We start from the raw sequence: 144,179 nt of genomic DNA, 5'->3' as shown, positions 1-144,179 counted from the left end.
GACTACCCCCTCCCCGGGCCAAATACTTTTTTTCAAAAGGGAGGGGCCCCACTCCCTAGGACGATTTTGGGCTCAGGGACCCCATCCCCTAGGGCCTGGATGTATATTCCAGGATGCCCCCTGCACCCATTAAAACCTATGGGGATCTTGGGGGCATCAAGGTCCCCGCAGTAGCAGCTGGCTCTCCTCTCCTGCGGGAGATGGCTTTGCTCCTGCAAATAGCAGCTCCCTGAATGCAGGAGCGATGTTTTCATCTCTTTCCCTGCCTGCATGTCTGCAGCTGAAAACTCTGCTTTCAGCAAGCGGGAGCACTTTTAAAGCTCCTGCTTGCTGAAGCGGAGTGTTTGCTTTGTGGGAGCTGTTAGCTCCTGCTAAGCAAAGCACACAGCTACCTCCCGAGGGTCCGCACCTCGGGAGGTAGCAGGAGCCGGCACTGGGGGATGGCGGTCCCCAGGGCCATGTATGGCTCCAGGAGGGGGGGCCGCAACTTGCTCCATGTTTTCTATTTTGCCCCAGGGAGGTGATTGGCAGCCAATCAGATCTCAGCAGCAGATCTGCCTGGATCCGTGGCCCTCGATTTGCATATTTATTTTCCCTTTCATTTCTCACAAAAACTACTGAACAGATTTACACCAAATGAAAAAGGCGATCTGAGGACCAAAGGCTACTTTTTTGCCACATTTGGTGTAATTATTTCCAGTGGTTTGGGCTGCAGGCTTGTCTAAAGAGTCTATGGGAATTAACATGGTAAACACACTTTTGTTGACTCCCACTTTTTCTCAGCTCCCGCTTGATGGATCATCCCGAAACTTTCCATGTGCAACAAGACCCAACTTGACACTTTTTTCAGAAAGTTTTGTGAAGATTTGTCAAATGGCGCCAAAGATAATAACAAGTAAAAAAACACTTTTTCTATGAAACTAGGTCCTAACTATAATTAACTACTGGAGACTGTCAGTAAGTGGTAATAAGAATATATCTACATATGTGTATGTGTGCGAATATATATGCAAAAAAGAAGCTGAGAACTCTGGGTAAGCCACAAGTTTAGGTGGAGAGCAGTTTATGTATAGAGCACCCTCAACACCTGCGACGCTCTGAATCTGCTCCCCCAAATGTCCAACGTTTCTGAATGAAAGGTTGCAAAATACCAAGGTTACTGAGTTTTGATTCCACCTCATGCCTCTTTCTTCCAGAACGTTAAACTTCCTTCCTCTTTAACTCACGTTTGCATGTTCATTTTTATCCCTGTGTGACCCATTTGTCACTTCTTTCCTATCTTTCTGTTCCTGTCTTTTCTGCCTTTCTCTTTCTTGCTCAAAGACCGATCATGAGAAATAAGTTCTGGTGCACATGAATGAGTGCCGGGGTAAACTACCTACTACCACCAACCCATAGCAGAACTAATACTCAGGACAAGCACCACAACCAAACCCATGGACTAGAATATGCCATGTTCCTGGATCAAAGAGGTTCAAAGTGAGAGCCACAGACATAAACGTCAACTTGGTTTGAACCATCAGAACATGAAGGCAGTAGAAGCATCAATAGTCCACAATTCCTTACCGAACATATTCTGTTGCAGCGTTAGCTCAGATAGTGATATTAACACGTACTGCTGCAAAAGAGATCCCATTAAAATGCAAAATACAGTGTATTGTTAAGAAAGAACGGTATACATATTAACCAGCTCTTGTTGAACATGTTAATCACCAAACAATAATGATTTTCCATTATTTGGAAGCACAAGAACACCTTTTTAATAGTATTGTTCTTTGACAGAATAAAATCATCTGAGTAAAATATTTAACGATGCCCTCGCATGAAAACACACCTGATTGTGTTAAACTCATGTAATAACACGATTATCTCTTTTACTTTGCGAATTCCAGAACTAGTCATCAGTTTTTGTTTTGCTCTGTATTCACCTTGATGGCTCCTAGAAGCATCCCCTTCCACTAGAAGCCAGCCGCCCCCTGGACCAGGATTTCACGTCATATATATATAATGGGAATGTCGCACTGAGAAGTACTGAACGATTCAATACACCAGTCCTGAAAAAGAGAAGTCTCTCTGTTATGAGTGTACGCTTAAAATAACTGCTGCTTTGACAAGAGTCTGTGATGCAGCAAAACATTTCCTAAACAGAGAAACAATCACCATTTCCACCCGGTCTGAATTATATGTCAAGTTTTTTTCATGCTGCAGAAAAAAGGTCCTTTGCACTCGATCAACAAGGCTCATTAATACTACCTAGGCAAAAGTTTCAACTCATTAGTACCCGTTTAATACCTGTATTCTACAATCAACAGTGGAAAGGTGGCCAGTAACCTTTGCACAATGTGTGCCGCTGTGAGATGCCCCGTGTGTGGCACCTTCCCTTTAATAACATTTGATCCATTTGAGAGAGAAACTATTTTTATGTCAAAATTAGCAAATCATACAGCAAAGGGTGGAATGTGTGACAGCCGAAATAAATTCATAATCATGCTGAAAATGTTGCAGCTTCACAATCATGTGTTTCCAGTAGATGCCAATAACTTTCATTCTAGCAAAGAGCCACCCTGATCAATGAAACCAAGCACAACAATACAAACAATAAGAATACTGAAAGACAGACTATAGCTGAATAAACCTCGGTATTTAGAAAGGTCTAAAATAAAACTGCTTGTTTAGTTAAAATAACATAACAAAGGACAGTAGGTATCCTATCCACCTTAAATGAGATGAGTTAACTGCATTGGATGACAGACAAAATCTCCTGACATCCGTGAAGGTGTCTGAACCTAGGTCAAGATGGAGCGACTGAACACTTTTTTATGTTTATTTACAAGCATGGCCGTCTTGTAGTAATGAACAGAACCTGCAGGAGGGACAAGGTGATAGCGGTTTTGCGTGCTAGGAAATCATGGTGCAGTAACATTAGCATGTCGTAGGTGGCTCGTAGGAGGTCGTCTCTTATCTCGAGGAGCGCTTCTCATATGAACTTGACTGATTGTTAGAAAGTCCAAATTGGTGTTGTTTCTGCCTTAGCCCCTACTTGTGATCCCTCTCTGATAATACTATACTCAGTGTTGCCAGATGGGTGACCCATGTGAGTGTCCCATAGCTGACCAGAAAGGTAAATTCTAAAGGTTGATTAGTATAAAAAGTATGATTATAATCTGTGATGTTGTTTAGTACTCCAAACACACTGTGGGTTTCCCTGGGTTCTGATGAGGAGTACATGTGCATTATCTAATGTGATGAACATTTTTGTGTCTCATACTGAAGTGTGTACTACTGGGACAGATAAACAATGTTCCTTTTAAGGCTCATTATGATGGTTCTTTGCTTTTGACCTTGTGTATTTCTGGAAAGGGGCTCCAATCAGCTTCTCTAAGTGTCTCAGTCACATCAGGAAACCCTCCAATGGAGTTCATATTGGAATTAACAGAAGGGTATTCAAATCACACGTGCAGAGGTGTACGAGTGATAAAGGGCTCACAGTATCCCCTGAGGTTGTGATCAAGAGGATTGGAAAATATATTGTTGAATAGGAAGGAACCGGAGGCAGTGATACTGGGTCTGTTCCTGCTATGACCAAAGTCTGGTGACCCTGGGATAACAACAAGACTGACACACCTGGTACCTTCAAACCACAGCATCATCCCCTGCTGCGAACAGAGTTTGCTTGGAGGGAGAGGTGATTGGACAAAATAACAAACTGACATCCCCTCTTGGTGATCAATCTCTAGCTGCATATCTATGATGATGAAGGGGGATGCAATAAACTGTTCCTTAGCTCTAACTTTTAAATGCCCAATGTGCGTGACTAAATATGTACACTGAGGTTATTACCCAAGGAATGGAACATTAGAACTCTTCACCACTGCTGTGACTGGGCCTTATTAAATGTTGCATGGGAATCTTCTAGTGCCAGAATTTCCAAAATATTGTCTTGCTTTAATATTGTTGGGAAAACATTAAAAAACAAAGGCTCATATTTTTACTTTTTTAGCGCCGCATTTGCGTCGTTTTTGGATGCAAAAGCAGCGCAAACTTACAAAATACAATTGAATTTTGTAAGTTTGCGCCGATTTTGCGTAAAAAAATGACATAAATGTGGCGCTAAATAAGTATAAATATGGGACCAAGTATCAACAAGGAAAGTTGATGCAGATATGTTTATTTGACTTAGCTCCACATATATGAACCTGAGGAACATATACATGGAGTTAAGTAAAGGAAACCTATGTACCTTGGGTGCATCGGAGTGGAGTTAAATAAGTAAATTTAGACTTACATGGTCATTTTCTGGTTCTTAATGCACAAAATATTAAAGTAGGACGGTATTTTAGAAATTATTTTCTAGCAGAATAACTAGTGTAGCGTACTGTAAATATGCCTCCTACATAGTGCTAATTTCTTGAATGCAGCTGTTCTCATGAGTTCCTGGCAAAAGTCGACCCAAGCAGTTGGTGTCAACTGAGGTCCATAAGTACTGTCTCGTGCAAGCCCACCCTCTGTATTTTATTTGTCCAATATGCGTGCTCAGAGTGTATGTCCCTTTGGGACACAGCACTGAACTCACCTGTGAGTACAATTTGTCAGCCACCAAATTTGTGTTCTGTTTACATTGCAGGTCAGATTAAAGGCTGAAAAGAGAGCAAGTCGATAAGAACATCAAGTACAACAAGAATTTGCAATGCAACGGGTCTCGCATTTCTCCGAGATAGAGCTATTAGCAGTTGTAAACTCCCAACCGGATTTTTTCTTGCCACATTAAATGGAAACAAAAAGCGTGATCACGCTGCTACAGTTCACTCGTAGTGAAACCTATTGGCAAAAGTGAAATTATCTACATAACTGGAAAAAGTGCAATTAACTATGTAACAGGGTCGATGTCATGCAAAGCGCTCGACTTCTGCCAATCGAGATCAGGCTGCAAAAAACATAAACCGCAAACTGGACAAAAAACAGCGAGCCTCGCATGTTTTCAGCACTTGGTCGCTGCGCTCGAGGAGGGCTAACCACCGGAAAAGGATTGACGTATACATGACTTCCACTAATGAAAGCAAGCAGATTTTAAAAGGCAAGCCCATGAACCAATGAAAGACACTGACGTGACATGGACAGGGCTCCGAGCCCTTTTCTAACTACTAAGGCGTCTCGCAAGAGAAACGCATGCGCAAGCGCATGCGAAGCAGGCTCGACCCTAATAAAAACTGCCAGAGCGTGTTGAGCTGCAGTTAAGTTTGAGCATATAAAAGACAAACCTTTGCTGTTAAAAGAGCTGTCTAACGGTGAGGCTTATAAGTGGTTACATTTCAAGATGGCCGCCAAAAGTCTTGCAAAGGCACCAGATAGTTTGAGATCCGTAGATTTCTTGAAATAGGTGTTTTTTATGCTTGTTACTGGTTGGTCCTGATGCTGTCCAATTTGCTTAGAGGGGATTAGCTAGGATGCATATTTGTGATGTCTGTCCTTCTTGTGTGCACTGTCATTATAAACGTTTTGTCGAGACTAAGACTAACCCATCACCAGACACAAATCGTCCAGTCCAGGCTTGTCTAAATATCAGAGATGGAGCTGTTGAATGGGTCAAAGGACATGAAGGTTCTAAGCTCTTCTTAGGACAGATCCTCGGGGCCATTCATGTGCTCTTTTTGAGTTCAACATGTTCTGGAATGTACTTCTAGTGGAGATCTAGAAGCACTGGAGACAAAGGAAGTGTTTTTCCTCTTGCTCCGCTTCAGCAAGGAAACATGAAAGACAGGGTGTTCCTTCATTCTCTGCAGAAGTGTGAGTCATACCACCACAGGGTTAATAGTTTGGTGATCAGGCATTGACGACCTGTGCCTGAAACATAGCAATGTCTATAGGCTCTGTGGACAGCCATCCACTATCCCTTACCTGGGGTCTAGCTTTGTTGTTATCAGAAATTTCGAGTACAACTGTTTTGCTTTCCCCAGGTGCACCTTAACTCTTGCTTGTAAATGTGGTTGTAATTGTAGTAGTTGTTGAATGTGCTCCCGTGCAGCCTGCACCCCAGTACTCCACCATGAAGTAGCAAGCAGAGTAACAATATGCACCAAGTGTTTGACTGTACCATCCACAGTAGATCATGCCAGCCCTTGCCAATATTCTGCAAATATACACAGAGAGTACTCGAGTTCATGATAGTGCTCAAGTTGTCGGTAGACTACCCATTGCGTAAATCATAAGTTCCTTGATAGTGTTTGGAAGAGAGCAGATGTTGCATTTGTTGCATAAAACACAAATTCTTCCACAATTTTGACAGAAACTACGATGTACAAAGATGTCACACAAAGGTGCGCAGCAACCAGCCTTGTTGCGTGAGAGAACAGCAGAGCGCCATATCTACTAAGATATGGCACTGCCTTGCTCTCTCCATAGACCTGGCACACAATCATGCTGCCTAGCACCATGCACACACCTTTGTACCAGAGAGCAACGGTATCTGTGTTATGTCTAGCAAAATACTGTGCCTGGACAAACTCTAAAATTTTTCCCACTTTGCACGTGTTCGTACAGGGCAGCACACGTACACGGTTGGAAAAGTTTGGAGGAATAAAAGCAATTCTCCTTTTTACACCTACCTCCAATTGCATTATATTCTGGTGAAAAATCATGTCTATTTTTGTTAGTAGAAAGAGTTCTGCATCAAAAACGATGGGTGGTTGCCTGTGAACACCTATGTACCACCCATGGAACGCATCTTGATGCAAAGTGATGCGAAGCAGTGCGAAATGCTGCTTTGCATTAATTTCAGGCAACTTTCCAGCGCAAAATACATTTTGTGAGGTGAAGTAAATTCAAAATGAATATTTGGCTCTGGTCTGCATCACTTGTGCGACACACACACAATGCAAAATGGTAGTAAATCTGCAACTAAGTGTCCCTGTCTGACATCATCAATATTGGTGCCCCGTGGCCTCAACTATCAGTTTCTTTAACAATATTCAGTAGTCAGTATGCCCCAGGCTGGAATTTAATGAAACAGCTTTGTGAAGAGGTCCACTACCACTAAGATTCTGTTGTAACCCTGTACAGTTGGGAAATTTCCTACAACATCCATTGTAGTGGGGTTCCACAGGTGTGGAAGTGTTGGTAAAAGGTGTAAGTTTGAGGGACAGTATTTACTTTTGTGCCTAGCACAGGTGATACATGTCCGGACATAGTGTTTCACATGAGATGTCACATAGTATAGCTTAATTTTTACCAGTGTAGAAAACTCCTACGTCTTGTCAGATGGTGGTCGCGGAGCACCGGGGGACGGGGATGACCTAAGTCATCTTATCTACTAATTTGTCTACTCAAATTGGTGACATGGCCAGGGATGAAACGTATTTATTTATTTATTTTGGCTTTTCATCACTGCTATACAAAGTGCAAGTGAATCCGCCTAACAACTCAAAATACAAGAGTTGCTGAACCTTGAAACACAGATCAAGGACATGGGGCACAACTCACAGACACTCACGCTGATCGCTTACCTAAATCGCTGAACTTAACACGCCTTTCACTAAAGCAACAATTGTTGTCTCTGCTACGTTCTCCACCCTATTTTGCCTACACAGGGTGGGTGATGAGGCCAGCAAAGTCCTACACTGGCTGACCAATAAAGATCTGGGTCTGCAATTCATTCCGTGCTTGAAAACTGTTGAGGGAACAAGTATTACTGGCTCCCTGGGCATCGCCAAGCAGTTAGCAAGATATTTCTAATCCCTCTATACTGCACAAGTCCCACCCACTGCACAACACAAGAACCCCAATGTTCAAGACCTACCTATCCAAACCCTCCCTCTAGTGGACCACGACTGACTGGACAAGCCACTCAGTGAGTAACCAATACGAGCGGCTATAGTGGGTCTACCGCACCGAAAAAGCCGAGCCAAATTGGATCCCCTTGGAGGCATTTTGGAGGTACTCCTCCCACCTTACTGCATCTATGGGAGCGGTCACAGGACCTTCCTGGGGTGACCATCTCTGTTATATTGTAGAGAGGCAAGCTTCCTGAAGAATGCAGCACATACTCCCCATATCCCTAATTAACCTAGAGGCCAGCATACTTGCCAAAGTGTTGGGCAACAGACTACTGTTGGTAATCCAAGATCTGATCTACCGCATTCATAGCACTATACATTGCCTCAGGTGGCTCAACACAATTCTGTCCAGATCCCTCGGCTATCAGGAAACGCAAGCCTTAGTTTCTATCAACATTTGATTCGGTGCATTGGATCTTCATGTTTCGTCTACTAGAGAGGATGAATTTCGGCTTTTTTTCTGCCGCTACATTGCACTACTATATGTGAAGTCATGGGGACATATCAGGGCAAACGGTAAAATGTCTGTTGCCTCGTTTAACTGGGAAGGATTCGGATAAAGATGCCCCCTGTCTTCCAGTCTATTTTAGTTAACGATTGAACCCCTAGCAGAATGAGTCCGCCGGATTCACAGCTCCATGGATTCTCGTGGTCATCCATGTGGGTCAACAGTTTCCCTATATGGAGAGGACTTTCTTGTATACATCAGAGCCCCTCACCCCACAATTATTGCCCCAACTAATGCACACATTACAAATTTATGGCGAGACCTCTGGCTTATCTGTGAATTGGATGAATACTACCTATTTCCTGGTACCTGTAGACCATTCCGACCTTCAGAAATCTACTCCACTAAGCTGGATCCTGGAACATTTTAATTGTCTGGGCATGCAGGTGAGCTCAGTTTAAAATGAACTTTCTTTTCCAACTGCTCTATACCCTTCAAAACGTCCCTCACAAATTGTCACAATCCTATTTCCAGCCACTACGCACGCTGAAGCTATGGTTCTTATACGCCGGCAAACAACCTTGCAGCTCATACACTAAGGGGCACCCCTTAGCACCCACCTAATGGCACCATGTGTGCGCTGTATTAAATATACGGCGCACCATGTCAGAAGTTAGGGAACTAGCATCAGAAGTTTTGACACCAGTTCAGTGCTTTGCAGGATTAGCATCAAAAATGTTTTTGCTAATCCTGCAAAGCACCCAGAGGCCCATTGTAGCCAATGGGGGCCTCCTTTTAATGCCTGATCTGAGCAGGCTTTAAAAGTGCAGAAGAAAATTACACAAAGAAATCTCTTACATTCCTTTGTGCCATTTTTCCACCCCCCCGCCCCTAAAGAGGGAACGCCCCCTTTGCATACATTACGCCTGGCGCAGGCATAATGTGTAGCAAAGGGCTACAAAGTGGCTCAATGCATGCATTGCGCCACTTTGTAAAGATGGCGCGTCATTTTTGGCCATCTAACGCCACATTAGCGTAAAAAAATTATGCTAATGTGTTGTTAGAATGGCGCAAGGCCCTCTTAAATCTGGGCCTAGATGTTCTTAGCGACAGAGGCATGGGTGTAGTGGAGATCCCCATAAATGACTGGCTCTTTTTTTTACCATGATGATCCAAAGGTAGCAGTGGAGCTAGAGTGCACTGAACAGCATGGAGTACTACACCTGCTGTACGGAACATAAACACGCTCCAATCTCCCTTCGACTACTGCAAAGATTCTGGCCTGCTGGCACCTAGCTCTTAGACTGATCAAATGGGATAAGGTCCAAACAATAGAAACACCACTATGGGAGGGCTTCTGGATGGAACACGCAGTCAAGCTGGATGTCTTTAAAACTCTGCCATTCCTGGTGAAGTCCTATAACATGCACTGCACGCAATTACTGATACTTACAACTGCGACATGATCTGGAAGGAGAGATCAGCGATTGGGAGAAAGGATAGCATAAGACTCTCTTGCTCGTTGGTAACTAACACCCCTGACCCTGTGGTGCCACTGCATGATAGAGGCAGGATATTGGTCCTTTAGACGAGGCTGAATGAGTGGAGGTAGAATGGCTCTGAGGATATTGGCACCCTGTAACAGAATTCACCATATCCAGCTGAGGTATCTACATAAGATCTACTACAGTCCCTCAAGGCTCAGTAAAATGCAGCGAGGTCTGGATCCCAATTGCCTTAGGTGAAAAACTGAACTGGGAAAAGTTTTACCACACTGTGTGGTTATGTCCTAATATAAAAATACTGGTCCTGAATACATTTGATTCTTTGGGAATCGGTAGGCAGAACCAATGCAGTTGACCCCAGAATGACACTTTTAGGGAAAATAGATTAAGGGAGGCCCATGGGCTATCACAACCCTGGTGGCACTCAGACTCTCACTGGCCAAACGTGACATTGTATGACATTGGTGCTGCACCTCTGCAGGACTCGTTCCATGGGATGAATAGGTGCGCCAGAGTAGAAGAACATGTTTATAAATCAAAACACACAAATGTATGGGATGTTTAGTTAAACTATCTCTCTGCTGTAGAATTGTAGGCAATCGTCGCTTTTTTCATATGTGATGTACTACTACTTTACCTCTTCTTATAGTACTTTGTATGGTGTTGTGATGCCAGTTTTTATGTCGAGTGCAAGCGCTTTGACCTGTTGTGAGTATTGTGGGCTTTTAACCATGCCCACTTCACACCCATCACTTTAATCGCTTGTGGGCCTGCCTTTCAAAAATCACTTGATGTCATTGGTAAATGCTTTACGTTTGTCCCGCCCTGGGGTGGTTTGGGTACAACCTAGAACACCGACCCTGTAACAGGGATAATTGCACGAATACTAATATACTTCAGCGTAGGGGAACTCCTTTTTTTTTGTCTGCCCTTCCTAGCTGCCATGGCGATCACAGTGCTCGGAGCGCGAATTCGATCGCTGGTATCATTTTTACATTATGTGCACTCTGATCTGTTTAATACACATTCTTTGCAGCAGGCACATTAACCCGGTGCGTTATTTTCTGATGACTCCAAGCTTCCTCTAGACAAAGTACGTTCTCTCTCAAGAAAGAACATAAATCGCCAGGGTTATTTTGAATTTTTTACCTTACATGCACTTTGTGGTTTGCCTAGTACACTTTCTTTGGAGCAGGCCCATTAACCCTGTGCGCTACTTTATGATGACTCCAAGCTTCCACTATTAATGTGTGGAAGTATATTTCATTTTCAGCACTGAGAAATTGAATCGCCTGGAGACTACCATTTTGTCCTGATGATGGTACTAAAAATTAATAACAAGGGGACCAAAACCTCAACACTTTCATGGACTAACCATTTCACATTTTGTACAATTAGATTATGTGATTGGATGTCCAATAGGACGTTTCATTAGATAAGTGAAGTCCTATATCAGGGGTCTCCAACGAGTAGCTTGTGAGCTACTGGTAGCTCACCAGTACCCTTGAAGTAGCTTTAGGAAGAGAAGCTGAGCCCCATATCTCATTTGAAGGGTCTGTGTGTGTTAAAGAAGGCAGAAATACTCAAGCTAAGAGTGGAGGAGAGCAAGGTATATAGAACCAGAGCTGGTGTATTCAGCTGTGTGCGCTTGTGTACATTTGTGCATATTTATGTGTGTGCCTGTGCAATACTGTGTCCCTCCCTATTAAACAGTGCTGCTCCCTTGAAGTTATGCCTGATGTCAAAGTCAAGTGTCAGCTGCCTCCAGTCATAATGGATTCATTTCTAGCACAACGGTGTCCATTCACAGCAGTAATGGCATAATAATGGCCATCCCAGGCATATTTTGGACACTCTTGGTATAGCTGTGGCATACTGGCAGCCATGATTGACATGTTAGCCATCCCCTACATTATGTCGACCGCTCTTATGTGCCCATAACTGATATGTTGTGCAACCTGCCATTATGGTTTCAACTTGGGCACATTGGTTGCTCTGTTATAATGGTGGGCATTATTGGCACATTGCATGCATTCTTGGTGTTACTGCTGAGCATCCATTGCCTATGATTGTAATACCAGAGCATTTGAAGTAGAATCATTCAATTCAATAGGATTTATTGAGCGTATGGCTACCTAAAGGACTTCCCAGCACTGAGGTCTACCAGGCTGAAATACAATGATCTTATGCAAACAGATAGCTTTAGCAAACAACTCAAAATCTAAGCAAGTTATTGTTCTGCCCAAGGGTTAAAGCTAAAGCATTACACAGTTCCGGGGCAAGGTAAGCAAGAGAGATCCTTCCACATCTGGAAAATGAGGTCTTTGTACATCTGTATTTCCTAAAATTGAAAACCGTTATGTTGATATTTTGGAGTCAAAAATTATGTTTTTCAAAAAAGATTTTCTTCTGGAAAATTTAGTTTGTTTGTCCAAAATGGGAAGTGGTGTTTCAATAGGTGTCATTTCAGAAAACTTTATGCAGATAAAGACAAAATGTTGCAATTCCAAAACCCATTTAAAGTTGATAGTTGAATGATAATTCAAGATGAGTAGCAGGGATTTATTGCTGTGGTTACTTCCTTAGTGTCAGGGGGCATGTGACGCTTTGGCTGCTATTCCATTATTCTTGTCATTTCTGCTGGTAACTTCACCTGAAGTGATTGGATGGTCACTAATGATAATCCTGCTTAGGGTGGTCATAGTGTAATGTTAACATGACAATGTGGTCACTATTTTACAATTATAAAATTTTCTAGTAGCTCGAGAGGGCATTTCTAGAGCAGAAGTAGCTCTCACTACAGAAAAGGTTGGAGACCCATGTCCTATACTGTTATCATGTGATGTATAAGTCTAGCACGATTGCAGCTTCTTTTTTCACTGCTACTAGTAGATAATGTAAAAGTACAAAAATAAATATAAAAAAAGTTTTTATAAAATAACAAGCCATTGTGGTGATTGTGAGAAGGTAGCCTCTTTCTAGCCTTGTTACCCCCACTTTTGGCCTGTTTGTGAGTGTATGTCAGGGTGTTTGTCACTGTTTTCACTGTCTCACTGGGATCCTGATAGCCAGGCCTCAGTGCTCATAGTGAAAACACTATGTTTTCAGTATGTTTGTTATGTGTCACTGGGATCCTGCTGGTCAGGACCCCAGTGCTCATAGGTTTGTGGCCTATATGTATGTGTCACTGGGACCCTGTCACACAGGGCCCCAGTGCTCATAGGTGTGCATGTATATGTTCCCTGTGTGGTGCCTAACTGTCTCACTGAGGCTCTGCTAACCAGAACCTCAGTGGTTATGCTCTCTCATTACTTCAAATTGTCACTAACAGGCTAGTGACCAATTTTACCAATTTACATTGGCTTACTGGAACACCCTTATAATTCCCTAGTATATGGTACTGAGGTACCCAGGGTATTGGGGTTCCAGGAGATCCCTATGGGCTGCAGCATTTCTTTTGCCACCCATAGGGAGCTCTGACAATTCTTACACAGGCCTGCCACTGCAGCCTGAGTGAAATAACGTCCACGTTATTTCACAGCCATTTTACACTGCACTTAAGTAACTTATAAGTCACCTATATGTCTAACCTTTACCTGGTAAAGGTTAGGTGCAAAGTTACTTAGTGTGAGGGCACCCTGGCACTAGCCAAGGTGCCCCCACATTGTTCAGAGCCAATTCCCTGAACTTTGTGAGTGCGGGGACACCATTACACGCGTGCACTACATATAGGTCACTACCTATATGTAGCTTCACAATGGTAACTCCGAATATGGCCATGTAACATGTCTATGATCATGGAATTGCCCCCTCTATGCCATCCTGGCATAGTTGGCACAATCCCATGATCCCAGTGGTCTGTAGCACAGACCCTGGTACTGCCAAACTGCCCTTCCTGGGGTTTCACTGCAGCTGCTGCTGCTGCCAACCCCTCAGACAGGCATCTGCCCTCCTGGGGTCCAGCCAGGCCTGGCCCAGGATGGCAGAACAAAGAACTTCCTCTGAGAGAGGGTGTGACACCCTCTCCCTTTGGAAAATGGTGTGAAGGCAGGGGAGGAGTAGCCTCCCCCAGCCTCTGGAAATGCTTTCTTGGGCACAGATGTGCCCAATTCTGCATAAGCCAGTCTACACCGGTTCAGGGACCCCTTAGCCCCTGCTCTGGCACGAAACTGGACAAAGGAAAGGGGAGTGACCACTCCCCTGACCCGCACCTCCCCTGGGAGGTGTCCAGAGCTCCTCCAGTGTGCTCCAGACCTCTGCCATCTTGGAAACAGAGGTGCTGCTGGCACACTGGACTGCTCTGAGTGGCCAGTGCCACCAGGTGACGTCAGAGACTCCTGCTGATAGGCTCCTTCAGGTGTTAGTAGCCTTTCCTCTCTCCTAGGTAGCCAAACCCTCTTTTCTGGCTATTTAGGGTCTCTGTCTCTGGGGAAACTTTAGATAACGAATGCATGAGCTCAGCCGAGTTCCTCTGCATCTCTCTCTTCACCTTCTGATAAGGAATCGACCGCTGACCGCGCTGGAAGCCTGCAAACCTGCAACATAGTAGCAAAGACGACTACTGCAACTCTGTAACGCTGATCCTGCCGCCTTCTCGACTGTTTTCCTGCTTGTGCATGCTGTGGGGGTAGCCTGCCTCCTCTCTGCACCAGAAGCTCCGAAGAAATCTCCCGTGGGTCGACGGAATCTTCCCCCTGCAACCGCAGGCACCAAAAAGCTGCATTACCGGTCCCTTGGGTCTCCTCTCAGCACGACGAGCGAGGTCCCTCGAATCCAGCGACTCTGTCCAAGTGACCCCCACAGTCCAGTGACTCTTCAGTCCAAGTTTGGTGGAGGTAAGTCCTTGCCTCACCTCGCTGGGCTGCATTGCTGGGAACCGCGACTTTGCAGCTACTCCGGCCCCTGTGCACTTCCGGCGGAAATCCTTTGTGCACAGCCAAGCCTGGGTCCACGGCACTCTAACCTGCATTGCACGACTTTCTAAGTTGGTCTCCGGCGACGTGGGACTCCTTTGTGCAACTTCGGCAAGCACCGTTTCACGCATCCTCGTAGTGCCTGTTTCTGGCACTTCTCCGGGTGCTACCTGCTTCAGTGAGGGCTCTTTGTCTTGCTCGACGTCCCCTCTCTCTTCAGGTCCAATTTGCGACCTCCTGGTCCCTCCTGGGCCCCAGCAGCGTCCAAAAACGCCAAACGCACGATTTGCGACTAGCAAGGCTTGTTGGCGTCCTTCCGGCGGGAAAACACTTCTGCACGACTCTCCAAGGCGAGAGGGATCCGTCCACCAAAGGGGAAGTCTCTAGCCCTTTTCGTTCCTGCAGAAACCTCAGCTTCTTCTGTCCAGTAGAAGCTTCTTTGCACCCGCAGCTGGCATTTCCTGGGCATCTGCCCATCTCCGACTTGCTTATGACTTTTGGACTTGGTCCCCTTGTTCCACAGGTACCCTAGATTGGAAATCCACAGTTGTTGCATTGCTGGTTTGTGTCTTTCCTGCATTATTCCTCTAACACGACTACTTTGTCCTTAGGGGAACTTTAGTGCACTTTGCACTCACTTTTCAGGGTCTTGGGGAGGGTTATTTTTCTAACTCTCACTATTTTCTAATAGTCCCAGCGACCCTCTACAAGGTCACATAGGTTTGGGGTCCATTCGTGGTTCGCATTCCACTTTTGGAGTATATGGTTTGTGTTGCCCCTATCCCTATGTTTCCCCATTGCATCCTATTGTAACTATACATTGTTTGCACTGTTTTCTAAGACTATATTGCATATTTTTGCTATTGTGTATATATATCTTGTGTATATTTCCTATCCTCTCACTGAGGGTACACTCTAAGATACTTTGGCATATTGTCATAAAAATAAAGTACCTTTATTTTTAGTATAACTGTGTATTGTGTTTTCTTATGATATTGTGCATATGACACTAAGTGGTACTGTAGTAGCTTCACACGTCTCCTAGTTCAGCCTAAGCTGCTCTGCTAAGCTACCATTATCTATCAGCCTAAGCTGCTAGACACCCTATACACTAATAAGGGATAACTGGGCCTGGTGCAAGGTGCAAGTACCCCTTGGTACTCACTACAAGCCAGTCCAGCCTCCTACAGTGATTTATTCACTAAATATTATACTTATACGTATTACTTTATCTTATAAATGTGCTTCCCACTTTTGGAGCAATAGTGTTTGTGAACGGCACAAAAGGAACCAAACGCAATTAATCAATACTGGCTCATGTGGAGAATCTTATCACAAAACTAATGTCTCAGTAAGCATTACATGGGGTATCTTGGCACTGTCCATTCCCCACTGCCTTCTGGGAATCCGTGTGAACACTGATCCGTGGGATAACTGGAAGGGATTACCCTCATGAACTGGAAGCTAATATGTTAGGGCTATACAAGCTAGTGAAAACCCCAAAAATGGAAGATAAACTAGCTGACCTACCATTGATTCTTGCCAAGAGGCAGATAGCCATGGAGTGGAAAGTGACACTGGGACCACAGCTGTCTGGAACTGAGAGATGCTGAAATGGGTTAAGGGGGAAGAAAATGTTCTACAAACCCAGCAGCGTGGTGCTGGTGGAGCTGTGGATATAACCTCGTAGGATGCTATCATTATGGCTCTTAAAGCAAAAAAAAGATGTGCACCCCTCTAGATATTTACAACTGAATTAATATGCAAGTGGCCTTCAATGGGTTGCTGGGCATCCCCGCTATGTTATTACTGCTTACTGGGCTGCCTCAACTTTACCCAATTCTGTATCTATAATGTGACCCATCATAAATTTTACATTATGCATGTGACCCGGATTGTCAGATCCGTGGATAACATGGTGGAGCCATTTCACAGAAAAATGACTCGACTATGAAAAAGTATGTTTTGTACTACTAAAGAACTGTCTGAGCAAACCATACGTGCTAACATGTATTTTTTGTTCTTTTTCTCTTATTAAGGTTTAAGTCGTTTATATGAGTGCCATGTATACACATATGTCGAAGCTGCTCTTGTAGTTGAATGATATTTCAATTCCACGCACTCTTGTTTTTTGGTATTACAGCTTTAACGTAACTCCTCCAGTCATCATCGTTTAGTTTGGAAGCTAAACCTCATTTGTTCCAGCATATCATGCACAAGCACTGCCTTTGTTATCTAGATTCGCCAGGACAGGTTAAAATGCAATTGGCCATCAGAATGGGAGCCATCCATATGACTGGTTATCCCCTCTCTACTTATTGATCAGTCTCCCTGGTTTAAATCAGATACGGTTTGGAATCAATCTGTAGGTGGTAATAAGAGCAAAGCTTCAGTCCCCTGGGTATGGGGCAGAGGGGAGGGCACAATTGGCTAAAAAAGAATCCCAGGATCATCATGCAGCCACCCTGGGGAGTGCGAAGGAGGCCTGTGACAGGAGGTTTCTGGGCAAGTGAGGCTTTTTAAAATTAATCACTAAACAATTCCCCCTTACACCATTAGGACAAAGGGCCCACCAAAGGCACCGTCATCACAAATAAAATATCATCATAATGTGTAATAAAATCAGAATGTTGGGTAGGCCAGAGGCAAACTTTATTCATTAGTTGGGCTAAAGTATCTATTGCTTTGCTCAACCCATCAGTACTGGCACAGCTGGCAGAATAATAAAGTAGGAGCAGATGTTTGGAGGTAAATAAGGTGGGGGCTGGAAGGAGGAATGGGATGAACAGCAGGGGCTGCCTGATTGTTCATCACAAAAGGCAGATGTTGTGTGGATTTCCTCCTGGGTCTTAGGCCTGGACCCTGCTGCACCAGAAAGCACATTATCAGGTTCATTGTTAGCATAGTCAGGCAAGGGTTGGTTTGTAACCCTCACTGTGATAGTAGAAGAAATGCTAGCCATTATCATGGAAGTGGGGACTGGGGCGGGAACTTGAACAGGTACGTCCAGTTTAGTAATAATGCCCTCTATGGTGTTTAATGGGTTAATAAGCAGCCCACAAATGATTATTTTAATTTAATCTGTAACATATCCCAAAAAACATTGGCTTGCTGCCCCAAAGACACAACAAAGTAGCCAAAATGAGTTGAGTTTTTCTTGCTTGAATGTTGCTTTTGAGCATGGGTTGCCAAGATTGTGTCTATCTCTTGCATTTCCATGTTTGGAACAATATTTGTCCCTCCCCACAGTGTTGTCTGAAAAATCAATGAGTGCGCCCTAGACAAGTGCCAGTGCAATCTCTTTGGAAATTACAGGCACAGCCTGCTCCAAAAAGGGGTTTAGGGTAGAACCCATGGAATCCGACTTTCACTGGCCACAGCTGGTATGCTTGTCCATTTTTGCAAAAGGGGAGAAAAATACAGGTGAGCATACCTATAAAATTGAGTAATTTGATATCCTCTGTGTTGCCACCGGTTTTAGGCTAGGAAAGCGACTGTGTTCTTTGGATTATCTTTAAGGTATCCCAAAGGCATCAACATCACCAAGAGAAAACGGGTCTTGTTTATCCCAATTTAGATCACATCCCCAATAACTCTCAGCTGAGTCACTGGTGCGCGGGGCCCTGTATTCGTAATACTGGGTTTCGAGATGCTACAAAGTCAAAAAATTAGTGAGAGTTTGATCATGGTTACAGTACCTATTTTCTGATTTAAAAAAAAAACAAAAAACAAGAGGGGTAGCTCAGTCCTGCCTTTTCTGGGCCCCAACAGGCCTGGAAGTCCCAAGCGCATCCCATGCAGCAGGGCGCATTGAGCACTTTAGAATCTTAATGGCCCCTCATCCTCCCCTGAGGTCAGCGCAGTGGTAGTGGGTGAGGTGCACTCTCAACACCTCTGCCAATGTTGTGTTCCATGGCTGTTTACTGTACGCCAAGTAGCACTGGCACTACTGCATTGTCAGCAGTACCAAGGGTGGGCATCATGATGCCATAGATGTCTCCAAAATGGCACTAGTCTATCTGGTCATGATTATTCCAAGGGTGCCCCCAATATGCTAATAATTACCACCAATAGGTAACAGCTAGCAATTTACTAAGAAGTGGCTGATAACACAATGGATGCCCTCTATCTGCCAAGAATTACTAAGGGCCTGAATTCTGCCGAAGGAACGCACCATCATATCATGGCTAACCCCCACATAGCAGGAAAAATCACCAATAGGTGCAAGTCAGCGTTTTCTCAGAGGAAGCTGTCAGACCCTGTTTACGTGGGCCACATGGCCTACTGGGCTCATCTGTGGTGGCTGCAGCGGTGTACAACTGGTGTCCTGGGTCCATCTTCTTATGACTCTGCAAAATGTGCCAAATACAATCATTTTGCACTTGACTCTCAAAGTAGTGAGTGAGCACTCACAGGCTTCTCAGTGAGGCAGTGAGAGATGCATAACCTTAACAGTCAACCAAAAGACACAGTAACTCTGTGCCCACCCAGGTGCTTGTCTTTTTGGGAATTAAAGTACTTTTAATAACAATAACACAGTACTACTCAATCCACTTGAAGCATGAAGTGTAATGCGCTGGTCACAATTTCCATTTGGGCACTATACCCTCCTCTTCTGTTTCCCACCACATCAACCCTGGAGTTAGACCACCAATAAGACCCAGCAAACGCAATAATAAGGCACAGGTGCAGTCTTTGTTCCCCACAAGATCAAATGCACAACCAGATCACTCTTGCTCTTACACATGGTGTTGTATCAAATAGAACAAGTCTCAAGTCCTAACACTAACATCTGTGCAGTGTAGGAACTTGGCCTTGAATACATGGGAAGAACTGTGGCCTTTGTGAGCTGTCCTGATGGCAGCTGCAGGTAAAGCCAGACACAGCCCACTTCTTCTGCATGCATAGCCTCTCGCGTGAGCACACAGATGATGCTTGGTAAGCCTTTCGAGTTCTCATCAGTCACAACCTATGTTAGCAAACACACATCAGTTGTAGCCCAAAAACGGATGATGCAGGGATCACCCAGCATGGTGGTTGTAGCCTAATACAGGCCGGTGCAGGATTAGCAGAGAATGGTAGGTGCACAGATCATGAGGTACAGCAGTTGAAGCTGCCACGAGCAGGTGCAATTCTTGACAGCAACTGTGGAAAAAGACCTGGAGACCCAAGCCAGCACGGATTGGCCCTGGCTTTGCTCTTTTAGGCAGTATACTTTCTCTGGGTGTTCTTCACCCAGGAACACACTGGACATCTCTTCCTGGATAGTATCTCCTTCCGCAGGGCCAGGCAGACTTTTCCCTCCATCACAAGGCAGGCTTCTAGGCAGTAGGCAGGCCTCAGCTCTAGCAGCAGAAGGTGTAGCGATTGATGTCCCCTCATCTCTGGGAGAATGCCTGTCAAGCAGACACCAGCCCTGGTCACACAGCAGCCCTTTGAAAACAAAGCTGGAGCAGCCACAACTGTAGCACAATGAAGTGTGAGGTTTCTGTACCTAGTTGATATCAGTCTTCCTGAACAGTAATCATGTAAAGACAAAAGGGAAGGCCTGACATAGAAACCTCTTCACCTTGTACAACACATATTGCAGTCTGACCTGCTCCCCACTCCTATCATCGACTAAATAGCAGTGATCAGAAAGACCAGTAGCCCTGCGCTAGCAAATTATTCTTGGAATTTCTAAAGGTATCCCTGTCACTGTCTCCATCCTATTCCCTTCAGTGCCCAGATCTCACCCTCCTGAAACAGGAATGCAGGGAATACTCTCCCACTGTCTGGGAAGCTGTCCTCATCCTTCATCTTGTGCCATGCCAAACCAGGGGCATCCAAAAAAAGATCTCATTTGGCTTCAGGACTTAGACTCACTAAGTGATAGAACCACACATGCATTACATGCAAACTGTACATGTGCTCAACATACACAATTTCAGCGCAAAGTTCTAGGGTTAAGTGTTGCAGCAGAACTGTACATGATAGGAGCCTGTCGGCCACACATTTACTTATAAAGAAAAAAAAGGTCTGGTCACACAAAGTATTCGCAAAACAAATGCTACCACCACTACTTCACATGTTAAACCTAGGACTGAAATAGCAGTCTTCTGTACACTATGAAGACATGCTTGCTGCACCTCTCCAGCTCATAGGACACATTCTAGACTTTACATTATCAGTGAGAGGCCTGGGCCTCGGTGCACAGGTTGGATACGTGTGAAGCAAGGGGCAAAATAAAAGTTGGAATACAAGATTTATATGCAGTTGGGCAGTACATCCTAAATCACCAGGCAGGGGACATTCCCATCCTAACAGCAGTCATCATAATGTCATGGACACTCCCAACACACGAAAAAGTAGAACCAACATGCAAAGGTCCACATTTTGGAATGGGCTATGGGAACCATTGTCACACAGACGTCTCACATAGGCACATGCACGTATGCACAATCACAAAAGAAAATCCTGTCTCCTGATGACTGCACTGATCATGCTTCTAGGCAGATGTTCCCCAGGGCCTACACTGGCATGACAGTTTATTCTTCATGCGCTGCAGCACTGCCCACAGTCAGAGAGGCAACCATGTTGTTTAGGCAAGTCAGACAGCACCAATGACCATTACTACTACCTGCAACCTCCATGCATGGGCCAGAATGAGCCCTTCAGAACTTTCATAGATTGCACACCATGGACAAATCCTTTACCAGAACACAGTACTCATGCAAACACTACAGCATTGCTCTTTTGAACTAAGAAAAGGGTATGCTGTGAACCAGGCAGCCATATTGGAATGTTACTCCTGAATTATGTCGAGGTCCCCCAAAGTAACTGCAGGTGATGAACACCATCAAACTCTAATTCAAATTAACTCTGCAGGAGCTGTGTTTAGTGAAGCATTGCAATTGTTTAGTTCTTTGCTGTGCTTACACAATATTGTGTGTTTAGTGATGTACTGTATATTTGGAATTGTATTGTGTGTTTAGTACTATCCTACGAGTTTGGTGTTGAATTAGTTTGTTAGCTCGGTACCCTGCGACTGGTGCTACATTTTGTTTTATGGTATGCTGCATACTTGGTTCTAGAATGTGTGTTTAGTGATGCGCACAGTATTGTTTGTGTTTAGGTCTTTAATCCCCATTGTGTGTGGTAAAAGTGTGTACATGGAGTTATATATGGTATGTGCTAGATGGTATGTAGTTGTGCATGGAACTGTACTATGTGCTTATTAGTGCACAGTGTCTGCCTCTGTAGAGTATGCATGGTACTGTATTTTGTGTGTTTAGTGCCGTACTGTCTAATATATGTACCCTGCATAGTAGTGTGTGCCCATGCATGTATTTGGTGCTTTATTGCTTGTGCATCACAGCTTTGTACTTTTAGAAAATGGATACAGTACAGTGTGGCTTTGTGGTGTGTAGATGCGTTTTGTCTGGACATTGCGCTCTGTGCTTTAATGTGTGATTATTTAGCACTGAGGTGTGTGTTTTTAGTGTTAACGTGTGATTTTTGGTGCACTTTGCATATTTTTGTTTATAGTGCCAGAATTTGACCAGTAGCCACTTCGCAGCACTACAATAGAAATGCAGATGTTATAGAGTTATTTCAAGCAACTAAAACGTTTGCCCTCACCATGCACAGCTAATTACCCCACATATTACATCATTCATGGCATCTTCTATGGCATCATTGATGTTACCACTGCAACATTAGCAATAAAATTATTGATGAGAAAACTGCATGGCGGGGGCACGAATTATAGTTTCCTTAGGGCATAAGTTATAGTTGTTTGAAATAACTAACTATAACAGCCACATTTCTTTTTCTTTTTTAAACAATTCTTTTTATTGATTTTTAAGTCAGTACCATACAACTCCTGAAAGCAAAATATACAATCATACACTGCAATACAATGATCGTAATATATGAGACAAAGGGTCTCTCACTCCACAATCCCCTGAGCATCTTCAGGTCCACGCACCCCCACCCGCCCACTCCCTCCCGAGAAGGCATTGCAGTCCCCAGTTGTTGGATCCAAGCCAGACGATTATGATTTGGTCGATAAATAAAAAAATAGAACTGTTAGGAAAATAAATATTAATATTAACAGTATATTTTTCCTAATGCAGACTGGCATTTTTCTGAGATCTATTTTGTTTAGATGCGTGCCGATCAAATGGCCTTAGGGCATGTTGACTTGAAGACTTGGTTATAGAAATATAGAATCGGAGTCGTGCCATGTTGGGATCCAGTTGTAACTGATTTGGAGGAAATCTTGAGGTTGGTGTATTCGTAGTCCATGGTCACATATTGGACACTATGGTACTCATTATGACATTGGCGGTATGTCCCACTTAACGCCATGCTGACTGCTGCCAACATACTGCAACCGCAGCGGTATACAGCTACCCATATTATTATCCACACATAGCAATTCGTCACTATACAGACACACACACACAAGTCTGCCAGCCCAAAGGTCAGTGATAAACTGGCAGTAGCTAAAAGCACACCGTTACGCCAACAGAACTACGCCCACAATTTTATGACCCATGAATCACCGTGGCAGACATTCAACCCCGGTAAACCATTCGCGGTACATACCGCTGCGTTCAAAATACACACACGTACAAAACAACACCACATTGGACAATTCAAACTACACACATCTGACACCCATACACACACCATACTCACACCTCTATAAAACACACACCCACATTACCCACATCCCTTTACGACTAACAAAAATTGCCACTAGAGAGAGATACAGAAAGAGCACCCACAGAACCAGAGCCACAGAACACCATCACCCATACACCATCCATGCACCTCACAGCACACACCCCAACACATCACCCCACACACCCTCACACACACCACTCACACAACACCCATGGCACCACAAAGACACCCCAGGTTCTCAGAGGAGGAGCTAAGGGTCATGGTGGAGGAAATCATCCGGGTAGAGCCACAGCTATTCGGATCACAGGTGCAGCAGACATCCATTGCTAGGATGATGGTGCTATGGCGGAGAATCGTGGACAGGGTCAATGCCGTGGGACAGCACCCAAGAACAAGGGATGACATCAGGAAGAGGTGGAACGACCTACGGGGGGAAGGTGTGTTCCGTGGTAGCAAGGCACCAGATAGCAGTACAGAGGACTGGCGGTGGACTCCCACATCCTACCCCACAACTAACAACAGGGGAGGAGCAAGTCTTGGCAATACTGCATCCTGAGGGCCTGGCAGGAGTAGCAGGAGGACTGGACTCTAGTAAGTCAAATCTCTATTACTATCACCCCCCTACCTGCATGCCATCACATACCCCCATCACCCCACCATCTCACATACACCCCACCATCACAACCCACCCATCCCAGTACCCAGAACTGCATGCACCACCAATGCATAGACACCACTCACAGCCCTACATGGACACCCATCACCACACTATGCACACTAGAGAGAATCACCTAGCCCACAAAATAACCACTCACACAAGGCAAAGCTGGCAGGGTGCTTACAACCATAGCAACACACCCATGCACAAGATGTCAAACACAGAAACAATAACACTGCATTTACATCCCCACAGGTCCCCCACACGTCACCAGAGAGGAGGTGCCAGCAACATCCAGTCCTCCCCCAGAAGAGGCCCACAGTTATGACAGCAGCTCTGCTCGCCTGGATCAGGATGACCAACCTGGCTCACCAGGGACCTCCGGACAGTCGGTTACCCAGCCACAGTCCCATACCACCACAGAGCCTCCCCCCTCAGGAAACACCACCACAGCACCCACCCAGCGAGCCCATACCTCTGTCCCCAGGACGCGTCAATCAGCAGTGTGTCCACCACAACAGGGACCCCAGGACACCCCACAATCACAGGACGATCAGGGACCTGGGGTCATTGGCAGTGGGCACACGGTTCAGGGGACAGAGGCACTGGACAACAGGGAAGCTGGGAGGACTGCTGTGCGACAGGGGGAGGACAGGCCCAGGGAACTAACTCTCCATGAGGCACTCAGCAACATCCTGGGAGCATACCACCATTCCCAGGAGACGATGGGCCACATACTGGCCAAATTGCAGGAGACCCAGCGACTGCAGGAGGGACAATACCTGGGGATCAGGGAGGACCTGAGGGACATCCACACCATCTTGGTCACCACTGCAGGGGTGCTGGCAGACATGGCCAACACCATGAGGGAGGCAGTAGCACACCAGCGGACCCCTAACACTAGCCAAACCGATGAACAGCCCTCCACCTCCGCTGACACTAATGGACAGGAGGCCCCGCCACAGGAACAACAGGCCACCAGCGATACAAATAGACTGGACTCTATCCTGGACTCTTCTCCACCCCCCCCCCCCCAGCCTATAGCAATACCCCATATACTTATTAGCACATCAATAAACATCCTTGTAAAAAATTGAATCTGTCAAGTGATTGAACTATGTATGTGTTTCACAATCTGTAGACATTGCAATTCAACTGTACAGTAATATATACTTAAGTATGACCTGTAGTTTGCTGCAGTCAATACACCAGGAGCCACAGTGGGGCACAGATATCTGTAAACAGACATGTCAAAGGGTACAGTAAGTGGCCATAGTAGTGGGAATATCAGCCTGCCAGTGAAAATTTACAATACAAAACTGCAATGGAAGGTGAAGTTACAGTGTCTTACCTGTGTGCCACTGGAAGCACTGTCGAATGATTGCTGTTCTGTTGTCCACATCCTCATCTTCATCTTCGTCACTATCCACAGGGTCCACCGCTGCCACACGCCCATCTCCAGCCTCATCCTCCTGCGGAAAAGGCACCTGGCGACGTAAGGCAAGGTTGTGCAACATGCAACATGCAACATGCCACGATGATCTGGCACACCTTCTTGGGTGAGTAGCACAGGGAACCACCTGTTAGATGGAGGCACCAAAACCTGGCCTTCAGGAGGCCAAAAGTTCGCTCTATAATTCTTCTTGTTCGCTCATGTGCCTCATTGTAACGTTCCTCTGCTCTTGTCCTGGGATTCCTCACTGGGGTCAGTAGGCATGAGAGGCTGGGGTAACCAGAGTCACCTGCAAATACTGAGGGATACCTGTTAGCCAGACACTAACCCTTAGGGCCAACCCCATACACCAACATATACTGTGTGGGGACCATGGGCTCACCTATTAGCCACACCCTGTGCCTCGGAAGTTGAGCCATCATATATAAGATGCTGCTATTCCTCAGGATAAAGGCATCATGCACAGACCCAGAATACTTTGCATTCACATGGGAGATGTACTGGTCCGCCAGGCACACCATCGGCACATTCATAGAGTGAAAGCTCTTTCGATTTCTGAACACCTGTTCATTTCTCAGGGGTGGGGGGGACAAAGGCAATATGTGTACCATCTAGTGCCCAATAATGTTCCTCCACCTGGGGTAAAACAATGTAGCTGTGCATGTGTTTCATCAGGGCAGACAACACTCTGGTTAGCACTATTGAGAACATTGGCTGAGACCTTCCTGCTGCCAAGCCCACTGTCACTTGGAAGGAGCCAGTTGCCAAGAAATGGAGCACAGATAGGACTTGAACAAGAGGGGGATCCCAGTGGGGTGACGGATAGCAGAGATCAGGTCTGGCTCCAATTGGGCACACACCTCTTGTATTGTGGCCCTGTCAAGTCTGGAGGTGAGAATAATGTGCGTGTCCTCCATTGTTGCCAAGTCCACCAGGGGCCTGTACACGGGGGGATGTCTCCATCTCCTATTCATCCTCAGCAGTTGTAATCTAGGGGGCAAAACGATGAGCATCTGGTCACTATTCAACATTTCCTAAATGTACAGTGCATTGCATGTTGTAACAGAAACAGTATGTTGATGTGTAGGCCCAAATGGTGCCTATGTGTGCTGTGATGCAGTTAGGTGCTATGGCCTGCTCCCCCAAAATGGTGGCCTCCTGTCCTGTGTGGATGGACAGGTGGAAATGAGGTAATGCCGCTGACGTTGTGCGCCGTTGCAGAAGGCGGTCGAGTACCGCTGTGCAACTCCTCATTGGTTAACATTGGGTCCTATGGTTTATAGTAGCCAATGGTGATGTACGCCACCGGTGACATACACACCGCCACGGACGTGACCGTCATTTTCTATCTGTTCACTCATTTGCTACTTGACCTTCAACAGGAAAGGACCTACACTGCACGTGCTGCTGTGACCTGTGTCTGGAACCGACCATGGCTCGTGTCACTGGGGAAATGGCACCTGCCTTCACCGCTGCAGAGTTGGAGAGACTGGTGGATGGGGTCCTACCGCAGTACCAAATGCTGTATGGGCCTCCAGACCAACAGGTGAGTACACTGTGAGCACGATGCATGGGGCATGAATGTATGGAGTGCTGTATGTGTGAGTCTTGTGTAAGGGGGGTGGTTGAGAGTTGCTGGGCTGTGTGCTGCATGTATGGTGGGCAATGTATGTGCGTAAGGGGATGGGAGGGATATGGTGGGCCATTAGTGTAACTGGCCGGACGGTATGACTGATACCCTTTTTCTATGTGTATTTCCTCTGCAGGTCAGCGCCCATCAGAAAAAGGGTATATGGCGTGCCATCGTCAAGGATGTGCGGACACTGGGGGTCTACGGCAGGCGGAGCACCCACTGTCGCAAACGATGGGAGGACCTTAGACGTTGGGCACGTAAGACGGCGGAGGCCCAGCAGGGGATGGCCTCCCAACGAGGAAGGGGTGCCCGTCGAACCCCGACCCCCCTGATGTTCTGCATACTGGTGGTGGCCTATCCGGAGCTGGATGGGCGCTTGAGGGCATCACAGCAACCACAAGGGGGGAGTACAGTTCCCAATATACTACTTGCACGTGGTGGGGTGGTCTCTGGATGGGGGATGTGCACCTGTTGGGCCCCGAGGCCAGGACGGACATTGCAGGGTAGGTTCCACATTGAGCAGGGGCTGATGAGCTCCACCTCCAACCACGCTAGTGGGCATGCACTACTGGGCAGGGCTCTGTGGGTCTCAGGTATGCTGCAACTGGAATTAGGTATTACTGTCCATGGCATGGTGACTAGCATTGTGACTGGTAGTGCATTGCCTAGTGCGTAGGGCTGTTCCCTGTGCGTTGTGTACGCCAACGGTGGTGTTGTTGCTGCCATTGTCCAAGTGTATCCTCTCTCTCCCCCCCCCCCTTTTTGTTTTGTCATCCTGTCCTTATGTGCATTAGCATCATCTGGTGGAGGAGCAGAGGCACCAGCGACGGAGGGAGCTGCATCCCACATGGCCCAGGATGCCGAATCCACCGATGGTGAGAGCACCAGTGGGACGGATGGGAGCACCATGGCGGAGACAGGAGGGGACAGCTCTGACAGTGATACCTCCTCTGATGAAAGGTCCCTGCTGGTGGCGGGCACCTCTGTGGCCACCCCAACTACAGGTACAGCTGCCACCCCCGTACCAACACCGCCCTCCCAGCAGCCCCTCAGTGAGTTTCCTGTGCCCACTCACCCAGGGGGGTGGGCATCTCCTTCACCCCAGGCACCTCAGGCCCTACCCCAGTTAGCCCTGCTGCCCTGAGTGAGGAGGCTATTGACCTCCTGCGATCCATCTCTGTTGGCCAGTCAACCATAGTGAATGCCATCCAGGGCCTGGCAGGGCATTTGCAACATACAAATGCATTTCTGCAGGGCATTCACTCTGGCTTGGCGGCCCAACAGAGATCATTCCAGGTTCTGGCCTCTTCCCTGATGGCAGCCATTGTTCCTGTCTCTAGCCTCCCCCCTCCAACTTCCTCTACCCAATCCCATTCCCCTGAACCCCAACCTATCCCAAGCACACATTCAGACCAGCACGCACCCAAGACAACACACAGGAGTGGCTCAGGCAAACACAAGCACCACACATCATCCCATAGGCACTCACACAAACACCATCCAGATGCTGACATAACTTCCACTGCCTCCACTGTGTCTCCCTCCACCTCGTTGTCCACCTCCCTCCCAGTAGCGTCTCCACTCGCACCTGCATGCACTACATCCACATCCACTGCCACCATCACCATCACGCCTATCACTACATGCCCCTCACTGGCAGTCACCACCCCCACATCCATGCACACATCCCCTGTTCCCTCTCCCACTGTGCCTGTGCCCCCTCCTCCCAATGTACACAAACGTAAGCACTCAACAGTCATCCACCTCACAACAGCATCCAGCCCATGGACCTGCACCCAAACACACCAGGCAGACACCTCCTACAACCACTCCCTCTTCCTCCACTCCCAAACCTTCACCCTCTTCCCGCCCCAGTGTCCCCAAGAAGCTTTTCCTCTCCGCCGTTTACCTCTTCCCTACCCCTCCCCCCCCGTCCTTCATGTCGGGCCAGGGTGAGCAGATCCCAGGCTAACACCTCAGCCCCCCAGTCCACGGCCACTGTAGTTTCGGCAGGTACTGCAGGTGTGAAAGGCTCCAAAGAAACACCCATCAGCTCTGGAAGTGTGCCTGCACCAGCTGCCAAGGGGAAGGGCAAGGAGGCACCACCAGACAGCAAGGGCAAGGAGGCCACCACCAGACAGCAAGGGCAAGGAGGCCACCACCAGACGGCAAGGGCAAGGGCAGAGGGCCTGCCACTGCAGCCAGGAGGGACAGGAGGCCTGGTGCTGTGACTGAATCTGAGCCCCCCAACACTAACCATGGCGCTTCAGCCATCCGAGGCTGCAGAGGAAGGGCTGGAGCCACCCCCCACCACTGCCAGCACCGCCACCAGCACGCCATCTGCACTGCCAGCAGCAGCAGCCCCAGTGGGCAGCCGTCCAAGGCTGCAGGGGATGGGCTGGAGCCTCCCCCCACCATTGCCAGCTGGGTCCAATATCTGGCTGTACCTCTAATGACCAGGGGTTTGCCAATTTGCATCTATCAAGCCAGGCTAGGAGTTTTCTGGCTCTCTTGCTAACCTCGAAAAGGAGGAGTTGTGTCGCTCGATTACTAGTTTTGGCTGCATTTAGGGCTATGTCTCTATAAACCCTTTGTTTGAGGCTTAATGCATGATGGGTGTCTTCGTCTGACTGGTTAACAAGCTTGTCCTCTAGATTTTGTTTTTCGCGCTCCAACATCTCTAGTCATGCCCTCTTGTCCTTTATATGGCCCGCAATCAACGAGAAGCCTTGTCCCTTTATTACAGTCTTATATGCTTCCCACAGGGTTGTCCCCGAGCCCACTGATCCCTCATTTTCCTCAAAGTGCCTACACTTAGACCCTCTTTTATTTGGGTTATCCTGAAGGACCAGGGATTCAGTATTATGCTGCATCTGGGAGGCCAATCTGGGAGGCAAACCTAGGAGACCATAAACCACCCACCCTGGTGAGTGGTCTGAAATTCCTCTAGCTAAGTGATGAGTTTACAATGAAGTAGGAGGTAAAGTGTGTGAGTAAAGACAATCAATACGGGAGAATTCCTATGGTTTTGCGTGTGTAAATTCACAACCTAACTATAACATCCCTGTAACCTTTATTTTTTTCAGTGAACATGTATGTATATTGATAGATACTGTAGAGTGTAATATATAATTTATTATCATTGTTGAGTGTGGGGAGGGGCCAAGACTCGAGAGCGGCAAAGTCACGATTATACTTCCCTCCTTCAAAAGCACACTGAGTATCTTTGACGTAAATCAGTTTTTTTTCTGTAGAACATTTTTTTTCATCCCTTTCCTGCACGGAACACGTTGACATTTAGCATGCTTTAGCTGACTAGGCTGTTTCAAAGCCAAATTTCATGCAGACTCGTATAAGGGAGGCAAAGGTTTAGGCTAAACAAAAAATGCATTTTCAATGTAGAGTGCGGCTGAGCTACAACACCACATTGGCGACTGCCCCTACTGTGTAATATAGAGGAAAAGAGATGAACATTAAATCTTTCCTCACTCCTGAAATCCTTTCTGCGCTCTTAGCAGTAGAGTAGGCGCACACACACACATTAAAAACGTCACCACCCGAAAGGTAAACAACGAACAGTTAGCAGCTTGTTTTCAGGTTTCCTGGCATTCCACGACATTAACATTTTTCCATGTCCTAACACAAGGCATATGGTCCGGGTTTTGAGTGAAAAAAAAAATCAGTCGTTTTTAGTGGTAAATAAGAAAGTGATTTCCTGGAATAGCAAAATGTCGGTTAATGCATTTATTACTAGCAGAAATGCATTTACCTCTAGCAGCGATTTTACTCCTGACAGTGTTTTTAGCTTGTGAGCAGCATTTTACCCTCACAGAGAGAAACAGTATTTTTTTTATCACCAATTTTTGACATATCCAAAACCGGTTTTGGCATTACCGCCCCTTCTGAAATGGAGTCACCAAATAGGGAATCTGAGCTAAACAAAATGGCAGCGCAACTATCAAAAACACCATGGGTGAGAGTAAAAACTGAAGTGCCAGTTCCGTGCCCCATCTCAACCTCGCAGTTCTAAATCAAACAAACGAACACATTGTTAAATACTGTGAAAAGCAAACCTAGTCAGAACCAAGAGATTAAAGTTTATAAATATTTTCAAAATAGCTTTCCTCCTCTCAGTAAGGAATTGTTTTGCAATGGATGCCATTTCAGAATGAAAGCAGAATTGCCAACGCCATGTTTATTTTGTTTACAGTTGACATTTGAGGGGGAGTGGTGTTATATACAGGCCATTACAATTATGTGCTAGTGAAGGACCAAACTATGCGGCAGGGTTGACAAAGTATGCAACAAGAAAAAGCAAAATAGGTGGCACAATGCGGTAGAATAGACAGTAGTATTAGTTCGTCATTTTGTCACTGAGGTGAACCACATCTGGCGCTTTTTGTTTAGTGACTTTTGACCGGTTGAAACTAGAAATATTTTTGTGAAATCTACTAATTATGAAGTAGATGGATTATTTGGCTAAAGCAGCAAATGCAATATTATGCGGAATACGCAGAAGACGCAGGATTGCAGAATTCTAGTGACCCTGACTATAGCCCCATCAACCACTTCGTGATAAGGTGTCATGCTGCATAGGAAAAAGTATGCTATGGAAAGGGCAGTGTCATATTTTAACTCCTCTGGGGACTGTTTGCATGCACACGTTCCAAACAATGTAGCTTCTGTTAGATGATGCCTAAGCACAAAAGTGGGCCCCAGTGCTTATGGCAGGATACTGCCATGGAATGGGTACCAGTTTACGCGCCTCAACGTGGATAAAGATCTAATGAATAGTTAGTTCACTCTTCCCAGCTGCACCACAGCCCATTAAATACAAGAAGAAAATGCCAGGGGTGGCATTCTAAAAATAGATTTTCTGGGGGTGAGAGTATGTCATAACATGGCCCGTGGCTAGACTGGAAATGTTAAACACGCGGTTACTCAGAGCCCAGAAAACACAGGACATCAGGACGGGTGTGTGAGTCAAAGGCTATTTGAAAAAAAACACCAAACCTCGGCTTTCCATACGCAAGAAATGCACTCTAGTTACCGAAAAGCTGAAATCCTGGCTGCAGAAACACGGGTTTACTGCACGAATTAAGAGTCCTGTATGTCTTAGTAATAACATGTGAGTAGTATGTAATGTATTTCTTTTAAAGTGGAAACCTTACACCGAAGTGAACCGGGTGGGGAGCGAGGAGGTAGGAACAACGTTTTCTTTTTATAGAGCACTGTATCAGGAGTTAAGATTGCATAATTTGATGCCAGCGAATGTATCCTGAGTTGGCCATGCTAGATTTAACATTTTCATGAAGGAACTGAAGGATGTGTGTAGATGCAGCAAACGATTGGCTTCGTGTAGAAAAGCTCTCGAAGACATGCGTTTAATTCAAAGACCTTATCCACATATGGCCAGAAGCCCAGCCTGTTTCCACTGTCACCGCAACATTTTTATTGATGAATATAAACATACTACAATGTCAAACACTACTCAGTTTGACTCGTGTGATTACTGTTTAGAGGGTGTCTCTATAGGGTAAGATAACAAACACCTCCTTTAATACACAAGGAAATTGTAATACACCTAAAATACGTAAAACTACTGAGTAGAAGTAGTTAGTTTTCTGGTGAATGACTATGTACATAAATACGTGGTTTATGAATGAGCAACAATCACAAGGTCAAAGCTGTAAATAAGAGTCAGTAGATCCGGTATGAGAAAACAGTATGTATGCCTCTTTCATGTAACACAATGAGATTCAACTTCCAAATTCTTCCACCTTTTGTCTTACTGGCATTCCAAAACAGCTTACAAATTTCATAGGTTTGGAAATTTAGAATCAGTCTTACCACAGATGGGAGTCTTAATGAGAAAAAACAAATCTGCAGTTGTTGTACTTTCCCCACCTCTTATATATGACTGTCATTTCTTTCCCTTTAAGAGTCATCAAATCACATCCCAAACTTTCATCTTTTCCCCACTGTATGCATTCAGGAAAACAATTTGTTTCCCATCCCCTTAACATCTCAAAATGAACTTTACCCATTAAGCAATGAGGGCTCATTCAGCAGACCTTTATAAACCCTTCCAATCCATTTTTCCAATTTCTTCCAAATTTCTTTTTTAACTAAATGCACTCTTTCAATGTTCTGTTCAATCTCTCTGCTAACCCATTACAACTGGGTTAATACATTGAACACTTCTTATTCACAATGCCCTTGCAGCATAACAATTCTTCAATTTCTCTTGAAGCAAGCTGTGTGCCATTATCTGTAAGTGAAACACTGGAATATTACTCTCTTCTACAAAAAATGTGATTAAAAATTCTGTCACTTCAGGCATTTTCACACTACTACAACTCCTACTTCAGGCCACCATGAGAAGAAGTCCACTAAAACCAACAAATACACTGCCAATATTGCTCCATGAATTGGCCTCACAATGTCAAAGGTAACTTCTTCCCATGGTTTGCCATATAGCGTCCTACAAACCAAAAGGACTATATGCATTTTCCACACTTTGACCCTCAGTACGAGTCTGGCGGTCCTAGGACCGCCAGACTCACAGTGGCGGTCTGACCACCACTGCCAAAGTGGTGGTCCGAGCACTTTGGTGGCGGTCAGACTGCCAAATTATGACCGTGGCGGTTCAGCCACGGTTGGACTGCCAGTTTCCCTCTACTGGAGGGACTGGCGGTCCTAATCCGCCAGGGCAGCGCTGCATGCAGCGCCATCCTGGGGATTATCACCCCCTTTCCACCAGCTTTTACATGGGGCAGCATGAGGTGCAGGGGGCCCCATGGGGGCCCCTGCACTACCCATGCACTTGGCATGGGCAGTGCAGGGGCCCCCATGGTCAGCCCTGTCACGCTTTTCACTGTCTGCCTAGCAGACAGTAAAAAGTGCAACAGTTGCTGTTGTACTCTATGCACCGCAACATTGCTGCTGGCTTGATTGACACCGGCTCGTAATGTTGTGGGCTGTTTCCCACTGACTCAGTAGGAAACTCGTAATAGGGGCCGAGGGAAGGTCACCGCACTGGCAGTGACCTGACCGCGGGAGAATGGCGAGCGGCCTTTTCCGCCCGCCAAACTCGTAATGAGGGCCTTTATTACTACATTCTATTTTCCTTTCAAACTGGATTTCCAACTCAGACCATCAATAACTCATTCTTATCCTTTCTTTAGTAATCCCAGTGCCTTCATGGGTTCAGTTGATATTTTGTCTCTAAGAGAATTTGCAGATACTAACTTAGAACTCAAAACATTATAGTATCTTTCAACAGATAACTCATACTTAATCTCCCCCCCCCCCCAAAAAAAAAAAACACTCTCATCTCAGGTACACACTCAATTGTACGCTCCCAACCTTCATACACATTTCAACCAATACTTGATCTTTTCCAAAAGCATCAATCTATACCTCTCCTGAGATAATGGCCTGCAGAAACCACCCAAACTTTAAAACCATATTCTTCATAGGCCATACAATTCCCCTGTGAACACTGATATATTAGTTAACAGACCAACCGCTGATCTGTGTTGCTAATACCAATTATGTACTGTACTTTCAAACAGTACTCTTGTACACACACAATACACTTACTGATTCACATGGAAAGGCCATAAAACCCTTGTCTGAAAGTTTAATGATCTGGGACCAATATCAACCCCGCCACCCCTACACAATAATTAAGTTGGTCACAGATTAAGTTATAGACAGTGCCCCATTTCCTATCACTGAATAGTTAAATTCATAACCTCCGAACAATCTAGAAATACGTGTTATGATTCTTTCACATTTGCCATTTTTATGAAATAGAACAGCTAGCAATCACTTCAGGCTGGCCTCTGTTGCGATATAACACAGCAAATTTGGATCAATCATTAATTGCCTTTGATAATTTACTCTTTGTTGTTGAACTTTGCTTCACAACCATCTGTCCAAACATTATTTAATAAAGTTCTCACATTAGCAGTTTTGGGTGCTAACAGTCATCTTAGCATGAAATTCTATAATGCCCACAAACAACAATAATCATTTTTTTCTGGACTAGCCAGTTCATTTATAGCCTTAACCAGTTTCTTGTTTGCTCGAATCCCTTCACTTGTGATAGCGTGTCCTACAATGATATTCAATTTCTTCTCTCACAAATTTACGTTCATTTAATGTGAAAGTCATCCCGTTTTCTTCAATCTGGAGAGCACCCAGTTGACTTTCAAGCATAAATCCCAACTCTCTCCAAATATTAAAAAATCATATTGAAAAAACTGGACCTTATTGTTATCTCCAAATACATTTTTCATCATCTTTGGAACAATGCGGCAGCTGATACTAGATGAAACAGCATTTTGTAAACCCACATGTGACAAAGGTGATGAGGAACACAAAGACATGTTTCCAGGGTTTTGCATTCAGCATGTAACTTGATTTGATGATATGCTGAAATCAATTCCAACTCTGTGAACATTTTGGCCCAGTTAGTAACAAAACAATCTCCATTATACTGGATATGGAAAAATTATCAACTACAATGCACTTGGTAACAGGTCTTAAATCTATGCTCAAGAGCAAGTAACTTTAAGGTTTTGGTGCCAAATTCACTGCTGCAACCCACTCATTACCCTACACCAGCTCTATGACATCGCCATCACACAATCTCGTTAAGGTCAATGTAACTTTATCCTTCGAAGAGATGGGAACACCTCTCACTTTGCTAGCTACAGGAATTAAACTTTTTGTACCTTATACAACATATATCCACTCTGTTTAGACTTCAGAAAATTCTTATACAAATGTATTCATATAACTTAACGCTGCGTCTAGAGGCTCTTGAATATTAATCTCATTGACAGTACTGGCATAATCCATTCTCAGTTCACAGGAGCATTTCCATTGGGGTCGGGTCCAAAATAAGGATTAACATTCTTTGATGAGGCCAATTAAATACACTGTTGCCTTTGATGGGTACATATATTTTCCCATTACACTTCAAGCATCTAGAAATGGTCTCAGCTTCAAAATATCCTCCTTTATTCTATGATTTCACTACCATATGCACCAGTAACAACACCAGGGTCTTTGGCTGAAGTACATTTTTGACAATCTTTTCATAAACACTGTCTAACACAAAAGTTAACCATGCTCCTGAATCTACAAGTATTCGATTTCCTAACGATCAATGAGTGTTATATCTTTGGGATGAGACTTTGATCCCTTCTCCAACGCTTGCAACCCTACAACCTACTAAACATCCTAAAACATTTGGCAAAATGCCTCTGTGTTCCAATTTGTACATGACTTCAAAGCAGGGCTGTCTTTATAATTAGCCATATATCCCGCCATTCCCATCCATATCAATACTCCTCAAATTTTGTAAAATTTACTACATCCTCTTCTTTCATTTTCTCCACATACCACCGAGTCTTCTACCCTCTTTGGTATGATAATCACTTCACTAAAATTAGGATCATTCTTCAACCAAACTTCTACCCTCATTTTACCCAAGTTGCATTTGCGCATAACTTGATCTCCGTTATTCTCGTCAGCGACATTCCAAACTTACAGGAAGCAGATACATTTTTTTAGCACGGTTATAAACTCCTTCATACTTCCCCATTGCTTTGCGCCTTCATACCAATGTGGTACTGCTGTAAAACTGTATTAAACTTTGGTAAATAGTGCATAAGTCATGTTTCATAATGCATAAATCACACTTATTCAAGACTTATTCTCCTTTTGGTCTTAATGTTTCTGATAAACTTTCAAAGACCTCAGACCCTTCTATTCACAACGCAGTGCATAAACAGGGATATTTTCCTTTCCACTGTCAGATCTGTCCCATACACTTTAGCATAATAGCCGAAAGTATTTTTTTCCAGTTGTACAATTGTATCAACGCTTCCCAAGCTGAAGAAGGAAAAAAATGAATGGGCAGTTACATTTTGCAGGATATGATTATAATCCCAAGCACCTCATGTCTCTACTCACTTTTCCTCGCAAAAACAGGTATTGTGAGAGACACTACAACTGTACTTTTCCAAAGTACTTGATATGACTGTATTACTATATTATCAATCGCTCTTCTGCGTTAAAGAGAAAACTATACATCAAATCAGTGTAATAGACTGATAACTAAACAGAGATAAAATTCATCATCAGTAGTAAAGATGCCACAAACTAGAAGTATAAAGTACTTGACACAATAAACATTATTGGAGGCAAAAGACACTCTGCCAGATGAACTGTAATTACTTTTCCTTTTCACACTGTGGTGCCAACATGTTAATTTCAGAAATATGTATATACTGAAGGGCAAAACCCCTGCTCTGCCATCTTTCACCAACTTAATTTGGCTGGTAATTAAAGGGCCTGCAGCTTCACTCAGACCAACAAAGTAGAGAAATTAAATCACTGCTGTTATGTGATCCCCACTTGCACTGACACAAACAACACATAGAATAAGCTCAATATATCCATAAAAATGTGAGTAAGTATGTGTATCACAAACCCCAATCATGATGAAAAAGCATCCCCACCACGCTACCTGACCAGGTCTGAACCCAACGTAACAGTGAACGTCAGTGACTGAGCCAGGATACGGCAGCGATACCATTATACGAAAATACTGAGGGCAAAGCTAGGTATGCAGTATACAGACAATAGACTAGCTTCCCCTTCTAGATCCTTTAGTGTTCACTTGTGTCACTACAATTGTTCTCCACTCTTCAGACCAATGAGATAAGTTACAAGGACAGTGATACGTTGAGGAGTAGGATAGAAAATCATTTGTCACCAGGATGAAGACCCAACACACCGGCACAAAAGTTCTTGTAGAAATATGTTTAATCCAAACACCTCATCCAATTAAGTGCAGCCTGCTTCAACCGTCTCCACATTCTCATGGATGACTAGAGAACACTATTCAGGGCACGTCAAGTGATCATTGGCCTCTATATACCAAGCCACCAGAGTGGGCAATCGAATCCGAAATAAGAGTCTCGATCAGCCTTGCCGGAGGGGAGGAAACTTGCTGTCTGAACTCATGGAGCCGCTAAGCAAGCCAAACAGTCAGTGGTCCTTGCTGACTTGTAATATGCACGGTTTACCTGGAACCTTTGATGTAGTGTATTATCCCTGTAGTCCCAAAAAGTAACTCCACACCATTTAAAAGTGTTTTTAAAGTTGTAATTTAACAAATACTGAAGACTGAAAAACTACCTGTTCAGTAGGTTTTAAAGTCCAATATTAACATTGATTTCTGCTTCTCGAAACCCTGAATGCATATTAAAATAAAGTCAACTACAAGTTTCAAAATACAAAGTAAAATCCTGTTTTATGGACCTTATACATTTCACAGCTCAGCAGTAACTTTTTTTTAAATAATGAGTTCAATATGTTATGACTTTCCTATGGATCTGGTGCTCCCTCCAGTTGATGGCCACAGTTAGTTACTAAGAGAAATGCTTTAGATATGGATTCTACATTACTAACTGCGAATAATGCTGCCGTGACATAGGGGGCACTTACATGTGCATCTCACAGAATTTGAAGGTGCTAAACCCTGTTAACAAGTTTTCATTTTAAATCTCTAGATAGTGTTACAGCTTGCACTTGGGACCAGCCCTGACTTCACTTTATAACCATTTATACCGTCCACTCTGTTCTGAAAGCAAGTCTTTTTGGATAAAGTTGTTTGAGTGTTATGTCATCACATATATCGTATACCAAAGAGACATTATTGATGTATCAAACAGCATGTGTAGATGTGGTTAGGGGGTTTGCGAGTATTTGTGGTTCATGAGGATGTGTGTGTTCATGGTGTCTGAGCAGATGTGTATATAAGCGTTTGTGGCATGTTAGGATGATTTGTTGAACGAATGTACACCAGGGTTTTTTGAGCCTAGAATACCCATAAATAACTGAAAAGCGGCTAGCGAATTAAAAAGGAAACACAAGGTTGTAAAATGTTGCCTAAAACACAATAAGAACGATTCCGCACAAAGCTGCAAAACGCATGCCTTCCAGATTTTTGCAGCAGCCACCGAAAAACTGGTCGCCAAACTTCACAGTTCTAGTTCTAGGACCCTTTAACAGAAAAAATGTTATAACACCTCAGATTAAGGGGAGCTTTATATCCTTCAAATCTGATGGCAAGAAAGTCAGGACACTGTTGATGAAAGGCACGATGAACAATCGTCAGAGCTTTAAAAATTCCACTTTGCAAACCGGACGTCACTGCAGTAGTTTCAGGGCCAGAGAAATGTATTTGTGTTTCGAAATCCCACACAAGAGGCAGGGCGCTGAATTCGGAATCACTTACAGATGATTCCACATTTTAGAAGCAGCTGCCAACAGAATAGAGTTGCAGTAGTCTACAAGTGACCGAATGAGAGCATTGACAATAGTAATACGGTGGAAAATATCCATGAAAAGAAGGAAGTTGTGTATCGTTTTTAAGTAAAAAAAAGCTGGGGATAGCATTGTGTTACCACTTATGTGTTTGCCCAAGCCTTAAAGGTGGTCCATTCCCATGAGGCCCATCAAAGAATTAAGGGTTGTGTCTCATCACAGATTGCAAGTCTACACCAGCTTTCACTACCCAGGACATAAATAATATTTCTCAAGTTTGTGTTACAGAATCATGGTACAAGGCTGCTGGCAGCCAGACAAAGGTCCTGGAAGGGATTAGGTACCTTACCAGCACAGGGGCTTTCACCAAACGATGCACTCTGGGAGGGACACACAACACTGATAATTTCAACTTACATTTAAATTATTCTGCACAACTGAACTCTATGATTCAGGGTGATACCTGTGCTATTTGAGAAGAACACACTGGAACTGGTTTCTTTTAAAAAACTGAGAAAGGGACTTTGGGAGTTAAAATCTCATTCTTGATATTTGGTGGAAACTGCAGCTCGATCGATCGAACTGAGCCCTGTTAGCTAGCGAGGTTGATGCATGCCCGCTCTGCTATTAAAAAATTACCTTTCTTGCCATAATACCAAGCGCTTATGCAAATCTAATACCCCTCAAGTTTTGTGGTCTATTGGCAAATAAGATTTACCTGTTACATTTTTAATGTGAAGCGCTACCATTATAGCTGTAACAATTTCTTGTAGTTCTTTCTACTTTGTGGCGCTTTGTTCTGTGACGTGTGCATTTGGCTTTGACACACAACAAAAACGCAAACTGATAGCGGTCAATGTCCATCCCTTAGAATTTCAAAGTAGTGCAACGCGTCCTATATTAAAGGAGAAACGATACATCCCTAGTACCAGCAACTAAGTAGGGGGAATGGTTGGGGGGGGGGGGGGGGGCATTAGGTCCATACTGCGCCGATCCAAGTGTACAATGCAGGTTAAAACCACATGCGTAAGGTGTGAGTCAGATGTTCATCTTTCCAGTGCGAGTAAATGAGTGCCATTCAGTTCCGTTTAAATGGAAATACTGCTAGATGATTTAAGTGTTAGCTGCAGACATTTGACATGCTCTCTAATTCCTATAGGACAGTTCTGCCTTTTATCCTTGCATAACATTCACATCAATTAGTCAAAACGCACAGAAACCGCAAAACCTATATTACGGCCTGTATAAAAGAATCACTAATATGGGTAACACCAATTGTTAAGAATGTATGAGGCAAGAATGGACTTCCGGACGATGATTACTCTTAGACTGTAGCTGTGCCCCTCCACTGTATTAGTCGGAAGGTGGTCCCCATATTGTTTTGCTCTATCATTAGCAGCTCCCCAAAGAACGTCATAAATACACATGTAAAAGTGAATGCTTTTGATGTTCCTTGCACTGTAGGGCATGAGCTATGTTGTATGTACAAAACCAATAAAGATAATTAAAAAAAATGGAGGCAAGTGACTTTGTCTCGTGAGCTATCCCAACAGTGAACTTGTATTAGTGCGTGAGCTTCGTCTCTACCCATTTTGTTCAGCTTATGTTAAATCCTACAGGTTGTTTTAGAACAAAAAGGTATCCAAATTTTCATATGCGATCTAAACAGCAAGCATCTATGACCGGAGGATTGTGACAGGAAAAAAGAACAGGCGTACTGTTCTTCACTGAGCTTTGTAATAGGAAAAGAGGAAAAGAGGAAAGATGTTTTTTCCTCAAAATATCTATAAGAACTGGCAACACATGCAGACACTTTACCATGCCCTAAGTGGCAAAAAAAGTATTCGTGCAATAATCCCCTTTAAGCCACTTTCAGTAAATCACAAAAGCAAAATGCTGCCTAAGTTGGTAAAACTGATGTGCACATATTTAATAAACATTTAAACAACAATATTAGTTAAATACATAGTTGAATATTTGGGATGAAAAAGACAATTTTGAGACTTGTTTCTGTACTAAATGTGTAAATGTTCTTTTAGGAAACTCCTAGCTAACATCTGGAATCACCCACAGCCAACACTGATTATTGGCAGATAATATTCCTAAAATGTCACAAGTAAAGATCCAACCCATAAAACAAGTACTCCTGGAATGGAAAAATATAAATTTTCCTTAACAATGCCTTGGGCACACCGCGACCTCTCTCTGCATCACATCACTGTCAATCTGCACAAACGCGAATACATTTCAACGTCCACATCAAATTAGATGGGATCTGTGCTACCTTATATCATTAGGGGACAGGGTATGCTTAATAACAGTACTTTTGTGACAAGAGAGACATGTTGTGGCACATAGCAGCCCTAGAGATTTTTAGGCATATTTCAAATACATAGTGTTGGTTGATCAGCTACAGCTGCCGGCGTAGTGTCGGAGTGCTTATTAGAAATATACATCTTCTGCAAAATCAATTTGTTACAATACATATTGCTTTTTCCTAATAGGTCTCGTAATGTTCTGACGAGGCACGCTGTTAGTGTAGAAGATGGCTGAGCGTTTAGTTCTGGGGAGTGGCTTGGGGTAACATGCCACTCGGACGCCTCCATAAAGAGAACATGAATACACTGAATCGCGCTGTACCCCCAGATCAAATATTCCGCGTGCAGGACGCACACATATTCACAACACTGACAGGCCTGTTTCCACTCTTCCGAAATGGAGTGAAAATGTAATACATTAAAAAATGGCATGCTGTAGGTTTAAAAAAATACATAAAAAATGTAAAAATAAGATTGCAAGTTTTGGCCACAGTCGACAAAGCAAGTGTATGAACACCTAAGATCAAATGTCCAGCACACAACACAATGTCAATTTATAGGTGAATGGGAAGAGATTTTAATACTGTCTGCTGGAGAACAGGTGTGCCAGACTGCTACAAAAAGGAAGACACGCATAGGCATGAGACAGTCACTGGCATACATTTGATGCTTTTTGGTGTTTCAACAGGTACAATGGCAGTGCTGTCATTTGTAGGGTTACTCAGCACTGCAACATGACCAGAATAATGGTGGTCTGAAACTGACACCATAAAGGTTACAGCATCAGTGTTCTCCAATGTTTCCACATTTAACAAAAGTTGTTAAGAGGCTGGGAAAATCCATCTTGACATACTGCCATGCTTTCTTCAAACAGGCCATGGGAACCCTGGCCCACCCTAGTTTTTGCCAGCTCCTTGGTACCATGAAGTGAAAAAGTCAAATAAAGACTGTAAATCCATTCATCCAGTAAACTCCCCACTAAAATAAATATCCCTTAGTTGTTCCCTTTCGGGCTCAAGGCTCTTCAGGTTTCTGCTGGTTTTCAAACCACACTTTTCTGAGCTCCACAATTTCTTTGCCAAACCAATCATGCAGTTTAGAAAAAGACAGTGTTCTGGGGGGGACCGGTCCGTTTGGCTTGATTTCTGCCCTCCCAAAGCTGCGATCGTTCTTTTTCCGCCTTGGAGGTAGAGGTGGCGGTTTTGTACACTCCTCTGAGGCAGAAGAAGGTGGCACGTCTGCCTCCCATGAAGCTGTAAGCACTTGCCTGCTAGGAACCGTGCAAGTGTCATTCATATTGTTCCAAACTGCACAGCCATTTTCTTTTACCGTGGGGTAAGCTTTCGCTATGTGCTCCTGAGGTTCATGATCATTGGCTCTCGGTAGGATCTCAGAATTCACAACTGCCTTTTTTCTGTGGCAAGCAATTTTCTGCTGGGCTACTACACCTGTATTAATGGTTTGCTGCAGCTCCTCCAGCTGTTTCTGAAGTTCTTTCACGACAAGCCTCATGTAGTCAAAGTTAGCCCGGGAGATAGCCTTTACCCAGGCCTCCATGGCAGCCTGGCTGTTAGCTGCCATAATGTAGGGCCGAGATTGCAAATCTGCGAACTGGATTGCAAAGGCGTACTCTTCGGTAGACTCGCACAGCTCAACCGTGCAGCCCTCCAGGACAATGGCCCCCGCAGGCTCTCTGCTTTCCTTGTCATCAAAATAAAATAACATATTGCCCTTCAAGACGAACCAGCGCTTGTGGTAGGCTGAGTTTCTTTCGCTCTTCTTGTAGAGGAAGCCGGTGTTATCCGCAGGAGAGCTGCCCATGGCATAATACATCACACACCGCTCATTCAGCTTCATGTCAGAAAGGTTCCACGGCACCTTCAAACAAACAGAAGATAAGAAGGGTTTAAAACGTGTATTGTTTAAACATGCATACATGTAGATTCAATTCTTAGTTCAACCAAGTCCTGGATTTCCCATTTGGCATTAGTGGTCCCGGGCTAGGGGCTCCAACACGAATCAGTACCTGTTTTGCCAAAGGTGTGTGTCCTAATAGGATATTATGCAGAATGATGGGAATTAAACCCAAATGCGGGATTTCCTAAGCATCTTTGATGAATTGGAGCTGGATGGCTGATGATCACTTGCCTTGTCAAGACTAACATGCAGCAGATGATTGATTTATTCAAAGCAATGGTCCTGGGAGAACCGCATTGCACTGCATGGGTCTGTTTCATGATCCTCTCCACAAATTTGTGATGGCTGTGTGTGGTTATGTGTTTCTTTGTAAGGGCCAGATCTGTAGGCAGAAGACGAAGGAATCTTGGAAAGAGCGACCCTGAAATCTGTTCTTACCAAAATCGCTTAATTCTTGTATTACATGAAACTATGGTCATGAGTACAGAGCCCCAGAAAGGGGGCTAGATGTGCCAGTCTCCGCTAAGTCCAACTAAGGATACTCCACAGATCGTCCTACTCCAGAATGCTCCTACACCGATGCTCATGAAATCTGTATATGCACATATTTACTCATAGTTTTAATGTCAAGAAAAATACATCTGAAATTTAAACTATGGCATTTGCTTTGTTTTTTTAAAGAAAATATATGCTACGGAGAGGGCCCATCCTTCCAACATCAGTGCAGGTAATTACAAATGAAAAGCAAGCATATCAATGAACTTCTTCAAATATTTGTTGTAACGGAGCAGGAATGTGCATAGTAAATATTATCAAATGGTATCTGCATTTATAAACTTTTCAGCTTAGGATTTCATGCATAAAGTCTCTTCATTTTTAGACAGATCCTATTTTTGGGGCTGAAGTTTGATAATGCAGCATGAACAGGCATTAGATTCACAAAATGGAAAGTGTTGCTGTCTTTGTTCCTCTCTATGGAGGGGGACACCCTTAGTTTGCAAATTAGAAAATAAATACACCACGAGTGATTCAAGACAAGACATGCAGTTTATTTCACTCAGGTGGCATGGTCTGGCTTTGACATCCAGGGTGTGTCAGCTACAGACTTTGTGCAGCTGAAGGCTAACATTAGAAAGCAAAACTCTTCACCAGGGCAAGTCCCACTCTTATCTGGCTGTACGATTTGGACACAAGTGGGCCCCAAGTCTCAAACAACTCGCTAGAAACCTTTTCATTCTTTTTCCATTTTTAACTTTTTCCAAACAAGTCATGTTTTATATGAGGAGCCATAAACCCGGAGGAATCCAGAAATGAGCAAACATGTAAAGACATCATATGGCCCCAAGCCTAGAGAAGGTTTTCAGACTATTCCTAAATAGATTAGGCTACTTACCATCATCACTGCAGGTAGCTTGATCGCCCTGTTGCTCCACAGGGCAGTACAATTATTCCAGCCACAGTTTATTTCTTTTAACCATTGTGGTCTCCAGCCATCCCTTAACCTGCGACTTAAGCAACTCCCATTGATAATTTTGTAAATCAACATCAAAGCTCAAAACGTCACCCAGATGGAAGCGGGGAGCCAGTGAACTCTCCAAAACCCGAAGCTGGTGTATACACAGCAAATTAACCCCCACACCACCTCACTAGCTGAAATTTTGAATTTTAACAATAACTTTTAAGAGGCAGCACCAGGAATGCCGACAATCCCATTGATGTTCATTAGTGATATTTTTCCTTCCCTGTATCTCTTGAAACCGTCTTCAATTTTTCCTACATTGTTCTCACTACATATGTAGCTTTTCCCATAAATTAGGTGTTCCTTCATTTCATAATAGCCAATAATAACGAAGGATAAATTAGTTTTTTGATTCTCACACACCAGGGAGTTTTTTTTCCTGTGGATAGCCTTGCAGTTTTGGTGAAGCTACAAAAGGTAAGCCAAACTTACAATCTAACAAATGTACCAGACAGGATTCTAAGAAAAGGACACCAAGGGTCTGTCGGTCTTGGTAGTTTGGGAAATCAGTCGAAACTCATGTCAAGATTGACCTCTCGCCCCAAAAGCCTTACAGGCCTTTCCATACTAAAATTAATTACATGCATTTTAGAGAAGTATTTTCCATTTATTTACTGAAGCTTTAGTAGTAAATTCAACCCTTACCCCAACTGAGTCAAAGGAGAGTTGAGAAAAGTAGGGCCTTCAGCACAACAGATGTTTAATAAACCCTCATCATTTATTACAACCTGATTTCTTGAAACCAAAACGTGAACATGTTAACACTTCACTTACCCTATACATCGGAGGCCAAGTAACCCAACACCAACAGACAGGAAAGTCTATCATAATGTCATCCAGTACATAACAATATTTCGAAAGGATATGTTTTCTTAAAGGTAGGTTCCAATACATCTATCATCGACTTCATTAAATAAACACTTTCCACTTATTCCACAGAAGATCACAATTGTAAGGAAAAGCATGCAAAAATCATTAGAAGTGGAGAACATTTGTCAATGTGTCTTAGCCAAGTGCGACAACCCCATTTTCTTAGGCCCAGGTAGAAGAAATCTTCCTCTGAAAAAGGGTTGACGTCTCTGCGGTCCATGTTAGCTGTTATATATTACAGGCAAAGTAGTGTTTCCATAAGTCATGATTAGAATGCAGAATGCGGCCCATGGATTGTGCATTGTTCAACCTCTGAGTGTTGCTGTCTAGCTAGCTTTGGGCCTGGCTGTGCGCTTAGCTACTTGTCAATAAACCACTGTAATAAATACTCCTCACAGAAAGGTTTTGTGTAGATTTACTGTAATATGACGCACCTATGAAGATAACAACCTCTGCTCGGCTCGCTCGCTCGTTGCTTAGTTCCCTCCTCGGGTAACTTATCTGCCTTTACAATCTAGAATCCCCAGTTGTCCAGCAGTCAGCAACACTAAGCAGCACAAACCACGCTACCAAAATAAACATGACAATAAATCTTCCTCCTTTACAATCAAACCAAAAAATAAATGACATTTTCATCAAAAACAAAACTAATAATATACACTCTACCATACAAGAATTATAACAGAAAAGATTAATGAACATAAAAGAACAAATCGCATTATAACTTATTACATTGTTTCATAATCCAGCTGCCATCTGGGTTTATTTCTAACTCGTTTTTCCTTCCCAAGCACCCTAGATTTGGCGACTGTTCCACTGTCCAAATCAGTCCTTCCATATCTGTCCACTTCTCCGCTTATACTCATTCCTTCCAAACCATTTAGACAATTATCAATAGGATCGCCTCCATGACTTTCCCCTTCTTGACCATTACAGGTCACATTTCCATCCAGACTTCTCATTTTTTTCTCATTCCTCAATCCTACCTTCAGTATCCACTTATTCCTCCACGTGTCCCTCTGGGCCATCCTCCTAGAAACACCACCTTGTTCTTTTAAATTCCTAATCCAAACTAGCATCCTTATTGGGGACATTTTCATTATTTACAACTCCATCCTTAAGCACTACAATTCTCTTCAAATTCCAAACTTCGCCATCACTCATCATGACAGAACCTGGCTCAACCCCAGCACCCCATCAGACAGTGCCACAGCCACGCCCCTTGGCTACAAGATTGTTCATCACGACCACATCAAGAAACACAGAGGTGTAATCGCCATCATCCACAGGGAATCTATTCACTGCACCACAGCCTCGGACGACCAAACATCGATCATGGAACACCTCAACTTCCAGCTCAGAATTGCCAGCAAAGCCACCATCAAATGGTTGTATGATACAACCACGCATGCCTAAACCACGGAGTCTGAACCATGCAGTCTGAACCACAACCACTTCTTTACCACGCATGCCTTTACAACAAATGTTGTAAAAGCATGATTACTAAAGGAATGTGTGATAAATTGCACACCGCAGCACCACTGTCCAGCACCCTAACACTCGATAACCCCAGCCCTGCAATCCACCCCTCAACACTACCCCTGCGGCCTAAAACTCTGTTCCCTGCCAAAAGCTCCACCGACCCCAGTCCCCCTAAAACTAACCCACACCCCTAAAAACTGCCCCTTCCCCCCACCCTGAGCCCTAAAACCCACCCCAGCCCTTAAAATGACCCTGACCCCCTGCCCTGAGCCCTAAAACCGACCCACTCTGCCCTTAAAACTACCCAGACCCCCCTGTCCTGAGCCCTAAAACTGACCTTGTCCTTAAAACTACCCCTTTGCCTTTCCCCACCTGAGGCCTAAAACCCTGCCCCTGCCAAAAACGACCCCAACCCCCCAGCCCTCCCTGCCCGAGCCCTAAAACTGCCTCCACCCCTGAAAAATGCCACCCCCCCAGCCCTAAAACTCAGCCCCACTTACTTGGCTGCGTCCAGAGCTTCCTCTCCCTATCCTTCCTGTTCCTCCTCCCGCCTATCCGCACAGTTAGACCGCTGTCTGCCTTAACCAGGCATATGCAGGTTAAGGCATTTGTGTGTCTATGCGTTGTTAAGGCAGATGCGTGGTTTAGGCAAGCGTTGTTCCGCTTGTGTGAAAACAGCACATGTGGCTCAGGCCTCACTGTAAAAGCCGTCACCCCTCCCCCAATCAAAGGCACCCTCGCCTACAGACCTCAAGGACTCTGCCTCAGTTCTGAGATACCATCCAAGACATCGCCACCCAAGCCATCAACACCAAATACTACATCTTCCTTGGAGACATCAACTTCCACCTTGACCCCGAACAACGCCAACACTGCCAACCTCCTGGACAGCATTAACAGCTTAGGCCTCACTCAGATAGTCACCAACCCTACCCACATCACCGGACACATGCTAGATCCTATCTTCACCGCTAGCGCAAACACAGCCACACCTCAGAGCTCACCTGGACACACCATGCCATCGTCCATTTTGCCTACTTACACCAGACCGATGAGCACCACGCACTGTAGCTGGAATAGAGCATTAGACAGTCAGTGGTCCGACGTCCTCAACTCCTCTCTCCCCGACACCTCTATGGACATCGAACAAGCTGTCAAAAACTTCACCACCTGGATCTCCAACAGCGCCGACAGAGTCGCCCACAGCAAACCCAGCATACCCTTCAAGCAAGCCAGCTGCTACACCCAGGAACTGAAAACCTCGAAACGCAACTGCAAACAACTGGAGAGGAGATGGAGCACCACCAACTAGCCCACTGACTGAACCACATTCAAGATCTCACTCAGCCAGTACCACAGACTTCTAAAAGACACCAGAAGGAAAGCCCTGGACAAGTTCATCCAAGCCAGCCTCAACCACAGCAAAGAACTCTTCTGCATCGTCAAGGAATTCTCCAACCACCCAACAACTGAAAACAACATTACCCCCTCCCAGAACCTCTGCGACTCCTTTGCCGACTACTTCCACGACAAGATTGCCACCATCTACAGAAACTTCATGCCCCAACCCACCACCGCCGACACCTTCAGCCTCCACGGACACCCCTGTCGACAACAGGATCACCATCTGCAACCAGCTCACCAAACAGGACACCACCAACATTATGTGCTCTGTCCATTCTGGATCTCCCACGGACCCCTGTCGACACCACATGATCAACCTCAGCAGCAGCACCATCTGCAATAAACTCACTGACATTTTCAACACTTCTATCACCTCAGCAAGCTACCCGGACAACTTCACAAATGGTGAGATTAAGCCCCTCCTCAATAAACCTTCCGCAACAAGCTCAAAAACCACCAACCAATAGCTCTACTCCCCTTTCCTCTTGCCGCAGTTGGGACTCTTGCTCTGGGTAAGACTGCTGGTTTAAGGATGACAGTACTTATGTTTGTAGGTGACTATGCCTATCCTACACAAAGTTGCAACTGTAGTCCCAACCCTTCCGGCTCACTAGCAGTACCTCACCCAAACACTTAAAGGTGATTTGTGGCAGCTTTTACGCATGGACTCAGAGGTATGACATCTCAGGGAGTGTCATGGTTAAACGGAGATTACCCCTTTCTCACAGATACATCATGTCTCAACCAAACACAGGCAATAACGAAGATGCAGTGATGTTTCAATAGTTTTTATTTAATACAATCTGCAGTAAATCGCATGGGCTGCAATGATTAGGATAATGAACAGTGCAAGAGATAGAATTGTAAAGACAAGAGTCATGATTGTGAAGACCCCCACCATCTTGCAATAACATGGAAAGAGTGTCCTAGTACCCTATCATAATAGGCCTAACCTTCTACCTAGAGGAGAGCTGGGTATGTTAAACCTAATCTGCCAATGCCACTCCCTGGAAGGAGCCCCCAACCCTTGTTACCTTGGAATGAGGTCTTGTGCTCAGACTCTGAAGGAATACGAAGTCCGGGTCAGCGTCAAGGCAACATGCAGCATTGATAGCAGCAATGGTATCTGGTCGGAATCCCTCCGATTATCTGTCTAAAGTGTGATGTATTTATACAGATCTACTTGGAGCCCTGATGTAGGTTGTTCCCAAACAATAGATAATGCAGTATGCTTGGGACGGTAATTAATATAAACAATTACCTCAAAAGCGTGAAGAGGGAAAGTACCTAATGTGAACACCTACTGGTTGTTTGTCTTTGTCACATGAGTTGACGCCTTAGCACGGTGGCACTGATAACATAAACCTAAAAAAATGGCCTAACTATAAACAAGGCAGCCATCTTAGAAGAATTAATTAAATAAATGGGCTAAGACAGAGCAACCTAAGTCAGGGGTGTGGAATTTATTAAAATATCTACTTGTCCAGGGGACAGGTTGCTTCTCACATCTACTTGTCCTGTAAAATGATCTACTTGTCCCTTTGGTGCCATGTAGTGTGGTGCCAAATTATGGCAGCAATCTCATTATGTAAGAGCCACCTTTCTGCAGATCTGCATACTGGGGCTGGAGGAAGCAGTAAGCAATAGTTCCAGGGCTGGAATGCCTTTGAGCCTGCAAACCTGCTAACCTGCATGTTTTAAAGATTTTCACCAGCTTCTCTCTAATATTTTCCCATAATAAGAAAGGTTGGACATTTACTCCTGACAATGGCAGAATTAGAACTTCTTCCAGGGTTGGAAAGAAAGTGGCTGGAGGGAAAATTAACTTGCAAATGCTCAATAGATTTTCACATGAGCAAATCTACACATGCGTATTTACCCATGCTAAAATACAGTTCACAAATATTTTATAGGGGTACGACATATACCATGGGTGCACTTTTGTGACTTTCTTTAAGAATCTGGGGCCACATGTAGGTAGGTTCAGATTTGCAACCCGCAAATGGCGAGTCAGAGCGAGTCGCAAATCCGAATGTAGGATGGTGTCCCTGACACCATCTGTGATTCCCAAGGGCTTCGCAAATGCCCACCTCATGAATAATCATGAGGTGGGTCGCAATTTGCGAACCCCTTGCGAATGGCGGCCCTCACAGGGATGGTGGCCTGCTAGAGACAGCAGACCACCATGTCTGTGACTGCTTTTCAAAAAAGCAGTTTTTTGTTTTTTTTTGTAATGCAGTCAGTTTTCCTTAAAGGAAAACGAGATGCATTACAAAAATGAAAAATGAAACGTTTTCGTTTCATTTTTTCAGAGCAGGCAGTGGTCCGTAGGAGCACTGCCTGCTCTGAAAAAATGTTTACAGTGACATTCACAATGGGGAAGGGGTCCCATGGGGACCCCTTCCCTTTTGCGAAAGTGTTAGCAACCATTTGAAATGGGTGCAAACTGCGATTGGTTTGCGCCCGCGTTCGCAGGACAATCCTACATTGCACTGCGAATCACAATTAGGAAGGGAACACCCCTTCCTAATTGCGAGTCGCAAACCCGTTTTGCGATTCGGTAACCAGGTTACCGAATCGCAAAACTGGGTTTGTGCATCGCAATGTGCTTTTTGCACATCGCACACAGCGAAAGTCGCTGTTTGCGACATGCAAAAAGCTACCTACATGTGGGTCTTGGTCCCTAATTAGGTCTGGTGTTAACAAAGACATTTTGTTTTTATTAAACTTCTATTTCTCTCTCTTTCGGCTGGCTTTACTGTGAGTAATTGCATTCTGCTCTTCCACAAGGATCATATTGGCACACAAAGTAGTTTTTTTCAGTGTCAGGAACTACAGTGGCAATCAGTGACGTAACGAAACTGGAGGGTGCCCCTTTGCAAAGAACATGGAGGAGCCCCCTATCCTGACTCACTCAGGGCAGGTGCTGTGCTGAAGGGGCTCCCTGGAGGGTGGCTGCGGGGCCCTTGTTATGCCACAGGTGGCAACGTGTGCTTTTAGAGTTCAAAAACGTTTTTTTTTTTTTTTACCAGTGTTTGTTACAATGTTGAGGGCCTGGTACCTCCCACAACAATAAAGTGTTACAAAAGCCATGTCAAAACAAGACACGCATTGATGAAACTAAAAGACTTATAAAAATATGTCAGATCAGTTGGCTTTGTCAGTGTTTGTTTATTTTCATGCTTCCCATAATCGTGTTGAAAATGGTTACACTGATTTTCCATTAGAAATATTTTGGGGAAATACTAGCATGCATCAAAACATTTTACTAAATGACACTTCATTTGCATCTAATCAGAGAGCATTCTGGGAGCATTATACTTAGCCTAAACTTTTCAAACATGTGTATACATGTTTTTTTGTTTTTTTTTGTACTGGAACCAACGTCAGTAGTGAAGTGTGACCTTAAAACATTTATTTACAGCACTCACCCTAATAATGAAGGCTTTCAAGGAGCCCTCTTAGCAGCAGGTAGCACCCGGAGAAGTGCCAGAAACAGGCACTACGAGGATGCGTGAAACGGTGCTCACCCGAAGTTACACAAAGGAGTCCCACGTCGCCGGAGAACAACTTAGGAGGTCGTGCAATGCAGGTTAGAGTGCCGTGGACCCAGGCTGGACTGTGCACAAAGGATTTCCGCCGGAAGTGCACGGAGGCCGGAGTAGCTGCAAAAGTCGCGGTTCCCAGCAATGCAGTCTAGCGAGGGGAGGCAAGGACTTACCTCCACCAAACTTGGACTGAAGAGTCACTGGACTGTGGGGGCCACTTGGACAGAGTTGCTGGATTCGAGGGACCTCGCTCGTCGTGCTGAGAGGAGACCCAAGGGACCGGTAATGCAGCTTTTTGGTGCCTGCGGTTGCAGGGGGAAGATTCCGTCGACCCACAGGAGATTTCTTCGGAGCTTCTAGTGCAGAGAGGAGGCAGGCTACCCCCACAGCATGCACCACCAGGAAAACAGTCGAGAAGGCGGCAGGATCAGCGTTACAGAGTTGCAGTAGTCGTCTTTGCTACTATGTTGCAGTTTTGCAGGCTTCCAGCGCGGTCAGCAGTCGATTCCTTGGCAGAAGGTGAAGAGAGAGATGCAGAGGAACTCGGATGAGCTCTTGCATTCGTTATCTAAAGTTTCCCCAGAGACAGAGACCCTAAATAGCCAGGAAAGAGGGTTTGGCTACCTAGGAGAGAGGATAGGCTAGCAACACCTGAAGGAGCCTATCAGAAGGAGTCTCTGACATCACCTGGTGGCACTGGCCACTCAGAGCAGTCCAGTGTGCCAGCAGCACCTCTGTTTCCAAGATGGCAGAGGTCTGGAGCACACTGGAGGAGCTCTGGACACCTCCCAGGGGAGGTGCAGGTCAGGGGAGTGGTCACTCCCCTTTCCTTTGTCCAGTTTCGCGCCAGAGCAGGGCTAAGGGGTCCCCTGAACCGGTGTAGACTGGCTTATGCAGAATTGGGCACATCTGTGCCCAAGAAAGCATTTCCAGAGGCTGGGGGAGGCTACTCCTCCCCTGCCTTCACACCATTTTCCAAAGGGAGAGGGTGTAACACCCTCTCTCAGAGGAAGTCCTTTGTTCTGCCATCTTGGGCCAGGCCTGGCTGGACCCCTGGAGGGCAGATGCCTGTCTGAGGGGTTGGCAGCAGCAGCAGCTGCAGTGAAACCCCAGGAAGGGCAGTTTGGCAGTACCAGGGTCTGTGCTACAGACCACTGGGATCATGGGATTGTGCCAACTATGCCAGGATGGCATAGAGGGGGCAATTCCACGATCATAGACATGTTACATGGCCATATTCGGAGTTACCATTGTGAAGCTACATATAGGTAGTGACCTATATGTAGTGCACGCGTGTAATGGTGTCCCCGCACTCACAAAGTCCGGGGAATTGGCCCTAACTGCTCTGGACTAAAAGCGAAGCATAAAAACAAAAGTTAAAATTAAGTGTTTAAAAACATACAAAAGATATTTTAAATGTCAACCATGACAAGCACAGGAGGCCAAAGTAAGAATCATATTTTGAAATTTAGCGTGGAAAAAAAAACAAAAAATCTAATCATTGTTTTGTGGAACTATTAGTCATGATCTTGAAGAGTAGCTCTGAAGTCACTGACCAAAAAGTCATCAAAAAATGAGGCCAAATCTTCAGATGTAAGATCAATCACATGGGCGGATGGATTCACGGAGCAAAAGTGTGCAGTACTCTCTTGTGCGTATTTTCCATAGAATGAAGAGCCAACTCAGTCAATACGGAGTGTTCATAAGTAGCCTTGCGGATCAGCCTTAATTTCATGGGGCACCACCGTGTGTGAATACTCATCGGGGACATCAGCAGTTCTTGGTCCACAGGAGGCACTGGCATGACGGCAAGACACACTGTTAGCAAATGATCGAAGAAGCACCATACGTAGCGAACTCTAGTTCCTCCAGCAAGGAAGCATCGAAGATCTGAACCATGCGTTCACGCCATGGTTGTGCTGGTGGCAGCTGCTCCATCGCTCCGTGTAGCTGTAAAGAAACAACCACTGCTAATCAGAAAAAATAGCAGCAGTATTCCGCCAATTAATGGCAAAATTACAGGAAAGCCACCAAACACACTTGAAAATAGTGAATGGATGGCCAACAGGATGACTCCGAAGATAGTCTGGAAGACTGACACAAATCCAGACCGACAGCCTTAAAGAAATGGACAATCCCAGTAGTGCTCAAGGCGTTGAAAATTCTGAATACCAGCTCACCAAAGTGCTTAGGGAAGTTGGTATTTAATAGGGATTGTATCTCGGCTGATGATCTCGCAATCTGGAGAACATAATGTCAACGCGACCTGTTTTTGAAACAGTAGCACCTTTAGTCTGCTCAGCTTGTCATAATTTACATTAATAGTATCAATGTGAGGCCACATTTCTGATACCTTTATCTCTCGTGTGTGGGGGGGGGGGGGTGGGAATAAAACATGTCCACAACAGAGACCGAAATTGTATAGACAATTCCCAGTTGCATACCGCAACGGCTTTGATCGCTCAGCACCACATAACTGCCATTGGAAAGTACATGAAATGCTGGTCGAATCAAAGAGACAGGAGTACCCTTCAGGAAACAGGCCAAGTTTGCGGCCCCCGCATTGCAATGACCGTGAAGGGACACCTGCTTGCAGATCATTGAATGACTAACGGTAGTCTCACATTCGCTTCCGCTAAAAAAGACCTCTGTTTCGCCGTTCAGACATTTGTAATCAAAGGGCAACTCCCACTCTTCCTTAATATAGCTATCGCCCAGACGCTCATACCTGCCTACGGCAAGATGTTTCAGGCATTTCGTAAAACGAAAGGTGGATATGGGCAGATTAATAATGCCATGTAGGAGCCAGACAGTCAAAGGACTCGCTGCTATTGTAAAAGGCAACTTTCCTAACCTCTCTATATGAAGCATGGTAAAACTCGCTTCCCTTTAAGCCACTGTCTGTTGTTTCCTGGATAAATTAAAAGCAGTGAACAATTCACTACCGTTAATGTACCTCCATGGAATACAGCCATTTCTTAATGTTTGTAGCGTCCAACCAAGCTGATTAAAAGAACGCAGCTGACTTTGTCCTTGGTATAAACGGGACATGTCTGTCTGAATTATATCTATCGTAGAAAACACTATGTTTGTTAATGAATATATTCTGTTGGACAGGCTGATTATGCAGTTATCAAAGCCTTTTCTAAGTTTTCTTTATCTATTGCCTTAAAAGTGCAGCAGCTTCTATCTGAGAAAGTTTCCATAGCTCATTATACATAGCATATATAAATCTTTTAGAGAGCTGTTTCCTAGTACCTAACAAGTAGACCTGCTTGTCTATATCTTCAGAAAGTGTGTTAAGGTGTTCTTTAATTGGGGCTAATGTGTTTGACTGTACCCATTGTTGACAGAGTTTACCCACATTGTATGTAGTGACTATCCCCTTGTGTTGACCTGAGATAAAGCGAGGATCTGGCCAGCTAATCTTGAAACCCCCTGAGGAATTTAAAAAAAGAGCCTGACATCCATTGGTGTCTACTGGCCAAACTTACCACCTGCCGGGACTGGAAAGTGAAGAATTATAGGTACCAGCCTGAATCGTCGCATCTAGCTCTTCTTTGGTGTTATTCAGGAAGAATTGCCAACATTAAACTTAGCCGGTGTGGGGATACTGGGAGTGTTCATTTCTTTTATTTTTGCTAACCCTAGGCAGGACGTCTGTTGAACAGTGTCATTTAAAAAAAAACATTTGTACAGGAATCAGGCATGCTCTGAACAGGGCTTCCCTACCCTGTATTTGCCAATCTTGTGTTCCTCATACACTCTTTAAATCAATATTGTTCTTCCAGTGATCGTAACATTCAATGGCAAGACGGGAAACAAAGGAATCTGAATATATCAGTTAGCAACATTTTCCTAATATTTAAAGGCGGCAATTTGAAAAAATATGACTCAGAATTTCTTGTGTCATGCCCAGAAAAATAAGTGAATTTCTCTAAATGACTTTTCGGGCTCCCCACTGGTGGTGTCAAACAATGTTCCCACTGTGTGTAATTAAGTACCGGTCTATGTCTAGTTGCACGGTGCAGGAAGTAATGTCCCCAATTATTGTAGCAGAACATTTCCCCATAATGCAATGTATTTACATATACATCATCACTTTCAAATACTGAATAGTCCTTCATTTCAGTTAACATAGAATTAACTGTCTGGACATCCCAATCATCAGATACAACACTGGGTGTAATAACATCTGTCACAGATATTTTCAATACATATGGTATTTGGATAATCTCAGTAGGCCCGAATATTTCAAATGGAACTTTGTCCCACACAATCCCATCAGTAATGGGTACAGCTGAAATGTTCACAGGTGACAAGTCTCTGTGGACCTTGTGTGAGGAGTGATATGGAGTTAAGAACTCATCAACTCGCGCGACAGGGGCGCGTTCAGGAATGTAATTAATAAGCAAGAAGAAAACAGTCATAAAACCAATCCATAGAAATAAGGTAGAAAATGTCAGACAGAACCATAAATAGTTCCAGGGGTATATTAAGTAATTTGTTTTGAGCCTTGGATATAGCTTGTGTGTCTTTGAAACATTTTCAATTATTGGAGTGGATGAGTCTGAAGAAAAGTCAACAATGTCAATGAAGTAACCAGAGCCAGTCTCAGCAAAGACAGGAGCAACTGCAGTACTTGTATATGGGTCCACTTCACGTGGAGGCTCTTAATAGATAGTGCCATCAGTCTGTGTTGTATTGCTGTATAAGATGGCCAACTCTTGAACAGGTGTTGTTGTTGAAGTGGTAACTGGAACCAGCATTTTCCGCCCTCCCCATGGTCGAGGAGGAATTTATAGCATTGTTGGACATTGTTGCATAGTCCACAGTAGTGTTGGTCACTCTATTCTAAAGAGGTATGTCCTGTTGGGTAGTGAGAGGGGATCGGGAACTACCCAAGGGACCTCTAGGTCTACTATGCAGAATGGGCCACATGGTGTAGTTTGACATTGTCAATCAAAACAAATCTATTTCCTCGGGAACCAGGCAACGGTGACAAGATAACAGTTCTGGTACCTTGTATTCCCAGGACTGAGACCGGTGCTCCGTAGGATGGACCAAATTCCGTCTTCACAGCAATCTTTTCACAAACCAGATCCCCAACTTTAGGAATCCAGCCAGTGGAAGTTGTTGGTATATCCCTTATTCCTAAGGTGGTAGCACTGGTGGATCATTTATAATCTCCAAATTGCTGAAGCTCCTGTAAGACAGTGAGATGTTCATTTATGTCAAAAGACGTTTCTGCTGCCACCATACCAGAACCATCAAGATCTGGGACATACATAGATATCCCAAAGAGATCCTCATAGGGAGTTCGGCCCCCCCCCCCCAAGGACCGTCTTGGCATATTATTCAGTGCTCTCTGGATCCCATATAGGAGATGAAGCCAGCTGCAGCCAGAACCTAATACTCTAGCTGTTAAGGACTGCTTTAGATCACAATTGCGCCTCTCCACGACCAAATTTCCCTCTGGATGGTATGGTGAGGAGTAATGGAGTTCAACACCCATCGTCCCAATGGTGTCCCTGAATGCCCTAGAGGCAAATGCAGGGCCCTTGTCCAAGAGGAATGCTGCAACCGCATACGTACCGATAAAGATCAGCAAATATTTTATGACAGTTCGAGCGTCAGCCGACCGCTGCAGCCATTCCCACAGGAATCTAGATCAAGAATTTACAGCGACTAGGATGTATTTGTATGCACCATCAGGTTGGAGTGGACCACAATGGTGCAAGTACACACATTGTAATGGCCTGCTGGACACTAGGAGGGATGTCTGTGGTGGCCATTTGATATTGGAGCCCTTTATTTGCTGGAAAATGTCACAACAAAGGACGTATTGCTTCATTTGTTTGTATAGACCTGGCCACCAGAATCTTTTCTGTAAGAGTGTTATTGTGACCGAAATACCAGCATGAGCAGAAGCGACACCCTCATGCGCTGCTTTTACTAGATCTAATCTCTGGTCTTGGTTGGGGATTGCTCGATCTCCAACCCCAGGAAGTGTTGCATAAGCAACATTCTGTGCACTGATGTGATAAGGAAATTTTATAGGGTACCCTTTCGGGAGAGAATTGCCTTCAGCCGAAGCTTTCATGGCAGTCACTATTTCATTATCCAATCTTGTATGGGAACTAGTCACTGCAGCCACAGAAGCCGTAGCTACTGCGGATTTGGCTGCTTCGTCAGCCAAAGTATTGCCGATAACGTGTACTCCTACATGTTGGTGGCCCAATGTATGTACTACATGAACACATGGTAGCTTATCCTTAAGAGCAGCCACTCTCCCCCACAATGTCTTGTCTTTTATGGTGTTCCCTTTTGAATCTCTAAACCTGTTCAGCTTCCAATGATTAAGATAATCATTGTAAGACTGAACACGGTAATATGAATCACAGACTATCAAAGTCAGTCTTCCTGTCTGTTTTTTCTAGCGCTAAAATAAGGGCTTTGAGTTCGGCTAACTGAGCTGTGCAGTCCCCTAGGGTCTGCGTATAGGTATTATGAGGGTGGAAGACTCCATCCTTTATTACTCCACTCACAGCTGCGCAAGCGGCATAGTATTGATGTTTGGTACCTACAGCTGGTTGAGCTGAACCATCAGTATAAATTACAGTATGGTAGTTGTCTAAAGGCAAAAGATGTAGAGGAGCGGGGCACTCCTGTTCATATTGGAGAAATTCTTGTGAACGGAGTTTCGGATCAAACATGTAATCAACATCAGTAGCTGTCAGAGAAGTCGCCCATTATATCGAGCGTGGAAGTAATGCTGTAGCGTTAGGAACGCTCGCTTTGGTGACGGCCTCTAAGGCCGGCACCAGGATAACGACAATGATGCGTTTTCCTTGGGCAAGTGGCCTCTCTTTTAGGACAGCCATCTGAACTGCAGTTAGAATTTTTCTGTGGGTGCAAAGCGTTGCTCTGGATTTGAGTATAAATGTGAATTATATGCTATGGACACTGTGTCATCCTCATTGAAGGTGACATTAGTAAACCCAATGGCACCAGCAATTATTCTGATGACCAAATTTGTTTTATTGTCACGTGTGTGCAAGTGTATAGCTTCCAGCATGTCTTGTTGTAACTCCCTAAGGATGTGTGTGTGTTCAACTGTCCAGTGTCTGCTAGAAAAATCTGGACGTATTAAGTTGTATAGTGGCTTGATACGTTGTGCATAGTCAGGAATGCATGTTCTGCCAAAATTGAAGAAACCAAGTAAAGACTGTTGTTTCTTTACAGTGTTTGGTTGTGCAGTTGTCCACACTTCTCTAGGAAGTGCGGGCGAGGCTCTTTCCTCCGTTCGATAGCTCGTATCCCAGGAACAATACACTGAGAAAGGCAATCCTACTTTTCTTAAAGTTGAATTTATAACTGACTTCTGCAAACCCCCAAATTATTCGATTGACCCTTACAAGATGAATGTTCAGGTCGTCCTCTGCGAGATAAAGGTCATCCACATAGGATAACGCCTCAGGATCAATATCATGTAATATTGATGTTACTCGGGCTGACAATAGCCATGGACTATTCTTTTAGCCCTGGGGCAAACGGCAAAAGCATTTTTGTGAGCCAAATGAGAATGCACTCAGGTCGAGACTTTCTTCTGCTAAATTCTGGCAGGAGGACCCGTTGGAAATACAACGTTGTTTTATATTTTTTGCGCACTATATTGTTTATCAGTGCCGTGCTATGTGACTTTTGTATAGCATATGTATGTGTATGGCTGTTTAAATGTCTGCAATCTAAGACTATTCTATAGAAATGGTCTGGCTTTGCAACCGGGAATAACGAGTTATTCATTGCAGAGGCGCAGGGCCCAACTACCCCCTGATATTCTAGCTGAGTGAGACCTGATTACATGACACAGAGAATCCCTGTCCCAACCTACATGATTACGGTATAATGCAGGTGCCTGCGCTAGAGCCCATCTGACAGCGTAGGCTTCTTTTTCTGCCTCTGGAACAAAGTTAGAGAAAGAAGGCAAAGTGACATTTTCCCCGTGTGGGAACTTACAGACGTGTTCGGGCGACCAATCCCTTTTGGCCAATAGGATGTCACAATTAAGTTTGTCCCAAAAGATCACAACAATGGTGCGTTCCACGTCTCCCCCAATTTGGATCTTCAGATCATAAAGTCTATCAGGTGGGAGTACGCGCCAGTCCGCTGTTTCAACTGCAATAAAATCGCTAGTTGCTGTCGCATCCAGATGATCTTTCAGACTCTGGCGACATATCGTGACCTCTGCTGCGCTGTCTAGCAGTATCACTGCCCACATCTTGTTCTTCAGAAATGTTCAAGTGTATTGGCATTTTTGACTGATATTGCTGCCACCTTTTTCTTTTTAAACTGTGGCTTTTGTTGCAAAGTCTTCTCTTCTTTTTTGACTGTAGACTGTATGGAGGCTTTCATTTATTTCATATATTCAGGACGTCGGTCAGGATGGACCCTCTCTCGCTACACCTATCCAGAGCATCCTGAAAGGAATGAGAGGGACGTCAATCAGTACATCTATCAGGAGTTCTAATATTCTCCCTATTTCTGACAGGATATCTCCTTTTGGAGTTCTCTGGATGCGGAGAGTCTGCTCTCTGCTTCTGTCTTTAAATTGTCTTGGCTTCTCACAGCGCTTTTTCAAACCCTCTTGTGTCTGTTTCCGACCTTCCTTAGAGGTGGTACTCTGTACTTCCAGCTTCTTTGGCTTGGCTCTCAGACTATCCCGTCCTATACTAGTATAGGTATCGGAAATAATTTTTGGTAGCTGTCTCTCTTGTTCCAAATGTGGAGTTTCTCGGAGACGCTGGCGTATAGCCAGTGCTACCGCTTCCCCTTTAATGTTACTGAGTATTATCGAGGATATCGCATCAAAATTACACATTAATTGCATCCCCAAATCTAGGGCAGGTGCTGCCCCATGCTCATTCTGTATTTGTTTAACACTTCCGCTAAATTGGCAAGTGTCGGGCTATCATGTGTGGTAGTTTATATTGCAGCAAAGAATGTAACCCATGTGGCACAGTCATCCACAGAGGGAACCATCCCAAAGGGCAAGCACATTGCTAGAATTCTGTTTCTCCTGTGGACCCGTATGGGGAAACACAGCTTCCAGCTGATTTGTTTTCTGGGCTATCCAGTAAGGTATTTTCTCCCGCTCTGTGGGTACTTTACCCATAATAGTATATACTGTTTGTGGATTAATCCCAGTAGCCAATTGTTACCCAGCAGGTGCTGGTGGTGCTGGACATGCTGGTGGTGTGTTCAAAGTCAGCATTACGAACTGAACAAGCCGTCTACATAATGTTACTATTTCATTATATAAGTTTCACAGATCTGCTGCTTGCAAATTTTGTATACCCGGGTGAGGTCTGTATGTGGCAAACATAGGCCACGTAAGTCCGTCATTACTCAAGGGACCTAATCTCACACGTTGTATAACATGTGGTAGGGCACCTTCAAACCAGTTCTGATGCTCCTGATAAGTGAGCGGTATTTCATGATACTGGTATGCTTGGTACCACTGTAGTACATTAGCAATTGTATATGTGTGAAATGTAACTGTTCTGCGATCTTCCTCCGGAAAGGTGACCCAAGAGTAAAATGTTTCTATTTGGTAAGCTTCATTAGCTTCTACTATGAAAATGACATCCCCACCCTCTTCTGTAAACCCATGTGCTACTAGGTGTTACGTTAATGCTTTTCTAGCATTTTCAGGAATTTTCAGGCGTTAGCCATATTTGTAAAAAAAATGGGTGAAGAGATGGAACACCAAGTGGGGAGTAAAGTCCTTTTTAAGAGTTTGATCTCGAACAACCTACAGCCTAATTAAGTGTTCCCTGTTCAGCTCAGGAGGATTTTCCCCAAAGACCACGGACGTCTCACTTTAATGGTACTTAGGGTACCTGTTGTCTGTGAGACAGTGATAATCAGGATACCCGTAAATTAGTGCCTAAACACCATCACTGGTGGCGCCATGTCGTAGTTGGACTCTTGCTCTGGGCAAGACTGCTGGTTTAAGGATGACAGTACTTAGGTTTGTAGGTGACTATGCCTATCCTACAAGTTGCAACTGTAGTCCCAACCCTTCCGGCTCACTAGCAGTACCTCACCAAAACCCCAAAGAGTTAAAGGTGATTTGTGGCAGCCTTTACGCATGGACTCAGAGGTATGACATCTCAGGGAGTATCTTGGTTAAACGGAGATTACCCCTTTCTCACAGATACATCATGTCTCAACCAAACACAGTCAATAACGAAGATGCAGAAATGTTTCAATAGTTTTTATTTAATACAATCTGAGGTAAATCACATGGGCTGCAATGATTAGGATAATGAACAGTGCAAGAGATAGAATTGTAAAGACAAGAGTCATGATTCTGAAGACCCCCACCATCTTGCAATAACATGGAAAGACACAGAGTGTATAATATGTCCTAGTACCCTATCATAATAGGCCTAACCTTCTACCTAGAGGAGAGCTGGGTATGTTAAACCTAATCTGCCAATGCCATGTCCCTGGAAGGAGCCCCCAACCCTTGTTACCTTGGAATGAGGTCTCGTGCTCAGACTCCAAGGGAACACGAAGTCTGGGTCAGCGTCAAGGCGACGTGCAGCATCGATAGCAGCAATGGTATCTGGTCGGAATCCCTTTGATTATCTGTCTAAAGTGTGATGGATTTATACAGATCTACTTGGACCCTTGACGTAGAATGTTCCCAAACAATAGATAACGCAGTATCCTTGGGACGGTAATTAATATAAACAATTCCCTCAAAAGCGTGAAGAGGGAAAGTACCTAACGTTAAAACCTACTGTTTGTTTGTCTGTGTCGCATGAGTTGACGCCTTAGCCCGGTGGCACTGATAACATAAAGCTAAACAAATGTCCTAACTATAAACAAGGGAGCCATCATAGAAGAATTAATTAAATAAATGGGCTAAGACAGAGCAAGCTAAGGAGGTTAAAAGTCACTGGGTTACGGGGGCACGAGTCTGCAAGCCAAGGGCTAAGCTAACTCCTGTTATCCCATTAAAAAAACTAGGATTCACTACACTCTCAAAGTCCTAGAAAAAGCCATCAACCAACAGCTCAAGGAATATCTAGAGTACAACAATCTTCTGGATACAACCCAAACTGAATTGCGCTCCAACCACAACACTGATACTGCCTTATCGCTGCCACAGACGACATCAGAACCCTCCTGGACCAAGGTGACTCAGCCAACCTGATCCTCCTTGACCTTTCGGAAGCATTTGACACAGTCACCCACCACACCCTAATCAAGACTCCACCAAATCGGCATCCAGGAGGACACCTTCAAATGAATCGCACCATTCCTCTCTGGAAGAACGCCAAGAATCCTCCTCCCTCCTTCGCATCTGAACCTAAGAACGTAGTCTGAAGTGTCCCCCGCTCAGCCCCACCCTCTTCAATGCCTACATGACCCCCTTGGCCAACATCATCAGAAACCACAGACTGAACATAATTTTCTAGACGGATAACACCCGCTCATCCTCTCTCTATCCAAGGACCTCTCCAAAGCAAATGCCAACTTGAGACTCTTAATGACCTGCGTCGCCAAATGGATACAAGACAACTGACTTTGATAACAAAGACACAATGGAAGTTCTGATCTTCGAAAGCACCACCTTACCATGGGACGACTCCTGGTGGGCCGCCAACCTGGGCCCCTCCCCCCATTACTCCCTGACACTGACCAAGTCCTAAACCTCATCCTGGACAACAGTCTCATCTGGATGCTTCCTGACCCTTTCTATGCTTCCTAAGATCTTCACACAAGCCATCGTCACCAGCTGCCTGGACTATGGAAATGCTCCGTATGCCAGAATGTCATCACATTTCACAAAGAGACTCCAAATCATCCAGAACTCGTCGGCCAGACTCATCCTAGACCTCCCCAGACGGATCCACATCACACCCATCTGAGGGAACTTAACTAGCTCTACGTGCACAAAAGATGCCAATTCAAGATCCTAACATGCCTACAAAGCCTTCACAACCAAGGACCGGCATACCTCAACCAGCACCTGAGCTTCCACCTCCCCTCAAGACCCTTGTGCTATACCTCCTTCACCCTCACCCCCAGCATCTAGCACAACAACAGTGGAGGTCGTTCCTTCTCCTACATCGCAGTGAAACCCTGGAACAGGCTCCCCATCCACCGCAGGACATCTCCCTACCTCCTTCCAGTAATTCAGAAAGGGACCCAAGACCTTGCTCTTCGACTGAAGCTCGAGCAGCTCACACCTAGGGTCTGGATACCCTCGCAGGTGATAAGCGTGCTTTACAAACCCAGACTGATTGACTGATGGCATTACGTAACATTTTGATGACTTTCAAAAGGTTCAGTAAATTGAATTTCATCTTTCTTAGCTTTCCAAACTATTTTTTACCTTAACCATCATTCTCACTTCAACCATGGTTTCTTCAGTGTTCTTCCTTGAAGCACATTTGTTTGTACTTTAAAAGGGTGTCAACAATTAACTTTCTGATAGTTTCTAAAGGAAACTCCACTGAGGAAGAACGTACTAACCACTCCAGATTTTCTTCAGTTCTGGCCTCCCTACCTTGCATGACATCAAAAGGTGATGAAAGGTGTCATGAACAGCAATACTGTACATCCAAATTGTTTTAAAAACCTGAACTTCCCAACCAACTCCTGTAGGAAGCTGGCTCTGTAAATATTATATAAAAGTGAGATATACAGTGCACAGAGTCTAAGGATTCCCCAGAGGCTTAGCAGAGGCTAAAAAAGATAATACCAATGCTCTACAGTGGTAGTGTGGTCAAGCACTTAGGCTTATCAGAGGGTAGTGTTCGGCATTTATTGTACACACACAAGCAACAGAAGAAGCACAGACTCAATGACAAATCCAGACCAATAGGATTAATATTGAAAAATATATTTTTGATACTTTATTACTAGAACCACAAGATTCAGTTCAGACGTAAATAATGTTGCAGGTAAATACTCAACTTAGACATCAATGTAACTTTGTTTCACTTTAGTCAAGTAAACAGTTTTTACGAACACAGAGAATATCTATTTTAAAAGTGGACATGTGCATTTTATGAACAGTTCCTGGGGGAATAAAATAAAGCGCAGTTCTAGAGGTAAATACATGACTTACAGTTCCAGTCTCCGGGGTATAGGTAGTCCACTGTTGGGGGTTCCAGTTAACCCCGAACACACACCACCAGTAACATGGGGCCAGTCGGGTGCAGAGGTCAAGGAGGAGCCAAATTAACGTGGGCTCCCATGGAGATAGGGGGTACTCGGAATTCAGTCTACCAGCAGGTAAGTACCCGAGGCTCAGATGGTAGCACAGGGGGGGATTAGATGAGCACCGGAGGGGCCACAAGTAGGCACCAAACGCCCACCCTCAGCGGCACAGGGGCGGCTGGATGCAGGGTGCAAACAGGACGTTGGGCTTTCAATGCTGGTCTATGAGGGGACCCTGGGGTCACTCAGAGGCTGCAGGCGAGATCTGGGGGGGGGGGGGGCTAAGTCTCAGGCACACCACTGGGTGGACAGGGCGGAAGGCCACCTGTTGATCGTTGCTGCACCGGGTGCTGGTTTCTCCAAGGCCTGGGGGGTGTGGGTACAGTGGGTCCTTTGGCGTCAGATATCTTCGTCTGGAGATTCCTGGTCAGGGGGGCCCTCGGGATTCCTTCTGCAGGTGGCGTCGTGTAGGGGCGGTGAAGTCAACCCAGGGTGAGCACTTACTCTCAATCGCCTGGGGACCCTCTCTGGCTGGGTAGACCACCTGGACACAGGCCGTAGGGGGTACTTGGAATTCAGTCTACCAGCAGGTAAGTACCCGAGGCTCAGATGGTAGCACAGGGGGGGATTAGATGAGCACCGGAGGGGCCACAAGTAGGCACCAAACGCCCACCCTCAGCGGCACAGGGGCGGCTGGATGCAGGGTGCAAACAGGACGTTGGGCTTCCAATGCTGGTCTATGAGGGGACCCTGGGGTCACTCAGAGGCTGCAGGCGAGATCCGGGGGGGGGGGGGGGGGGGTAAGTCTCAGGCACACCACTGGGTGGACAGGGAGGAAGGCCACCTGTTGATCGTTGCTGCACCGGGTGCTGGTTTCTCCAAGGCCTGGGGGGTGTGGGTACAGTGGGTCCTTTGGCGTCAGATATCTTCGTCTGGAGATTCCTGGTCAGGGGGGCCCTCGGGATTCCTTCTGAAGGCGGTGGCGTGTAGGGGCGGAGAAGTCAACCCAGGGTGAGCACTTACTCTCAATCGCCTGGGGACCCTCTCTGGCTGGGTAGACCACCTGGACACAGGCCGTAGGCGTCAGGTGCAGAGTGGTTTAGGACCCACGTATTCGGAGTGAGGATGGAGTCCTTAGAAGTGGTTTCTTCTTCTTTTCTTCTTTAGACAGGGCCGCTCTCCATGGGAGTTCTTGATCCTCTATGATGCAGGCAGTCCTCTGGAAGTTTTTCAGAGGTCGCTGGACCTGCAGGACGCGTTGCCTTTCTTTTGCAGGTTCTTTGAAGCAGGAGACAAGGCGGTAGGGCTGGGGCCAAGTCAGTTTTGTCTCCTTTCCTTCTCTGCTAGGGTTTCAGCTAAGCAGTCCTTCTTCCTGTGAGGTTGTCAGAAATCTGGTGAGTTGGGTTCAGGGAAACCCTTAACATGGCCACAGTGCACTTACAATGTCTAAGAATAGACTTAGACACTGTAGGGGCATATTGCTCATGCAGCTATGCCCTCACCTGTGGTATAGTGCACCCTGCCTTAGGGCTGTAAGGCCTGCTAGAGGGGTGACTTACCTATGCCACAGGCAGTGTTTGGTGGGCATGGCACCCTGAGGGGGATGCCATGTCGCCTTTGCCTTTTTCTCCCTAGCAACACACAAATCTGTAATGGCAGTGTGCATGTGTTAGGTGAGGGGTCCTTTAGGGTGCCACAACACATGCAGCAGCCCTTAGGGACCCTCCATGGTTACAGGGCCCTTGGTACCACTGGTACCTTTTACAAGAGACTTATCTGTGTGCCAGAGGTGTGCCAATTGTGGAAACAATGGTACATTTGTAGGTAAAGAACACTGGTGCTGGGGCCTGCTTAGCAGGATCCCAGCACATTCTCAGTCAAGTCAGCATCAATATCAGGCAAAAAGTAGGGGGCCGGAGGTAACTGCAACAATTGCCAGTTTCCTACAACTCCTTTTTTGGCAGCCAATGGCAGAGCATTTTTAATCACTCTACTGAAGCATTCTATCATTCTATTTCCACTAGGATTATAAAGTGACTTGGTTCTATGTTTTACCCTCATGCTATCAAAATAATATATCTCAAAATGTTAAAACAGCATCAGTGTCAACCCTTTTCATAAATTTCACAACTGGCCGTTGTCATGAGGGTACCTTAGTAGCTCGATGGGCACGTTATTTTAGCCACAGGCCTGCAGCCTGTGCCTTTAGCCTAGTTGCAATTCATTGTGTTCATTTTTTTTTTCTGACCAGATGGTGATGTTTTATTTCACTTCATCTTTCATGCTTTTACCACAGAAACTGTTTGAATTCTGCTAGCTGGGCCGAAAGGGTTAATGCCGACAGTTGTCACAAGGTGAGGAATTGGACTAAATTCCCTACAACCAGGTGGTGCCGCCACCCAAATCCAACAGTCTCATTGGTACAATGAGAGCCAACACGTCACCGTCTTGAGAAAACATCAGTTAAGGCAATTGCATATTTCTGCCCCTCTCTAACAGGATCAATATTATTTATAGCAATTGTATCCCACGTTTTTTTTAGAACTTTTGGTTCACGCATACTAGGAATAAGAGTTCTTAGAAATTTATCAGAATTGGAGCACGCAATACATTCCCTAAACATTCTCTTCACAATCACAGCTAACCCTAGCCACCAATACCATTTTTAACAATTTGCTTAGTTTTGACAATCCCTCCATGACCTTCATGTCCCAAGGTTTACAATTTTGTTCCTCACCTTAACTGGAGGCACAACTCTATATCCTCTTTGCACAATTCAATTTTCCACAGTTAACCTATCTCTTACTTCCCAAAAATGCCTTACGTAGTTAAAGCAATTTTCTTTGGCCAAACCAGTTTCATGAATTGTGTTAACTTTTGCAATACAGTATCCTTAATAAACTCTTTTTCACATTCTTCTTTCTTAATGCCAGTTACACCTAGATTGTGAACCAATGCTATGCGAAAATCACCCCACTCTTGTTTTTCACACTTTTAACATATAATGGCATTCTGGATTTAAAAAATGTGCCATAACATTGCTTTAGCCAGGTACATACTCGAAGTTCTAAATGAAATCTTGCAATCGTATTGGCATTCTTGCTATCCTTAAATATTTCTTCTGTTCTTAGGCCGATGTTTATACTTTTTTAGCGCCACTTTTGTGTAATTTTTTTACGCAAAAGCTGCGCAAACTTACAAAATACATTTATATTTTGTAAGTTTGCGCTGCTTTTGCGTAAAAAATTATGCAAATGCGGCACACAAAAAGTATATATAAGGGCCCAAGTAACTTAATCAATGGTTTGTGATCGTTTTTGACAGTACAAGGTTTGCCCCAAATAAAGGACCTGAAATGTTCTTACGCCCATACACAGACAACAGACAACTAACCTGCTTCCTTGAGGAGAACAGCACCCTGGACCCATCCCAATACAGATTCTGCAGCAACTGAAACCGCCCTCAGCGGCTTTTCTTCCAATAATTTTTCTTCCACTGATGGTAATGCTCTAGACCAGTGGTTCCCAACCTTTTGATTTCTGTGGACCCCCACTTTAACATTAATGGAACCCAGGGACCCCAACTGAATCATCATTGGAATCTGGGGACCCCCACCTGAGTCATTACTCGAAGCTAGGGACCTAATTTGTCAATATTTGTTAATATTTTTTTATTTTCTAGGCTCTCGGGGACCCCCAGGGGGGCTCTATATGCATAAGCAATTATCCTTTCTATTTATTTGGAATCTTTGTGTGTCAGCATCCCCCCCCCCCACCCACCGAACCTTTGTTACTAGCACCCACAGTAACAAAGTTCTCTAAACTGGGAATAAACTTTTCCAGAGCCAGAGCTTGGACAGTAGCATTTCTGATGTCCTCAAATTATTTTTGACATTCTGGAGACCAGAAAAACTTAGCTTTGTATAGTTTTCCTGAAAAATCCTTGACAAATTTTAAATAAAATTCCACAAGACCCGGGAAAGATAGCAATTCTTCCTCGCTCGTCAGTGCAAGGGCATTGCTATTAGCCTCATTTAATTCAGGCTTTGGAGAAATACCCTCTTGACTCAACACATGTCCTAGATATGTCATTAAATGCACTGTAAACTTGCATTTAGGAAATTCAACAGTTAAATTCCTGTCACTTAAGATCCTCAACACATCTTTTAAAATGGCATCATGTTCCAGTCTCCCCTTGCAATACCTTAGAATATCATCCAGAAAACATTTTACATTTTACCAAATAATTGATGCATGAATCTCTGGAATACTGCCACAACAGATGCTAATCCGAAAGGCATTCTTTTGTAATGGTAGCAGCCAATTGGTGTAATAAAAGTTGTAAACTTCCTGCTATTCTCATGAAGGGATATTTGATAAGCTGCAGATAAATCAATTGATGTGAACCATTTAGCACCATTCATTAAAACAAGCATTTCAGAGATATCTAGAAGTGGAAATTTGTCAATCACAATATTATTATTGAGAAAGCGCATAACAACACAATCTGATTTTACTATTATTACATCTGGCAATTACTATGGGTGAAATCCATTCATATGCCTCTATTTCTTCTATACCAGTCTTTAACAATCTATCCAGCTCATTTGTTACCTCCTCCTTTACAATGATAAGAATATTTCTAACTTTTGTTTAGGGTATGCATCATCCTTTAACCCAATTAAATACACAAACTCTGTAAGATTTTCAATTTTCGCTGATAAAAACTTTAGGATATTTTTTCAGCATCCTGTTTTCGACTTCCTCACTATCACCAACAATCATTACAGGCTCTGAACTGTTGGGGTTTAACAACATGTTAAAGTTCCCTTGATCATGCCACCCAGACACAGACTGTCCTCTTTTAGCAATATATAGTTGTCCTGTAGAGTGTCTATTTTTGAATCTAAAAACTAATGATCTACAACCCAATACATCAATATTTTAACAAGAGAATCCGTAAGGAGGAATGCCAGGAGTAAATAATCTCTCACCAGTGTGACTTACAAACTTCTTTTTCCACACCTCCTCATTGATAATAGTGTAGGGAGATCCAGTCTGTATACATTTGGGCTCTTTGACTCTTCCAATGATTATAGTACAAATAGGGTTATTTCTTAATTTATTATTTCCTTCACTTACATTCAACACACTGAGAATTCTATAAACTTGTTCTTCCTCATCGGAATTGCTCTCCTCATCGCTTTACTTTCACATTCTTCTTCTTTTACAAACTTTGCTAAAGTGTTCAACCCTTCTGCAAGATGAACACTTTTACTTAGTGGCTGGACACAATTTACTGTTAGCCAGATGTGAATCACTATCACAACGATAACATCTTAGGGATTCTTTAGGAGTACCTCTTTTTCCTGACTATTCTATTATTCTTTTCTCATGGAAAAAAACTTTCTCTTTACCATTAATCTTGCTAATCAATTTTTCTTGTTGACTGCTAAAATATATTAGAATTCAGCATCCACATTCACCCACAATCTCTCCTGGATTGCAGGATTCCTGGTTTGCATTATCACTTGACCTTGAATAAGATGTTCTTGTAGGCCTTCAAATTACCAATCAAGATACTTTTCGTAAAGCTGCAACATAGTCATCAACACTCTCGTTAGCCTCTTGTTTTCTTTGAAATAACTTATATCTAACATTACCTATCCATACATTAAGAGCAAAATATTTATCAAACAGTGCAATAGATTTATCAAAAACATTACCTTCTTCACTACCTTGAATAGTTAAGTGCTCAGGAACTCTCAAACCCATAGGTCCAATTAAATGTAAAAAGATGTGTTTCTTTTGTTCTGGGAACAGTTTATCATCAATGTATATATTTTCGAAATAATTCAGAAAATACGAATTTTACTTTATCCATTTCATGCATATTTCTCCACCTGCTGTCCGCCTGTTGAGGTGGAACAGAATAATTTTGGGAACTCATGGCTACAGCAAAATATAATGTGTAATACAATCTTTGTCAAAGTTCACTGGTAGTTCTAAAATATTATGGCAAAGAAGAAGAAAAACAAATCACATCAAAAAAATATAAAATCTTGCTAATAGCAGCAGACGTAATTATGTACTTCGATCACCATGCTGAAATAATTCTGAATCTGTTACAGTGCCAATCAATGTAGGCGCAAAACTCCAAATTAATTAATATGCATGCTAATCGCTGTTAGCACTTGAAATTTCCAGTAAGTTGCACTAATGGATAAAATACTATTCTCAAGTGCTAATTTCCGTTAAAATATAGTGTTGAACTATACGCGTCACAGGACTTGAGCCGTTTTATCCGTATTAATTACAAGCTGTGTGGATCAGCAAAAAGTAACTGATCAATCCCCTGTAATTATAAGCTAGGTGGATCAGCGACAGATCATTTCTGATCAATTATATATAAACTGTTCAGATCACCAAATACTTGCACAGTATAATGGCTGCCGCTTAGAGACAATGCAACATTGCTGACAGGTACGCAGACTAGTGTTGTTCTGTGGGGAGTCGCCAGGATGGATGCGTAAAAGAAAAATGCAGGCTGGATGATGTGCACTCACGGCACCGCGCATGTCTCTCCATGTTCCAAGTGTCGGGAAGCAGTGTGCGGCAAGAATGCACGATGTCCAGCAGTTGCAGCAGAAAGGTGCATTTGGGGAAAGTGCATGGCAAGTAAATATACTTAAACTTACCCGCACCTTCTTAATGCTGCACTCACCCCCAAAATACGGCACTCACTAAGGACAAGCTGAAACAGAGTCCCACAGTCCAATTTCCCCCCAAAGGGATCGCAGTCAGCAGCATATACTTTCACCTGGCAGAAACAGCACAAAATCCTCCTTCTTATTGCACACAAAGTTCTTGGTGCTATGAGCTCAGTGCCAAATTTGTAATGAATACTTGTCACAGAAAGGTTCCTTGTAGATTTATTGTAGTCTGAAGCACCTACGAAGATAACAACCTCCGCTCAGCTAGTTGCTTAGCTCCCTCCTCAGGCAACTGTTATTTGCCTTTACAATCTAGAATATCCAGTTATCAAGGGGAGAGCAACACTAAAGAGCACAAGCCATACTACAAAAATAAACATGACATAACCATCCTTTCCCAAAAGTTGAATCTTTGTTTATTTGGTGGAAGAGAGGCTGATTTAGACAGCAACCAGACCAGACCAAAGCACAAATCGAGAGAGTTTGGCGAAAGTGGAAAAAACAGAGTTTACTGGTAATTACTTAGCACGAAGGGTCAGGGTAGTCAAGCTGAAAGGAAGCGACTTCTTTAACAGTTGTCACTGCTTGTCAATGAGTGGTATTTAGGACAGATGTGCTTCGCCAGCAAGCTGTTACCTGGTGGATATTTGGTGCGCGAACTTGCATTTTATAAATTGTACCGCACACTTGTTGTAACACCCGAAGCGAGAAGGAATGTAGGCAAGAGAGTGGAGTAAGCGTGCCTTCGTAGCCTGTCTAATGTCCAAGGTTCAATTGATCACCTCATACATTTACACTCCAGTTACGTGTGTTTCTCTTTCTCTCTCTCTCTCTCTCTCTCTCTATATATATATATTTTTTTTTAACCCCTTCCCCGCCACGGACGTAATGGTTACGTCCATGGCAGCGCCCGTGTGGCGCCATGGACGTAACCATTACGTCCTGAATGCTTCCCTCGGGAGAAGCGCTAGCGCTCCTCCCGAGGGCCGCCCCCCCCCACCCCCCTAGGTCAGGGCTGACCGGGGAATCCCTTCCCCTTCCACCCCCGACCCCCCCCCACCCCCCCCCTGTGACGTCAGCGCGCGAGCGCGCGCTGATTTGTCACAGGGGCCTCCCTAGTCGCGCTGGAAGCTCTGCTTCCAGCGCGATTGAAAAAGAAATGCAAAAGCATTTCTTTTTCAATCACTTGGGAGGCCCGGAGGGGCTTCAAAGGGAAGGAAAAGTATTTCCTTCCCTTTGAAGTCCCTCCGAGGGTTTCAAAAGCCGGATTGCTTGCAATCCGGCTTTTGAAACCCCACTAGACACCAGGGATTTTTTTTTTTTCTTTGAAATTGACAAAAGGGAGCGACCCCTTGGGCAAGGGTCGCTCCCAGGGGGGGCATTTTTTTGAAAAGGCCTTTTCTGCCCCCCCTGGGGGCAGAAACCTCTAGGCACCAGGGACCATTTTTTTTTTTTTTCTTTTTTTTTTATTGAGGTGGGGAGCGACCCCTTAGGCAAGGGTCGCTCCCCTTGGGGGGAAATTATATTTTGGCCATTTCTGCCCCCCTTGGGTGCAGATTGGCCTATTTTGATGAGGCCAATCTGCCCCCAAGGGGGGTAGAAACCACTAGACACCAGGGAATTTTTTTTTTTTTATTGTTATTGACAAAAGGGAGCGACCCCTTGGGCAAGGGTCGCTCCCAGGGGGGCATATTTTCGGGAAGGCCTTTTCTGCCCCCAGGGGGGGCAGAAACCTCTAGGCACCAGGGACCATTTATTTTTATTTTTTTATTTTATTTTTTTTTTGGTGGGGAGCGACCCCTTAGGCAAGGGTCGCTCCCCTTGGGGGAAAATTATATTTTGTCCATTTCTGCCTCCCTTGGGGGCAGATTGGCCTATTTTGATGAGGCCAATCTGCCCCCAAGGGGGGTAGAAACCACTAGACACCAGGGAGTTTTTTCTTTGCGTGAATTTCACGCAAAGGGAGCGACCCCTTAGGCAAGGGTCGCTCCCTGGGGGGGAGGGCAATTTATTTTAGGCCATTTCTGCCCCCAGGGGGGGAAGAAACCTCTAGGCGCCAGGGCAAATTTTTTTTGTGTGTTTTTTTTTTTGTTCTTTCTTTTTTTTTTTTAGAGATGGGGAGCGACCCATCAGGCAAGGGTCGCTCCCCTGGGGGGCAAATTGTATTTAGACCATTTCTGCCCCCCTGGGGGCAGATTGGCCGATTTTAGGTCAATCTGCCCCCAAGGGGGCAGAAACCACTAGGCACCGGGGATTTGTTTTTTGGCGCCAATGTCACGCAGGGGGAGCGACCCCGTAGGCAAGGGTCGCTCCCGGGGGGCGGGGGTTGGGGGGGCAAATTTATTTTAGGCCATTTCTGCCCCCCCGGGGGACAGATCGGCCTATTATTAGGCCGAACTGCCCCCGGGGGGGGGGGGGGGGCAGAACACTCTAGGCGCCAGGGCAATTTTTTTTGTGTGTTTTTTTTTTTTTTGTTTCTTTTTTTAGAGATGGGGAGCGACCCATCAGGCAAGGGTCGCTCCCCTGGGGGGGCAAATTGTATTTAGACCATTTCTGCCCCCCTGGGGGCAGATTGGCCAATTTTAGGTCAATCTGCCCCCAAGGGGGCAGAAACCACTAGGCACCGGGGATTTGTTTTTTGGCGCCAATGTCACGCAGGGGGAGCGACCCCGTAGGCAAGGGTCGCTCCCGGGGGGGGGGGGGGGGGCAAATTTATTTTAGGCCATTTCTGCCCCCCCGGGGGACAGATCGGCCTATTATTAGGCCGAACTGCCCCCCGGGGGGGGGGCAGAACACTCTAGGCGCCAGGGCAATTTTTTTTTTTTTTTTTTTTTTTTTGTTTCTTTTTTTAGAGATGGGGAGCGACCCATCAGGCAATGGTCGCTCCCCTGGGGGGGCAAATTGTATTTAGACCATTTCTGCCCCCCTGGGGGCAGATTGGCCAATTTTAGGTCAATCTGCCCCCAAGGGGGCAGAAACCACTAGGCACCGGGGATTTGTTTTTTGGCGCCAATGTCACGCAGGGGGAGCGACCCTGTAGGCAAGGTGTGATGTGTCCACGTTGTGTTTTGGGCCCTTTCCTTTCTTGGGCGCTAGTCCTACCCACACAAGTGATGTATCATTTTTATCGGGAGACTTGGGGGAACGCTGGGTAGAAGGAAATTTGTGGCTCCTCTCAGATTCCAGAACTTTCTGCCACAGAAATGTGAGTAACATGTGTATTTTTAGCCAAATTGTGAGGTTTGCAAAGGATTCTGGGTAACAGAACCTGGTCCGAGCCCCGCAAGTCACCCCTCCTTGGATTCCCCTAGGTCTCTAGTTTTCAGAAATGCACAGGTTTGGTAGGTTTCCCTAGGTGCCGGCTGAGCTAGAGGCCAAAATCTACAGGTAGGCACTTCGCAAAAAACACCTCTGTTTTTTTCCAAAATTTAGGATGTGTCCACGTTGCGCTTTGGGGTGTTTCCTGTCGCCGGCGCTAGGCCTACCCACGCAAGTGAGGTATCATTTTTATCGGGAGACTTGGGGGAACGCTGGGTGGAAGGAAATTTGTAGCTCCTCTCAGATTCCAGAACTTTCTGCCACAGAAATGTGAGGGACATGTGTTTTTTTAGCCAAATTTTGAGGTTTGCAAAGGATTCTGGGTAACAGAACCTGGTCCGAGCCCCGCAAGTCACCCCTCCTTGGATTCCCCTAGGTCTCTAGTTTTCAGAAATGCACAGGTTTGGTAGGTTTCCCTAGGTGGCGGCTGAGCTAGAGGCCAAAATCTACAGGTAGTCACTTTGCTAAAACAAGTTTTGTTTTCTGTGATATGTCCACGTTGTGTTTTGGGGCATATCCTGTCGCGGGCGCTAGGCCTACCCACACAAGTGAGGTATCATTTTTATCGGGAGACGTGGGGGAATGCTGGGTGGAAGGAAATTTGTGGCTCCTCTCAGATTCCAGAACTTTCTGCCACAGAAATGTGAGGAACATGTGTTTTTTTAGCCAAATTTTGAGGTTTGCAAAGGATTCTGGGTAACAGAACCTGGTCCGAGCCACACAAGTCACCCCTCCTTGGATTCCCCTAGGTCTCTAGTTTTCAGAAATGCACAGGTTTGGTAGGTTTCCCTAGGTGGCGGCTGAGCTAGAGGCCAAAATCTACAGGTAGTCACTTTGCTAAAAACAGCTCTGTTTTCAGTGATGTGTCCACGTTGTGTTTTGGGGCATATCCTGTCGCGGGCGCTAGGCCTACCCAAACAAGTGAGGTATCATTTTTATCGGGAGACTTGGGGGAACATAGAATAGCAAAACAAGTGTTATTGCCCCTTGTCTTTCTCTACATTTATTCCTTCCAAATATAGGGGTGTGTGTAAAAAAGACATCTATTTGAGAAATTCCATGTAATTCACGTGCTACTATGGTCACCCCGGAATTCAGAGATGTGCAAATAACCACTGCTCCTCAACACCTTATCTTGTGCCCTTTTTGGAAATGCAAAGGTTTTCTTGATAGCTATTTTTTACTCCTTATATTTCAGCAAATTAATTACTGTATACCCGGTATAGAATGAAAACGCACTGCAGGGTGCAGCTCATTTATTGGCTCTGGGTTCCTCGGGTTCTTGATGAACCTACAAACCCTATATATCCCCGCAACCAGAGGAGTCCAGCAGACGTAACGGTATATTGCTTTCGATAATCTGACATTGCAGGGAAAAGTTACAGAGTAAAAAGTAGAGAAAAATTGATGTTTTTTTCACCTCAATTTCAATATTTTTCTTTTTCAGCTGTTATTTTCTGTAGGAAACCCTTGTAGGATCTACACAAATGACCCCTTGCTGAATTCAGAATTTTGTCTACTTTTCAGAAATGTTTAGGTTTCTGGGATCCAGCATTGGTTTCATGACCATTCCGGTCACTGACTGGAAGGAGGCTGAAAGCACAAAAAATTGCACAAATGGGGTATGCCCCAGTAAAATGCCAAAATTGTGTTGAAAAATTGGGTTTTCGGATTCAAGTCTGCCTGTTCCTGAAAGCTGGGAAGCTGCTGAGTTTAGCACCGCAAACCCTTTGTTGATGCCATTTTCAGGGGAAAAACCACAAGCCTTCTTCTGCAGCCCCTTTTTCCAATTTTTTTGAAAAAAACGAAATTTTCACTGTATTTTGGCCAATTTCTTGGCCTCCTTCAGGGGAACCCACAAAGTCTGGGTACCTCCAGAATCCCTAGGATGTTGGAAAAAAAGGACGCAAATTTGGCTTGGTTAGCTTATGTGGACAAAAAGTTATGCGGGCCTAAGCGCGAACTGCCCCAAATAGGCAAAAAAAGGCCTGGCACAGGAGGGGGAAAAGGCCTGGCAGCGAAGTGGTTAACAAGAGACAAATCTCTCTATAGATAAGTATAATATATATATATTTATTTTTTATTTTTTTGTAACATGTGTTGATTTCCGGGAGCCACGATCAGCCCTCGGGGACACCACACATATATAAAAGAGAGAATATATATGCGCTTTAATGACGCACATCGTGATGACAAATTACTTGTTTGTTCTAGAAATGATCTGGGATGTCGATGCGGCCCTGCAACTGAAAATGGATCCAGTGAGTATGGGGCTCAGGAGCATGCAAATAAAGCCAAAATTATTGTAGCAGGAGTACTGAACTCGGAAAGGTTTTAAAACAATTGAATATAATATAGCACTATGCCAAGCGACTAACAATTAAAATAATGTACCACAATTCCCAGAATGCTCGTGCACAAGTTATAAAAGGTGAAGGAAATTACAAAGGACTCACTTATCCTTGGAATCCACTTAAAAAAAGACTGTTTGTCGAAACGCGTCGTGGGAATGGGATTGAAGATGAAAATGAAGTGAAAATAATGGCAATAAATGAAGCAAATTTACCTCCTGAGAGTGCAGCGAACTTTTTGGTGATTTATAATTAGGGGTGTGTGGTTAACCTCAATCACTTGCACCAGCAGCCAGAGCGAGCTACCTTGGAACCACCTTTGTTTACTGATTGTCTATATATATATATATATGTATATATATGTATATAGACAGAGAGAGAGAACTAGAGAGAGAGAGAAATATATCGGTCTTTTGTCTAGTGACAGTTTTGATGCCATAAAGTAGCGCAGATGGTTTATTTGCCTGCTGCAAAGGATATACATATATTTATCTGAGTGGATTAGTAAAGCCAGGTGTTACCTGCGCTTTAAAACAAATGAAATGTATGTGGATGGGGGCTATGGAGATATGAGGGGCACTTTTGCTGGGTGGTACTAAGGGAATTAGAAAAGGAGTTCATGGGAGGCAGAGCACCAAAAATGATTGTTGCACAGGGTGCCACCAGCGCTAAAGGCTGTGATAATGGGTATGTGGTAAGGTGAAGTAATAGTGTGCCTTATTTGTTTTTTTCAGTGTATTCAGAGAATCTGCTGAATCAGAGAAGCAGTGAAAGTAAGGTGACAACATTTACTATTGGACACATCGCACACACCCACAAGCAATTTTGTGTCTCTATCTGCCTTCTACGTAGGCTGGTACTTTAGAGGGACAGTTTAGCCAGTAGCAGAGATGGCGTCTCGTTGGATGACTGCTGCTCAAGCCCTAACTCAGGTTATGGAGGGTAGCTCTGAGGCAGGGTCAGAGACTGAGATAGCATCTGAGGGAGAGGACAATGGGGCAGAATCTGGGAGTGATTTTTCAGTCGGCGGAGTCCTATCCGACGACACCTCTTCCAGTGATTCTGAGGGAGACGATGATGACAGTTGTGCTGTCCCTTTGCAAGCACATTCTGTGCAGTGGGGCAACAGCCGCTTAGCCGAACAGGTGAGTGCGGCCGCAAGCACAGAGAGTGCTCTCTTGGCAGCCCCCCAATTTAGTTCAGCCCCAAATTCCAACTTTTACTTGTGACGCTGGATGTAAAGTCGTTACGGCCAACTTTTTGCCAGTCCACTACGTCCATCTGTTTTTGGGTGTTGACAACAGCCTGGTTGTTGTTGTGCTGACCATATGTGAAAAATATCACAAGAATAAACACATGAACGTAAAGTACTGATTTTGGACTACGTAATTTACAAAACCAACTCCAGATATACCTAAAGACACAGACTTGGAGTTGTATCATTTCACGAGTGCCTTGGTTTTTTGCAATTATATTTAGTTTTTCTTTTGAGAAACGTTGGAGGAGTTGGGAGGACCCTCCTTCCAGGAGCACCGTGTCCACTATTGTTGTTTTCTAAATAATTTGGTGACTGTCTGGGACCGCCCATCCCTGTACCTTCGCCCCCCGTTTATTTTTTATGCTTACTGTTTGACACCTATATCCACCGTCAGAACGTGGTAGGTGTTCTGTTCAATTAACGTGCATTATAATCCCCATACTGCACATAATAGTGGACAGACCATGTGGCAAAATGTTAAAGGCATGACTCAGTTTTGAAGTACTTGTTAGGGAAATTATGTATGTTACACAAGGACCACCAGGATTGCCAACGAGAATCAGAATAAGTGTAATGAATCAAACAAATGTCGGACAAATTCACCAACATTTCTACTTGTTTGAAAGTGTGCCAACTCAATCTGTAGATCACTTTCAAAGCAAAAGTAGAAGTGTTGGTGAATGAGACCCACAGGATATTTGTTTGACTTTTTAGTTTACAGACCTTAGGATTTCTTCACCAGCATGTCTGCCTTAGTTTCAAGGGTTGATATGCTTGCTCAGTTCGAGGCATAGGCCTCCCAAGGCATACTCGACACCCACAACTTGCATCCACAAACTAGTATAGGTTCACTTGCCAATTACACAGGATTAGTCAGGACTCTGAGAGGACAGACATGAAAGGGTAAGGAAAGCTTATGGTAGGTGTGCCTTCACAAGGATATTGCACAGGTAGAAGGCAGCTAGTAAAGGTAGTACAAATGTACATCATCTACACCTATGGGTTCAAACCCATTGGTGCCATCCCAGCACTGAAGGGCAATGACACGTATGGGTCAGTGTTTGACCTGCTTTTCATGTTCATCCTCCATCAGAATTTAGTAGATGTTCAATTTACTGCATGATAAATGCATTACAGTCACAGCACTGCACATCATTATGGCTGGGACATATGCTACATTCTCATAGACTCCCCTGTGTGCCAAACACTACCCTTTTTCATAGCTTATGACCTTCTCTTTGGGGAACATCGCAAGAATTCCCCAGCATGTCTGCCTTAGTTTCAAAAGTAGATATGCTAGCTCAGTTTGAGGAATTGCTTCGCACTGCATACTCAGACACCCCCAACTTGCATCCACAAACTGGAAGGAGTTGGATTTAGCACAGTGTATGCACTAAAGGCGCATGACAAACATGTCTTCCTGAGCCTCGGGTGGCTGTCATGGGAGTCATTAGTAAAGGTTTGTTACGCATGCCATGGGTAATGTTGAGGAAGAAGGAGGCAGTTACTTGACAGGTGGTAAAATGTAGTCAAACGTAGTCCATCCTGTGGCATATGAATTTGATGGGCCTGTGTCTGGCAGCGGTAAGTTAACGTGAGAACAGTGATTGGTTGAATTGGGCCCGTGACCGGCGGCATGAAATGGTTGTTTGTTGTGCGTGAATGGCGTGTGAATGGACCATAAAGAGGTTGGTGCCTGGACGCGGCTTTATGGCCCACCTTCAGAAGGCTTGGTTTCAATATTCAGATACTTTGATAAGTATTCATGCTTTGAATCCATAATTTCTGGAGGTGCTAAAACCAACCAGAGTGAGTGGTGGATTCACTTTAACATACTAGTACCAGGGAAATCCAAGGGTGCAGGACGTGCATGGCTCTCATCAGTTTTCCTTTGCCCAGAATCCCCTTGAAATCACAAACTTTGCGTAAAAAAACACATTTGCCTTCAGTGACTTCAGTGAGGGGAAGTCCTGGAATCTGCAGGCAGCCACAAATTTTCTACCACCCCGCGTTCCACTAAGATTCCAGAGAAAAACGTTGCCTCACTTGTGTGGGTGGGCAAGTGACCGCGACAGGGAAGAGCCCAAAACGGATTGTGGAGACATCAAAATTGCCTGCCACAAAACAGCCTAGTTTTGTAAGACAGTCACCTGAGTATTTGGTCCTGGGCTCGGCGGCCATATAGGGAAACCTACCAAACCCAGACATTTCTGAAAACTAGAAACCCGAGGCAGTCCACGGAAGTGTTGAGTGTTTGGATTTCCCAAAGCTTTCTCACCCCGAATACCCTGCAAAAGTTATAGTTGATTAAAACACTATTTTTTCTTGCTTTTTCATCACAAAAACTACAGGAATGTGCAGAGATCCACACAATTCCTACCACCCAGTGTTTCTCCACATTGGGTAGAAGGAAGTTTGTGGCTCCCCTCAGATTCCAGAACTTTCCATCACTGAAATATGAGGAAAAGTGTTTCTTTGCCAAATGTTGAGGTTTGCAAAGGATTCTGTGTAACAGAACCTGATGAGAGCCCCACAAGTCACCCCTTTCTGAATTCTCCTAGGTGTCTAGTTTTCAAAAATGTATAGTTTTGCTAGGTTTTCATAGGTGCAGGCTGAGCTAGAGGCCAAAATCCACAGCTAGGCACTTTGCAAAAAACAGCTCAGTTTTCTTTGGGAAAATGTGGTGTGTCCACATTGTGTTTTGGGGAATTTCATGTCGTGGCCACTAGGCCTACCCACACAAGTGAGGTACCATTTTTTTCAGGAAACCTGGGGAACACTAGGTAGAAGGAAGTTTGTGGCTCCCCTCAGATTCCATAACTTTCCATCACCGAAATATGAGGAAAAAGTGTTTTTTTGCCACATTTTGAGGTTTGCATAGGATTCTGTGTAACAGAACCTGGTGAAAGCCCAACAAGTCATTCTATCCTGGATTCCCCTAGGTGTCTAGTTTTTAAAAATGCACAGGTTTGGTAGGTTTCCCTAGGTGCCAGCTGAGCTGGAGGCCAAAATCCCCAGCTAGCCACATTCCAAAAAACACGTCAGATTTCAATTAAAAAATGTGATGTGTTCATGTTGCTTTTTGGGACGTTTCCTGTCGCGGGCACTAGGCCTACCCACTCAAGTAAGATACCATTTTTATCGGGAGACATGGGGGAAACACAGAATAGAAGTACAAGTGTTACTGCCCATTGTCTTTCTCTACATTTTCTCCTTCCAAATGTAAGACAGTGTGTAATAAAGAAGTGTATTAAAGAAGTGTATTTGAGAAATGCCCTGTACTTCACATGCTAGTATTGGCACCCCCGAATTCAGAGATGTGCAAATAACCACTGCTTTTCAACACCTTATCTTGTGCTCATTTTGGAAATTCAAAAGTTTCCTTGAGACCTATTTTTCACTCTTTATATTTCACCATGTGAATTGCTGTATACCCGGTGTACAATAAAAACCCATTGCAAGGTGCAGCTCATTTATTGGCTCTGGGTACTAGGGTTCTTGATGAACCTACAAGCTCTATATATACCGCAACCAGAAGATTCCTGCAGATGTAGCGGAGTATTGCTTTTGGAAATCTGACATCACAGAATAAAGTTACAGAGTGAAACGTGGAGAGAAATGGCTGTTTTTTTCCACCGGAGTGTCAATATTTTTTTATTTCAGCTGTTATTTTCAGTAGGAAAACCTTGTAGGATCTACACAAATGACCGCTTGCTGAATTCAGAATGTTTTCTACTTGTCAGAAATGTTTGGCACTCCGGGATCCAGCATTGGTTTCACACCCATTTCTGTCACTAACTGGAAGGAGGCTAAAAACACACACAAAAATAGTAAAAATGGGGCATGTCCCAATAAAATGCCAAAATTGTGTTGAAAAAAGTGGTTTTCTGATTCAAGTCTGCCGGTTCCTGAAAGCTAGGAAGTTGGTGATTTTAGCACCACTGCAAAGCCTTTGTCGATGCCATTTTCAGGGGGGGGAAAAAACACATGCTTTGTCCTGCAGCCCTTTTCCCCCATTTTTCTGCGGAAAAAAAAAAACAATCAGCTGTATTTTGGCTACTTTCTTTGTCTCCTCCAGGGGAACCCAGAAACTCTGGGTACCTTTAGAATACCTAAGATGTTGGAAAAAAGGATACAAATTTGCCGTGGATAACTTATGTGAACAAAAAGTTATGAATACCTAAATGCAAACTACCTCAAATAGCCAAAAGAGGGCTCAGCACTTGAAAGGAGGAGGAGAGGGGTGGGGGAGAAGGCCCAGCAGCTAAGGGGTTAACGAACCATAAATACAAGTTCAAACAGCATTAAGATATGGACACACATAATCCCTCAACTGCAGACGGTTCCCATCTCTGTAAACTGGAAGCCAAAGAGTTTGTTCTGCAGGGGATTGGGCTTACTTATCCCAAGGACAAAATAAACATGAAATCTTGTTGGCCTTGACTGCAAACACTATGTCTCGGGCAATAGGAATTCCACATCCCTAAGTTGTCCGTTACAGAGACAGTACTGGATCATTTTTTTAACATGCTTCAGAGTTATAACTACACAGAATCTGACAATTCTCACCCATTATATGCAGCTTTTCAAAATGAATGCCGCTTTTGTGAATTGCTTCTTCATTTGGTTTTCCTTGAGCAATTGTTTTCTCCTGCGTGCCGACAGATAACGGTGACCACATTTATTATTTTAATTTGTTATTGCAACCAGTGGTAACTATGTTTATTTTAGTTTGTTCGTGTATATCAAATTGGAACATCTAGTTGTTCAGTGTCAGTTACTTGAAGTCACTTAACATCACAGACAAATATTTATGCACATTAATATTTTTTTGGGTTAACAATGCAGTCTGTACCTCCTCCTCCCACATTTCTCACCTATCCTGGCAAACCTATAATGCTGTGTGAGGATTGGCGAGAAGCTTTTGAGACGTAACTGGAGGTGATAGGTTGAGAAGTGCTTGTTGCAAAAAGAAAATTAGCTATGTTTAAGCAGTGTGGGTGCAGAGGGTAGAAAAGTATCAAAAATATTACCATGTTTTAATAACCAAGCAGGAGCGAAATAAAGTCATGATATGGAAGATGAATCTGATGAGGAGTATCCTCAGCTATAAGTGCACTTGAGGAACATTTGGCAAGGAAGTCAGTATTTTGTAGAGAGAAATATATGCTTCTCAAGGGGACAGGGTGAATTAAGCAATATGTTGCAGCCTAATACACATTAGCTGTCACATGTAAGTTTAGAAATCTGCAGGAAGAAAGTATTTGTGACCAAATAACTGTACCTCAAACTTGAGTATTCTAGACAAATGGTTGAGCATGAAACAAACTGCCACAAAGAAATTCATTGTCACAGCCAAACAAATAGAAAATGCCACACCGTATGTGGAAGAACTGAATGCGTGAGCCTGTGCAAGATAAAAGTGGAATATACGAATTGAAACAATGTCTTGGTCTGACAAACTTAGATTTAAACAGAGCGGACCAGAATATTTGTTACAAGTTTGGCAGTGCAAAACATAGCTACTTCAAGTGGATGTCTAGCCACCAGGCTGAAACCCTACAAGAGCAAGAAAAAAGGCTATTTTACACAGATAAACATGTGAGAGTGATGCAGTCAAAAGTAGTGTACACTTGCTACACGCTAGTAATGGAAAGGGGAAGGAGTACCAGGAAGTATCAGGTAGAGATGAAGCTGTAAAGCACTGACAGCGTATGATTGCTGAATTCTCCAGATGTAGAAATAACAGCGAACACCAGTAGCTAAACCTTATCGCCCACAGAAATGTTAATTGGGAAAATGTGGAACAAAGGTTATGATGTGGTTGGATTCATGTTCACCGCACACTTTATTTGATAAGGAAATGTGGGAAAGGGTAGGAGAAGTAGAACTGATGGAGACTTATGTGGAACCGTAAGGATGATGTGGAGGAAAATTGCCTACTGTAGTTTATTTTCAGACTACACTATCATTTATGAATAGATGTGTCACAAGCAACATATATGTAGTAGAGAAGGGCAAAATATTATTAGGATTGAAAGAACAATGGGCATTAGGCATAACACTGGATCTCAATAAGAAAGAACAGGTATTGGTGACAACCGGTATGGAACCACTGGGTTTTGGTGCATAAGTTTCCAAGATTGTTTGGACAGCATTTAGGATGTATTAATTAGCCTGTGCACAATATTGTACCAAATGATGATGCAGAACGTTCGGTATAAAAGGCGCAGAGCATTCCCATGGCATTGGGGGTTCCCTTAATAGAAGAATTTGACAGATTTTGCAAGAATAGTATCATAGAGCCTATGTAGGTGTTGAAGTGGTTGAGTCTTACTGTTATAGTTTGGAAAGCTAATGGTAAAATCAGGATGTATGATGGCTTAAGAGAACTAAATGACAACATCTGGATGGCTCGCCATCCTGTGCCTAACATTAGTGAACTACTGGCTGAGGCGAAGGGAGGGAAGTATTATTCAACCATCGATTTGACAAATGCATATACCAAACAGAATTTCATCCAGAGACCAAATATTTATCAGTTTGTTGCACCAAAAGGTGCTTACTGTTTTGTTTGGATGACATCTGGTTTAGCCTTAGCATCTGCAGTTTTTCAGCCTATTATGCAAAAATTGCTAGGTAAGTTGCGTCGGGTGAAGATTTTCTGGAAGGATGTTCTTATTGTAGGTGCAAAAAAGCGCGATGAGTTGTTTAGGAAGGCATTTAAAATCTTGGCAAATAATGCACGTAGTGTGCAATTAGATAAACGCAAATGTGCTGCTAAGGTAGTCTCTTAATAACTTGTGATTGGATCAAATCTACCCTAAAATTGATGGAGGTCATAGGGGAGGCTCAAGGTCCCCAGGTCTTTTCTGAGGTTGGCAAAACACCATGCAAATTTGTTGATTATTTTTTTTGGAAATGGTTTAGCTACTGAGAGAGGTGGTGAAGAAAGGTGAAAGACGCAAGTGGTTGCATATACGGAGTGGATCATAGTGTAGCAAGATGTATTTTACCCTATGTGGATGAATTCAGGAGGACGCACCGTAGTTTTTCAATGTGTAAATTTGTGTGACAAATTATTTTGAATACTAATGATTTTTACGATACATTCTCATCATAACTGATGAATTAATAATATTGCACTTGTAAGATTTTTCTGAATCATGTAAAAGTGTGTTCAAAACATGTTTTCGTTGTGCCACATTTTCCAACTAAGACACTATTTTAGTTAAATGTATATTGTTTGTGATGAACTGTCCAAACTGCTCCTGTTCATTACCTCTCTCATTCATACCTCCGTGAAGTTCTTCTCTCCTCATGGTTTCTGCACAGAACAGTGTGACGTAACTGTTCACTTTCCCTTGAGCTCATGTACTATGAATGAACATTTCTCTGTGTTGTGAAGTATTTAGTTTGAAAGTCCTTCCGCTGTAGCTTCCTGACCTGCCTAGTTGGAAATATTTATTGTTTTGTACAAGAAACATAATGTGCAGTGCAACCCTGGACAGCAACAGGAGCCATTGGGGTCTTGCACGTAGAGAGTGGTGATAGGTAAGGTATTAGAATTTGTGATGGTTCTGTTCACAATTGGTTAATATTGTGATATCTGTGACCATGTCCGGATGTAGTTGCTATTTCTTCTCATTAATTATGTGAAAATGTGAATACAATACCCTGGTTTTGAAAGAGACAGACTTTCCGAGTTACTCCTGGGACTCTGCCCAATTCGAATGAGGTTGTTCTTGCTACTAGACATGCTGCCAGTTTTGATCGAGATCCTGACAGAAATTTTCTTAGCCTTTTAGTGACTCTGACTGATTATTAATTGACCAACTCTTTAGGGATGTGGTTGTTTATTTAGAAATAGCCAGATTTCGGACTATGTACACTACACTAATGCCTTTATGACTTTTAACCATTATTCTGTATCGATTGATTAATGAGATTTTGTAAAAAATAAAAGTCTTTGCCTTTGGCCCTTGTACAGCGAATTTAGTTATTGAGTGGTCTCACTTACTATTTACTCTGCATTTGTTCTCTTATAGGGTGGTGTCTTTTACTTATAGACCAAGGGTGCTGAAGCAGAACCTGAGGTAAAATTTGGGTGTTCTACAAACTGGGGTGCAAAAGAATATTGGGGTCCTGCTCCCACACAACCGTTGCATCATCCTTCCCGCTATCGTTGAAGGATTATGGTTAAAACATTTCAAACATTCTAGATTTATAAAATATATTTAGTTTTGTGTAAAGAAAATCATATGTATAACAATTTTGGTTAAGTTCACAGTGTTGAAGGAGGGAGGCGTGTTATATCCTGCATGCAAAACACCGTTCATGGATATGTCTCATGACTAGAACGTGGAATGCAGCTGATGAAATATACACTAACTGCATCCCGAAGGCCACTTCCTCTAAATCAGAAGACCATTATGGAATGCTGTTGTCTAGAGTGTATCACTGTTTAACCATCCAAAAATGGCCAGCATGTTGGTTCTAAATTTGCCACAATGCTGGAACTTTCAAAAATCAATTTACAATACCTCTGCACGATGGACACCTCTTGCCGTTCCATTACTGCAAGCACATTTTTTCTACTTTTTTTTTAATTCATCCTGCATATTTTGTTGAGGTTGTGTTAGTGGGTGAAGGCAAAAATGAGGCAGTGGATCGATGAATGAATCCAGGGGTGCAACAATGAGTGACAGAGTGCATGTATGATGACTTATTGAGTGCCTAAACCCATAAGTGACACAAAAGAATCTTTCATTCATAAGCCAGACATACTGGCATTGTCAAAGGTTGTCTGTTATTGTTATATATTGTAAATAATTATTTAGCGCTTACTACCACCGAAGCACTTTATTTGTGGGTGGCACACTACAGCGTAACCCAGCAATAGTGGTATGTCTGCCTAGTTGTGGAATACTCGGCCTAACCAAGAGGACTACCATAAACCACCTGAAATTTCGAAACCCCCGAGTTCTTGCTCACTCTCACTCCTGTTATGTCCAAGCCTCGTTTGTCGTGCTGCGCACGTTACAAAATAATAATAACACCCTGCAGTGTACAATCCACTGGGAAAATTAGAGAAGTTTTAAGTCATTAAGAAAACGCTCCTCACGTGTGCCCGTATGGGTTAATACAGCATGCACATGAAATTAGTAGTATTTACAGATGTGGAGATGGCTAGCCCTAGAGACTATTAGGTTTTTAAAGGTGGTTTGAACCATTTGCCGAATAAATCAAAATTCGAGGTTTATACTCATTTGTTTATATCTTCTAATAATAATAATAATAATAAGCTGAAATTAAAAGAAAATGGTTTGTGCTGTTTCTCACAAGGTATTGATCACATAGTGTATGGTATTACAAATATTAAGATTCCCCACCTCGTCGGCTCTTGATGTTAATCTCTGAAGGGTGGCACGCTCAGTCTGCTCCTAGGATTCCCACCGGTTTCATTTAGGTTAAGCATCCACCTCAGGTTCAGTGCCCCATGGAACTATTGAGCAGCCTAGCTGGTAACGCCACTCCTTTTAAAACATTGGTGCTTTTAGAGAACTTTTCCAGTCCCAATTCTTGCAGCTTCACAACGATTAAGGAAATATTTATTCACAGCTGAGAATTAAGAACCTTTGAACAAATGACTGTTTTAGATGCAGCTGGAAAATTTCTAACCCAGGAAGGATGACACAACTAATTTCCATAAATATTCAGAGTTTACTCATCCCACCTCTGAAGGAGACAAGCACTGGCGAAGCCAACAGGTCTCGCCAATGAGAGCAGTTGGATTTGGCAATGTTTTGATGCAGTGGTGTACAACGGCACGGATGTTTTGCAGTGTGGCTAAAACTATATTTTAAAAGCGCTATGATGTAGCAAAGTTGAACGCACTTTGTAAAAAAATAAATTAAAAAAAAGTGCATTAGCTCTTGATGCACCATAGTCCTTTTTTATTATTTTTAGCCATGCTCTACAGCAGCCACCCTACTATTCAGCATAACTATAAATTAATGCCAAAGTCAGCGTTGCCCATGCTGTACAGCATTAACAAAAGGAAATCGCAGAGCCAATTGTCTCCAAGGCGCGACCTACAGGCTTTGCCAATGCTTGTTAGGTCTTGGCCCAGCACCCCTATGATTCTCAGCAAATCAGTAATGCACTGCTAATTACCCTAGATATTACAGCACTCATTACACCTTTAATAACATCATTATTAATATCAATGTAACATTAGCAGTAAAATTTATTGAGGAGATAAATGTGCATGGCGGGGGCACAAGCTATAATTACCTTAGGGTGCAAGTTATAATTACGTGAAATAACTAAAACTGCTGAATTTCTATGGTTTTGTGCAAGTCAATTCAGAACCTAACTATAACGCCCGGTAACCTTTGCTTTTTTAAGTAAATATATACACACACACACACACATATATATATATACACACACACAGACACACACACACAGAAATATATATACATACACACAGTTTGGCTACCATATTTTTTTGTAGAGCAATATTTTTGGACTTTATATTCTGACACATTCCATAAGATGGAGTGCTCTACCATTGTGAGTTTACAGCCAGAACAGGACCAGGTTGGGAACAATAAACTTCACTCTTGTGTAAAGGGTAGTAGTTATGGCAAAGGGCTACTATGCTTACCACTCAGTAGGCCCCCACCATATCAGTCCTTACTTCCAGCCCTGCCAGCACCTGGGAAATGTGTTCTCTACCTCCTTATTAATGTTCTTATCTTTACAAATGTAACGTCCACAGTCACTCCCGCCTCTATGTTTATTTCCAAAAATCCTCATCCATCTCCTGTACTCACCTTTCATTTTCTCCTCTAATCTAATCTTACATTAACAAGTCTTGTATCTCCCTTTCAAAATAATGCCTAGGATTTTTCCCAGTCAGACCTCTCGCCTCATCTCCTCCAGTGCCGTCATTAGCCATTACTGGTGACATTAATGCCAGATATTATTAAAAAAAAAAAAAAGACTGAGTTTTTCCACCAACTGCTGAGATCGAGAAACTTAAAAAGGCAATGGTCCTAAAAATACTATTCGCAAAACAGGTATTTTTTTTCAGAAACAACTAGAAGATATAACTTTCTATATTCATTGTTCTGTCAAATTTTGATTGATTGGTTCATTTATTTTTTTCCATGACCTGAAACATACAATATGCCTTTTGGCATTGAGGCAATCACCCTTAAACTGGAATGTCAATTAAGTTTCTACACCCTGTTATCAGCCAGTTTCCTCTTTCAAATATAAAATTAAAGCAATATTATGTTTTGGAATAGTAAGGATTTCCTTGCCGTGAAGTGATATAACATGAGAATATATTATAAAAACGGCAGAAAAACATCAACAAAACAGAAAGCCTTTGAGAAGTTGTCTTCTTTTGTAGAAGTATATCTGAAATATTCGTGTGCCATGCTAATCTGGCCTTAAGACTGACTAATTCATGTTAGTTGACTAAAAGTGTCATAGGGTTATACACCGTGAGCAATCCATGTATGTGTGTTAGTGGTAAGAGGAAGAGAAGGGGAATCCAACTAAACAGCATTTCAGTGTTGACCTCATACAAGGAATCTTTACTCAGGGGCACTTGAAGGGAAGACTGAAGTTCTAAATTAGGTCATAAGGTGTCAGGGAGTTTTTATGATAAAAACAAAATATACTCTGCAAAAAGTTCGGGTTGGCTTGACTTATTTTTATCTATTTCAAAGGAGCAGGGTGATATTTTGACAGGTTAACAGTGGAGTACAGGCGCCCTGGCAGCATGGCTTACACACCAACCAGCATCAAGAATGGTTATGCCAATTTTGCTCTTGCAACAGTAGCAAACGCCCTAACTGACTGACATAATTTCTGGGTTCTTTTTCAGCTTTTAGGAACCGCCAAAATTCACATCAAAGGCTAGACTACAGTAAGCCGCAAACCTGACATTCCAGGAAACCATTGATCATGTTCTTTATCATGTCTATGGACAGACTGACCTGAATCACTGAAGCACAGCTGGAGCTGCCTGAAGCCACTGAAGCAGTGAAGAAGCTGCTGATCCTTAAATGACATTCAGTTATAAGTTTGGTCTTTGACACATTAAAAACTCAAAAGAATTGTAAGGAATTCAGCATGGCAATGATAGACTGATCTGGCCATGTTAAAGAGAGCTAAAACCAGGATGTGATTCAGATACTGCCTGCTAGAAGAGGTGCACAACTCCTCAATTAACACCACCAATGAAGGAGTTTAGACCAGCATTAATGCTCTTTCAGTAGAAGTCAGTTCACGGCAGTCCCAAGTCCAATGTCTATGAGGTTGAACCATGGGAAAATAGACCACGTAAAGAGGCTCTTTCAACACCAGCTAAATACTATACAAAAGTGCAGTCCAGATGAATACTTGACAGATCAGATACGAAGCTCAACTTTTTGTTGGGATTGTTTAAAAACTGAAAGGTGTACTCCACCAGTGAATATAATCTTCCATCAGCACAAGCTTACAGGAAATAAACAATGACCTCTAAATTGTACAAATGGGAACATCTACTGGTAATGCCAGCGTATCCAAACAAGTAGTCCCCAGGTCAACCTTACACATGGGGCAAGTCACACAATTTTAGAAGGGAGGGTAATCCCTTCACAAGTACAGTTTTAGCCGGACGGGTACAGGCAGTCTGACTGAATATGCACTTCTTGACTGAGCTTCAATCATATTGATACGATAATACCTGCACACCCAGATTAGGAAGCAGGTGCTGAGGGGCTGTGAGGTCTGACACTACCAATGAAGGTTTCAGTAGTTTTAATCGGACAGTCTGTGCAAGGTGGCAAGAATGTCCAGAAACTCGGAATTCCAGAGGTGAGTTTTAACCAATAACATATTGCCTACATGCGATGGAGGGTACAGCTGTGCAAGAACACCCGGTGTATTCCTTAGAAGCACAAGTCATTCTGTGAATATTTAAGTCAGGCAGGTGTGTCAGCCACTTTTATCAAAGAGCCCTGAAGTGGCTACCGGCGGCAACTGGCGCTATAAAAGTGAACAAATAGGAACGTTAAACCGAGACCTCCAAAAGAGTGGTGTGATTCAAACAGTGGTATGGTTCAAAATATTAATTAAGACTTTCATTAGCGCGTTTCTCACTTGCATAAAATTGGAAAAGCGGGTCTGTACAATAGCTTGAAACGTTTAGCTAGCTAAGTGTTGTTAGAAGCTGGAATTAACTTTCTCCTGAATTACTCAAGGGCTGTAAAACGTAAAACAAAAGTGATAATCTGGCAGTTTCGTGCCTTCTGATCAAGACAAGGCATTCAAAAGGGAGGAAGGGTGAAAAATCAAATCACAGAACATAACAATGAAGGAGAATACCCTGACCAAGAATAAGCTAAAGGCCCGACTGCAAGATAAAGCAAGGAGAAAGCAGACTGTGGCAGAGAATGAAGAAAAAGTACACTAATATGAATAATAATGAAGAGGCATGTGACTACATAGAAAGAGGAGTCACTGAACGCCACAGCATGCATCTGCGACACAGCATACTACCGCAGGCAATGAGTCACAAGAATATGTAAGCCTACAAAACTGAATGAAAAAGATCACGATGATGCACCTAATTGGAGCCTGAAGCAAGTGAAGTTGTTGGCGACAACTGTAAACTCTAGGAATGAAAATGAAAAGAAAAGAAAAACTTGCGGTCATTGTTCAAAAATGGCTCAGGGTGCAGCAGGTATCCACACCTGTAAGGTAGTCCCAGAAATGGGAAACGTTGAAGGATCTTGCAAGGACAGTGGCAGGCTTGAGAACTTTAATACAGATCTTAATGGTGTTGAAAAAGGGTCCCTTAACACTGGTAAAAGGCAGAAGATCTGAGCAAAACCTATGTTTCGATGATTACATAGAAAATTAAATGAAATGTTTTAAAACAGATAAAGTTATACCACAATAGTGTGATCAAAAGGCACTTCACAATACAGAGTGAGGACTACGGTGCACCACTACATACAATGCTCAAAACCATAACAGTGACCTAAGTGCACACTGAGCAAATCGCACTGCATATACTCAACGATGAAATTCACTAAGCAATACACTGCTACGTGGGGTATAATGGAATGCTGCAATAAAGAGTAATCAAATAGCATACACCGAAAACTAGAACCCAAAGTGTACATCATAATACACAGCATTCAAAGGCCACATCACACTGAATGCGCAAAGGCCAAACCACGATATGGGCATCTAAAAGCGCACATCATGATAGACTGATCAAAGGGAATGCCGCAATATAGTGTGATCAAATGGTACATAGGGGAATCAAAGTAGACGCAGCAATAAAGAATGTTCAGCCCTCCTAATGTCCCATAGCAGGACTTGAATGCCACCATCCCACTCCTCCTGAAAAAAAAGCATCTGCTATTGGCCTACCAGTTACTTCAGATCCGCAGTGGACACTGTTAGGCATCCATTCCAGGAACTAGAAGGGGTTTGGGAGTGGAGAATGGACTGTTATAACACATGTGGTTGGCAGAGGAACAGGAAATCATAGTGAACTGGAAAAACTCTAGGGTCCCTGTTGTAGCAACCTTGGGCCACAGGCTGTGGAACTTAACAGCAATGGAAATGTTATCATGTGATCAAAGGGATGAATGTTTAAGCCACGTGGAAACCGTTGGACTATCTGCAGGCCAACACACCCAATTTGAAATGACCAATAGCAATGAGGGCGCTTAGACTAATTCGACCCCTGAAGAGTCGTAATAGAGCAGAAATTGGTTTTACTCGGTGGGGGATCCTTAGCCTTAGTCAGTACAACTCACTAGTTTAAATTTGGTGGTTTTACTCAAGCTTCATGGGAGGGAAGGCACTACATAGGGAGGGAGAGAGAAGGGGGATAATGTTACAGATCACAACTGAAACTGTATTCCATAATGTAGAATTATGAGAAAACAAATATAATGTTTAAAATAAATCTGCTGAAAAATACTTCCCAACTTGCCTAACTATCTTCAATCTGCCGCTCATCAGCAAAATATGAAAACATGTTACCAAGACTATGTCAAGCATACCGTAGCCATTGCCTCAACAACCAGCAATAAGGATCCTGGCCTTCAACAAGAATGGCAACTGCATTGTGAACACGAGAAGCTCATACTTACCTTCAATGAGGACAATAAAAGTGTCCTCTTTCTCCTTGATTTCCACACTACCTCTAACACTGTAGACCATGTTGGCATATCTTGGTCCGCACTAAAATGGGTCCATTCTTTTCTATCCAATCACAACCAAGGGTTAAATTATTTTAACCCTTCACATCCACTGTTTAGCAGCATTAAAGATCAGCCCTCTTGTGACTTTTCTTCAACATCTCCATCACTCGCTTCTGGCTCAGCATCACAAGTAGGAGTAGGTGAACATTTACATGTATACAGACAACGTTAACCCACTTTCACTTGGATAAAGTGACAGAGAACCAGAACCACTCTATTTCTGGCCTGAACAAAGTTTTCCACTGGATGCATGGGCACTCCCTTTGCCTGAATGGCACCAAGACCAATATTTTAACTACCAGAGCCATTGAGCCCAAGTGACTACTATCTGTCTGGTCATCCAGCCCCCGAATCCCACCCAACAACCACCACCACAGAAATTGCCTGCAGTAAGGAACCTGGGGATTCTCTTCTATGCCAACCTTGGCTTCCACTCCCCCAAGACAACCCATTTGCAACAGGTATAATTTCAAGAGCAATAGCATCTCATTTGGCCTCCCAAAAACTGTCATTGCCAGAGTTCAAGTTCTTCAGAATCAGGCAGACAATGCAAGAAGGACCTTATGACACCTGCTCTGAATGCACTCTACTGGCTCAAATCTAAGGTCATGTTCACCACTGATGACGGACATTTAAGGAGCTTTAATTCCCACAGCCATCTCTCACACAAAAACTGGAACTGACTGGTAATAACCACAATCTTGGCTGCACTTGATGTCGGGCACTCCCAGCAGATTTTGAACACGTTGCATGGGACTGCATGCAGATAAAGGAGTCCCCGGGAGTGGTACTACAAAAGGTGCGTACAGTGACAAAAGAGACCGCAGAACTAATGACCCGACACACACTGCTGGGACTACTGACTCTTTCCAAGAAGGGTAAAAAAATGCAGTACAGATTTGCACAGTTGGTGCTAGTGATGGTAAAACGACACAGTCATACATTGGGCTAGCCAGATCCCTCCAACTGTGTCACAATGGCTCGCCGACTTCCTGGAATGGGCAACAGAGGAAGAATGTAGGCTTCGGGGGGTCCATACTGATGATAATGCAGAGCGTGATCTTGAGATCCGGGGAAACATTTTGTACAAATTGGGTAATCCGGACACGGACCTGGGTGACGACTCAGACCCTGACACTCGAGCAGCAGACAAAGCTGATCCCCCTGTATTGTTCAGAAATGTGACAGAACTGTATGAACAAGCAGCGCCCCAACCCACGCCCAAACTCCCCTGAGCCCTTCACCACCATGTATGGACGGTTCCCCCCACCTACATAGTAATCCTTCTAAAACACAGGAGTGCCAGATGACGATCTAAGCCTCTTGTTCCCTGGCCCCCACCAACTTTTTTATTGACTTTCACACTAATGTCCAGAGGATACATGTTAACACGCTACTGCACTGTTTTTGTTGTGTATATTGTAATGAAAATTGAATAAAACGGTTTTTTTTTGTTTTTTTTAAATAACCACAATTTAAGAATTAAATCTAAATTACTTCTCAAAACACCTTAAATAATCCACCATCAGCCCCACCTTCGCTGAGGATGCTTCTCGGGTCTGTAATGCCCTTCCAATCCATAAAAGGCTTGATTCGCCACTGCGAAGCTTCAAACCAACACTAAAAGATCACCCATAAATCAGCCCTAAAATCATCCACATTGTTCCTACCAATAAACGTGCCCTGCTGACGACATACTCCCCATTATCGTAATACTTCTGACCTCAAACAAATAAAACCCGTCATCCGCACTACTTCAGAAACATTAGGTCAAATTCTTATCACCATGCAGAGGTTCAATCAGGTAAGCTCAGTCTTCTTTGCGTAATAACCACGGCCTAATCCTGTCTTCTTTCTCACAACTGTTGCTTATTGAAAATACATACGCCTTACGTATTTTACTATATAGTTATTAAATGGCTGGGGTCTAATTATAATCTTTCTGCATAATCAAGAAAAACAGGTTCATTAAAAGGCCAAATTTTAACAGGATGCAATATTAAGCAATACAGCTTTCCTTAGGCTCCCTTCATAGTAGCTAGTGCTAAAAAGCATTTGAGGTGAAACCAAGGGCGCGTGCAGCCTACTGACATAGCCGCCAACTGGTCTCATATTATTATATGAACAAATACAACGTTTTCAGGCAATAATAACGTTGCAGAAACAGCACTTTACCTGCTTGGACCCGTATGACTATACTTACGGGGAAAATGCCACGGTGCAATTTGTTGATTGATGCCCTACAGAGTAAATACCGCATGCAGATGTCTCACAAGACACAGGGCAATCTAGCAGATGTCTGTAGTTCATTAAAAAACTGAAAGCGCCTATCAGAGTCTTTACTACGTCTTACACATTTGATTTTGTATAATTTCAAAACTTGCACAGACTTTGAGGTTTGCCATGATGGTCAATGTAGCTTAATAGTAACTGGGCGCTTCACCAATCAGAATGCAGCTTACGTTGCATGTGGTTTATTTTTTTCAACTTGCTTCCACGGTTGATCCCCATCTCAATTAACAATATGTTCCCGTATAGACATGTGGAAACTATGCTTTCAAAGAGAGAAATGTAAAGAAAGCCAGTTGCAGGGTTCAGGGTCTAAATAGGAAGCCTACGTAGGGCAGAAAACAGAAATAAAAGAAATCACAACAAGGAAATAGAAACCAAATGTTGATGCTACCTTACAAGAAATCAATATAAGAAACATCGTCGTGGACCACAAGGAACATTCCAAGAATTAATTCGCTATGACAATCAGTAATTATTATTTTTTTTAACAGAAACAGGAAGAAAAAGTGACCGAAAACATATTCTGAATATTAATCTGGCTTCAGCTGCCGAGCTCCACAGAAAATGCACTAAAGTGGACAAATGAATGGCCCTTTGTTTCAGAGGCTGGCTGTGGCGGCGGACGTGGATTTGTCACATGAATATAAATGTCAGAAGAGTGTCTGCGCCGTCGCCGGGCAGCAGATCTGATCCGCCACGACATGGAGCAGAGAAACCTGAGGAGGCCGGGATAGACTCCTCCTTGGGGCTGTTAACCGCTCCCTCCATCCCCGGGGAAGCGCACGGAGGTGCTCTCGGAACGGCCCCCGTCCCCGTCTGCCCAGCACCAGCCCTACAAGCCCCTTGCCCAGCTCTCACCTGCTCTTTCCAGCTTCCACCCTTTCTTCCGCTCATCGCGCGCCGGACATGTCATTTGGGATCTAAGGGCGGGGGGAGCAGCTGTAAACTCAACAGTCCTTGGGAACCAAGTACCTTGACTCCGCCCCCCGCGCAGAAGGAATGGCCTGCTCCCGTCTGGGCCACGTGCCCGCCCCCAGGAGTTAACCCTTGCTGTGTCGACGCGAGCAGGGATGTCCGGAGAGAACAACTCAAGGAGCAGAACTGAAGGGGAAAGTCACAGCAAGCGCTGTCCAAGCACAGGGTGGTGGTGGCTGTGGAGGGAGAAGTGTCGAGTGGGCATTTAAGAGTACAGATGCTGCCTGTTCAAAGCTGTGATACACGAGGTTCGAACCTGTAACGACGACACACTCGCAAAGACGCATTACAGAAACAATACTCACAAACACAACAACACTCGATAATAATAATGTCTGGCTACCGCACCTACCGCTATCACCAGTACTTATTTAATGAACAACTAAGTTACAAAGAAAAATATACAGGTGAGCGAATATGAGGAAACAACCACCACAAACACTCTGTCAAGGAAATCCCTGCTCATAAATCAAATGACATTACTCAGCACACCTTATATGTTCATAGTCACTATGCCGAATGTCCTTAAATCTCCACGCGTGGAATCATTCCAGGTTACACACATTTTTCCCATCATTCACATTCAATATATTCAACAGGAGTGTAGCGTGGTCAGTAAAATTGGTGGTGGGAATTCTGATTTCCCAGCAATCACACTGAAATGTGATGTTAAAATACATTATATGATAAGCAGGGTGCATGAGAGTGACTAAAGGGGCAGTGCAAAGGGAGATGACTGCGGATCGGTATGGGTACTAAGTGACAGAAACACCATATTTTGTAAAATAATCAATATTTTTTGGGGCTCTCAAAACAGAGATCAGATAATGTGTGTGTGCTTTTGTCATGGATGCGTGTGTATGCAAAAATCCCAGGTAAAATCCGACAGACACCTCACCATACCCAACTGAAAGCACATGTACCCAATTATTCATCAGAAAATATATTTATGGAGGTGTGGGGGAGGTGGGTGTAACACCCCCTCTGACTCTACGCCCCTGATATTCAAGGATGGTCCATAGCACCATTTGTTTCCAAACCTTTATTAAATGTTCTTTTAAAACAATTAGATTGTAGCCAACACGTTTCGTTCTTTAGGAACGTCTTCGGAGATACAAAATATATATAACCAAACGTTCAATATGTTTATGTTGCATAAAAAGTACTTTTATACAGATTAAAACAATTATTCTATTCATCAGAAAATATATTTATGGAGGTGTGGGGGAGGTGGATGTAAACACCCCCTTTGACTCTACACCCCCGATATTCAAGGATGGTCCATAGCACCATTTGTTTCCAATCCTTTATTAAATGTTCTTTTAAAATAATTTGATTATAGCCAACAGGTTTTGTTCTTTAAGAACATGTTTATGTTGCATAAAAAGTACTTTATACAGATTAAAACAATTATCTCTCACTCAGAGATTTTGAAATGGACAAAAAGTCCTCACAGAACACTTAAGTTCACTTATACCATCAATGCCTCACACATTTGGGCCATTACCATATCATGTTTCAATGGTAATAAGCTGATCTTACCATAGAAATTCATTATTAACTGTCCCCTTACCTGTTCCATAAAACGTAGTAACAAAACAACAATACCTAATTGTTCCTCTTTCTTTGCCCCATAAGCATATTCAGTAGATATCATATGTAGTTCAACAGACAAACGGTTTCATAAACTAGATCCTGGGAATACAGAAGGTATTGGAATCCATGTCATATATTTGACTCAACCCCCAAAATTCTCAAGCAATATCATAACTCAAAACTATATATTGTACAAGCATATGCGGGAAACATGGTGCAAGTGCAAAGTTACATTTACGATTGCCCACAATTATTGAAATTTATACCAAATATACCAACAATCCAAATAATATAAATTTTAACTAAATTATTCACTGTAAGGATAAAACACAAATGTAAACAAATATTTAACACATATGTTCTTTGCGATGAAAGGCAACATGACAAATTGCCTGTAAATCAGATCTATCTTCAGTTGAAGATGTAAAGTTTGCACCTGAAACGAAACAATTGACAGTGGCACAAACATCATAAAGAATAAAAACACAGAACAAGGGATTAAGATTATTGCGGTAACAGGGCGTGGCTTGGCGCGCGCCAAGATGGCGGCACACTGAAGGAGCTCCTGTAACTAAAGAATAATTCCCCCCATCATCTGACATTTATCAGAGCACATCTGGGCATGCACTCCCCCCTGGAAGGTGTGGGTGGCGTGGAACAAAAGGGGTGAGCAGCGGACTGCCCCCCGGAGGCTCTCTGAATGCGAGAAACGGAGTGAAGGTGGACCGCCGTGACCTCTAGGTGATAGCCCAGCAGGAAACAAAATCAGGCCCATGAGCCGTGAGTAGGCCGTGCTGGCAGCGGGCCAGGCTGAGAAGGAGGGACGCTGATTTGACCACCCAGGGTGGAAGCATGTGGCCAGGAACGAGAGTGTGGCTCTGGGCTGGGACAGTTTGGCGGTGAGCGGCCTTGCTGAGGGACCCCAAGTAGGGGCGGACAGGACCAACGAGAGGCGTGAAGAACTGGGACCCGAGAGGAGGTGAGGCGGTGGCCGAGAGATTGACTGTGGCGGGTTGCAAGCCAGTGTGGGAGTGGGAGACCAGCGGCGGTCGGCCTCGCCCCCGGGACAGTGTACAGCAGATTGCTCAGAGTGCCGCACAGGCCCTGAGAGCGCACTCAAAGCGGCCTGTGAGGATGAAGTGGACGGAGGCCTGACCGGAGGTGAGGAGGTGGCCTAGGAGTTTGGCGAGGTGGTGAGGAGTGGCTGCAAAGAAGACAAGAGGGTGGCTTTTGGAAAAGAGATTGAGGCCCAGGCTCACGGCTAAAAATTCCCCCTCCCCCACTGACATAAGGGACACGAAGAGCATCACTGAGGCACTTAGAGAAGGGTGCCGGATTGTCTGAGGGGGCGCAAGAGGGCGTCACCTGGAATAAAGTGGCATGGTAGAGACAAGGTGAAACAGAATGCCCAATCACTTGGAGCAGCGGTGTCTGCTAAAGCTACGATGAAACCAAAAGGAGGGGGAGCGATCCAGTCAAATAAGATGGACAAATATGGTACATCCAAGATGCCTGGGCGGCAGGTGGTGGGACGGCAAGAAGACTCGGGAGGGACGGAGCCATCACTGGGGGCAATAATGATGGGAATCCAAGATCTAAAGACCACCTTAGAGCCCAAACTAGAAGCTGTCACGGTGGATGTATCCCTATTGCGCGCTGATTTTCAAAAGATGTCTGAAAAGGTCACCCTAGCAGAAACCCATAATAATTTACTGCAATCAACGTCCAAAAAGTTGGAGGAGCAGGTCCGATGTCTGACACGGCAGCAGGAGATAATGATGGAAAGGCTGGGGGATCAAGAAGGTTGTGCACAGAGGAATAATCTTCGGGTGGTGGGGGTCCCAGAAAGAGCAAAGGGGCCAAGCGTTGACCTATTTCTGGAAGAACTAATCACTAATTCCCTCCGCACGAAGCTGTTATCGAAGTTCTTTTCCATTGAGCGGGGGCACAGGGTGCCGGGGCCACCACCAAAACCAGGGGCACCACTGAGAACTATCATTGCAAGGATGTTCTATTATCCTCCCTTGTTAGTGAGGCTGTCAATTTTTGTGACCTCAAGTTGTCAAAAAGTGTCTTTTAATCATTATCTTCTGATTCAAAAGGGAGATTAATTGTATATACATATGTGTGGATCTGTTTATGTACAAACTTGTGATGTCTTCGTCTATAGAGCGTCGTTAGTCCAAAGGTCCGCTTTGTCCAAAGGCACCTGATCCCTAATATGGGAGGCTAAGGAGCATTTTGTATGGTGATTTATCTCACGTCTTCTGCATGGCAGCACAACATACACAGAGTGTCACTACACTATTGAGAGTTTTTAATAAATGTTGATATATTATATTGTGTTCAACTACATTGTTTATCTTTCTTGCACAGGTTCACCTACTTAGGCTGGAGGTAGTGTAGCGTGCTATGTGAGTAATTCTTTCTCCAAACCTTATTTGGTGCGTACTGTAGCTTAGGAGTTATCTTTTGGTCCTGATGAAGCGCTGCACGATCTGTAGAGACATTTAGGACGTGAAACACGTTGACCATGAAAATCAGCTAAAGGAAGACTGTCCTTTTTAGTTTGGTATTGCAAGCAGAGTGGCAGAACTTTATTCCTTCTCCACTCACGTATGTTTTTAATTTTGACCTAGAGTCTCCACGTCAATAAAAACAAGTTGTTCGGAGGCCCCAGAGCCAATTTTATCTTTTCTTTTTCTCCTGCTCTTTCCTGAGGGGAGATTTAAATTGATTCCTACCCCAGCACACACTCCTGATTAAGATCGCCGTTAAAGTGCCCCCTGGTGTCAGGAGTCAGGCATTGTAGCGCCGGCCTGACGACGAGCTGGCCCTATGATGAAGCATGACATCCATTGGATGTGTGAGGGCTCTTGCTTCTAACTTAAGTAGTGTCTTTCCGAACCTGTGCTCATTTTTCTATTTTCTTCTATAGGAACATTATTGTTCTATTATAGAGACAGAGATGCTATCCTTCAAGCTGCCCGGTCCTATGGTGACATTAAATACGAGAATGCAACAATTCGTTTCTTCCCGTATTTCACGCTTCAGGTGCAACGGAAACGTCAGAGCTTTGATGAAGTCAATAAGAGTTTGCGAGCCCAAAACATTAAGTACATGATGATCTTCCCTGTCCGGTTGCGGGTCGTGTCGGAGGACAGATCCTGGTTCTTCAATACACCAGCTGAGGCCTGGGAGTGGATGGAAGGCTGGTGTACCACTGGAAGGAGAGCCCCCAAAGAAACAGAGGAGTAGTTGAAGACAGTGGACCCCCGGGGCAGCTGTTGGAGGCGGGGCTGGCCCGGGAGGGGACACAGGCCAGCTCGGAGGCGTTCACGTAGAGAAGGCCTCCTAAATCAGGGAGCTCACACGATGGAACACTGCCTTAACTAAAAGGCGGAAGGCAAACACTCCAATATACTGAGTTCAAAGGATGGTAAAGGAGCACCGACATGGGAACTGGGTGACAAAGAGACTGCTCCTCAGCATTACCTTCTTCTTTTTGTCTGCTGTACAATCATGCCAGATGTGCACTGTTAACTGTTATATGCCAGAGAAGGGGGTTGAAGTATTTCTGGAAGTGTGTTAACTTGATTGGCGAAGCCAGTCATCCCTACTTTAATTAGATGTTACAGAAGGGGTGACAGGCACTCTGCGAGTTGTGGGGTGGGCTATCTTATGCCTACTATGCAGTGTAGCAGGGAGAGGGGTGGTAGGGAAGGGCACATTGGTTTTGGCAGTTGGGAAGTTACACTTTCAGATGTGTACCCTGTCTGTTAAAGCAAGATAGCAGAGACTCAATGCCAGAACACTCCAGTTTGCAACAAAAATCATAAATCATGGTTAATTAATTATAGAAACAGATGATATCTATTTATCATCTATAAGCAAACATTTTTGTGTTAAGGCAGCGGTTCCCAATTTTTCGATTTCTGTTGATCCCCACTTTATCATTATTGGAACCCGGGGACCCCCACTGAATCATTATTGGAATTCGGGGACCCCTACTGAGTCATTACCCGAGGAGCCTTCGCAGACCACAGTTTGGGAACAACTGTGTTAAGGTATATTATCCTTTTGGATTCCTTCAGTATAATTTCTTTTTTTTTTAAATCACATGTATAGATTTTTAAAATGTTTAGAGACAGATAACTTAATGTCACTTTTAATTCCAGCTGTTGTATTCTGCTATCCATTTTATTATCCAGTGAGTCATTCTCTTGATGTCTGTCACATTACTTTTGAATCTCAGTTAATTCACAACAAAGATCTTTCAATTCATAAACACAGAGTTTATGTACTGTTTCCCTTTATTCTTAACCTTAAAGTTTCGGTTTTGTGATATCAAGTGGAAAACATGGAACAAGTATTTCATGCCCTGGGTTTCATTTCTTTTCAGACAGTTAAGACATAGGCCCTCATTATAACTTTGGCGGTAACTGCCGCCTACCTCCAAAGCAACGGCCGCCAACATGCCACCACCGTGGCTACCAGCCGTCTACGTGTATTATGACCGTCGACAGTATTCCGCCAGAAGGCTGGCAGAATACTGCAGACGGTCATGGCGGCGGATGGCAGTAAGGCGGCGCTGCTGACAGCAGCACCGCCACGCCAGCAAAACACCACAGAGCGTATCATGACAAATGATACGGCCTGGCGGTGTTTTGATGGAGGACACTGCTGCTGACATCAGCGCTGCAGCCCGTCTTCAGCCGGAGGACACCCTGCAAGCAGGTAAGTCAGGTTCTCCGACAGGAGAGGGGGGTGTTGTGTGTATTTGGGGGGGGGATGTTTGTGGTGGGTATGTGTATGTGGGGGTGGGGGTGTGTATGTTTTGTTATGCGTGCATGCGGGTGTGAGTAGCATTGAATGAGTGCGTGAAAGACCAAAGTCTCCAGCCCAGCGGCTGTTACCACCCTGGTCAAAATCCCTTTTTTTTAACCGCTGGTCTGTTAGCGGTATTAACGCAACTTTAACACCGACCGCCAGGGTCGTAATGAGGGCTATTGCCTCTTATTTACTTCTTATGACTGGCTATTATATTTTATCTAGTTCCAACATGTCACTGATGTTTATATAGTATAACTCTTATCAAAGAAATCTGATCTCATGCCACATCTTAAAAATCCACATTGTTGTTGCTCCATCGTTGTTGTTGCCCCGTCATTTCTTGCTCTGTTATTGTTGCTTGCCCTGTTGTTTCTTCCCCCGCCGTTATTATTAGCGCTTGCTTCAACCCCCTCCTCCTGCATTGCTGCCTGCATCATAAATCCCGCCCACCTCCTGCGTTTCCTGCACCGCCCCAGAGTTTTTACATGCCCTACAAGTTGCCTCTCCTCCCACTTGTTCCTGCTTGCCCCCACATCTCCTCCCATTTTGTTGCTTGCCCCGTTCCCTCCTGCTAGATAACAAGCATTGCATGACATTATTAAAACTTCTTTTAAAATCAATTAAGGTTGCTGCTCTGGCCCCCAAGGATAAGTTTGCTCCACACTTGAGGTGACTGTAACACTGTCTTGGCACCTCTCAACTGCCATCTTGTGACCCAGTGAAGGAGCTGTACTGAAGCTCCAAGAAGCAGCTTCCTCCTAGGTGCCATGCACACTTTCCTCCTTTGTTTGAGAAGAAAACTACCCCTGGTCTTATTTCGATCTTCCAGCAGCAGAACAGCTGTAGAAAGAACTAAGACATTAGCTCGAATTCATTTTATCTTTTTTTTCTGGCATTTGAAGCTGATTAAAATACTTCTTCCAATTGTTGTTTTTTGACTCATGCATTCATATTTGTCGGTAGTTGCTGTGTTAACAGGATTTTATTTGACATCATAATCACTTCTGCTTGTCTGACCTCCATGATGCCTCCGTGGCTTTAGAACAAAATGTTTCAATCTACTCAAGATAGTGGCAGCATTTTGCAAAAACTCGTGAAGTCGCTGTTTGTTGTTTCTATTTTAACCACTTCTGGCAGAGGAGACACTGACCTTGCTCTCTAATCATGTCTCGAGAACTGATGTTTGAAATAAGACAGGCTTTTAGACAGGGTCCAGACTTTATAGTTGTTAGGAAGCAAACAGCATTCTCATGTTGCATCTTTCCTGTTTTATACTGCAATTTAGTAAAAATGCCAGTACCCAAACGGCGGACTGTTTAGTCACTCAGATAAAAAGCACCAGCAATAACTTTTGAAAGATTTCATTTTTAGGAATCATGTATTTATTTATTGCATCAAGGAACATGACAACCAGAAATGTTTTATAAAGCAGCATGTTTGGTACACAGGGCAACGTAGACATTGGTATGTACAAAAATAACGCTGACACCCGGAAATCCGGAATACATGACAGTGTACAAAAACAACAAACATAATATACCATATAACATATTGGCTGTCTTAACTAGATCCATGTCTTACACTGACCAGCTCTTATGTGCATATATGTACCGGTAGAAGGAGCATTCGTCGGAACTTGCCTCTTTTTTGTGTTTTAATGTAGTTTTGAAGTTCTCAAAGGATTGGTACGCATTGATGTGAGGTGTTAGTGAGTTCCAGTGGAGAGGCCCTGTAATGCAGATTGCACGGAACTTGGCACAGAGTGGCTTGGATGATGCTACCAGAATTTTGTTGGTCGATATGAGGTTGCAAGATTGTGAATATCATGATATTTTATCAGAAAAGTAGGCGGGGACGACTTATGGATGTGAGGACTAACATGAATAAGTAGTACATAGACAGGTTTTTGACTTTAAGTCAGCCGCCTTGCTTCCGAATGAAGGCGTGGGTGTGTGCTGAGGAGTGTTAAAGAGAATTCAGGTTGCAAAGTGTGTAACTTTGATCTGTGGGGTGTAGGAGTATTTTGGTGGGCTGACTAGCAGGCTGTTGCAGTAGTCCGTTTTGCAAAGCAGCCGTGAGTTTGAGTGTTTTGGTAGTGCTGAAAGGTAGAAGTGAGCAGAGCTTACTGACGCTGAATAGTTGAAGACATGCTCCGTGTGGCTGTTTTCTAGATGAGCGCCTGCGTCTTCATGAATGTGCTATATACAGGGCCTGGGTTTCTGGCACGTATTGTAATTGTCAAAATCTGGAGGGAAGCAGGGGATACTAGTGAAAGTGGAGTGTGCTGTGTAGGCAGGAAACAGGTTCGGACTAAGCAGTAGGGCAGTGCCCGATGGGCTCATCTGACGGGGTCTGTGCATGCCCAGCTTTTTGGTTGAGAGTGGGCCGGTTTTATGATCTGAAGGGCTAGTTTTTAGGTTTTGGGCGCAAGCGCTTTGACCTGTTGTAAGTATTCTGGGCTTTTAACAATGCCCATCACTTTAATTTGTTCCTGGGCTTTAGTTATATGCAGGGCCACTGGAATTATATGGCAGGAACAGACGACATTATGATGCAGGGTTGACCAAGTTATGTGGCAAGAAAGTCCAGTTCTGAATTTACAATGCCAATAGCTCTAACTTAAGGAAATGCGAGACCTATCGCATTGCAAATGCTTGTTTTAATATGGTTCCAGCTGCCTTCTGCACCGCTCGTATTTTTCTTATGGGCTATTATTAAATTCTACTGGCTCATTCTTTGAAGTCATATTAAAGTGCATTTTCTTAATCACTATATATCCCACTTCTGCATATACCAGGATGATGTTAAAGATAATATAGAAATTTGTTGTGTGTTTTTTCTAATTGCTTTCACGTTACTCGCCATCCTAAAATCATTAGTATGGTGTAGACTGCACCTTGCTAAAGCTAATGCTTTATATTTTGAAAAAATATGTAATGGCCTGTTTTGTGCCCTACATGTGTGTAATTCACATTTTATATTCATAAGCTGTGATTATTTCATACTCTCTGTAGGAGAGTTATGTAGGGCGTTGGATTCATTTATTTTTATCTCTGCAGCAACTACAGTACAAGGTTATGTTAATCTTTTTATAAAATGTTAGGTATATTTCTCACATTAAGTGTCCTAATAATCGCCTTTGCCAATTAACTAATTATTATTGCCAAAATTACTATTCATTATTTACACTTTGGGTCAGTGTATATCAAAGATTTGTTATAACACAATTGCTGTATTTATTGGCGTCGTAGGACCAGGAGGGGACACACCAAAAGAAATCCCCCTGTGAGAGTCTCTGACATCTCCCAGTGACATAACCCAAGATTGGAGGAGGTCTATTTTCTTCGACCAGCAGGCCCACAGAGTAGCTACACAAATCAGAGGGCAAAGTAAAATGTACTTTGTGGTCCTTTGTCTCACATCTACCGAGAGGCTGTCCAATCTCCTTGAATCCAGGAAAAGACCTCTAGCAATTCATCAAGGAGGACTTGAAGGACAATAATGTTAACACCATCCCTGAGGCTCAGCAGTTCTCTAAAGAAGTAATGACTCTCATAGATACTGGGGCCAGCTGCAATGTCATGGCAGGCAGCCAGATGAAAATACTACAGACATGACCAAGCTACATATTACCCAGAACCGCATCTATACCTTAATGGCCTGAAACCTCTCTTTCAGAAATTAATCTTAATTGGACCAGTCAAGTCACATCAGGAAAGAGATGGAATTCATCATTAAGTCTGACACAAGGATGTTGCTGATCTGCCAGATTCTGGGCAAACTATAGTTGGTGCAGCTTGTATACAGCGTAAGCTCATGTGCAGTTTAGGACGTCCTCAAAGAGTTCACATCACTGTTGTAGTGGGAGGGCTGCCTGAAGAACAAGAAAGTAAAGCTGTACAATGGCACCTCCATAAAGTCAATGATGCCCCGGCATCAATGCATTCCTTGCCTGAATTGAAGAGCTACAACAAGAATGGCACAAACTTCAGAACTGAAGAAGCTGTAAGACCAGGTTACTATCAAGAAGACGAAAACTGCATCCCGCTGCATGTTCTAAATATTCATCACTGAAAAGGCCAACAATTTAGTCAGAAATGCATCTTCATTGACAAACATTAAACAAAGTTGTCCATTAAGTGAAAAATACACTTTGGTGGTCATTACAACCCTTGCGGTCGGTGTTAAAGCGGCGGTAAGACCGCCAACAGGCCGGCGGTAAAAAAAATGGAATTACAACCGTGGCGGAAACCGCCAACATAGACAGCCACTTTAACACTCCGACCACCAAGGCGATACAAACAAACAGCTTGGCGGTCACCGCCAACAGACAGGCGGAGGACAATGTACCGCCCACAGTATCACAACCCGCCAATCCGCCACCTTTTCCGGGGCAGATTCACAGCGAACAAAAACACGGCGGAAACTGGACTTCGAAGGGAAAATGCTCACCTCTAAACACCCCACGAGGAACCAGTACGCCATGGAACCAGAGCTTCACATTTTTCCAGCCTTTATCTTCTTGCTCCTCTACCAGGAGCACGAACGCCGGCGGCGAAGACCACGGTGAGTACTGCACCTACGACACAGGGGAGGGAAAAAACAGGGACACACACACACGCAACACCCCCACTCTCACCCACAACAACACACACACTAATACAGCATGATACATTACAGTTACACCCCCGGACCCCTCGGAAGAATGCAAAGACAAAAGAAAATGAGTGTAACCATTGTAATATATTAAAATCCAGTACACAAAAATATATTTACACTATAAACAAATATATACACCAAGAATAGAAGTCCAGGTATTGCACCATTTAAGTCCGTGGAACACCACACTGCATGGGCGAGGCCCACACAAGATACCCGAACATGACGGAGAGAACACTGCAGGGGCATCAGACAGAAATAAAACAGGCACCTCGGGGGAACGGAAAGGGGGGCACCTTAGCCGGTTGAGTGCACGACGCCAAATCCACGAGGGGGCCACATGCCCAATGTTCAATTCTGGGGAGTGCAAAGCCACAGTCTCACAAGTCTCTACAATGGGTGGTTTGCCCACTGTACAATCCTGGGGAGTGCAAAGCCACATTCTCACAAGTCTCTACAGTAGTTGGTTTGCCCACTGTACAATCCTGGGGAGTGCAAAGCCACAGTCTCACAAGTCTCTACAGTGGGTGGTTTGCCCACTGTACAATCCTGGGGAGTGCAAAGCCACAGTCTCCCAGGTCTCTACAGTGTTTTTTTTTGCCCACTGTACAATCCTGGGGAGTGCAAAGCCACAGTCTCACAAGTCTCTACAGTGGGTGGTTTGCCCACTGTACAATCCTGGGGAGTGCAAAGCCACAGTCTCTCAAGTGGATAACAGTCTCCACTGGTTCTGGAGGGCGCTTGGTGCCCAGAGTGCTTCATCCTGCCAAGGACAGAGGTAGTGGATGCCTTTTTCCACTGGTTCTGGAGTAAGCTTTGTGCCCAGAGTGCTTCATCCTGCCAAGGACAGAGGTAGTGGATGCCTTTCTTCACTGGTTCTGGAGGGGGCTTTGTGCCCAGAGTGCTTCATCCTGCCAAGGGCAGAGGTAGTGGATGTAAATCTCCACCGGTTCTGGAGGGGGTTTTGTGCCCAGAGTGCTTCATCCCGCCAAGGACAGAGGTAGTGGATGTAAATCTCCACCGGTTCTGGAGGGGGCTTTGTGCCCAGAGTGCTTCATCCCGCCAAGGACAGAGGTAGTGGATGCAAATCTCCACCGGTTCTGGAGGGGGCTTTGTGCCCAGAGTGCTTCACCCCGCCAAGGACAGAGGTAGAGGATGTAAATCTCCACCGGTTCTGGAGGGGGCTTGGTGCCCAGAGTGCTTCATCCCGCCAAGGACAGAGGTAGTGGATGTAAATCTCCACCGGTTCCGGAGGGGGCTTGGTGCCCAGAGTGCTTCATCCCGCCAAGGACAGAGGTAGTAGATGTAAATCTCCACTGGTTCTGGAGGGGGCTTGGTGCCCAGAGTGCTTCATCCTGCTCGTGGCGGACTCAGTAGCGTCAGTGCTCTTGGCGCTCATGGGCCAGTGGTGCTGGTGGTGGCAGTGTCCTGTTCAGCGGTGCTTGTGGCGCAGGTGTCCTTGGCAGCGGTGCTTGCTGCGGCGGTGTCCTGTTCAGTGGTGCTGGTGGCGGCGGTGTCCTGTTCAGCGGTGCTGGTGGCGGCAGGTGTCCTTGGCAGCGGTGCTTGTGACGGCGGTGTCCTGTTCAGCGGTGCTTGTTGCGGCGGTGTCCTTGGCAGCGGTGCTTGTGTCAGCGGTGCTCGTGGCGGTGGTGTCCTTGGCAGCGACTCAGCTGCTGGCGGTCCTGTCTGGGCCAGCGACTCAGCTGCTGGCGGTCCTGTCTGGGCCAGCGGGGCTGGTGCTGGCGGTCGCCTCCTGGCCAGCGGGGCTGGTGCTGGCGGTCCTGTCTGGGCCAGCGGGGCTGGTGCTGGCCGGATCCTGGGCAGCGGGGCTGATGGTGGCCTTCTCCGCCGTGCTGCTCTTCCCAGACTTGCTGGGTTTCTTGTGCCCCTTCCCCACCTTGGAAGGTGTCGCAGCTGACTCCACACTCCCACCTGTACCCCTGGGAGCGGCTTTGGTTGCTGGTGTCTTCCCCCTCTCCCGTCGGGCAATGGCCAACTTTTGACGCTTGACAGGTGGGGAACTGTCCGTGCTGTGGCTCCTTGCCACACTGGCTTCCCTGCTGCCTGGTGCACTCCAGAATCCAGTGACTACTGGCACCACTGGTCCCGCCACTGTTGTGGCTGAGGTGCTAGGTTGGGACCTGGAGAGTCGGACCCTAGGAGACTGACGGGGTTGGGGAGGTAAGGGAAAGAGGTCAAGGGTGGCAAGGAAAAGTTTCTTAGGAACACTGGGACGGGTAGCTGGAGGGGGTTTGGGAGTGGATGAAGAGGTTGTGGTTGTAGGAGGTATCCGTTTGGTGACTTTGGATGAAGGTGCATGCGCTGGAGGCTGTCATGAGGTGGATGGCTGTTGGGTGGGTGTGTGGCTGCGTTTGTGTACCTTGGGAGGTGGCGTCACAGACCCACTGGGAGAGGACACAGGGGATGTGTGAATGGTAGTGGGGGTGGTGAGTGCACGTGAGCGGGGTGTGGTGGTGGGTGTGCTGGTGATGGAGGTAGTGGCTGACGATGTAGTGCATGCAGTTGTGAGTGGAGACAAGACTGGGAGGGAAGAGGGAGACGAGGAGGAGGGGAACACAGTGGAGGCAGTGGCTGTTGGTATGTCTGCATGTGTACGATGCTTGCGTGAGTGCCTGTGGGATGTGTGGTGCTTATGTTTGCCTGAGCTTCCCTTGTGTGTTGACTGTGTGCATGCTGGTCTGATGGTGTGCTTGGGATAGGCTGAGGTACAGGCGTATGGGTCTGGGTGGAGGAAGTTGGAGCGGGGAGGCTAGAGACAGGGACAATGGCTGCCATCAGTGCTGAGGCCAGAGTCTGAAAAGCTTGCTGAAGGGCCGCCTGACCAGAATGAATGCCCTCCAGGAATGCATTGGTTTGTTGCAACCGCCTCTCTACACCCTGGATGGCATTCAAAATGATAGACTGCCCAACAGTGAGGGACCTGAGGAGGTCAATGGCCTCCTGGCTGAGGGCAGCAGGGGTGACTGGGGCAGGGGCTGAGGTGCCTGGGGCGAAGGAGATGCCCACCCTCCTGGGTGAGCGGGCACGGGGCAAAGGCTGAGGGGCTGCTGGGAGGGCGGTGTAGATGCGGGTGGCACAGATGGGGCCGCCACCACAAGGGAGCTCCCATCAGAGGACGAGTCCGTATCACTGGTGTCAGCTCCTGTCCCTGCCGCGGAGCACCCCTTGCCCTCTGCCCCACTGGTGGCTTCAGACTCCGTTGTCTCACCTTCCAGGGCCATGTGGGATGCAGCTCCCTCCTGCTCCGGTGCCACTGCTCCTCTGCCTGATGATGCTAATGCACACATGTACAGGGAGACCACAAAAAGTAGGGGGAAGACAGAAGAAAGACATGTTCAGTGCATGCATTACCGCTATCGTTGGCGGACATGACAGACTCAGAAGCCCCCTGCACTACGTTGCGCACTTGGGGTCCACTATACAATCCCTGGGACATGGCCTACGAGGCTATGGCCGATATCTGCACACATGGATGTCACAGGAGCCTGACTAGGTGTAGTTGGCACTGTACCCAGATGGGGTGGGGTGCCACAGGGTCTGCCTGAAAAAGGGGACTTAATTAGCACCCTCGCCCTGGCCTAGGGAAACACACAGCCCACCTCCCCCACCCAGACACTTCCACTGCGTGCTGAATCAGCAGAATGAGTGTGTACTCACCCCCTTGTTGCTGCTGTGATGCCCCCAAGCGCCCATCCAACTCCGGGTACGCCACCGCCAGGATCCTGAACATCAGGGGGTCATGGTGCAACAGGCACCCTCCCACGTTGGGAGGCCATCCCCAGCTGGGCCTCCGCCGTCTTCTTGCTCCAGCGGCAAATGTCCCCCCATCTCTTCCGGCAGTGGGTGCTCTGTCTGTAATAGACCCCCAGGGTCCGGACGGCCTTGGCGATGGCACGCCAAATTTCCTTCTTCTGGTGGGCGATGACCTACATGAATTGTACAGTGGAAAAAGAGAAGTTATTACCAACTGCACCGTCACAGTCATTGGCTCGCATCCTTATCCTTGCCATGTGGCACATGCACTCTCCATCGTTTCATGCACGCATCATTCTCCCTACCCCTTTCTTTCATCCGCACCACTCCACACAGGCATTGCCCATACAGCATGCTCCCAGTGTACTTACCAGTTTGTCTGGAGGACCGCAGAGTAGCGTGGACTGGGGGAGGACCCCATTCACGAGTTTCTCCAACTCCTCCGTGCTGAAGGCAGGAGCCCTTTCCCCAGACGCACAAGCCATTGTCTCTTCCAGACTGAGGTCCCAGCAGCACTTGCAGTGTAGGTCCCCTCCTGTCGAAGATCAGGTATCGAGTGATTGAAGTGATAGAAAATGACGGTCACGTCCACGGCGGTGCGTACCATCACCGCCGGCGTACATCGTCATTGGCTCCTGGGACCCATAGGGTCCAATGTTAACCAATGCAGAATTGCGCCGCGGTATTCGACCGCCTACTGCGACAGTGTACAACGCCAGCGCAGTTACCTGACATCCCATTGTCCCACTTTACAGGTCAGGCAGCCGCCATTTCAGGGGCCCACGTGGCTTTATTTTAACTGCGTCACACATACCTAGGCCTTGCCTCAACACTCATACAGGCAATATTCGGGTTATAAATGGTTTTCCGAGTAAGCTGTGTTTACGTACTTCTGAGTTGGTTGATTCTGTGTTCGCTGTTGTCCTTCATAGGCACCGTCCGCTGGGACATGTGAGGAGAGGGCGGCATCCTCCGGTGTACAGACCGCTGGTGGACCTGTCGACAATGGAGGAAAGACATGTGATCATCACCTACATGCTTGATCGTGCCACAATCCTGGAACTGTGTGCACAGTTGGAGCCAGACCTGATGTCAGCTATCCGCCATCCCACAGGAATCCCCCCTCAAGTGCAGGTGCTGTCAGTACTCCATTTCCTTGCAAGTGGGTCTTTTCAAACTACAGTGGCCATAGCATCAGGGATGTCCCAGCATATATTTTCCAACGTGTTGTCCAGAGTGTTGTCTGCCCTGCTGAAACACATGCAGAGCTACATCGTTTTCCCTCAGGTGGAGGATTTGCCTACAGTGAAAGGTGACTTCTATGCCCTGGGACTTATCCCCAACATCATAGGTGCCATTGATGGGACCCATGTGGCCTTGGTCCCCCCACGCAGGAGTGAACAGGTGTACAGAAACTGGAAGAGTTATCATTCGATGAATGTGCAGATGGTGTGTTTGGCCGACCAGTACATCTCCCATGTTAATGCCCAATTCCCTGGCTCAGTGCATGACGCTTACATCCTGCGGAATAGCAGCATCCCTTATGTGATGGGTCAACTCCAGAGGCACCGTGTGTGGCTATTAGGTGAGCACCTGGAAGCAAGTCAGTGGGAATAGTTGTCTGGGTCTGGGGATATCCCTACAGGTTAGTGTGTGTCTAACAGTTGTCCCTCGCCATTTTCAAGTGACTCTGGTTACCCCAACCTGTCATAGCTACTGACCCCAGTGAGGAATTCCAGGACAAGGGCAGAGGAATGCTACAATGAAGCCTATGGGCGAACTAGGAGGATTATAGAGCGGACCTTTGGCCTCCTGAAGGCCAGGTTCCGGTGCCTCCATATGACAGGTGGTGCCCTATTCTACTCACCAAAGAAGGTGTGCCAGATCATTGTGGCCTGCTGTATGCTTCACAACTTAGCTTTGCGATGACAGGTGCCTTTTCTGCAGGAGGATGGTCCAGATGGAGGTGTTGTGGCAGCTGTGGAGCCTGTGGACAGTGAAGACGAGGAAGCAAAAGAAGAGGACATTGACAACAGGAACTCTGTGATCCTGCAATATTTCCAGTGAGACACAGGTAAGAAGACAAACCTGCCTACTACATGTACTTTAACACTACTACCTCTCTACTGTCTGTCCTTTTCACCCAGTGTATGGTCACTGAGTTGTCACTTTCCCTTACGATTTCACAGATGTGGGTCCCACTGTGTGACATCTGCTTTGTTTCCTCATGGACTAGAGCTGTGTGACATAGGTATGTTGACATTACATTTGAAAGAGCATTTTGTCACTGTAATTGCTAATACACTATTTCGAAATCCAGATTGTTTTGTGCTTCAAAGGTGTTTATTTAAGTGCTCAATATTGGAGGGTGCTGTAACATGGTGAGGGGTGATGATGGAGGAATGTCCATGGCAAAGTCCAGTCTATTAGTCTCACAGGTGCATTGCCCACAGGGGCATAGGAAGTGGAGCTGGGGCAGTTTGAGGATGGACAGGGTGACAAGGTGGGACAAAAGGATGACATTCAGGGCGGTCTCATTTCTTGGCGGGGTCTTGGCATCATTCTCTGTCTTTGTCCTGGATCTCAAGGACCGTTTGTGGGGTGGTTCCCTATCTGCAGGGGGTGGGGTGCTGGTGTGGTGGTCCTGTGGCGGTGCCTCCTGTCCACTAGCGCCGGCGGAGGTGGTGGGCAGTTCATTGTCCAGGTTAGTGTCAGGGGCCCCTTGTTGTGCCACAGTGTCCCTCCTGGTGTTGAGGACTTCCTTCAGCACCCCTACGATGGTGCCCAGGGTGGAATTGATGGATATGAGTTCCTCCCTGAAGCCCAAATACTGTTCCTCCTGCAGCCGCTGGGGCTCCTGAAACTTGGCCAGTACTGTTGCCATTGTCTCCTGGGAATGATGGTACGCTCCCATGATGTTGGAGAGGGCCTCGTGGAGAGTGGGTTCCCTGGGCCTGTCCTCCCCCTGTCGCACAGCTGCCCTCCCAGTTCCCCTGTTTCCCTGGGCCTCTGCCCCCTGAACGGTGTGCCCACTGCCCCCAGGTCCCTGTTGTTGTTGGGGTGGTGGGTTAGCCTGGGTTCCCTGTAGTGGTGGACACACTACTGATTGATGTGTCCTGGGGACAGAGGTATGGGCCCGCTGGGTGGGTGCTGTGCTGGTGTTCCCAGAGGGGGCAAGCTCTGTGGTGGCCTGTGTGAGGGGAACCAACTGTCCTGAGGTCCCAGATGGGCTGGGCTGGTCGTCTAGATCCAGTTGGACAGAGCTGCTGTCATCACTGTGGGCCTCTTCTGTTGGTGGTGTGGACATGTGTGGACCCTCCTGTGCGGTGACGTTGGGTAGGGGTCCTGCAGGGATGTAAAAGCATGATTATTGCATCTGTATGTGCCATGGTGTGCAATGGGTGGGTGACCGTGTACCCCAGTGCTTGCATTCATGTGTGGGACCTTGTGTGATGATGGTTTAGGGGGGGGGTATGCGCAGTGGCCATGCATTGGTGATTGGTGTCCATGCTTTGGTGTTGCATGCAGGGCTTGGTGTTGGGATGTGTGGTTTGTGATATTGGGACATTTGTGAGGAGTAGGAGTGATGGGGGTGAGGGCGAGGGTGGGGGTATGTGATGGCATGCAGGTAGGGTGGGGGATATAGTAGTTAAGGTTTGACTTACCAGAGTCCATTCCTCCAGCTACTCCTTCGAGGCCCTCAGGATGCAGAATCACCAAGACTTGCTCCTCCCATGTTGTTAGTTGTGGGGGAGGAGGTGGGGGTCCGCCGCCAGTCCTCTATACCGCAAGGTGGTGTCTGGATACCACGGAACGCACCTTCCCCCGTAGGTCGTTCCACCTCTTCCTGATGTCATCCCTATTTCTTGGGTGCTGTCCCACTGCGTTGACCCTGTCCACTATTCTGTGCCATAGCTCCATCTTCCTAGCTATGGAGGTGTGCTGCACCTGTGATCCAAATAGCTGTGGCTCTACCCGGATGATTTCCTCCATCATAACCCTGAGCTCCTCCTCAGAGAACCTGGGGTGTCTCTGCCGTGCCATGGGGTGGTGTGGGTGATGTGTGGGGTTGTGTGTGTTGTGATATGTGGTGTGATATTTAGTGGTGTGTTGTGTGGGGTGCATGGATGTTATGTGGGTGATGGTGTTGTGTGCCTGTGGATGCTTGTTTGTAGATTGTAGTCTCTCTCTCTGGCCTTCTTTCAGGATTTCGGTCGTAGGGGGTTGTGGGTGATGTGGGTGTGTGTTTTATATTGTATTGGGTGTGTGGGAGTGGTGTGTGTATGTGTGTGCATTTTGAGTGCGGCGGTGTGTACCGCCAATGGAATACCGCGGTTGAAAGACCGCTGCGTGGATTCGTGGGTTGTGATAGTGTGGGCGTATACCTGTGTGCATGATGGTAGAGGTTTTGTTTTCGCCAGTTTATCACTGACCTTTGGTGTGGCGGACTTGTGTGGGTGTCTCAATTTTGGTGGATTCCGAGCTGTGGGTCATAATGGCCGTGGCGGATTTCCACGGCCGCGGCGGTGTGTTGGCGGTCTTCTCCACGGCGGTAAGCGGCTTTTACAGCCAATGTTATAATGACCTCCTTTATGCCTTCCATCAATGATTTTGTAACTGATGTAAGATAGTTCTTCAAAGTTGAGTTGAACTATGGCTATAACCCCTTCAAAAATTGTAATACTGAGCCTCCTTGCACAAAATGAATTTAGTTGGGCTTGCACAAACCTTGGCAGATAGGGATGGTGGGCCCTGATGCAATAACAAAACTGAATCAAATTAGTGGCCCAATCAAGACTGTATTGGGCTCTAGGGATACAGAACTATTCCCTTCCATTCTTCTCACTCTTCTTTTACTTTCTATGTCTTCTCTTCTCATCACCCCCTGGGTCTCTTGTCAGTAGCATTACTGGTCCACTTTCCAGTCACAGCCCCATCATGAGTCACATTATACCTCTCCTTTCAGAGTCCACCTTTTAATCATCACCTTCTTCTTCTGTAACTGGCCTCTTCTCTTTTCAATGTCCATATTTCCTGCCAATGTCCTCCAGTTACAAAGTTAAATGCACGATTCATGTGATGTCTTTTCTCATTCCTCTCCCTCATCATTTAATTTCCCCATTCCCATCACTTACTCCACATCATTGCAGTGTCTTCCTTACCTCCTGTCACCACCACCACCACGCCCCCAATGAGTCTGCCACATGCCAGCGCTGCTCTCGTACTGCTGAACTTTTTTGTTTCTGCCTCCTCTTCAAACACAGCCCACCAGCAGGTGCAGTTCTTAGTCACTGTACGCCATTTGAGGCATAAGTCAGTATCCTCCACCCCCCCGTGGGAGTGCTGCTTTCCCATTGTTAGAAATGGGGTCTCTAGGTGGCAGTCGGTTTGCACCCTGTCCAAATAGGGACCCTCACTCTAGTCAGGATAAGGGAGGTACCCGCTCAGATAACCCCTGCTCACCTCCTTGGTAGCTTAGCACAAGCAGTCAGGCTTATCTCAGAAGCAATGTGTAAAGCATTTGCACATAACACACTGTAACACAGTGAAAACACTAAGAACGGACACCACACCAGTTTTAGAAAAATAGCCAATATTTTTCTGTGTAAAACAAGACCAAAACAAGAAAAATTCAACATACAGTGCTAAAGATATGAATTTTGTAAGATTAAACTTAAAAATACAGTTCCTTGAAGTCGGCAGCTCCACCTGGGGCTATCACGACATCGTGATCAACAAAACCAACAGTTCAGGCCAGCTGAGGGGTCACGGGCCAGCTCCGGGGTCGGGAGGACCTACAAACAGTATCTTTGGATTTGCAGGGTGTCGTGATCCTCGCAGTGAGCTCCGGAGAGCGGCATCGCTGGCGTCAGTTCAGGAGTCGGTGCGGGGGTTGTCAGGCCCTTGAAGTCACACACATTGCGGATCGAAATCTGGGCTGATGAAATTAGGAGCGCTGGCGTGGATGGCGTTGGGGCTGCGTTACGAAGTGGGACGATGCCAGGTGCGGTGCCCACAGGCCTTGGTGCAGGCAGCGGCTCGGTAACGGCATCCAGCGGTGTCAGTGAGACTAGGGCTGCGGTGTGGAGTGGGGCGGTCCGACTTGTGGTGTCAGCAGGTCACGGTGCAGGCAGCGTCGTCGTCGTTGCTGAAGCGCTGTCACCGATAGGCCCATGTCAGTGGTGTGGCATGGGACAGCTCTGGGCAGCGTCTACCGGTCGCGGTGCAGACAGGGATGTTTGTTGACAACACTGGAGTCGATGGTGCTGGCGTCGGTGGACCAGGGCTGTGGTGCGGGACAGGACAGTGCTTCGTACTCCTCACAAGTGGTATCCACAGGCCCTGGTGCAGGCAGCGGTGTTGGTGTCAGCGGAGCTGCGTCTTCAGGATGCCTAGACTGCAGTGTGAGCAGGCGATGCCAGAGTGCGGGCCCATAGATCGCGGTGTGAGCAGCGGCTCGGTGAAGTCGTCTGATGACGGTGTCAGTGAGACCAGGGTCGTGGTGTGAAGTGGGGCAGTGCGACTGTGTGCGGCGGCGGCAGGTCACGGTGCAGGCCAGCAGCTTCATTGATGGTATTGTGGTGGATTTTCTTCTTTTACAGCACAGAACACATAGTTTCCAGTGCTGCAGGTCAAAGAAACTGAAGTCTTTGGTGCCCCTGAGACTTCCAACAGGAGGCAAGCTCTACTCCAAGCCCTTGGGGAACTTTCATAAGCAGGATACACAGCAAAGTTTACCCTTTGCTCTCTTTTAAGATAGAATCAGCAACTGCATGCCAGTTCAGAAAAGCAGCACAGCAAAGGGACAGTACTCCTCCTCCAGCTCTTCTCCTTGGCAGAGGTTCCTCTTGATTCCAGAAAGATTCTTTAAGTCTGGGGTTTTGGGTCCAATACTTATACCCCTTTCTGCCTTTGAAGTTGGCAAACTTCAAAGGAAAGTCTCAGTTGTTTGCAAGATCCTTCCTCATCCATGCCAGGATCCAAACACACACCAGGGGGTTGGAGACTGCATTTTGTGAGGGAAGGCAGAGCCCTTTCAGGTGTGAGTGACCCCTCCTTCCTCCACTCAGATGGCTCATCAGGATATGCATGCTACACTCCAGCTCTATTTGTGTCACTGTCTAGAGGGAATTCACAACAGCCCAACTGTCAAATTGACTAAGATGGGGAATGCACAAACAGGTGGAGTCACAGAATGGTTTAAGCAAGAAAATGCCTACTTTCTAAAAGTGGCATTTTCAAACTAACAATCTAAAAACCAACTTCACTAAAAGATGTATTTTTAAATTGTAAGTTCAGAGACACCAAACTCCAAATCTCTATCTGCTCTGAAAGGGAATTTTCACTTTAATACTATTTAAAGGCATCTCCCATATTAACCTACGAGAGAGATAGGCCTTGCAACAGTGAAAACCAAATTTGGCAGTATTTCACTGTTAGGACATGAAAAACACACCAGTACATATCATACCTTTAACATACACTGCACCCTGCAATTGGGGCTACCTAGGGCCTACCTCAGGGGTGCCTTACATGTAGTAAAAGGTAAGGTTTGGGCATGGCAAGTGGGTACACTTGCCAGGTCAAATTGGCAGTTTAAAACTGCACACACAGACACTGCAGTGGCAGGCCTGAGACATGTTCACAGGGCTATTCATGTGAGTGGCACAATCAGTGCTGCAGGGCCACTAGTAGCATTTGATTTACAGGCCCTGGGCACCTCTAGTGCATTTTACTGGGGACTTACTAGTAAATCAACTATGCCAATCATGGATAAACCAATCACTAATACAATTTACATAGAAAGCACTTGCACTTTAGCACTGATCAGCAGTGGTAAAGTGCGCAGAGACAACAAATCAGAAAAAACAGATCAGAAAAGATAGACGGAAGAAGGTAAAAAGTTTGGGATAGCCCTGTAAAAAAGGCCATTCCCAACACCCACATATTGCCTTTTGGGAGGTCCAGGATCTGTCGAGCCTACTGGGCCATTTTGGTGTAATATTTCTGACCATGCCACATGAAAATCAGACCAAAGGAGATAGCCCGTTGATATGAAGTATTGTCCTTTCAAAGGTAGTCTGTAAACTGTTTCTGTTTCATCTGTGCTGGTCTGTGGCCGTCAGCAAATCACCATGGAAAGTCTGTTTGTGTCCCCTGTAGATAATGTGATTCTCTTTCTCATCAAAGTAGTGGATTTGTGTTAAGATGTCTTGGAGTCCATTTCTATGCTGTGAAATTGATGTTCTTCACCAACACGATGACGCTATCAGCCGCATGTGGAAGTTCATATAAGTTCATTACAAAGTAACAGCTTCCAAAGATCATCACAGCCACAGCCACCGCCTTCTAGCTACTCTCTATCGTTCCCTTTTTCAAAAATAACATTCTACCCTAGAGCAGCTAAAAGGCTCTTGACATAGTACCATTCCATAAGACATAAGAGTATTCCATTTCTTACAGAAGATACCACACACCTTCCTTTCATATAAACAAAAAATGAACAACGAAATAACGAGATTTAAGAAACCAACAAATACTATAAGATGGTATGTATAATAACTATACACATAAACATAACATCACTGTAAAGAATTGCACTCCTAAAAAATATTTTCTGCTATACCTTTATAAATATCTGGGAGTCTTTACTATTCTTTCACTCTTCCTTCGCAGTACACTCTTTCCTGGTTGCTTCTTCTGCCTTCACCCCTCTCACAAAGACCACTCTATTCAAATTCCATATTCTCAAGTCAAGAGTTTTGACAGCATTCCAGAACAATTTTACCACCTTAATAGGATTGAAGAATTTTGCTTCTTCACTACATCCTGGTTTTGTGACTCTCGCCCAATCCCAACTTGTACTTTGGTGACTCTTACCCTTCTTCTGTAATCAAACCACAATTTCCTTATTTTAAAAAAAAAACTTTTCCAATTCGCTTCCTCTTCAACACTCCTCATCCTCCATACTCACAACACATTTTTCATTCACCTAAGCTGGAACCATCACACTGTTTGGGTTCTCCCTCTAAACAATTAAAAGGAGGTCTTCCCCTTAACCGACTGGGGAGTCAAAGGATATATCTCAACTCTTCTATGTACTTCTCCCTTCCATTCGAACCCACAACTGATAGCCAGTTGAATAGTCTCCCTAAGGACTCTATTTAATTGTTCAATCATTCTGTTGGCCTCTGGGTGATAAAGCACACTTTTCTTGTATTTCACCCCATATTTTTCCAGAAATTGTTTAATTTCCTTAGAGGTAAGCTGAACTCCACTGTCCGTCTGGTACCTATTATTTTGGCAAAACGTGTTTCAAATGGGGGTTTCTTCCTGGTGATTGCCTGCTTGAGTTTAGGGTCAGGGACCAAATATTTCTGGACTCCTTCATGTCCAATCAGTTCTTTCACAAATGCTATTATATGTCTTGTTTCAATGCAGTGAGTGAACATCACCTCCGGCCAGCTTGAATACATCACAAGCAGTTCTATGACGTACACTTTTCCACCTTTAGAATGTATTGGTCCCAAAATATCCAATGATACTTCTTCCCATGGACCCATCAGGCAACTTCCTCACTACCATAGGTTGAGTCCTTGTTTTAAGTCCCATGTCACTCACCATAGATTGCACACAATCCCTCACGCATCTCTCTACCTGTACATCCATTCATGACCACCAATCTACTATCCTCAGAGGTTCCTTAGTTTTCAACATCACAGAGTGTCCCGGTGTGCTACACTCTTCCTTAAAGTTGCTTTTCTTACCCCAAACAGAGTTCAACAATCCGAACACTTCCTGTAACACATCATCTGCTTCAGTCGCAGCCCTCCATTGTTCCTCTGAAAATGAACACCTCTCTGCTTCACACACATGCATATCTTCATCCTCCTCCTCCTCTTCAATCTCATCGTTATCTGTGACTAATCGAGACAGCGAAACCGCCACCACATTTCTTGCTCCAGGAAGGTTCTCAACATCAAATCTGTACTCCTGAAGTCCTATGATCCACTTTCCTGAACCTGCATCTATACCTTTCTTATGAAAAATCTCTCTCAAGGGCTTACCTCAAACGTCCGGCCCCAAAGAAACACTTTCATGATTTTTATAGCCCAATAAATGGACAATGCCTCTCTCTCAATCACTGAGTACCGCATTTCAACTCCCTTCAGGCTCTATAAAGCAAACATTATCATCCTTTCTCCTTCACCCTCACCCTGCAATGGTACATCTCCTAACTCCTTAACACTTGCGTCAGTGATAATTATGGGTCTTTCATTAGGGTCAAAGTTCTTAAGAGTAATAGGCATCTCCAACCTAAATTTTATCATGTTAAACCTCTTCCTCACACTTCTGGTCAGAGAAAAACTCTTTGCTCCTTTTCAAAAGTTCTCTCATTCTTTCACTCTTTATAGCAACATCAGGCACAAATTTATTATAATATTCAACCATCCCCCAAAACCTTGGCAATTCTTCCCTGCTAGCCGGTGATGCCAGGTTTCTGATAGCCTTCACTAGACTAGCTTTAGGTCTAAGACTTTTTCCGTGGTCTCATGCCCCAAATTCTCAATATGGGAATGTCTGCACTTACATTTCTCTCCTTTGATCATGAGATTCACTTTTTCTAATCTTCTCAAAACTTCCCTCACTTGTTTGCCATGCTCCTCCACATCTGTCCTATAAATCAAGACATCATCTTGATAAATCTTGATTCCTTCAACCTTCCTCAACATTCTCTCCATTTCTCTCTGGAAGATGGATGCCGCTGACCCTAGTCCAAACGGTATCCTTCTGTGCCTATATGTACCAAAAGGTGTAACAAACACTGTCAGATCCTTTGATTCATCATCCAGTTCCACCTGGTGGTGAGCTGATTTAAAATCTATTGATGAAAATACCTTAGTCTCATCAAGTTGTATTAACATTTCAGTTATTTTCAGTATAGAATACTTATACATCACCACACATTTATTCAATTCCATCATGTCCACGCATAGCCTCAAATCACCATTACTTTTCCCTTGCTGCCATCACGGGAGTCAGCTACTCAGTCCCCTATACCTCTTCAATCACACCATCTGTCTTCAACTTGTCCAACTACTTTTTCATATCTTCTCTTACTGACACTGGTACACTTCTTACTTTTCCCCACAGATGTTATGCATCACTTTTAATCCTGATCTTATGCACATATCCTTTCAAACATCCCAGTTCACTCCTAAACACGCTAGGAAATTCTTTCATTACATCTTGCTTGAACTTTTCACCAGCCATTTCATCATCCACCAGCTGAATGTAGGATTTCAAACATTTCAGTATTATTGGGGGATGGCTATTTGGATCCAACATAACTTCTAAATCCCTTTGATGGAACCAACTCAGTATGTCCCCCAAGATGATAAATAAACCTTCCCTGTCACACACCTCCTTTTATATTCAATCATTCCCTCAAAGTAATCTTCTAGATTTTGTCAGAGTCACCATATCCTCGGGGTCTGTGCACGTTCCCAACACGTCCACCAATGAACAGCTCCAAGACTCTGATAGATAAATCACAAAGACTGAGAGAGTTCAAGAGGGGAAGAGGGGATTAGGAAGGAAACAGCTGGGAAGGAGACCTGTAGTAAGAAAAAGGTTAGAACACACGATATGAAAATTATATCTCCTGAAATCAATACTAGACTATGATTCTAAGCCTAGTCACTCTGAAAACATGAACAATCTAAGAGTTAAGTTTAAAATGACTAAGTTTCAAGATGGCCTGATACCTGTAAGGGAATCAAGATTAATTAAATGAAAACTTTCTTATTCAAGTACTTTCCTTTACATGAGAATCAGAAAAAACTTTCTGACTAAATTTTAAACCAGTCATATAAATCCTGTTTTGAGAATGTATACTAGGACCATACAATATTGCATCTAGAAACTCTGGCCTTCTGTGTACTTCTTAAAATGTTTCAACACAAATTGCGCATATTGCAGATATATATATATATAGATATATATATATAGTGAACACCATAAAAGGATTGTGCACCATGAATAACACAATATGGATTCAGGAAACAAATCACATAACTTGTCAACTCGAATATTACATAATAAATATCTTAGAATAGTGGCATACAATAAACAACATGAAATAAACTCGAGGAGAGAATCGTGCGTCTTGCCGATTCGAGTGTCACCATGTAAAATACCAAGAAATGGTAGAACGCAATGAATATCAAAGTCAAATCATCATTAATCGAATCGCGCGTCTTGCCGATTCGTTAAACACAATGTAAATGTCAAGAAATAACAGCTCACAATAAATAACAAGATCAAAGTACAATGAAACAAATCGCGCTTCTTTTGCAGATTCTTAAGCCACCATGTAAATGTCAAGAAATGGTAGCGCTCAATGAACAACAAAGTTAAATCCTCATGAAACGAGTTGCGTGTCTTGCCAATTCGTAAAACATCATGTAAATGTCAAGAAATAGTAGCGTGCAATGGACAACAATGTTTAAACACCATAAAATGAATCGCGCATCTTGCCGATTCTTAAGCCACCATGCCAATGTCAAGAAATGGTAGCACGCAATGATTAACAAAGTCAAACCTTTATGAAACAAATCGCACGTCTTGCCTATTTGTAAACTACCATATTAATGTCAAGAAATGGTAGCGCAAGTAATCTGTTACTCATTTAAGAATTAAACCAAAAATATTAAAATTCTCAATAACGGTGTCGGAACAGTCCAACCACCGTCTTACCGCCTGGAACAATGATCACCAATGAAGGATAAAGGGCAGAAGACTGGAAGATCCAAATAGGCCGCCGGGACAGGAGCTCAGGAAGAAGCTGCTGCTCTGCACCGGGACCTCTGAATAGTGAGCACTGGGAGTTGGGCTGGCTCTCTTTTATAGAGTCTTGGCCCAGCCCAGAACCACGCCCAGGCATGTTGCAGGGAAAGTCTCTGGAAGGCCCTGGAAAGGGGCCACACCCTAACACACTCTGAAAACCTGCAGCAATACATTGCAAAGGAACAGAATTTGTAAGCATATTAAAAATACGTTTTCAGGATTGAACTCTGCAATGCAAAAGGTTAAACCACAACATATCAGCACAATGCATAAATTACTTTGTTTTGAGAGTGCTAGGTTTTTGCATTTTTGTCGCCAATAGAGCGCGTACTGCTCTGGTGTTGACAGTACTCCCCTCTCCCAGACGCGCTCTAGGGCCTGGTTTGCTTGGATTAAGACGATGAAAGCGTCTCACAAGTACTGGAGCATGAACATCAGATGCGGACCATAACCTTTCCATGAGATTAAGTACCATAGATTACGCCCTCTCAGTTTAGAATCCAACACTTTCTTGACTTCGTATTCTTCTTCCCCTTGTACTAGAACAGGAGCTGGATGAGGGTGGACCTTTTGGACTGCCTTTTTCAAGAGGGAAGTGTGGAACACTGGATGAATCCATAAGGATCTGGGCAATTGTAGTTTATAGGTCACCGGATTGATTTGCTGAAGGACAGTATAAGGACCTATGAATTTGGGGTTAAACGTGTGCTTCTTCTTGAAGTCTATATGTTTTGTGGAAAGCCACACTTTGTCACCTGGTTGATATTGTGGTCCCTCACAATGTTTCTTGTCATAATGCCTTTTATATTTTAGTTTGGCTTTTTCTAAATGCTGTTGAATCAGTTTCTGGGTTTGATGTAAATGTTGAATGGTTTCTGACACAGCTGGAGTAAGAGAACTTTCTTGAGGAATTGTGATGGGAAGGTGTCAGGATGATAGCCAAATAAACCAAAAAAGGGTGCAACGCCAATAGAAGTGTGGAATGAGTTATTGTAAGCTAACTCAGCTAACCAGAGCATAGATGTCCAAGAATGAAGTGCCTTTTCAGCATAGGCACGTAGGTATTGTTTCAAAGTCTGATTTAGTCTCTCCGTTTGACCATCTGTTTGAGGATGGTGACTAGTAGATAGCGTAGATGTCACTTGGAGTGTTTTACACCATGTCTTCCAGAAATTGGAGGAAAATTGTGACCCCCGATCGGAGAGGATAACCTTTGGCAGTCCATGATAACGAACCACTCTGTTCAGTAAAATAGTTGCCAATTCACTAGAAGTGGGCAATTTTTTACAGGCGATGAAATGTCCATATTTCGTGAGACTATCTACTACCACCAGAATTACTGAATGCTGTTGAACCACTGGCAGACCGGTAATAAAGTCTAAAGAAATGTGCTCCCATGGACGACTTGGGGTTGGAAGTGGATATAACAACCCTTTTGGTTTTGAATGACTTGTTTTAATACGAGCACGAACTTCACAGTTGTTTAACATTGCTTTTATATCTTTTGTTAGGGTAGGCCACCAAAAATAGCGTTGGTTCAGTTCAAGAGTTTTAGGAGTACCTGGGTGACCTGCCGTAGGTATAACATGCAACCAATGAAACACTATCTTGCGAAGTTTGGTAGTGGGTATGAACAAACGAGCGTCATGAAAGGGTAAACCTTGCTTGATTGACCTTTTGGGATCTGCTTGGGGCCATGTTTGCCATTTTTCAACAGTGAAAGAGTTGCAAATTTCTACAAAGAAATCTTCAGTTTTTATGATACATAGAACCTTGTCAGGAGCAATGATAGCTCTGGAGGCTTGAAATGCAAGCAACGTGGTAGACTCTTGATGGGACAAGATGTCAGCCTTTTGATTATCTTTAACAGGCCGGAAGGTTACTACAAAATCAAATTCGCGCCAAAAAAGCATCCAGCGTAATTGCCGAGGAGTCAAAAGTCTGGCAGAACTCATGAAGTGAAGATTACGATGATCAGTATATACTGTGACAGTGTATTTGGCACCCAACAAATGATGTCTCCATTCTTTAAAGGCATCACGAATTGTCAGAAGCTCTTTTTCAGCAATGACATAGTTCTGTTCGGCTTCGTTCAACTTCCGAGACATATAAGCTACAGGATGAAGTTGACCAGTGTCTTTATTTCGTTGTGATAAGACGGCTCCTATTGCTACATCTGAAGCATCAGCTTCCACTATGAAAGGTTGATTCGCATCAGGATGAGTCAAGACTGGGGCAGTGGAGAAAGCTAGCTTCAAAGTCGAGAAGGCTGGATCAGCTTCTGGGGACCATACAAACTTTTTTTTCTTTCTTAGTAGCTTAGTGATTGGAGCCACTGTCTGGGAGAAATGATTTATGAACCTCCGGTAAAAATTTGCAAACCCCAGGAAACATTGTACATCACGTACAGTCTTTGGGGTGGGCCAATCAGATACGGCTTTTACTTTCTTTTCTGCCATCACCATACCTTGAGGGGTAAGAATAACCCCTAAAAACTCAACTGTGGTAACATGAAACTCACACTTGGTTAGTTTGCAATATAAATGGTGTTTTCAAAGGGCTGCAGGAATTTTCTTGACATGTTGGACATGTTCGTTTTCATTGTCTGAGTAGATCAAAATGTCATCGATGTAGACTATGGCAAATATGTCGAGGTACTCTCTAAGAACGTCATTCAAGAAAAATTGAAATGCTGCTGGAGCATTACACAGACCAAAAGGCATGACGGTGTATTCAAAAAGGCCATATCTTGTCTTGAACGCTGTTTTCCATTCGTCACCCTCTCTCATTCTGACCAAATGATAAGCACCTCGAAGGTCAAGCTTCGTGTAGATTTTTGCTCTCTTTACTTGTTCCAATAAGACCGGAATTAGGGGTAAAGGATATTTATTCTTGATGGTGACTTTGTTCAAACCCCTATAGTCGATGCAAGTTCGAAGTTCTCCATTAGCTTTTGGAACAAAAAACAAAGGCGAAGCTGCAGGAGACTTAGAGGGGCGAATGAAGCCATTTTCCAAAAATTGATCTAGGTATTTTCGTAAATGTTGATTTTCATGTTCTGACAGGGCATATACACGACAGTTGGGAAGTATCGCACCTGGGGCTAGATCAATTTGACAGTCATTAGATCTATGAGGAGGTAGAGTCTCTGCTCCTTTCTCATCAAATACATCTTTGTAAGATGAATACTGTTTGGGCAGCTGAATTTATTTATCCGCGGCAGTAGCTATGTAAGAGTTGCAAACTTTTGGTGCTTGAATCTTTTGGAGACATTGTTTGTTACATAGCGCAGATGAGAACACGATTTTTTGTTCTGCCCAATTGATCTCCGGATTGTGATGAATTAACCATGGCAAGCCGAGGATAATCCCATATTGGGGAGCATGGATCACGTCAAGGATGATTTTCTCTTTATGTTTCTTTCTTTGATTCTTATCTTCACAAATCATCGACAAGGGGATAGTCTGAAGAGTTACCGGACCTCCAGTCAAGAGTTTTCCATCGACTGCCTGGATGATTTCTGGGGTCTTCTTTTCAATACATGGGATCCCCCATGCACGAACCAATTGGACATCACCAAAGTTCCCAGTAGCCCCAGAATCGACTAGAGCTTTTTTAAAATAGATCTTTTTCTTGACCTGAAGTCTTATTTCCAGTTTAAGATGTCTAGATTGTGAAGGGTCCACGGTGAAACTCAAGAACAACCCTTCTCTGCATCTTGGGTGTTTTAGTTTTCCAACTCGACTGGTGCATTGGCTGCGACCTTCTGAACTGGACCTTGCTTGTTCTTTGGTTTGATTGGACAATCTTTGGCAAAATGACCTTTTCGCCCACAATAAAGACATTGTCCGTTTTTTCTGCATAGGTCCTTTTCATCTTTGGTCAAAGGTCTTCTGATGGTTCCAATTTCCATCGGTTCCGGCGTTCTTTCTTTCTGAGTTCTTGAGTCTCTGTTATCATGAACGCGCCATGAATATTTTTCAATCTTTTTGCGTGTTCCTTTACGTTCTGCTAAACGATGATCAAGTCTCAAGACAAGATTTATTAATTCTTGACAGTCTGTAGGTTGTGGGTCGATTTGCGCTAAGATATCTTTTAGTTTCACTTTGAGTCCCTTGTAAAACAAGACCGCTTGTTTTTCTTCAGGCCAGGATGTCTCGGCAACCAGCCGGTTAAAGTTGGCTAAATACGACAATAGGTCTTGATTCCCTTGGCGTAAATCTAATCATTCACGATCTGCTGACTGTGTTACAGTTCTACGATCAAAAACTCTCTAAAATTCATGAACAAAATTTCTCCAGTTGTACAACAAGGGACTATTTTTACGCACAAGAGGAATTGCCCAAGTAGCTGCATCCCCAGACAGATATGATAACAAGAAAGCTACTTTGGACTGGGCATCGGGGAAAGTATTTGGTCTGCAGGTGAAGTGTAGTTCCACTTGAACCAGGAAAGATTGCGCTTTCAAAGGGTCACCTGAGAAACGTTCTGGGGGAGCTAAAGGAATTGCAGAAGGAACATTTAGGGAAATCGGATTACTTCCAGAAGCCTGAGAAGAAGTACCTGGCCAAGACACACCTGTGGGACTTTGTTCCTTCTTCTCTACCTTATCTTGCAACTGACTCACTCTCTCTGCTAAGCTAGTTGTCAATTATTTGGATGATACCACCTCTGCTTGGAGCTGGGTGATAGCCTTGACTAACTCGTCTAGCGTGGCCATGCTGAGAACATACACAAGCCAGGAGGATAATAATTTTTGGGCTCACTATTCTGTCAGAGTCACCAGATCCTCTGGGTCTGTGCACGTTCCCAACACGTCCACCACTGAACAGCTCCAAGACTCTGATACATAAATCACAGAGACTGAGAGAGTTCAAGAGGGGAAGAGGGGATTAGGAAGGGAACAGCTGGGAAGGAGACCTGTAGTAAAAAAAAAGGTTAGAACACACAATATGAAAATTATATCTCCTGAAATCAATACTAGACTATGATTCTAAGCCTAGTCACTCTGAAAACATGAACAATCTAAGAGTTAAGTTTAAAATGACTAAGTTTCAAGATGGCCGGATACCTGTAAGGGAATCAAGATGAATTAAATGAAAACTTTCTTATTCAAGTACTTTCCTTTACACGAGAATCAGAAAAAATATTCTGACTAAATTTTAAACCAATCATATAAATCCTGTTTTGAGAATGTATACTAGGACCATACAATATTGCATCTAGAAACTCTGGCCTTCTGTGTACTTTTTAAAATGTTTCAACACAAATTGCGCATACTATATATATATATATATATATATATATATATATATATATATATATATATATATATATATATAGTGAACACCATAAAAGGATTGTGCACCATGAATAACACAATAGGGATTCAGGAAACAAATCACATAACTTGTCAATTCGAATATTACATAATAAATATCTTAGAATAGTGGCATACAATAAACAACATGAAATAAACTCGAGGAGAGAATCGTGCGTCTTGTCGATTCGAGTGTCACCATGTAAAATACCAAGAAATGGTAGCACGCAATGAATATCAAAGTAAAATCAAAATTAATCGAATCGCACGTCTTGCCGTTTCGTAAAACACAATGTAAATGTCAAGAAATAACAGCTCACAATAAATAACAAGATCAAAGTACAATTAAACGAATTGCGCTTCTTTTGCCGATTCTTAAGCCACCATGTAAATGTCAAGAAATGGTAGCGCGCAATGAACAGCAAAGTTAAATCCTCATGAAACGAGTTGCGCGTCTTGCCAATTCGTAAAACATCATGTAAATGTCAAGAAATAGTAGCGCGCAATGGACAACAATGTTTAAACACCATAAAACGAATCGCTCGTCTTGCCGATTCTTAAGCAACCATGCCAATGTCAAGAAATGGTAGCACGCAATGAATTACAAAGTCAAACCTTTATGAAACAAATCGCGCGTCTTGCCTATTTGTAAACTACCACATAAATGTCAAGAAATAGTAGCGCGCAAGTAATCTGTTACTCATTTAAGAATTAAACCAAGAATATGAAAATTCTCATTAACGGTGTTGGAACAGTCCAACCACCGTCTTACCGCCTGGAACAATGATCACCAATGAAGGATAAAGGGCAAGAGACTGGAAGATCCAAATAGGCCGCCGGGACAGGAGCTCAGGAAGAAGCTGCTGCTCTGCACCGGGACCTCTGAATAGTGAGCACTGGGAGTTGGGCTGGCTCTCTTTTATAGAGTCTTGGCCCAGCCCAGAACCACGCCCAGGCATGTTGCAGCGAAAGTCTCTGGAAGGCCCTGGAAAGGGGCCACACCCTAACACACTCTGAAAACCTGCAGCAATACATTGCAAAGGAACAGTATTTGTAAGCATATTAAAAATAAGTTTTCAGGATTGAACTCTGCAATGCAAAAGGTTAAACCACAACATATCAGCACAATGCATAAATTACGTTGTTTTGAGAGTGCTGAGTTTTTGCATTTTTGTCGCCAATAGAGCGCGTACTGCTCTGGTGTTGACAGATTTATCATCTCTCCTCCATAGACAAGTAGTCTAATGTCAGGTTCTTTAAATTGACTTTCTCCTGAAGCCTTTAACTATAGAACGTCTTTGAAACCAACATTATCTTTGCTCCTGAATCAAACAACACATAAGTGGTCTCACCCTCAACTTGGATCTTGTCAATCAGACATTTTTTCCCATCTTCTATTTGCAGCACAATCTGCCCACACTCCAGCTTCTCCTCACTTTCTTCTTCCTTCACATCACTTTTTTTTTAACATTACCTTTAACTCTCTAACTTTTTAATTTACTTTGAAAATGCCCTCTCTTCCCACAACTCTTCTAAGTCGCATTTACTGCTGGGCATTCCTTATGAAACACTAAGTGAATTTTACTTCCACATCTGAAACACTATTTTTCGACAGCAGACTTTCCCTCTCATTGGTTATATCTCTTATTGCTTGATTTATTGTCTTGTGGATCACTTCTTTCCTTTACTACATTACTACATTCACTTCCTGTCCTGAATCTTTTTTAAATAGATCTACATCCTTTATAATATGTTTAATTCTTTTTGAAATCCCCAGAACGTCTCCCAAAACATGATAATCCATCAACCACAATTTGTGTATCTTTTATATACTGCAACCAAGCACAAACTGATCCCTTAGTCTTTCCTCTGTTGTTACTGAAAATTCGCACATATAAACTAGCTTTCTTAAATCAGTGACATATTCTTCTTCTGGTTCCCCATACATTTGTACCCTTTAACCAAAATTGTACCTCTCTGAAATGGTGCTGACTTTCAGTAAATAATGCATGACTAACTTTTTAAAACACAACTCATATTCATTGAAATTGATAGCATCATTATAAGGAACATCAGGGAGATGGTCAAATGTAATAATAAAGCTGTTTTATGTTCTGAACTTAATGAGGTACCACATACCCTTGCATAACTCTCAAACATCTTTTTCCACCTGTTCCACTTTATGCTAGGTTCTCCTGGAGAGGACAAGAAAAACGGGGGAGCTGTTAACATTCTGCATTTTCACTGGAGTCAGTCATTATAACAATAATAACAACATTGTCCATGAGTAAAAGAAGGTAAACCCCACAATGTCTTTGCCTCCTTTCTCTTGCAGAAATGCTCCTCACTGCATGCTCAGCTGCATAATCACTAACCAAAATGTATGTAGGGACCTGTTTATAATAAAGAACGTGGTAGGTGTGCCATTCACCAAAATTTTTGATAAATGGCAAATATGAAATTGAGCACACATGGTGTTCCTGTCACCGCAGGGCCCACACTCTACCTGTTTAAGACTAGGCAAGTTTAGTGTGTTAATCACCACAGTTTTCTGCTATTGCAAATCACAAACAGCTACAAAAAGTGTGTCTGTCACCATAATCTTCTTTGAATCCACAAATGGTTAGGCACATACGGGGTGCCTATCACTGAGATTTCCTCAAGCGTCATCAATCACCAAATCAGTAGGTCATGAAACGTATTATTTCCTATGAAATTGCTCCCAACGACTTGAAATGGCTGGGCTATGTTATCACGCAGCGTCAGTTTCTGCAGGGAGTGCAGCTTGAATTAATAAAGTAGCCTCTCCACCCCCATCTTACCTCAATCAAGACGTGCAAATGCCCACATGTGGAAGAAAGAGAAACTCCACCATTCCTCGCACTGTAAAGTAAGTAAGTTCGGGCCAGATTCAAATGCAGCAACTACGTGAATTATCCTATAGTGGCATGTGATGTCTCTGAGGGACTGTGGGGTGAGCGCGCTATGAAAGAACTTTCTTTCCGGCACCGCAAGGTGAGCACTACCTTTAACAGGTAATTAATGCAGGCCAGCATAGTTAAATTTTAACCACAGTGAAATGTATCTTACAATGTTTTTCCTCTCGAAGCGGGAAGTGAGGGCTCACCGATATTGCTTTACGTCCCACAGCGCGAGGTAGGCACTGGCCAATAAACCCTCAAAGTCCATTAGTTTGTGGTTTAAAAGCATAAATTATTGCTGGCACAGCACTTCCCAAAACATGCTGTGTATCCTAATGTTCCTAATCCTCCAGTAGTTGGCTCTAATAATTGCTTAGTGCTGTGATGCTTGAGCCCCGGCAAACTTCTCACCTCGGTGTTAGGATGGCCCAGTGTCAGAAATATATCCAAAATACGTATGATCTCCTAGTTTTGAACCCCCATTGTGACATTGATGATCTTCACCATCACGATAACGCAAGCATCTGCATGTGGAAGTTCATATAAGTTTATTGCAAAGTAACAGCTTCCAAAGATGATCCCAGCCACCGCCTTCTAGTTGCTCTCCAGTGTTCCCCTTTTCAAATATTCTACCCTAGAGCAGCTAAAAAGCTCTTGACATAGTACCACTCTGTATGACATGAGTATTCAATTTCTTACAGAAGATACCGCACTCACCATGTAGGTTTGTCTAGTGTTTGCAGTCTAAGCACATAGGAGCTTCAGTTATGTGGTTCCAGACATGGTATACCAGTTTCATAATGTAAGCCTGAATACCAGTTCCTTCTGCTGCTCTTGAACTACATTGAATCCTGATGTTGTTCAGATAGGATCTGTTTTCAAGGTCGTCCTGTGTGAGGGCCAGCGCTGCATACTGATCTGAGCTTCTGTTATCCTCTTGAAGGGCTTCTTCAGACCTCTTGTCCTTTTATGTTCAAGGCTCTTGATTCTGAAACCAAGCCCTGTTATATCCTAATGCACGTCTTACAGGTATTCCTTAAGGTCACTCCAGATTGTACTGACTTCATCACTGATCTCTATAAACTGTTGGAGAAATTCCTGAGTGTTGACAACCCATGGGGTTGGAATCGACTCTGTACACAAAAATGTCTGGTGGCCACAGAGGACTCATCTGATCTTTCAATTTTAAGATTCTTGCTTTCTAACATGTCTTCAATGGAGGCCTATCTCTGGCTTTGATTGATCGTCATACTGTCAAAGGTGTGCAGCGTAGAATATGAGGATGCAGTTTTACTAGCTTTAGGGGAAGGATTTCTGGTGTGTGTCGTTTGCAGTCTGTCCCTCACAGGATATATGGACTGAAAATAGAGGCTGTTTCAAAAAACAGGTATGCTCAACCTAAGAGCGGTGTCCTCCAGTAGACCTGCAACACTCTTAATGGCAACAGTCAATGGATCTGTTTCTTCTAGATTAGAGGATTTTTTTGTTCGCTTAAGTGTGTGTTAGGCAGAATTTGCGTTCTGGCACTCTAGTGGCTAGTCATCCAGGCCTTTGTTATGGTCTTTCTTTCTTGGTTACAATGCCAGGTCCACCTAGGTAATGCAGCATCTGTTTCAGGCCTGCTCCACCAATCAGTTGCCACTAGATGAGCCCAACCTGCTCCTAGACCAGCCCCCAATTGCCCACAATCAGAATGTACAGAATGGGTCACTCACCCATGGTGCCCTCTTCTTTTGGTTCTTAAATGGGCTCTCCTGACCATCAGTGCAGTCTGCTGCCTCTGGCCGTACTGTATTACCTATCTCAATCCAATTCAGCTGTCAGAGCTCCAGCACCACTCCAGTTAGCTTAAGGGCCCTCTCTCCTGTCTGATCACTCACAGATTATGGCCACACTTCAAGGAAATAGAGTCTTGGGTTACCTCCCCCACTGAGGCCCCATCCTGCATCATTGTGACTTCTGTGGCTACAGGCCCATCTAAATCAGTGTCTTCCTGTGTCTACTATGACTACTGGCGAGACACCTGCTCCCTGGCAGCATTAATGTACTCTAGGTGGGTTGTGGCTCAGGATGTGCTCAGGGCCTCATTATGTGTTTGGCAGGCTGCAGAGGCTGTCCGCCAAACACACTGGGCCGGAAATCCGCCACTCCGGTTTTCTGCCCACCAGACCCATTACGTGTCTCCTGCTGGGCCAGCGGGCAAAAACAGCGTTTCCGCCCGCTAGCGGGACACACACCACAACATTGACGCCGGCTCGTAATCGAGCCGGCGGCAATGTTGTGGTGTGTCGGGTGCAACAGCACCCTTTGTGCTTTTTACTGCCCATAACTCGGAGAGTGAAAAGTGCGATGGGGCTGTCTATGGGTCCCTGCACTGCCCATGCCAAGCGCATGGGTAGTGCAGGGGCACCCATGGGGCACCCGACGCTCACTTTCCGCCAGTCTTTACATGGCGGTGAGACTGCCATGCAAAGGATGGCAGAAAGGGGACTTGTAATCCCCCCGGGCAGTGCTACACGAACTGATTGAAACTGACAGCAGCGTCAGGCCGTCGGTGGTGGCAACCTGACGGTGTTGGCGCTCCGACCGTGGCGGTCGTGACTGCCACCGCGGCATTCGCGGTCCTAGGACCACCAGGCTCGAAATGAGGCCCTCAATGTGCTGCTGCAGCCCTTTGCTGCAGGAGACGGGCCACTCTGGACGTGTTTCTTCAGATGCTGCCAATATTCGAAATGGCAGCAGCAACTACTTTAGCATGCTGCTTCAGCTCTCTCTCTTGGCTGCCACAAGACTCCGCAACTCACTCCAAGCCTCTTACGTAAATCCCACACCTGAGGCCACTAGGACAGGAAACAGGTGGCTGTAGTTTACTAAAGGGATCAGGGATGGAACGCAGTGCACCAGTCAAGCATCTACCCTACTCCCCTGCTGAGGGTGCCCCCATCTTTCTTTTAATCCCAACAAAAGGAATTTAAAAAAAGTGAAAAAACAAGAGGTTATAGATGAGTTTATGACCAACATGAACAAAAGGTTGGGAAAAACTGGTAGAAGAGATAAGTAACAAAAAACAGAGAACATTTATATATTGATTTGATTGACTACAAGATGGTAGTAACCTTCAGCAAAAAATATGATGGTACACAAAAATCAGCCAGACAAAATATTAATCATTTAAGACAGGAGCAACAAGTATCTGACCAAGGATCCCACACTTGGGAAAAAGGGGATGCGTCAGAATGTAACATGACAAGCATCTCATAAACACAGAATTTTGTCTATCGTGAATTATATTGGTCATTACACATTCTGAATTGTTCACAAAGCTATCCCATTCACGGCATATGCTTTGAATCCTATTCCAAGACACCCATATTGTGTAACCTGATACCTGCCTAGCAACATTTCCTCTATGTTGATGCACTTGTACACTACTTATTGCATTTTTTATGTTTTATGCCACACCTTAACCAATGCTGTAATGCCAAAATGTGTTGGGTGCTCTCAAGTTTGTTGCCACTCTGCTGTTTTCACATTAAACACAGTATTCCTGAGTGTGTGTGTCTTCCTTTAGTTGAACATATTTGAAAGTTTAAGACCTATTGAAAAAGGTATATTTACATATGTAGATTTACTTGTGGGTAAACTTACGCCTAACTTAGGAGTAAATCTGTGCTGTTCACCATATTCAAATGTAGATTTACAGCTAACTGTTGATTTATATGTCCCAACCCCTCAACAAAATGAGGTGCAGACATCTTAAAGTAAATTTACTAGTGTAAAGTAACTACTAGTAACTTTTCACACATAGGTGGATATCTCTTCCATTGTGGTAGAGAGCTCTCTCTGGGAAAATATAGGGAATATTATTGAAGCTTATTATTCAACCTATTTTTTTAATCAAATTACTGTACAATATTTTTGAGGAAACAATACAAGAAAGAACAGACTTTTTACAGAGGGCTAGATTTTCTTGGCTAGTGTTTATTCTGTTGCATCTATAACACCAAGAAACAAGAATAACAAGACAATACAATTCAAAAGTTTCTCCTCCCTGCCATGATCACATGTGCATCAGACACTCATCTAGCTGAGCTGCTGGGCATCTTGTAGTATCTATATCACCATCCAAAAAGCTGCCGCTATTGGGTCATTTGTCTAATTAAATAAACTGATTGCTTTCCACCTCAGAGGACAAAGCACATTCAGGTCTTCTGCTCGGCGAGGCCTTCATATCCCTTCAACTTAAGTGCAAAGACCACTGTTTCGGGTGTTGTTAGCAGAGGGTACCCTAACACCTATGTAAAGTTCTAGAAGCTTCCAACCAGAGGTGTTTTATCTTTGAACAGTTCCATCAAAGGTGTAATGGGTCCCTCACCCTTCCACAGCCTCTTCAATAATGCTGGCTTACTTTGAGAAATTTACATTGCAGGCATGATGGCATGTAATATCAACAACACATTATTTTATAAAGGATCTCCCTATTCATACCCAATAAGGAACAGCTGTGTATGACTCTCTTAAAAAGTTACCCTTGTGTTTGGGTGATTTGCTTATTAATAGCTTTCTCTCACTCTAACATATTGTGCTATTGGTGTGTGGTGCCTGTTTCTAACAGCATTGAATATTATTTTTAATTGCATTCCCTGGTACCTGCTATTTTGGCAGAACGTGTTTCAAATGGGGGTTTCTTCCTGGTGATTGCCTGCTTGAGTTTAGGGTCAGGGACCCAATATATAATCTGTGTATCTCAGTCTTTTCCTTTCTTCTAAATGAAATTCTGTCTTACATTATAGATCCGATTTGATCTGGACTATAATAAAATTATATGAGATCACTCTACATGCGTCCTCCCACGATTTCCACAAAGTAGCTTCATGCAGTATAGGAGCTAATTCATTATTTAAATGGATTGGCAAGTAAGGGTAGAGTAAATTGGTTAGTCCACTCTCATGGACCGTTGGTCCCAGATTCTAAGGGGGCATTGACTTGAATACTCAATTTTATTTTAGGACTCAATTTTTGTCAAGCAACAATGTCTCAAAATGGTCTGCCCACAATACTGTGATTTGTGAGGACACATTTCTTATTCTTGTCATACCTGGACTACTCCACTGTTGTCCATAGCTGGATTGCTGCCTACTATAGGTATAAATCCGGTAAGGCCATGCTTCCCTGTGCCCTCGATTGAAACAGAAGCTTCTGGGAGATCTGAGGTGTAGCTCTGCCCCATATAACATCTGGAAATATTTTTTGTATCTGGTGTATGAATAAATGTTCAATGGGGATAGTTAAGGGGCCCCATTTTGAGTTTGGCAGGTGGCGGAGGCCGCCTGCCAAATTCTTTAGGACAGAAAGCTGCCACTCCGGTTTTCCACCCGCTGGCCCTATTACAAGTTTCCTGCTGGAAACAGTGTATCAGCCTGCTAGCCTAGTGGGAAACAGGCCACAACATTGGCAATGTTGAGTTGCGTCGGGTACAACAGTACCTGTCGCGCTTTTTACTGAAAAGCGCAATGGGGCTTTCCATGAGGGCCCCTGCACTGCCCATGCCGAGTGCATGGGCAGTGAAGGTGCTTCCATGGGGCCCCCAGCACCCTGTCTCCGCCAGCCTTTTTAAATGGTGGTGGGACCGCCATGCAAAAGCCAGCGGAGAGGGGATTCATAATCCCCAGAGCAGTGCTGCTTGCAGTGCTGCCCTGGCGGATTAAGACTGTCAGCACCGCCAGGCTGTCAACTGGCAGCAACTTGACAGTGGTCAGACTGTGGTGGGTCCGCCAGGGTCATAATGTGGAGACCGGACCGCTGCTTTGGTGGCGGTCCAACCTCCACCGCGAGTCTGGCAGTCCTAGGACACCCAGATTCGTAATCAGGGCCTTGGTCTGGAACATGTAGACTAAGCAAAATAGACATTCATTTTGACAGGATTTAACTTCCATGACCAGCAGATGAGCATCTTAGACCATTTGTTCATGTCTTTTTTTTAATGTCAACTACTAAAGGGATATAGTTTATGTTAAAAAGGTTTGAGAGTTTAGGTGTAACCATGATGCTAAAATACTTTATGCATCCCTTGCTCCATCAGAAAGGATATGACTCTTCCAGGTGAACCACAAACATGGTAGGGAGAGATAAATTTAAGATCTTGAATTCATCAAAGTTTATTTGATATCAATAGACCTTTTTGAATCGCTGCACCTCAGGAAAAGAAGTCATCAGTGAGCTCAAAGAGAGCAGCAAGTCATTAATCGCATAAAAAATAATCTTATGCTCATCAGCACCAATCCGGATTGCCATCACACCAAGGCTTGCCAGATCCAACAGGTCAAAGGTTCAATGGCCAGGCCAAAGAGCAGGAGAGCTGATTGTTTAAAGCTACCGCTGCTGTGGGGCTTCACCTAATTAGCCAAGACCATGCATTTACAACTGAATCCTATGGCATCTATGACCTGTGACAGAAAGGACCAATTCTCCCTTTCTTTGATTAGGGGATTACCTGCATTAGTGTTAATCTCTTTGACATATTCTCGTTCTTGCTTGCCCTTTGGTGTTTAGCTGAGAGGCTACTCACCTTGTCTCCTAACACTAGAGTTCAGCTTTTCGGATAAAGAGAATCAAAATGTATCATTCTTTTGGAACTAGTGGCAAATGCAGCCTAAATACAAAATATATATAAAATTAGTGATTTGTATTGTGATGATAAAGATTACCTGTTTTCAATTTGATATGTAATTTTTAGTCATAAGGACTTCAATGGAGATAGAGGTCACTTAGAGCAGTAACCATTCCTCTCTTTTATTTTAGATGGCATATGGTCTAGACATGTACAGAAGATGAACATGCAGTTTAGAAGAGTACTTCTTTATTTAGAATTTTGGAAAACCTGGGCTTTATTTTTGATCCAAAGTAGAAATCATCTGAAATCCACTGTTATTATATGAATAAATGTTATCTGGCTGACAAATGTGTAGTGACAACAGAAGAAGAATCACATTTGAAATAAATCTGCATTCGCAGACACATGAAACAGTATCACAACAGAAGGTATGCTACCTAAGAACCACAAAGATAGGGTTTCGATGATGGATGCTAGTGATAATATAATGCTCATGCGAGAGCAATTTCTTTAGGTTTTCTTTTGTTATTTTATATGATTGTTATGAGCGTTGTTCATGTGTGGTGCTTATTTAAGGATGTTTCATGAGAAAAGTGGTGTTACCGAAATGTGTTTAGTGCTTGCATGCTTTATTTTTTCGACATATGCTTGAAATAAAAATGAACATGACTATTGCACCACCAACTTGTCAAGGCCTGATTAGGTTTTAGAAGGCTTGTTTTGGGTTGAACATTGCTTCTGATATGCCAAACTGTTCATTATTCCATGCAGTTGATATGATTCATGTACACTCAAGTTCGAAGTATTTCTGATGTAAAACTGCAAAGTCCTTGTAGGAGCAGTGCATTATTTTCATGGCTTAATAAAGTGCTGTGGCGTCTTAGTGCACCTGTAAATTCAGTAATGGCTGTATCTCAGATTTGTATTCCATTCCCTCTACTTCTCTATAATCGTTCTTGGCATGATTCATACAGATGTTTTTGTGAGTAGGTGTGACTTACTCTGAGATTGCTCCCAGCTTAGCTCTGACGTCCAAAAGTAAGCCAGCAGTACTTGTGCTTTACATCTGTAAATCAGGAGTAATTTGGGTGTTTTACAAAAATAAGCCACAGCTAAATATTTGTGATTCATGCCCTTCTAAAACTTTTGAGGAAGCCATTTCTCCAAATTCAACTCTACTTCCTTGAGTGGTGTTTTACAGTTTCTTATGTGAGAGGGCCATGAAGATATGTTTGGATCAAAATATCTTTAAGACCCTATGCTGAAGAATCCAAACATGTCTCTCCCAAGAGCAACACCAAAGTCGACATTTCTTTCTTTCAGCCTTTTAAGTCTACCAGTCCACCGGCATTGCTTTTACGTTAACTGCTGAACATGACTTCCTTCTCCTGAGTGCTTGAGAATTGTTTCTAGATCTGGTATAATAGGTTGCTGCATGTACTCACAGGGCTTTCTAACCAGGTGCTGAGGACGAATTAGTAACAGGGTCCATCGTTTGCTCAAGGAGGTTGGTAGATTCCCTGTTTATGTCCTATGATGATGCCGTTCATGATGTAATATTGCCACAAATGGCCATCTGCTGTCCCTTCTGTCTGCTCACACTGACTTTGCATTACAAGCAGCTGGGCTTGTCCATAGGCCATGGGAGTAGCCAGAAATATAAAATATGTATATAGCCGTATCTTAGATGAAAGCCAGGCTTAACCCGGTCTATGGGGCCTTGGTGAGATCTACCCTCGGCCACTCCCACCATTTATATAACTTCTTCAAGTCTACTTTCTACCCTATTTCAGCTATTCAATTTGACTTTTTCAACTAGGTTTTCCAACATGGGCTCAGGCTATAATCGAAGAGGGCAGGAAGGTGACATGATCATTTCAAGTGAATGTGATAATCAGAGCCTTTTACAAATAGTGGTCTGAAACTTAACCTTACTATTAAGCACAAACTCTAACACCAAGTGCAAACCATCAGCACTCAACCCTTTGTGTAGTTAAGTAAAGAAGTACAAGACTTTCCCTAGGAGGTGGTGTGGGGTTAGAGACCTAGAGCTCAACAAACCATACAAAAGCAATAATTAACTTAATGCCCAACAGTTGCTTTTAATTAAGAACAAATATTTTTGCATACAGCACAATACTGTACAAAAGACTCACAGGACACATACCACCTGCACCACTACCATGATTATGGATTACAGTGAAACTGAAGGAGCAAACTTTGCTGTTTCACCTCAGACATCTGCCAATTAGTAACTATTCAAAATAGACTTTTGTCTGATGAAGGACATTAATCAACTAGCCAACCAGAGGACCAGGAGTGGCTTAGAGCATAGAACCCTCATGCATCTCAATGGATGACTGGCTTCATCATTGGGAACGCTCTTCACCAGGCTGGTGCTGCAATGCCTGGTGGGCTCACCAAAGGGAGCTCTTGATCATATTGCTCTCTAAGTAGCAAGTGGATCCAGGTGAGGCAGGTATTAACCTTATTTAAGGATCCAACGTAAACCGGAGAGAGTGATATAGGAGTAAAATTGGTTATCCACTTCAAAACAACGTCATAGATTTAATCAGTATAAGTAAGATGGAGACCAAGATTAAAAACCTACGCTCCGACCATCGCACCCGTAACGGTGAGCACAGGCGCTGTCTGAGGTCTAAATAACGCGCTGGAACCCGGAAGCGTTTCTTCCGGCTCGCGCGTTCCAATGAAAGAGAAATAGATGACGGACTCTAGGTGTATTGAGGTAGACCATGGCAACAAAGAGAGGACTAAACTCCCCTATTACAACGGGACCCAATTGGCAGGTTATCCCGTCTTTCTTCTTAAGTAGTGGTGTGAGATGTAAACTCGAATAAAGAACATCCAACTGAGTTTTCAAAAAATGAGCAATATGTCCCATGTATAACTAAAGGAAGGGAGTCTAGCGCCAGCTAAAAAAATAATCAAAGCAATCCATAAAGGTTATTTTTAACCAATCGGTGGGCAGATACTGTTACCATGAAAATGGGATATGTAAAAAATGTATATAATTCCTAGAGAACGGGAGTAAACATAAGCACATAATACAGGGAACTCATATGGCCCTTATTCAAGCATGTAAAAAGTGAAAACAAATGATTATAAAGAAAGGGAAGACCAAGGTATCTCATCATTTAATCCTTGTGTACTGGTCCCTAGTTTGAAAACCCATTGTTGCTCTGTCTGAAAAAGGAAGCTAGGGTCATTCGGGCGCATTTTAGGTGCTTCTAGAATGACCCATCTAAGATCATCGGCAGTATGAGGAGTGTCAAGGAAATGCGCACATAGTTTTGTGGTAACCCGCTTGCATCTAATGTTGCTTCTGTGTTCATTTATGCAGGTTTTTACAGAACGTGTAGTCATCCCAACATAACGTAACCCACACGGGCACGTTATCATGTAGGTACAATGTTTGGTATTACAATTGGTGTGCTTTCTTAATCGCCAGATCCCAATAGGGTCTAAATGGAGTATCGTGGAGTGTTGTGTTAATGAGCAAACATTGCAATTACCACATGGATGGTGCCCCTCAACTGGCAGAAGATCCCATAATGTCCTTTGAGTTGTAGTGACCTGTGGTAATCGTTGGCGGGTATGGACAACGATATCCTTGATGTTGGCAGCACGTTTA

At 44.4% G+C, this 144,179-nt stretch overlaps 1 protein-coding gene across 1 annotated transcript; it reads right to left on the bottom strand.

Annotated features, from left to right (window-relative positions):
• Window positions 1-37,700: 37,700 nt before the first annotated feature.
• On the bottom strand, window positions 37,701-97,966 carry PHETA1 (PH domain containing endocytic trafficking adaptor 1). The gene is made up of 2 exons (XM_069214850.1): window positions 97,843-97,966; window positions 37,701-43,659 (listed from the first exon to the last, which is right to left on the bottom strand). The coding sequence occupies exons 1-2, from the start codon at window positions 97,876-97,878 to the stop codon at window positions 42,796-42,798; spliced, it is 900 nt and encodes a 299-aa protein (XP_069070951.1). The 5' UTR covers window positions 97,879-97,966; the 3' UTR covers window positions 37,701-42,795.
• Between the last annotated feature and the right edge of the window lie 46,213 nt (window positions 97,967-144,179).

Source organism: Pleurodeles waltl, chromosome 11, assembly GCF_031143425.1.
Source record: "Pleurodeles waltl isolate 20211129_DDA chromosome 11, aPleWal1.hap1.20221129, whole genome shotgun sequence".
Taxonomy (NCBI): Eukaryota; Metazoa; Chordata; class Amphibia; order Caudata; family Salamandridae; genus Pleurodeles; species Pleurodeles waltl.
This window is presented reverse-complemented; position numbering and strand designations above follow the sequence as displayed.

Bases quoted from the DNA above. Each gene is read 5' to 3' on its own strand.
- PHETA1 (XM_069214850.1), bottom strand. From the start codon at position 97,878: ATGAGCGGAAGAAAGGGTGGAAGCTGGAAAGAGCAG. The intron at 43,660-97,842 runs GTGAGAGCTGGG...GTTTGTTTGAAG, and splicing joins GTGGAAGCTGGAAAGAGCAG to GTGCCGTGGAACCTTTCTGA.